Source organism: Martes martes (genome assembly GCF_963455335.1).
Source record: "Martes martes genome assembly, chromosome: 5".
NCBI classification, from domain to species: Eukaryota; Metazoa; Chordata; class Mammalia; order Carnivora; family Mustelidae; genus Martes; species Martes martes.
Window position 1 is genome coordinate 130,834,331 of NC_137892.1, and position 144,179 is coordinate 130,978,509.

Genomic DNA, 144,179 nt, shown 5'->3' on the forward strand with positions numbered 1-144,179 from the left:
AATCATATCCGGAATTAAATATTAAAATTATCATGTAAATATTGTTCTGCTTATGATGGAAAATATCCAATAAACAGTTTTTGAATTAAGCTTCTGCACTAGACTATGAATCATAGGTTTTAATTAACTGTATCACAATTGTTCATCAATAAACCTAAGACTGAAGATTGGTATAGGTGAGGGAAAACATCTTGCTAATTAGCTGGAAACAAAGAATTTTACAACTGGGTGAGAGGAGTCTGGATCACATCTTGTCCAGTACTTATTTTACATCAAATAACCTATTGGGTTATGGTGATGGTTCTCAAAAAGGCTTATTTTGTAAGTTAAATGAGATACTTAACTTCTTCAAGTCACAAAATTATAATTTAAGAACCTTGTAAAAGTAGTCCTTGTGTCTAATTTGCCTGTCTACTATTGTGCTAGCAGTCAGCAAAGCATCTACCATTGTTCAGTCAGTAGTGTGAATTTATAACAAAAGGTGATTGGAATAATAACAGAGTTACAATATTTAGTAATTAAGACTGTAGGTAAAATTTACTGAAGACTTACACAAAACAGATACTGCTGCACAAAACTAAAATCTATACAAAGTTAGGATGCCCGGATGGCTCAGTCCGTTAAGTGTCTGCCTTCAGCTCAGGTCATGATCCAGGGGTCTTGGGATCAAGTAGCACATTGGGTTCCTTGCTCAGCGGGGTCCCTGCTTTTCCCTCACCCTGCTCCCCATCTCTGCTCATTCTTTCTCCTGCTACCTCTCTCTCAAATATATAAATAAAATCTTTAAAATCTATGCAAATTTATACTCATTAAGTTTCAGTGGAGCTGCCAGTTGGCCCTCCCCCAGAGGATACCAATTACCTATTTGACATCACTAGGTTCGTGTCTCTGTCTTGACCCAGTAAGAACTGAGGCGCATAGACACTGAGGCTATGGAATCACACAGACCTAGGTTGGATTACGATGATGTCACATATCACTCGGGTGTTCTTCATCAAGTGCCAAATCTTATGACTCTCAATTACTCACTGATAATATAAACATAATAGTATCTACCCTGCCAGGAATTTTGTGAGGATAAATGACAGTAAGTGATCCCAAAAGCTCAGGAATCAGTTAGGCATCACTTCATAGCAGACTAAACAGATTCAAATAGTTCTTTTTATAATAATTACTATTAAACTTACCCCTTTACCATTTTGCAAGGAAATGTGCTCACACACACATCCACACACACACACACACACACACACACACACACAGTTAAAAACAACAAAAACAAAAACGCAAATAAAAAAAAAATGATGCCCTTAATTACAGTGTAAAAGAAAAATAAAAGAACTATATTAGAAAGTATGTATTTTAATATTTAAATGCTCACCTATGACTATGACTGCTACAGACTGAATTGTGTCCTCCAAACCCCACTTCTGCAAACACAAGCCCAAACCCCAAGTGGCTATATTTGAAGATAGGCTTTTAGGAGGTAGCTGACATTAAGTGAGGTCATAAGAGTGGGGTCTTGATCTCATAGGACTGGCGAATGCCTAAAAGAAAGGAAACATCTCTTTCCAGACCATATGAGGACACGACGGGAAGGTGGCTATCTGCGAGGCAGGAGGGGAGTTCTCACAAAAAACTGGGTGTGCTGGCACCTTCCTCTTGGACTTCCAACATCAGAACTGGGAGAGAATAACTTTCTTTGTTTAAGTCACCGAGTCTATAGTATTTTGTTAGGGGAACTTAAGCTAAGACACTACCCAGAAAACACAGTAAAATAGTCATATATTTGTTGATGGAATTACCATTAAGTGGGGGACTGTAATTACAAACCACGAGGGGTGTGGCATATTGGTGACTCCCCCCCCATCAAATTTGCAAAATACTATCTGAAGGGTGGTAGTGTCTCTATGGAGACCCACTGACAAACATAATCTAAACAACATAGGTTTTGGAATTAGGTAAAATACATATTATTTTCAAGTGCCCATGAAAAGTTTCCCAGGATAAATCATATGTTAGGTCTTATCAGAGGCTTCAAAAAAATTCAAAAGGATTGAAATAATACAAAATGTGTTATTTCAGCACAAAAAATAAAACAGGAATCAATACAAGAAGTACATTTGAGAAATTCACATATAGGTAGAAATTAAACAACAAGCTTCTAAATAACCAATAAAGAATACCTCTCAAGGGAAATTAGAAAATATTTGGGACAAATGAAAATGAAAACACATGATACCAAAATTTATGAAATGCAGTGAAATCAGTGCTTAAAAGGAAATTTATAGTAAATGTCTGTATTTAAACAGAAGAAAGATCTCAAGTCAACAAGTTAACCTATCACTTTAATAAACTAAAAAAAAAGGAGAGAGAAAATAAAGCAAGTAGAAGGCAGAAAAAATAAAGATTTACGTAATAATAAATAAAATAGAACTTTAAAAATGAAATTTGACAGAACCAAAAGTTGTTTTTATTGAAGATATACATATCTTTAAAGATTTTATTTGTTTATTTGTCAGAGAGCGAGCGAGCAAAAACATGAGGAGCAACAGACAGAGGGAGAAGCAGTTTCCCGTCTGAGCAATGAGCCTGATTTGGGGCTTCATCTCAGGACCCTGGGATCAGGGAAGGCAGATGCTTAACTGACTGAACCACCTACGCATCCCAAAGATATCTTTTTTTAAGATTTTATTTATCTGCTTGAGAGTGAGAAAATGAGCATGAATGGGGGAAGGAGCAGAGGGAGAGGTACAAGCAGAGGGGGGAGCAGAGGGAGAGGTACAAGCAGACTCCCCTCTACGGCAGGGCTTATGGTAGGGCTCATGGCAGGGCCCCACACAGAGCTCCACCTGGGCCTCAAACCCAGGACCCTCAGATCAGACCTGAGCCACAGTCAGATGTTTAACCAACTGAGCCACCCAGGTGCCCCCAGATACTTTTTTTAAAATAACACACTCTTGTCTAGACTAACCAAAGAAATAAAAAATCAAATTACTAAAATCAGGAATGAAAAAGGAGAAATCAATACCAATCTTACAGATATACAAAGGATTTTGAGTGAATTCTATGAAAAATCATTTTGTCAATAAATTAGAAAACCTACCTGAACAAATGAACAAGTTCCTAGAAAGACAAAAATTATGGAAAATGACTAGGCCCAGATAACCCCACTATTGAATTCTATTAAACATTTAAAGCAGGGAGCACGGGACGTTATATGTAAACAGTGAATCTTGGAACACTACATCAAAAACTAACAATGTATTGTATGGTGACCAACAGAACACAATAAAAAAATTGAAAGAAAAATGAACACCACACTTTTATAAATTCTAAAAAAATAGATTGAAAAGAAACACTACCCCAAAAATTCTATGATTGTTTGTATTACTGTGACACCAAAAACAGTCAATGACATCATAAGTAAAGAAAATTATAGACCAATATCCACTATGAATAATAGGTACAAAAATCCTTAACTAAATATGATGAAATCAAATCCATCTCTATGTAACAAAGAACTATACATCATGATCAAGTGGGATTTATCCTAGAAATCCAAGGTTAATGTAACATATGGAAATAAATTAATGTAATACATTCTATTAATAGAATGAAGGAAGAAAAAAAATTTCTCAATAAATTGAGAAAAATCATATGACAAAGTCTAGCATGCTTCCATGATAAAAACACTCAGTAATTCAGAAATAAAAGACAACATCTTCAACCTGGTAAGATCATCAATGACAAAGCCATAGTTAATATTATACTTAATGGTAAAAGGTTGAACGCTTTCCCTCTGGGATCAAGCACAAGATGTACCATTCAGTCTTACTACTTACATTAAACTTTGTTTTGGAGGCTATATTCAGAAAAAACAGGGGGCAAAGGAATCCTGATTGGAAAGAAAGAAATAAAAACAGCTCTCTTTGTGGAGGTCATGATTTTTTATACAGAAATCTATTTTAAAGTGTGAACCACCACCAAAAGAAATTAAAGACATAAATAAATGAAAAGACATTTCATGTTCATGGATTGGAAAACTTAATATTGTTAATATGGTAATGATCTTCAAATGGACCTACAGATTGAGCACAATCCCTGCCAAAACCTAGCTGCCTTTCTGCAGAAAATTAACAAGTTGATTCAAAATCCATACTGAAATACAAGGGACTGGGGCACCTGGGTGGCTCAGTCAGTTAAGTGTCTGCCTTTGGTTCAGGTCGTGATCCTGGGGTCCTGGAATTGAGCAGGGCATTGGGCTCCCCACTCAGTGGGGGGTCTGCTCCCTGTCCCTCCTCCCCCTCCCAACTTGTGCTTTCTGTCTCTGTCTCTCAAATAAATAAATAAAATCTTTAAAAAAGTGAAAGAGATGCAAGGAATCGAAATAGTCAAAAAAACCTTGAAAAAAAAAAAAGAATAAATTTGGAGTATTCACACTTCCCAGTTTCAAAAGTTACTACAAAGCTACAGTAATCTAGACAGAGTAGTATTGGCCTAAGGATAATCCTACAGATCAATGAGAGACTTTTAACTACAGGAAACAAACTGAGGGTTGCTGGAGGGGACGAGGTTAGACAAATGGGATAATGGGCATTAAGGAGGGCACATGATGTGATGAGCACTGGGTGTTATAGGTGACTGATAAATTATTGAACACTACATCTGAAACTAATGATGTACTGTATGTTAGCTAATTGATTTGAAATAAAAAAAATTTAATGAAAAAAATACAGATCAATATAATAGAACTGACAGCCCAGAAATAAACCCTTTTATTTATGGTAAATTGATTTTCCACAATGGTGGCAAAAAAAAATTAATGGGGAAACAAGAGTGTTTTCAACAAAAAATGCTGGAACAACTGTATACCCACTTGCAATAAAATGGAGTTAGATCCCTGTCTCACACCATATCCAAAAAGTAACTTAAAATGGATCATAGATTTACATGAAAGAGCTAAGATTGGGGTGCCTGGGTGGCTCAGAGGGCTCGAGCCTCTGCCTTCAGCTCAGGTCATGGTCTCAGGATCCTGGGATCGAGCCCCGTATCGGGCTCTCTGTTCAGCAGGGAGCCTGCTTCCCCCTCTCTCTCTGCCTGCCTCTCTGCCTACTTGTGATCTCTGTCTGTCAAATAAATAAATAAAATCTTTGTTAAAAAAAGCTAAAATTATTAAACTGTCAGAAGAAAATGGGCATAAATCTTCATGCCCTTGAGTTAGTGGTTTTTTAGATACAACCTCAAAAACACAAGTGACAAAAAAAAAAAAAAGGCAAATCAGACTTCATCAAATTAAAAATATATACAGCAAAGGATACCATCAAGGAAGTAAAAAGACAAACTAAAAAGTGGAAGGAAATAGTTGCAAATCATGTATCTGAGAAAGGTCTAGTATCCAGTATACTTGAAGGACTCTCAAAACTCAACAGCATTAGAATTTTAGCAATGGGGCCGGGGACTGTGGTCTGAGATGGCCAAAGAAAGAACCACGAAACAATGGTGCCCGGATAAGGCCCTAAAAAATGGGGAAAGGGAGAAATATAGAGGAAAGGGAGATTTCAAGAAAAGTAACTATGCATTACTCATTGTCCATTTGGTCAACATTTTATTTATATATATATGTGTGTGTGTGTGTGTGTGTGTGTGTGTATACACACACATATATATAAATCCATATATTTATTTATTTATTTATACATACACACATATATTTCTTTTTTAAAAGATTTTATTTTATTTTTTTATGACAGAGAAAGATAGCCAGAGGGGGAACACAAACAAAGGGAGCTGGAGAGGGAGAAGCAGGCTCCCCACTGAGCAGGGAGCCCAATATGGGGCTCCATCCTGGGATGCTGGGATCATGACCTGAGCTGAAAGCAGGCTCTTAACAAGTGAGACACCCAGGGGCCCCTACATGTATATTTCTAACACATTGTCTCTTAGGGACATTGGAAGTGACATTCTATGGCTTTGTATTCCTTATAGTATTTGACCTATCATAGATGCTTATCATATTCAATGACTCATCAGACAAGATATATAGAGAGATCATTTTTACCCAAAAAACATTTTTCATATACACTGGGGCCCTTTGAAGTAACAAACAATTTTGTCCAAATGATAAAATTATAAAATGTATTACCTCCACATTATAGAGTATTTTCTGGCTTCCTGGTTTCTTTTTTAAAAATGACAGCCATATTTTGCTGAAACAAAAGCAGGACATAAGGTCTAACATGTAGAGGAGAAGAGGATATTTATACTGGAGTTGACTATGGATGTCAAATGTTCAACGTACAATAAAAACAAATTTAAGGGTACTTGGGTGCCACAGACACCTGGCTTGTGGACTTGTTCTCACCCTTATTAACAATTTTATCTTTGAACAAGTCACTTCTTCTTCCAGTGTCTCATTTTCCTCATCTACAAAGAAGAGGAAATAACCAACTCAGCATCATGGGGCTGTGGTAAAAAATTAAAAGAGGAAATCCTACTAACATGTTTCCCACTGTGATGGGTACAAAGAAGCTACTAAGTCAATGTTCTCTGTCATTATTACTACGCAGTTGTAGAGTAAAATTATCTTTGTCAAGAGAAGGTTATTATAAGACATCACTTTTAGACATATGGATAGCAGGAAATGGTAATTTTAACTTGCCTGGTGGGTTACACCGGTCATGTCTGAAAGTATCTTACTTAATTAAGGGTCATGCCTTTTACTGAAAAATTAAAGGTCAGAGAAACAGGTGTCCCCATGTGTGGGAAGGCAGAAATCTTTCCTCGTAATTCATTATGTCCAGTCCTGTAAATACAAACTGGCATACTATTTCCCCACTCAATCTTTTGCCCTTTGACAAACAAAATGACTAGCGAAATATAGAGAAGGACACTATCTTCCAAAGATTAGAAATAAGAGAGTGGGAATGATAACCAGGACCCAGCTTGAAAAAGAAGGGGCAGGGTATTTACAAGAGGCTCTTAGTGCCCCCTAGTGTTAAATCTCCTCGGGTTTTTGTTTTTGGTTTCTGTTTCTAAGCGTTTTATGAAGGGATTCTAAAGTTTGAAGGCAACTACCCTTTGTTTAAATGACCCTTCACATCAGGCTGCTTCAAAATTCATATACAAACAATTCCTCTAAAACAGAGAAACCTTAAATTCTAAGGATAAACAATTTGGTTATTTCACTACAGTGAAGCTGAAGTACAAAAGAGAGGAGACATATATCTAGCAAAGGGAATTAAATTCTGTATTTAAGTATGTTTATTAATCGAAGCAGTCTGATAATCAGGGTATGTATATCTGAGCCAAGTGTTCAAGCCTAAGTAACTAACTGAAACAATGTAATGATTGAATCTAGTTAAACTTCTGACCTAGGCGATATTTAATGGAAATGCTGAACACTTCTAATAGCATACATAGCCTGCAGATGAGTCTCGCTAAAATGTGCTAAGTTCTCAGGTTTGGGACTTTCATTTCATAAGACCAGGATGTTAAATTCTTGACCTCCAAATGTTCTAAATGATTGTAGATAACCACTGAATTAAATAACTAGTTTCATTTTATTGTCATCAATACTATAGAAGTCCCGAACTTAAAGAAATTATAAGCTACTTTTGTAGTTCATCAAAAAATATTTGGTATTTTTGCTGATTAAACTTCATCTTTGAAAACCATTAGAAAAGGAGCAGATGAAATTTAATCTCAGAACATTTCTAACCAGCTTAAATAGAACTGAAGTAGGTCATCAAAAAGAAATACTTAATTGTCTTGATTTCAGCCTAATGTTTCTGTCAATATGATTATATTAGAAAAGATTTTTATTCTTTGAAAAGAAAACCATGTCTGAGGTAAGATTGGTCTTGTTTTATCTTTTTTTTTTAATGTAACCCTGTCAAAATTCTAGGAAAAATACGTCTGTAGATTTTTAGTCTGTTTTTGTAGCCTCGTGTTCCTCTGATAAGAATCATTACGTTTTCTTTATTTTAAATTTCACCTTTAGAATTGGAGGAAGAAAGTGGTAAGCTGTCATTCACAGAATTAGGCAATGAAGTGCTAGCCATTATACATTCAAGCCCTACCATATTTCTTCCCATTAATTCCCAGAACAGATATACATAGTGAACTTACTCTGCTTGCTGACTCCTCCCCAAAACTCATTCTTTTGAGGCATCTAATGATTTTTTAATCTAGTCCCTCTATATCCCTTTACTCAAATGCAGAAGAGTTTAAGGTAGTGATTATATTTGATGAGCTCCTCCTGGATGATGAGATTAGTAAAGTGACAGGTTTTCTTCAAGAAAAGCCACTGAAGTAATTGGTGTAGCTAAAAACACCTTTGATGAGAATGTTGACATATACACTACAAAGAGCTATCTAAAGCAGGTGCTTAGACACTTAAGGGTAAAAGCCCAATTAAATTTTCTCCATTGCTGGTTTATATACTTAACATTTTTGTTTAAGAAATCATACAGGTGCCATGATTATTAGCTTTGCATGTTACTGATGTGGTTTTATATGATAACTTCTAAAATAAGATATAAAATGTTTTCACAGTCAATGGATATGCTTGGACTTGTTTTTAAAGACAGTCCTAGGCAAAAATAAAATGAATGTCAATAAAATAAAATGACAAGATGAAACTTTTTAGTGGATCAAAGCCATATCGAATAGTATAGAAGGAAAGCAAATAGCAGATATAGTGCCTTTAGTCTTAATATAATACAAGAATTAGAGGTTCCTGTGGAACAGGAAGGAGTCCAAATTTTTTTTTAAGATTTTATTTATTTATTTGACAGAGATCACAAATAGTCAGAGAGGCAGGCAGAGAAAGGAGGAAGCAAGCTCCCAGCTGAGCAGAGAGCCCGATGTGGGGCTCGATCCCAGGACCCTGGGATCACGACCTGAGCCGAAGGCAGAAGCTTTAACCCACTGAGCCACCCAGGTGCCCTAGGAGTCCAAATTTTTAAATACATGTACAAAATTCTACAGTTTTTGTTTTGTTTTGCTTTGTTCCTTGATGCCCTTTCTAGAGAGGACAACCAGGCAAATAAAGAAGTAATCTTTACTCCCAAGACAGTACACAAACACTATTTCATGCATTGAAGCACAAAGTACTTAATCAGGACATTGAGCTACAATCATACTTATGAAAGTCCATAGGAGTAAGAAAATATGAAATTTTTTAAAATAATAATACCCCAAACCAAGTTACCTCTAGTTTAAGTTTGGAGACCCTCTCACCGTTATCTACTTATATTGAACAAACACATTCGAGTATCTTCGGGGTTTGCTGAAAACATAAACAACTAGTTTCTGCCCTTTATATTGTCCAAGTCAGCCGCCATCCCCATCATGAACAGGAAAAACATGAGGAATTGTCTGTGCAGAGGGGGTTAGGACAGTTCAACACCTGCCTCCAGTACTTGGTGATGACCCTGAAGGTACTAAAGTAGGACTCAGTCTTGTATTAGACAGAATCTTTAACTTGAACTTGACCTTTCATTGTTATCTCATATTTTTCCCAGTCTGGGTCCTTTGGACTCTGACCTTTCTACTGTTTTGGAACCCCGATTGCTAATTCCTAGAGCTTGCTTGCCCTACCTTGCTTGCCAACTCAGTCCAGATGAACTTTACTCTCTGACCCACCTTCCTAGGCTGTCTTACTGCTAAATAAATCCCGGCATGACTACTCCAAATTAACAGCAACAGGGCAGATCCGTGTATCTCAAAGCAAAAGATGCGTATATTATCTATTAATTACCTAGTTTTAATTTTCATGCATCACGTGGAGGTCACAACCAAAACGATAGAAAACTGCCTAGTGTTTGGTTGGAGATTCCAAGCAAGGAGTAGCCATAGGAATTTCAGGTCTATCCCTGAAACAAGTCAGGGAAGTACAACTTTCTTAACCATAATGAGCTTTGTGGCCATGCAAGGAATCCATTTGTTTTGGGCGCTGGGTGAAACATAAATCATAAAAGTTTCACTTAATGTTTTACCCAATCCCCCAGGAAGATAGGAAGACCTCCATAGATGAGTAACAGACAATAGAGGAGAAAGGGAGGAAGAGAGAGAAAGGAGTGAGGGAAGCAGGAAGGAGGGAAGGGGGTGTTTGTGAACTGACCTAGGTCAAATCAGACAAGCAGCAAGAAACAAGCTCTCTGGATGAGTGGGGCTGCTCTACGGCCAAAGGCAACACTTATCCACAAAGCACCCACTAGGGTACAAGGCAATGCAAGCACGGGTTACACCAAGACCTATCGAATCACAAATACTCATTAGTGAGTATACAAAATAAAATTAAATAAAGCACAAATGGATACAATCTGCTTAAGGAAGGTCTGGAAAACTCGGCTGTGTCCTGAGATAAGCCTCTTGCCTCAGATAGAGGCAGATGCCTGAGGCATCTGCAAAAATATTCCTAGTAGGCGTTCGTTTGTCAGAGCCAGTCCGGAGTCCTCCACCAGCCCCGAGTGCTCCACCAGCCTCGGAGTCCACCTGATTTATACATCTTATTTATGCATCCACACGATCTTGCTCACCAACCCCGTCTTTTAAACAGCACTTATTTTCATCAAAGAAAAAATTTTCTAACATACCTAACGCTAATTAACAAACTCCTTGATATAGATTCTGATATGTCTTTTCGAATGTCTCCAAAGTAGGGAATCTTGATTAGGGTACTTAATTAAGTACAAATACTTAATCACTGCCTTTAAAGAATAAGCTGGAATTCTACGCCACACTCCAAACATTCTGCCACAATGTTTATAGAGAAATATTTCAAAGTACATTATCATCTAGAAAGTAAAACAGGAAGAAGGGAAAGAAGGAAGGGAAAAAAAAAGAGAGAGAGAAGGAAACCCTCCACCTGTCCTCTGATGTATTCAGGATTCCACCTGTACTTGATTACTTGTCCCAAATAATTTTTTTGCCATGACTTTGGACGGTCTTTCTGCAAGGAATTTTCTTACCACCCACTCCCCCAAACCATATACTAATTTAGCTGCATAATTTTGTTTGTTTGTTTGTTTTGTTAATGAGAGAGAGAGAGAGAGTGGGAGCAGAAGGGAGGAGCCGAGGGAGGAGAGAATCTTAAGCAGACTCTGTGCTCAGCACAGACCGGGACACAGGCTCGATCTCAGGATGCTGAGACCGTGACCTGAGCGGAAATCAAGAGTCCCACGCTCAAGCAACTAAGCCACGCACGAGTCCCTAGCTGCATTAAATTCTTATTGCCTTTCACATAAAATGTCAGATGCTTTGAAATTTCAAGTCAAACCAATTACTTCCTTTCCTCTTTTTTCACTCCTTCCAAAATTTTATCTATTTCCCAAAAAGCATGAATCTCTGTACGTCTGCATGCGTGTGTATTTTTAATTAAGTTAATTGCCATGTCTATGTTCCCTGGAGTATTCTGAGCCCCTTAGCTCTTTGGAATCCTTGAATCCTAGTAAGAGGCCTGTTATGTAATTTTTTTTCAGTAAATGTTTGAGTAATTTAATTGAATTTTGTATTGAAAATGTCTTCTAGACGGTGTTCCCCTACAATATCAGCTTCTCATTTAATTATTTATTTTTTCAGTTTCTCATTTAAATATGAAGTAACTATTAGGTAAGAAGGAAATGCAGGTCAGTAGAAAGAGAAATGGATACAATGGGGTTTGAGAAGCATTTCCAAGTGATAAGGGAAAATAAAGTCAACAGTTTAAAATGACCATTGATAAGAACAAATTGCCTTTTGAAATCCAAGTTGAAAAACCTTCTCCAAAACATCCATTTCATTAAGTGACAAGTTCATTTCTTGGAACATTTTCCAACTTTTGAAAAGTGTATATAATAATTTAATTCATGTTTTGCAGTAAGTTATTTATTTTTTACCCCCCAAATCTTAGATATTTTAATCATTATGTTATGTTCAAGGTATCAACATAACTGGATTCTATACTTAGAGTTCCTGGTAGTGGCCAACTACACTGAAGAAACTTTTTTTAAATTTTACATGTGATAGAACGTTAGCCATGTTTTAGATGTGCTTAAGCCTTCCAGACACTGACTTACAGAATACTATTATGATCCTTTGGATTTAAGGCAAACCAAAAAATATAGATTTCCCCCAAAGCAAAACTGATGATTGTCTCTGCAGATGTGATGCCAAATTGCCATTCTACTATCCTGGATGTAATTTTGGAGAGTTTGATATCAGCATGTACTACAGACAATTTGAGAACACCCATAACACACCACTGCCTGTTACTCTTACCATAAAAATTCTCAATCCCAGCTGTGCAAATGAAGCTCCCAGGAGATTTTAAAAAACAGAGATGTCTAGCTCCCCCTCCAGAGAATTTCATTAGATTTGTCTGGGCAGGGGTGAGGCCCAGAACTTAGTCTATCATAAAGCCTTTTTTTTTTTTTATTCTAATAATACTGTCAAATTAGAGAACCACTATCCCTAAGATTTACACCAGAATTGGAATAGTCTAGGCCTATATTTGACCTCATTGGTCTTCAGATTCTGAAAATACATTTATACCTTATCTTTTCACGAAAGGAAAGCCTCCTAGATCTCTTACTTCCAAAAAAGAATACTTAGAAAATTACTACTTATAGACTATTTAGTTATTCTTTATCCATATACTAAATAAAAACCCTATTTTATTGAAAGTTATTAATATAGTGAAATAAAGAAAGGTAAAGAGGAAGGTTATTATTTATTCTGAAGCACCTGAGGTTTTGTTTCTTACAATCTGATATTAATCAATTATCAATTAGTACACACTTTCAATTAAAGAAATATCTGATCATGACCATATTTAGAGTTGAAAACATGGCAGGAAAAATTATATTTAACAAACAAGAGAATGGTGTATAAATAAGATTTTTATTAGCAAATTGAAACAGAATTATACAGCCACTAAGGATCTTTAGGAGAAAAATAATGTTGATCAAATAAATATACAGATAAGGAGAAGAGGCACAAACTTCAATTAACCAGGAATTCAATGGTCAGAATCCATAACAGAGTAGTGTTGCTGCAATACTTAGCTTTTAGAAGAAAGAAATTAATCAAAAGTAAAGTACAAATATCTAGTAGTTCTCCCTGGTCATAGTAGGCTAGATTTACCTTAAATGAAATGGAAAAAAGTGAGGTCTGTCTTTGTGCCATCTTTCCCCACTTTGAGACCTTCCTGCTAGCCTTTGACTACCATGTACGCATCATCGTAAGCCTAAAATCTTACTATTGTCCATTCTACTATAAAACTTCTAGTTTTGTATTCTGCTCCCATGTTTGCTCTTTATATTCAAAGGTGCTCAGGTTTCCATGGCTAATAAAGAACAACCTGACCTTCTACCAAGGGGATTTGCATCTTAACAGGGGACTCTGAAGACCAAGGTTCAGAATTCAGGTCACGGAGCCTTTATTCATCTGAGGGTGGGATGCGAGTGAAAAGGGAACCCTGCTACCTCCATCTTTCTACTCAGCCAAATGCCCACTTCATCAACTTTTAGCTGTGATCCTCTGGGGATTAGGTAAATGTTTAAAAATAAATAAAAGGGATCACTATAATTTTAATTAATCAATAAAAATGTCAAATATAGAAAGAGTTGAAGAAAAAACTTATACTGTAGGATGTGGAATGGATTGATAGGGACGCCCTCCAAGCACTTAAACATCTGCATTGTTTTGTAAAAGATAACATTTGCCCGAGGCCTCCACCCGTTGCTAGATTTAAACAGTGCAAGTAGAGTAAGACGTTTGATGTTGAATATGACGTATTTGTAGAAGCAGCTTCATATTTAAATATAAAATGTGAGAAAACGTCTGTGCTCAGCATCAGCCATTAAGAAATTGTATCTGAAGTGTAGTGTTTTTTTTTAACTACCAATTAACTCAACACCTGTCATCAATTAGAAAAGGTTTAGCTGCAGTTTCAAACAGATTTTTTTTTTCTCTTTTGCATTGGAATAATTTATCTCTAGTAAGGCTGGCAGACTCCATCTATATTAGATTCATTTAAGACAATTTGTGAGTGCGAGTCTTTGTTGAAAGTCAATTCTACTAAAAATTAATCAGCAAATTAGTGAAATTACTAATGCACACATGATTGCACACGATTGCATGCACACACGACTGCAAGCAAATAAAATGTACCAGTGCCATACTTGATCAATCCTCGATTTGAATAATTAATAGCTCTTCCGCAAGATATTTTGATTATATAAATGTACCACGTTGGATCACATTTACATGAGTTACTTTCTTTAAAATAATGTTCTCTATTGAGCTAATAAAATTTAGAGTTCAAATTTTTGTAAATAATATAATACCAAAGTTTTAAAAAATAATTTATTTCTATTAAATTTTTTAAAACCAAAAATGGTTGAAAAGCTACTGTAATTTGAAGATTCTTAGGACAGAACGACAATACATAAGTACCTGATGGGTTTAAAACCCATCCAATGTGGGGTGCCTGGGTGGCTCAGTGGGTTAAGTCTCTGCCTTTGGCTCAGGTCACGATCTCAGGGTCCTGGGATCAAGCCCCACATTGGGCTCTCTGCTCAGTGGGGAGCCTGTTTCCTCCTCTCTCTCTGCCTGCCTCTGCCTACTTGTGATCTCTGTCAAATAAATAAATAAAATCTTAAAAAAGAAATAAAAATAAAACCCATCCAATGAAAATGAGAAATATTTAAAAACGGAAATGCCCACCTTAAGATTGGTCCAATATTTTTAAGGTTTTGGTATTAGTACTCACCATCATATAATGCATCATTTTCCTAAACACTGAAAAGTGTTAAGAGAGTTGAAGGCAATTTAATAAGCTTAGGCACTTCATGAATAAATTATAACACTGATTTGAATATGATTTTCAAGCAGGCTGCTTTTTCACCTCAGCACCTGCCATTATTTTTCATTTCTCAATATCTCAGAAAGCGATTTCCACTTTGGAAATTGAAATAGTTTATGCTAGGAACTCATTACTCTGCTTTTTCTTTCCTGTAATAACATTTATTATAGGAACATTTTATCCAACTCAAAGGTCTCTGTAAACTGAAAACACGCTGTTCTGAAAATGTTGTTGGCAAGGGTATATTTGGCTCTCTACCCCTTCAGTTACAGTACCCCTTCCTCCTCTAGTTCCCAACTGTCCTTATTCTGCTCCTTTTCGCCTCAGGGCATCCACGGAATCACCTTTATGATCACACATTTCCTTGTGGGCACCTACGTTCTGTTGAGAATATTCCCATCCAGCCCCACCCAGAGTCCCGTGACTTCCGCTTAATTCAAAAAAATATGATGACTACTCCAAGCAGTGTGATGATGATGCTAATGGATGTGTTAAGATATGCACTTTACCTTCTACTGGCCAGAGACAGTGCTGGCAAAAAACAGTGTCTCTAATGTTGGGATTTCTCTGTAAAGTTGTGTCAACCAAACCTTTCAATAGTTATCCCATTTCCCAAAAAAATGTGTCCTTGCTTAAGCCACCTACACATGGGACTACCAGTGATACATATTTAGATCCCCACCGTTCCAAAAAGTCTATTGATGAACCAAACCTTGTTTGGTTCTCTATCTGCCATGATTCTGCTCGTCTCTTCCCCCACACTCCACCTACCTTTCAAAATTTGGCTCAAGTCTTAGTATTACAACCAATCTAGGAAACAATAGGTTTATCTTTCATGAAAAACAAACAACACCAGGCGTCTGGGTGGCTCAGTGGGTTAAAACCTCTGTCTTCAGCTCAGGTCATGATCTCAGGGTCCTGGGATGGAGGCCCGCATCGAGCTCTCTGCTCAGCAGGGAGCCTGCTTCCCACCCCCCACCTCCCCACTTCTCTCTGCCTGCCTCTCTGCCTACTTGTGATCTCTCTCTGTCAAATAAATTTTAAAAAAAAGTCTTAAAAAAATAAAAAAAAAACAATATCAACTGGACAAATACTGAATTCTTGCCATTTTGCCTCTCAATTATAATCCTAGGGCATGTTTGTTGTGTTTTTTTTTTTAAGTTTTTATTTAAATTCCAGTTAGCATACAGTCTAATATCAGTCTCAGGTGCACAAGATCATGATTCAACACTTCCATACAAGACCTGGTGTTCATCACAAGCACACTCCTTAATCCCCATCACCTGTTCAACCCGTTCCCCCACCCACTTCTCCTCTGGTAACCATCGTTCTCTGTGGTTAAGAGTCTGTTTCTTGATTTGTCCCCCCCCCCCCTTCTCTTTGCTTATTTGTTTTGTTTCTTAAATTCCACATATGAGTGAAATCATATGGTATTTGTCTTTCTCTGCCTGACTTATTTCACTTAGCATATTCTCTAGCTCTATCCATGTTGCTATAAATGACAGGATTATATTCTTTTTTATAGCTGAGTAACGTTCATATATATATTATATGTATATATATATAGAGAGAGAGAATATTGTGTGTGTATATATAGTATACATTGTGTGTATGCATATACATAATGTACATTGTGTGTGATCATATGTTTATATCATATCTTCATTCATTCATCGGTTGAATGAACACTTAGGCTGTTTCCATAATTTGGCTGTGGAGGGAATGCTGCTATAAATATAGGTGTGCATGTACCCCTTTGAGTTAGTATGTTTTTTTATTCTTTGGGTAAATACCTAGTAGTGCAGTTGCTGGATTGTAGGGTAGCTCTATTTCTAATTTTTGAGGAACCTCCATACTGTATTCCAGAGTGGCTGTACAAGTTTGCATTCCTACCAACAGTGCAAGAGGGTTCCCCTTTCTCCACATCCTTGCCAACACCTGTTGTTTCTTGTGTGTTTTTGATTTTAGCCATTCTGACAGGTGTTCAGTGATATTTTATTGTAGTTTTGATTTGCATTTCCCTGATGGTAAGTGATGTTGAGCATCTTTTCATGTGTCTGTTGGCCATCTATAGGTCTTATTTGGAAGAATATCTATTCATGTCTTCTGCACACTTTTCGTAGAGAACAAACTGATAGTTACCACAGGGGAGGTGGGGAGGAGTGGGTTAAATAGGTGATAGGGATTAATGAGTGCACTTGTTATGCTGAGCACTGGGTCTGGTACGAAGTGTTGAATCACTATTGTACACCTGAAACCGATATTACACTGTATGTTAACTAACCAGAATTTAAATAAAAATTTAAAAAAACACAAAAATACCATGTTTTCCTGATTATAAAAATAGAATGTATAGAAAAGCAAAAATATAAAAACAGAAATTGGCCATATCTGACATTCTTTAGGTGCACTGCCAATATGGTAGCCATTAGCCACATGTGGCTACTGAACGCTTGAAATGTGGCTAGTCTGAAATGTGTTGTGCTATAGCTATAAATGCAAAAGACACACAAAATTTCAAGGACTTAGTATGAAAAAATATAAAATATCTCATTAATAATTTTTATATTGATTATCTATTGAAATAGTAATATTTTAAACATATTTGGTTAAAGTATATTGCTAAAACTAATTTCACCAGCTTCTTTTTACTATTTTAATGGGGACATTACAAAGTGAAAAATCAATGTGTGGTTTGCATCATATTCCTACTGAACAGGACTGATCTATAGGATGTAAGTCTTTTTCCTATGCATTTGCATAAATTAAAAAAATTGTGATTGTATCATACTCACTATTTTATAACCTGCTTTTCATTTAATGGAACATGAACATTTTATTTATTTATTTATTTATTCACTCACTCATTCATTCATTCATTCAAGAGAACATGAGGAAGAAAGAGATTGCAGCAGGGAGGAGGGGTAGAGGAGGAACAGACCTCTGCTGAGCAGGGAGCCCAATATGGGAACCCAATCCCAGGACCTTGGGATCATGACCTGAGCTGAAGGCAGACACTTAACTGAGTGGTCCACACAGGTGCCCCTGAAGAACATTTTTTTGCTGTTAAATGTTTTTATATTACATTTTTTTAAACTACAAGTGTTCTATCATATTGGATGTAACATATTTATTTAACAAATTCCTTATTTTTGGACATCAAGGTCATTTTCAGTATTAATTCCACAACGAATACTATTTTATATAACTTTTTATCTGCACCTCAGTTTACTTATTAGGAAAAGTTCCTAGAAATAGAATTACTAAAGACTTTAAACATGTTTAAGGCTTTTGGTAATTATTGACCAATTGCCCCACAGAAAAGCTGTACTATTCTATACTCTCATTATCAATGTTTAAGAGTGCTCATTTCTGAAGATATTTGCAAATGACATATCTGATAAAGGATTAATATCTAAAATATATAAAGGACTTAACTCAACCACCAAAAAACTTTGTACATCTTTCTTTTTCATAGTTATTAGAAGTGTGGCTCATGTGTGGTTTTGTTGTAGGAGGTGGGGGAAATGTGTCGTCTGCGAACAGAAGCGGAAAGAGGATGAACACAAAGGGGGTTAATATCTATGAAAAGTCTCTATTTTTGGAAAGTTTCAGTGTTATGGAAGCATGATGAATGCTTTGGATAAATGTTTGGATACATTGCTTGCCATGCTTACTGATGGCCTTCCATCACACTTAAAGGAGGGAAGTTTATAGTGGTCATAATCTGGATTAAAATGGAAGATCTCAAGTAAAAAACTTTACACCTCGAAGAACTAGAGGAGAAAAGAATAAACTAAACTCAAAGTTAGCAAAAGGAAAGAGATCATGAATATCAGAGCAAAGATAAATCAATAAATAATAGAGAACAAATAAAAATCAACCAAATAGGTTTTTTTTAATAAGCAAGATCAACAAACTTAACTAGACCAACTATTGAGAAGGCTCAAATAAGGAAAATCAGGAATGAAGAAAGAAACTTCACAACGACTGTCTCAGAAATAAAAAGAATTATAAGAGATTATCATGACCATATGCCAATCAGCTGGATAACCCGGAATGGATAAATTGTTAGAAACACACCTACCAAGACTGAATTAAAAAGAAATAGAAAGTCTGAACAGACCAATAATAAATAGGAGACTAGAGTAGAATGAAAAAACTCCTAACCAAAAAAAGTCCAAGACCAGATGGTTTCACTACTGAATTCCAGCAAACATTTAAAAAGGAATTAATACCAATCCTTTTAAAACTCTTCCAGAAAAGTGGAGTAGAGGGAAAACTTCCAACTCATTTTATGAAGCCAGCATCACTTTGATACCAAATCCAGACAAACACACCACAAGGAAAGAAAACTACAGGCCAATATTTTTGATAAACATAGATGCAAAAATCCTCAGTAAAATACTAACAAACTGATTTAACAACACATAATAAAGACTATACAAGATGACCAAGGGAAATGCATCCCTAGGATGCAACGTTGGATTCACATAGTTAAATTAGTCAACATCATACACCACATTAACAGAATGAAAGTAAAAACACATGATCATCTCAATATGAGCAGAGAAAGCATTTGACAAACTTCAACATCTCTTCATAATAATAACTATCAACAAAATACGTATAGAAGAAACTTACCTCAACATAAAGAACTTACCCCAGTCCCTGGTTAATTCTCTCTTCTCTTATTCTGCCCTGCTTCTGTGTGTTTGTTTGTTCGTTTGTTTGTTTCTCTCTCTCTCCCTATATTTCAGCCACACTGGCCTATACTCTTTTCTATAAACACACAACAAGAGTGCTCCCATCTCAAGGTCTTCCTCTGATTGGACCATTCTTCTGCCAGCATTCTTATGGCTTCTTCCTTCTCTATATATTACTATCCAGGTGTCCAATGCTACCTCCATATGTAAAGAAGTAGTCTTTAACCCTTACTATTTAGTGTTGGTATTTATTTCCTTCCTTCATAGCACTTTTCATTACCTGATATATTTTTTTAAGATTTTATTTACTTATTTGATAAAGATCACAAGTAGGCAGAGAGGTAGGCAGAGTGGGGGGGGGGGGTGGGAAGCAGGCTCCCTGCTGAGCAGAGAGCACAATGCAGGGCTAGATCCCAGGACCCTGGGATCATGACCTGAGCTGAAGGCAGAGGCTTAATGCACTGAGCCACCCAGGCACCCCATTACCTGGTATTTTTAAGTATTGTTTTTATTGGTTGGTTTGTTTGTCTGTCTTGCCCCACAGTTACTATTGCAAATAAGTGGAATACTTGCTTATCTTCTGTATCTCCAGACCCTAAAATAATGCCTGAAAAATGGTAATCTCTTCATAAATATTATTAGTCAATATATAAATCAATATACCAATGAATCAACATTTAAGATGTTCTATACAGCCAATTAAAATAGTCTTTCTTGAAACTTGACATTCTCATTATTTACCTTTTCTCCAAATTAGACTTCACTAAGGAGAAGATTAGTTTCCACTAAGGAGAATCAGGCCTCTACCTAGAAGGAACAATAGACTCTTAGTTAAAAAAAAAACAAAACAAAACTTCAGTATTCCAGCCAAAGCTGCTAAAATTTACAAACAATAACTGCTACATTGGCTTTTGACTTTGGACAATTTACTGGTTTGTCAGGAGTCTTTTTGTTTTATATAAAATCATAAAATCTTTAGAATGAATGAAATACAAAGGACATATGTACCCTCTAACACAATTCCTGGCATGTCTCAACCATGGTAATTATGTCCTCATACCTTTTATAATATGGGAGAAATTAATGGTAAAAAAGTGAAAGTTTACAAATTAAGTTTTGATCCTTTTTACACCATTAAATTTAAAAGAGCCATTGCACCCATGCTCACTGTTCCTTTTACTGCAGTCCTGTGTTTCCAAAGAAAGATGAAAAAACATCCCACATCTTGAGACATGAGAGATGCCTCACAGATACACAAAAGCAGTGTTCTCTGAACCACTCCCTAGCACAATAAGCAGGTGGATTTTCAGATATCAGAGTGGCACTTTAATGTGCTAACAAGGAACATCTTGGAAACACCATGTACCTTACAATCTCAATCACTGATTTTTCTTTCTGCAATTTCAAAGAGCAAGCAACAGATTTTTAAATTATAATTAGATTTAAACTGTCATATGTTATATTCTCTGTTTCCCAAACAGATATCCATTAGCTGGTACAGCCTGCTTTTGCTAAAGATCACTTGTATCCAAAGTTCCTTTAGTTTAACTAATTCAAGGGCTCTGTTCCTTTTGAATAAGAATAAATGCATTCTGATGCTATAGAGAGTCATGTTAAATATTTAAGACATACAGACAAAAACTCATTCAGCCAAACATACACTCTTAGTGACGACCTCTGATTTACATTTAATTATCATTCTTCAGCAATTCCTTTTTTGGAACAAGAGTAGTTAAATAACTTACCAACCTCAAATGATTTTCTTAAACTATATAAAATCAGCCTTCCACCCAGCACAGTTTTAATTATTAATGAGTTCTTGATAATTTGTGTGCAGGTAATTCTTAGAAAAACAGAATTGCTATTTCCCAATTAAAATTTGTATGAAACAAAATATTGACTTAATGGCTTGTGTTTTCATGTGAGACATATGACAGAGGAAGACCTTAGAAGAAACTTTTTCCCTGGATCCCAGAGATATGGACCAATGATTAAAATTGAGAGAGCAAGAAAGAGAATGCCTGGGTGGCTTCTGACATGGGACAGGACATCTAATCTCTGGGCACAGTTTCAGTGATTGTTTCCACCCCAATTGGAGTTGAGGATGGAAGGTAAAGTTTATACCCAACTTCTGCTTCATGCATATAAATGAGACAAATTGGCAAGTTACTGTAGGCACATGATTCATGTTTCTGGGAACACTGAGTAACTGTCTTGAAGGTATGTCAGTAGGAGAGACTCTGGTCATCACTACTTCTCCTCCTCCTCCTCCTCCTCCTCCTCCTCCTCCTCCTCCTCCTCCTTTTCCAAAATAGCAATGACAGGGAGAAAAACAGTAGTTTTTAATACTGAGAACTACCTTATAAGGAATATAATTATTTATTTCCATAAATACAAATCTCCCTGGATTGGTCAGCTATTACTGCAATACTGCTGCATGACAAAATACCACAAAATTTCAGTGGCATGCAGAACTATTCATGATTCTCAGTAATTCATTGAGTTAAGCTATCTAAGCTAGGCTCAGCTGGGCAACTCTGGCTCAGGCTGCAATGAGTGGGGCAGCTGTGATTCTCCCTGTATATTTATGGTCCAGCAGGAGCAGCTTTGCTCCTTGTGTCTCTCATCCTCCTTGGATCAGCAGGCTGACCATGGCATGTGTTCTCTGCAATCTCAGAAGCTCAAGAGAACAAGCAAAAGCATGGAAGGTCATTGGAAACTTAAGCCTAAACCTGGCATGCTGTTAATCCTGTCCATGTTCCATCAGCTAATGCCAGTCATATACCTAAATTCAAAGTCAAGGGAAATGCCTACATAAATAGGAATAACAATGGGGTGCAGGAAAGGCTGAAGAAATAGGGTCAATTATTGAATCTACTACATTTCCTATTTTTCAAATTTGAAAGCTCTTACTATAGGAATACATGTGCATCAAGAGATGCCTTCTTAATTAAAAAAAAGACGTTAATGAAACCTAAGGGTTTTATATGAAGATTTTAATAGCAAACTTTTACTAATGTGCCTATTTTCAACAAAATATATATGCATATATGTACAAACATATATACACATACACATGGTGCTTTTCAATTGGAATTTCCTTAGACATTACCTTACTAAAATTCTTGGTATTATATTTGTTTTAGATGAACCACAGAATGCTGAGATAAATTATTTTTAGTCGTGGTAACATTTTACGTACAATAGTAGCTTGCACTAAATGATGTGTCAGCCTCTGTCTTACTTATTAAGAAGTGATAGAACTCAAAAAGACTTATTTAGCATTATCTTTTTAATCAGTCAGAAAAATTTCAATCACTGAGATGACTCAGCTTATGCTTGTAACAGGATGGGAAAACTTTGGAGAATTTCTTCCTTAGCATCAGTGAAAATGACGCATTGTTACTTAAGTTATCTCATACACTCTGCCTTCTTCAAAGCACACTAAAAATGTAGTTGGCATAGATCAATGGAATAGAACAGAGAGCTCAGAAATAAACCCACATTTATATGACCAGTTAATCTATGAAAACGGATGCAAGAATATAAAATGGGAAAAAGTCTTTTCAAGAAATGATGTTGGGAAAACTGGAGAGCTACATACAAAAGGGTGAAACTGGACACTTTGTTACACCATACACAAAAATAAATTCAAAATGGATTAACGACCTAAATGTGAAACCTAAAACCATAAAGCCCCTAGAAGAAATAGGCAGTAATTTCTCTGGTATCAGGCTTAGAAACACTTCTCTAAATATGCGTCCCCAGGCAAGGAAAACAAAAGCCAACTAAATTATTGGGATCATACCAAAATAAAATGTTTTTGCATAATGAAAGAACCCATCAACAAAACAAAAAGGCAACCAATGGGAGAAGATATTTACAAAAGATATATCTGATATGGGTTAATATCCAAAACATATAAAGAATTTATACAACTCAACATCAAAAAAATAAACATTATCATTAAAAAATGAACAGGGGTGATCACTTTGGCAGCACATATATGAAAAAAAGTGCAGAGGATCTGAATAGACATTTTGCCAAAGAAGACATACAGATAACCAACAGACACATGAAAAGATGCTCAACATCACTCATCATCAGGAAAATGGAAATTAAAACAACAATGAGATATCAACTTATACCTGTCTAAATGGCTAGAATAAAAAAGACAAGAAATAAAATTCTTGGCAAGGATGCAGAGAAAAAGGAACACTCGTGCACTGTTGGTGGGAATGTAAACTGATACAGCCACTGGGGAAAACAGTATGGAGGTTCCTCAGAAAATTAAAAGTAGAAATACCATGTAGTCCAGTAATTTGATTACTGGATATTCACCCAAATAAAATGAAAACACTAATTCAAAAAGATATGCGCACCCCTATGTGTATTGTAACATGGTTTACAACAGCCAAGACATGGAAGCAGCCCAAGTGTCCATCAATAGATGAATGGATAAAGAAGGAGTGGTATGGATAAGTGTATGGAATGTTACTCTGCCATAAAAACAAAGAGATCTTGGATGCCCGGGTGGCTCAGTCAGTTAAGCACCTACCTTTGGCTCAGGTCATGATCCCAGGGTCCTGAGATGGCCCCACATTGGGCCCTCTGCTCAGCAAGGAGCCTGCTTCTCCCTCTCCCTCTGCCCTTCCCCACTGCCCCTGCTTGTGTTCTCTCTCTCACTCTCTCTCTCTCAAATGAATAAATAAAAAATCTTAAAAAAAAAAATGAGATCTTGCCATTTGCAACAATATGGATGGACCTAGAGGGTATAATGCTAGGTGAAGTAAGTCAGTCAGAGAAAGATAAATCACACATGATTTCACTTACATGTGGAATTTAAGAAATCAAACAAATGAACAAATGAAGAAACAAGACAAACAAACAACAAAACCTTTTAAATACAGAGAACAGACTGGTGGTTGCCAGAGGTGGGTGGGAGGATGGGTGAAATAGGTGATGGGGATGAAGAGTACACTTATCTTGATGAGCACTGAGTAATGTATAGAATTGTTGAACCATTATATTGTACATCTGAAATTAATATAATACTATGTAATTATAATTAAATTTTTAAAAATAAAAATAAATAAATTTTTAAAATGTGTATTGGATGATTTAAGAAGAAATTGAAATTCTTCTTATTTTCCCCCTCAGACTGCCCTCTTTTGTTGTCTCTGACTGATTTGATGCCAGATTTCCAGGATAAACAAAATTAGTCGATATATCTAGCAGATGCTCAAATTCAAAGATCTCCCTAGACACAAAGAACCTAATAAGTGTCTCATGGGAGTGTTTTATGTATGGCTTGAGAAGAAATTATTGATTTTATAAAAGTGAAAGTGAAGAATTAGTTCAGATATTGAGGTCAAGAACAAGTCCAGGCCTGACCCAGACCAATTACATCTTATATTGAATCACCAGAGAGAATTGTGAAAGTATCATCATAAACCCACAAATAAATACTACTGAGCCCTGACTTAGGACACATGATCACCTGCACATGGAACAACAGACACATAAAAATAACAACTTCTTTAAGTCTCAAAATTTATTTCTTTTTTAAAAAAAGTAAAATAATTTCTACAACTATTTGTGAAGCTGAAAAAATAAGAGTAATTTAATGAGAACCCACAATTTTTCCCTCTTTGTTAGAGTGAATGGAGAGTTAATGCCCAACATCATCTGGTACTTCTAGAAGAGAAATTTCTCCCTGTCTCTTTTTCATGCTGAAAATGGGTATTTACCATGTATGTTCTTTGGACTGTATGGCTTGAGAAATGCCGCCAATAAAATTAATGAAGTTTGTGGCTACAGATAACTAGCAAGTGTTTTGTTAATTGGTCTATACCCACCAGATGTTGTTAAATCACACAGGAGATTATAAATACTCACTCCATTTTCTCCTTCTTTTTATATCACGTAAGTAATACCTTTACCTATCCAGTAAAAATTTTAAAAAGGACATGAGGCAAGAAAGAAGAAAGACATTGTATTGATAAGGAAAAAAAATTAAGTACTCATTCATAACTTTAAAAGAAGAAGCTCTTCAAATAAGAATTGGGGAAAAGTCATGAACCTAATGGAGGTTATCTATCAAAAATCCATATAACAAACATCCCTCATAGTGTGAAAAGTTAGAAACATTCCCTTTCATGCTCACTCACTGATTTTTTTCAACATTACACTGGAAGCTCTAAATCTTTCAGTAAGAAAAAGAAATGAAAATATAATAACAGCACTATAATAATAAAGTATAATTGCTCACAGATTGTATGATTGTGTAAAGACTACCACAGACAAAGAGCTTCTGAGTTGACCAAATTTAAGAAGCACAATTCAATTTGAACTCTGTAGTATTTTGACAGGGCTGTCATATAAAGTATTATACTCTGGATGGCTCAAACAATAGAAATTTATTTTCTCACATTCTAAAGGTTAGAAGTCCAAGATCAAGGTATCAGCAGTTGGTTTCCTTTGAGACCTCTTTCCTTGGCTTGTCCATGGCTGTTTTCTCCTCCCTGTGTCCTCACATTGTCTTCCCTCTGTGCGTGTGTCTGTCCTAATCTCCTGTTACGAGGATACCAGTCATCTTAGCTTAGGACTCACCCGAATGATCTCATTTTAACCTTTCTCTTTAAATACCTTATGTCCAGGGGCACCTTGGAGGCTTAATCAGTTAAGCATCTGCCTTCAGCTCAGGTCATGGTCCCCAAGTCCTGGGATTAAGTTCCACATCTGACAGGCTCCCCTGCTCAGCAGGGAGTCTGCTTCTCCCCTTACCTCTGCCCCTCCTCCTGGTCATGCTCTATTTCTCTCTCTCAAATAAATAAATAAAATATTTTAAATACATACATACATACATACATACATACATACCTTATGTGCAAATGCAGCCATACTTGAGGTAGTGAGGTTAGGATTTCAACATATGAATTTTGGGGCAACACAATTCAGCTTATAACAAAACTCCCAAAACCATATAAACAAATATTAGTATTAATGAAAGGTTAGCAAAGCTGTTAGATATTTTTTTTTATTTTTTTTTAAAAGATTTTATTTATTTATTGGACAGACAGTACAAGTAGGCAGAGAGGCAGGCAGAGAGAGAGGAAGGGAAGCAGGCTCCCTGCTGAGCAGAGCGCCCGATGTGGGGCTCGATCCCAGGACCCTGGGATCATGACCTGAGCCGAAGGCAGAGGCTTTAACCCACTGAGCCACCCAGGCGCCCCGAAAGCTGTTAGATATTTTTAAGACTGTCAATAATGACAAAAATATAAAGTCCCTCGGAGCCAATCTAACAAAAGATTTACATTATGTAGAAAACTGGGAAGAAGAGATTAATTTGAGACTATGCAATTTCTCTTATAAAACTGTATGGAAGGGGCACCTGGGTGGCTCAGTGGGTTGGGCCTCTGCCTTCAGCTCAGGTTATGATCTCAGGGTCCTGGGATCAAGCCCTGCATTGGGCTTTCTGCTCAGTGTGGAGCCTGCTTCCCCCTCTCTCTCTGCCTGCCTCTCTGCCTACTTGCGATCTCTCTCTCTATCAAATAAATAACTAAAAAATCTTAAAACAAGCAAACAAACAAACAACTGTATGGAAAACCAGCTACGCCAAGCTCCTCAAGCAATCACTTTGGTAGAGCGCAAAGTGCTCAGGTGACTGGTTCCCACACCATACAGGGGAAATTTACAAACATGGACCCCAGCTCCCTGGTCTCATTAGGGGAGAGACTTGTGCTCCACCCCCATGAATGCTGATATGGCAGGACAGGGTGGATGTCATGTTTTAAGCATGCCATATTCTTGTTGGAGACCAATCCATGCAACTTAAATTTGAGAACTCACTCAAAGTCCATAGACCCACCTTTAGAATCTGAGATCTGACACACTTAGATGTTGTGTTCTGCTGCAGAGCAGAGAGCAATAGAAGATCCGAAGTCCTGGTAATTCTCTAATCTTGAGTTTGTCCCAGTAAAAGTGACAATGAAAACCTAGTATATATTTAAAGGTCACTCATTTTTGTTCATGAAATTTTGTACATGAAAAATGAAGGAAAAAACTATTAAAGAAGTCATAAATACTTAGGAATATAGGTCTCTATTCATTAATAGACTTAATATTGTAGGAATATGCATTAAAATCTACACATTCAATGATTTAGTAAAGATCTTAGCTCAAATTTTCAGAGTACTTGATAAGTTGATTCGCACGGAAGGACAAAGGGTTAAAAATGGTCAATACAATTTGAAGAATAAGGTAGGGCAAATGCAATATATTTTACAAGACATTAAAGCAATCTATTACAAAATATATATTTGTACAAGTGGGTAGGGATGCAAAGTGATTAAAATTAAAAACATGTTTTTATCAAACACATCACGGTGAAAATAAAAATCAAGTCACTGAATGGGAACCTCCTTCTGTCTTTGCCACCTACAGTTTGCGTTCAACACAGCCAGAATGATTCTGTAAAAATAAATAAGGCCAGATCTCTGCTCAAACCCTCTAGTGACTTCCTACTGTACTCCAAGTGAGGTTTACTCGAGGGAGGCTTACCCAAGTGAGACATATCATAGTTTTTTCATCCATTCATCTATTGAAGGGCTTCTTGGTTGCTTCCAGTTTGGGCAATTATGAGTAAAATTTCTATAAACATTCCTGTGCAGGTTTTATGTGGACATACGTTTGCAACTCATTTTGGTAAATACCAAGGAACGTAATTGGCAGAGCATGTAGTAAAAGTATATTTAGTTCTGTAAGAAGCTGCCAAACTGTCTCCCAAAGTGGCTTTGTCATTGGACATTCCCATCAACAATGAATGAGAGTCCCTGCGGCTCCACATTCTTATGACTACTTGGTGTTCTCAGTGTTTGGGGTTTTATTCATCTTAACAGGTGTGTAGTAGCATCACATTGTTTCAATTGATATTTCCTCAAAGGCATATGAAGTTAGGCGTCTTTAAAAGTGCTTATTTGTTGTCTATAGATGTCCTTTGGTGAAGTGTCTGTCCAGATTTTTCACCCATTTGGAAATTGGGTTGCTTGGGTTTGTTGTTGTTGTTTCTGTTGTTGTTAACTTTTAAGAGTTCTTTGTATATTTTAGATACCAATCCTTTATCAGATAAGTATTTTGAAAATGTTTTATCCCAGTCTGTGTCTTTTCATTCTCTTAAACATTAATGTGTTTTTTAACCTTCTTTTCTCCTAAAACAAAATACGTCACATGAAGCTCGAAATATGTCTGCTTTGTTTATGCCTGTATCCCAAGTACCTAGAAACTTGCATTTTCCTGGGGCATAATTGGAAATTCATATGTAGTGGTTGAATAACTGAAATAAAGAGAGAAGAAATGTGTATGCTATAGAAAAACAAAGAATTAATAGTCAAAATATATTTTAAAATATACAAATCAGAAAGAAAAATATAATTAGTTCAATAGAAAAATGGGAAAAACATAGTAACAGGTAATTTACAGAAGTCTCAAATTGCCAATACATTTAAAATGTGGCTGACATTATTGGAAAATGAAGAAAATCCTGATTTGAATCACAATGTGACACAATTTCATGTCACATAGCTCCATCTACAAATTTAACTTTGTCTTTTTCTATTAGGTTTGGTCATTGTGTTCACATTGTTGGATTAATTGAACTCTACAACCCATGACATACTGACACTACTAACACGATTAGTACATTGATACATATGTAACTTGTCTCTTTGCTCATGCAGGTAACAACAATAAGTCCAAATCCATATTTAAGCTGTAGATCATTATTAAAATGTTCTGCTACCTATTTTTTCTTTCCCCTCCCATTCACCCATCTATATCTGGTCTCTCACGGAGAGAATTGCTTTTCGGGTCTTTGGATTAATTATTCCTCTGCTTTCAAAAAAGGATGCTTGTATGATACTATATGCATCTAAAGATCACTTTTACCATTCAACTATTACTAAGATTTATTCATATAGTATCCATTGCTCTAATCTGACAAAATTTTTAAAATCTGACCATACTAAGTGTGGATCAGGATGTGAAGCAAGAATAAACCTACTAAATGACTTAAGGGAATGTAAATTGGCGCAAGTACTTTGAAGACCAATTTGATATAACCAGTACAGCCCTGTGTTTAATATAATTTGTGACCCAACCATTCAACAACTACGTACAGGGTCTAGAGAAACTCTACATAAAAACAAATTCATGGGGCACCTGGGTGTCTCAGTGGGTTAAAGCCTCTGCCTTTGGCTCAGGTCATGATCCCAGGGTCCTAGGCTCGAGCCCCGCATCGGGAGCCTGCTTCCCTTCCTCTCTCTCTGCCTGCCTCTCTGCCTCCTTGTGATCTCTGCCAAATAAATAAATAAAATCTTTAAAAAAAGAAAAACAAATTCACAAGAGCATTTAAAGAAACCATTTCATTAAATACTAAAAACTGAAAACAGCCTAAATTTCTCTCTACAGCAGAGAGAAAAATTAATTAACTAAAGCTGTAAAAAAATATCAATGAACCTAAAATTATGATGTAGAGTGAAAAAAATCATGGTGCTGGAAAATGTGTATGAAATATAAATAATCTATAAATATATGAACCTTAAAAAGATATAAATCCATACCATATGTTTATGATATATACATAGAATTTGCATAGAAAAAAATATATACATATATGCATAGATATATACATAGAAAGATACATAGAATGATAACTAATTTAGTGTATTTACCACTTGGGACTTATTGGGAAAGGTGATCTTGGGATGTTCCCAGAGTGTGTCAGCTGTCAGCAAAGTTGTGTTTTTTATTATTTAAGCTGAGCGTTAGGTTTCTAAGTTAACTACTTAATAATGCTTCATAATTAAGCAATATTAGGAAACATTCTAATTGATTTTTTATTCATTCAATAAATCTGACAAGGTTTTTGAATCCACATCTTTAACCTTTGTCCCTTCCCTAAAATAATCAACCACAACAAAATTAGATCCTTAATTTTAATCAAAAATGTTTTATAATCAAATTGGTGCTAGAAGTATGGGTCCAGTGGCAAGACTGCTGTTGGCTGTGACAAAACAACAAATTACCAACTGGAGAGAAATACTAGGGGCTATATGAGGAGATAAAGAGCTACTACCATCTTATATCAGGTTTTCACCATGCCTTTCAATGGATGCTGGGAGAACATTGGCTAGCCAGAGACATCAGCACTGCTCTCAAATTGGGATGTGTTTAGTAGAGAAAAGAGAGACAAATTAAATAATCACACAGTCAAAAAGAAAATTAAACTCTTGATAAATGCTTCTAAGGAGAGGCCTATAGACCTATAAAAGATAAATCCAAGAGAATTGATCAGAGATGTTGGGAATGGTCTCTTGGAGGGGAAAGCAGAGGAAAAACAAGGTTAAAGACCTTGTATCCACGGGTGCCTGGATGGCTCATTGGGTTAAAGCCTCTGCCTTCAGCTCATGTCATGATCCCAGGGTCCTGGGATGGAGCCCTGCATTGGGTTCTCTGCTCAGCAGGGAGCCTGCTTGCCGCCTTCTCTCTCTCTGCCTACTTGTAATCTCTGTCTGTCAAATGAATAAATAAAATATTTAAAAAAAAAGACCTCGTGTCCAAAGTACAGAGAGCAAGTTCTGTAATAAAGTTGGACACTATGAGAAAAATGGAAGAAGAAAAGAGAAATTTAGGTTGCTGCTTATTTAAATCTTGACCTTACCTCCCACTGTCAACTCTCAGTCATTTTCTTTAAAGACCAATCTTTACTAATTTATTCATCTTTAGCCTTAGGGTAACTATTCAACAAAAAGAAGTTGAAGAAAGGTTGGTTGTGTAAGACTACAGCATGCACATACCAATAATGCTCAGTTACTGTGAGCCATCATTAATGTGGGAAAATATTTTCCAAATATAAAATCTGTCTCTGTAATGGTGTCCTCTGTAACTCAATTGTAGCTGAATGAATGTTGATTTTTAGATCTCATTTAAAAAATTTTTTTTGGTGGGTGGAGACCAAAAGGAGCTAGAAAATTGTTCCTCGCTAACATGAAAAGATACAAAAGATAGTACAGTACTTTGTGTCTTTTCTTTATTAAAAGCATGTTATTAACTATCATTTAACTTTGAATTGTCAGACCATAGAACAATTGATATTTTCAATACTCCAGGAAAGAATGTCACTTTAAATTTTTTTTACTCTAAGGGTCTTGATAGCTTTCTACATGAACTAAATTATACTAATTTTCACTGTTCAGTATGTGATGGCATAACAATGTAACATTAAATATCTTCCGGGGACAAGGAAATGGCTATATGAGAACCTAAGAGTAAGTAATTTATCATGTGTTTTTTAAAGGAAAGAAATGATCAGCTTGGTTCTACTCTTTAAAATCTTTGCCAGTCTCATTTTTTCCACATCACTGTTCAAACACAAGATTTCTCTAATTTTATGAAAACCATCTGAGACATTACATTTGCTACATAATAGGAAGAATTAAGATAAATATCATAAATAATGTTCATTGAAATTGAGTACATTCTGTTTTTGTCTCTGCCCTGTCCCTCTATACTTGCCAGATGTAGTGGGAAGTGTTCCAGACCTCAGTTAAAATATGGGGCTTGTACTCCCAATTTTAACACGTAAGAGCTGTGTTACACTGGGTCTGAGATTCACGGTCACATTGGAATAATAACAATAACAATAATAACATACTTTACAAAGTTTTATCCAAGAAATAAATGAAATGGCATGCATATACACACAATTTACATCTTCTGGGAAGTAAGGGTCATGTCTTAAGGCTCATTGAATACTTAACAATACGTGTGGTACTCTCTTGCATCTAGAACATCTCAATTTACAGATAAAAACTTAGATCCAATAAATTATTGGAATTAGCATTCCCAAAGAAGTCTTCACTTTTTAAGTAATTTGAAGTTACCTCTTCCATTTTCTCTCAAAATTATCAAGAAATTTCACAGAAAAGTCTCAAGTGATAGAGATTAACTTAACAGTATATATTTCCCAACTTCTTTTCTGATAAAGCTAAAAACATTCCATACCTCACTTAAAAGTACATGTTTTTGGAAAGAAAATAGCTGGGAGAAATATGTTGGACCATGATTAATCATGGAGAAGATTGAATTGAATTCACGCCAACAGATGAAGCAGCCTTGGAGAAAAGTGTATTTTCTCTGTTCTTTAGATCCTTAAAAAAAAAAAAAAAAGATATAAACTCTAAGATGTCCTTGGCTGCCTTGATTTTAGGGGAGAATGATTCACAGATATGAGTGAATGGAATCAATCCTTTTAAATTGGAGAATAAAGAAAAACCGTCATTTATTTCTAAAGCAGAAGCTGCTAACGTACATGTAAGATTTTAAGAGACTTGGTGTTTTATACTGCTTTAGAAGTTTTTCACATATATCCAAATCATTTGCATTTACAGAGATGTTGAACTTTTAAATAGCAGTCATTTGTATTTCAGACAGGTACGGTATCAGACAGAATGAGACATCTGGTAGAGCATATAGGAAAGCATATTAGCTTGAGGATCTGAGGGAAATTCAAAAAAGAGAAGGATAATAAAACAGTAAAAATAAACCATATGTTGCTAATGATTTAGAATGTGAGAAACACTTTTTTAAAGCTGAGATCTACTACATATGGATTTAATTTGTTTTCTGAAATCCAAAGTTCACCGTGATTATCAAAATGGATAAGTTACTTTATATCTGGCAATAAGGTGTATTTTTCTCAGTGATACCTTTAGGTGCCTTCCATCCATCTGTCCCTTTATTCAGTGGAGAAAGAATAAGACCTGGGACAGAGATGGCCCCAGTCAACTCTAATGTGCCCTGTGGCTTTGTTAAAAATCTCTGAAGACTGGGGCACCTGGGTGGCTCTGTGGGTTAAAGCCTCTTTCTTCAGCTCAGGTCATGATCTCAGGGTCCTGGGATAAAGCCCTGCATTGTGCTCTCTGCTCAGCAGGGAGCCTGCTTCCCCCTCTCTCTGTCTCTGCCTGCCTCTCTGCCTACTTGTGATCTCTGTCTGTCAAGTAAATTTTAAAAATTAAAAAAAAAATAAAGTAAAATAGAAGAAACATTTTTTAAAAAGTCTCTGAAGACTGGAAATTCAATATGCTTTTTTAAACAAATTTTCCATAAAATGATAGGCTATCACAAACATTGCAAGCTGAAATCAACCGACTGTAGCCTCTGAAACTTTAGAAGTTTCTCATGGAAGTGACCTTAGAGATTTCTAAACAGCTTTTCTTTAGTTGTAGACCCCTGGTCTCCCACATGAAAATCGCGGAGATATCTGTTAAAATGCAGATTCTTGGGCAACATCCCAATCTACTGAATCACACACTTTAAGTGAGAAAGTGAAATCCGTACTTTTAACAAATTCCCCGGGTAATTGTCAGACTCCCTAAAGTCTGAGAGTCAGTAATGTAGGAAAATACTGTCCAACATGGTAGCCATAGTCACATGTGGATATTAGGTCCTTGAAATATGTCTACTGAAATGTGTGAGACATCAAATATATTCAAGATTTTGAAGACTCATAAAAAATAATATCTTAAAAATTTTACATAATGATTATACACTGTAAACTATAATGTTATGGATTCATTGAATTAAATCAAATATTATTAAAATGAAAGTCACAAATTTCTATATTTTAACATGGCCACTAGAAGACTGTCAACAACACATATAGCTTGCATCATATTTCTTTTACATGACACTGCTCTCTAGACTGAAGACATTGATAATAACTTCACATATTTATTCAATTTTACACTGAGACATTCACATTTTCTTGATAATTTATTAGAAAATTTAAATGATATTCACTTTTAATTTTTATTTGTGACACCCAAGTACTAATTTTTATCTTTATTGCATAAATATAAGCTATTTGTCATAAATGCATACTTTAAAATTAAGAGAAATTTATTTACAGAAGTGAATCTTCTGTAATAAATTAGTAATTTATTACTAAATAATAAATTTAGTAATAAATTAATTAAATTTATTACTTCTGTAAATAAATTAGTAATTTGAATGCATGAACTTGAAAAATTGCCACAGACTCTTAAATTAGGTCACTTTAGGGGCACCTGGGTGGCTTAGTCAGTTGAGTGTCTGCCTTCGGTTCAGGTATTGATCCCAGGGTCCTGGGATCAAGCTCTCCATCAGGCTCCCTGCTAAGCAGGGAGACTGCTTCTCCCTTTCCCTCTGCCTGCTGCTCTGCCTGCTTGTGATCTCTTTCTCTCTGTCAAATAAATAAATAAAATATTTTTTAAAAAGTTAAGTCACTTTACTAGCTATAACAGTTGACTGCTATTTATAGATAAGGTTACAACTGCTTCTTCCATATTAAAATGTGTGTGTGTGTGTGTGTGTGTGTGTGTGTGCACACCCATGTAGGCACATGCACTTAATACACAAAACTGGCTAGTTTATCAAACTAATTACCTATTCTAGTCAAGCACACAACAAGACGACATACCCCAGCCACCCTTGCAATTACATGAAAGCCATTTTAACTAAGTTCTGAACAACGGAATCTGGATGGAAATGACAGACCTCACTTTCCTTTTTTTATCATTTTTTTTTTAGAGAGGGGATGGGAGGGAGGAGGAGTGGGGCAGAGAGAATCTTAAGCAGGTTCTGTGCCCAGCATGAGGCTGGACATGGGGCTCAAGGCAGGGCTCGATCTCACAACGCTGAAATCATGACCTGGCCCAAATCAAGAGCCAGATGCTTACTGACTGGGCCACCCAGGCACCCTGGACTGGACTTTGAACTATGGTCCATAATACCCTCCCATTCACATTCCTCCCTTCTTTTTCTCCATCAGAAAGTGAACTGAAGAAAACTCCAAGGACCCAGAAGAAAATGCTACCACAGAAATATAAGGAGCCCAACAGTCTTAAGCAGAGGACAACACCCCAGAAAAGCCTTCCAAAGGGTAACACTCCTTAGATTGTTTTCTGAGTGATTAATTAGTAATACTAATAGTGTGGTATGTCACTTAAATTTTAGAATTGTTTGATGTAACAGTTAGTCTATCCTAACAAGTAGATATATTTTTAGAATGTTTTTCTTTCCTTTCTAGATCCAAACAGGTAATGTTTCTTATGTGTTGTATTCTTGAAATAAAACTGCTTTTTCTAAGAAACATACAATTTTAGAAATATAAACATTGTAATACACCTTTACTTATCTTAGACTTCTATAACTCATCTTCACTTTTTATTAGAAAAATTCTCTCAATTATTTCATGTTAAAATAGTTTACATGCTCTTATTTTCATTTGTATATACCAGTATTTGGAAAACTCTTTTTTGTATAGAGTCATACAGTATAGATTCATACTTTGTGAGTCTCTATCACAACTAATCAACTCTGCTTTTGCAGTACAAAAGTAGCCTAAATGATATGTAAACACACGGGTATTGCTGTGTTCCAATAAAACTTTATTACAAAAACAGGCATCCAACCCACAAATTATAGCTTGAAAACCCCTATTGTCGACTTTTCATTGCTAAAAAGAAATTTGGAGATACTAAATAATGTTAGGGTAATATAATACCTTCATTCAGCATGTTAAAAAATATCATTTTTTATGTTACTGTACACATAATTAGATATACTTTAATCTTTCTTGTTTAATGTACAGATTTTGGATAGATTTTTCAGGTCTTCATCGAAAAAATTTTTTTTCTGTTTATGTACATTGTTTGGCCACTATGAATATCAGTTTGGGCTTGTCTTATTCTCTTGCTTGTATTCATGCCCTCTATTTCTTTACATACATTAAAAAAAATTATTTGAGTAGAACTCACAAGGCGCTATATCAAAGAGATGGAAAGGAGAAAATGAAATTCAGAAAATAATTAATAACCTAAGACACAAAACAGTCACACATTTAAACTGTCTTGAGCAAAGAAATCTCTTTGCAGCCTCTGATAACACTGACGTTCTTTTCATTGTATTATTGTTTGTTAAATTTTTGGAACATCTTTCTAAATTATTATTCTATAAGCTCTGTTTTTATGAAAGCTGGATGTAGGCCCCACATCAGTGATTTTACATAATTTCTCTCCATTGGCAATGCAATTGAAATAAACTTTCCAAGGAAATAAGTAAACTCTAGGAGAAACAAACATGTGGTAATGCATTTCCACCCCTTGGCTTTGACTATAAATTAATCAGACAACACACAGAAGAGACGAGGGATAAGAAAATTAGTTTCAATTGAATGACTTCCTTTAAAGCACTGAAATCTAATTTGGATGAACTTTCGCTTGATTGTGTCAGTTTGATCAAGGCAGAAATATAACAAGTATTCACATTAGTTCTATCATTTACGTAACCTCTACCGTTCACATCTTATGAAATGTTTAATTTTTAATCACTTTATGTCATGTATCATAAACAAATTTAGTAAGAATAAAGCATCTCATACATATTTTAAGTTAAACTCAATTTCAAGACCAAGAAGCTTGTGATGCAACGTCAGGTGTTCTCTCTTCTTATGTAATAATAGTTGATCATGAGTTTTCTTTCAGTAAAGAAAATGTAAAATGAAGAAATAAGAGAGCTCGTGCTGTAGGCTATTGATTGCAATCAACATGGCAATTGCCTCAACCACAGTGGCAGGTTTGACTTTTTATAGCTTCATATGCAGGATGTTCTGGGTTTACTATCAGTCGTTTCCACTTCTGTTTATATACACCTAAGAGGAGAAAATAAGGAAGACTTGGAAAAATGTTCCACAAGCAAAAGTGATGAGAGGGGCCCTCCATTTCCTGATTCTTGGGGAGAAACAGCTCTTGTTTTGTAAAGTCAGAAAGAGTTTTCTTAAGAAGTCAAGAAGATTTTTCATGAAACCTTATAACTATATATAATCCATAAGAAAGTCAGCAATTTCGAGATAGAAATCCATCAGCCATTTGAATATACTTATATCAGTCCTGACAATCCCAATTTCCTCTGACCTTCATACTCTTTAGCAAGTTGATGAGAACCTTTAAAAGTGCTGCCCTCAGTTAAATTTGACTCTATTTTTACATTACAAAGTTGAATAGCCAACAATTCTGAACTTACTGAAGAACAGGAACAAGTTCAGCATTTGGTGAATGCTGAGAGAGAATATTGATTATTGAGAAAGCTTCTCATATTTATTCTTCCTTGGAAATAATTCTGGCTCTATGCAATCAGTTGTCCTAAGCTAAATAGTCAAGATATTTTAATATTCACTGGAAATTATTTTGGCACCAATGGCCAACTGATTTAAAGGCGTATTTATGACCTTGGAAGGGGATGGTGGGTGTAGTTGAAGTAATGTTTTCCTTATAACAAATGCTGTTTGCTTTATTCCTTTCACCATGTCACAGTGATTTTTGATAATATACTATATCCACATTATCTGTTGAGCACCTACCATGTTATCTCTAAGGACAACAACATTGGGAAAAAGACTGATCCTTTGTCATCTATAAGAGAACACAACGAGACACCTCCTCTACATAGTTATACAGACCACAAAAAGTACAAGAACCAGAATTTAATTCTGCGGACTGTAACAAAGTTTCAGAACACCACGGTACAAGGATTTTATCATTCTTTATCTAGAAAGACTCATGGATTTTTCTTGCGGCAGGAAGATTCCAAAAAGATCAATTCATACATCATGGCCCTTCAAGGCTGCTGTGTTTCAGAAGCGCCAGTCTCAAGAGATTGATAGGGCTGTTCTGTTCTTGATTTCCTATTGCTTGGTTTTTCTGCCATCAATCTCACACAACCAGGATGGCTAGAGGCAAGGTTAGTGACAGTGTGACAGAACTCAGACTCCTTCTAAGACCAAACAGATGGAGTACGTCCCTTCTTTGGAAGAATTCCCTCCCCTCTTCAGAATCTTTAAATAAAATAGCACATAAATCCTTCTGCGTGTCGTTCTTGCTCCCTCTCCCTCCCTTCCTCTCTCTCTCTTTCTTTCTCTCTCATTTCCAACCTCAAGACCTTATATTCTGATTGTCTATTTCTGTGCTCTACTGAAGAGTACTCTTTTTCTATTAGTTTGCTCTATTATGTTTTAACTTCTTAATTTTTCCTAATTTTAATTTTTCTGGATTTGAAACAGAACTCTATAGGAGAGCAGTGGGGTCTCCCACTTACAAAACACACACACACAGCGCAGGGGTAGATTGAGGCCAACTAAGGAGGCTTTTAAGTGTTAAAATATTCATGTCGGAGTGTTAGTGTCTGCTTCTTACAGTTGTTGTGTGTGTGTGTGTGTTTTAATACAGTACTAAGAAATTCAAAACACTTCCTTGCCTAAGAGATAGCGTGTTTAAATTCTTAATGTCTAGGCAGTTTCTGCATACGCCAACTTTTAAAATTTGATTAATCATCCGCTTGATTTTTCTATGCTCTATTTCCATCCCTGTGCTGTGTTGTATTATTTCACTATCAGGAAAACTACCCTTCTTCTCAATTCATTTATTCCACATAAAAGTTGTATGGATCCAAATATGAGTCAGGCACTGTATAGCTTGAAGACTATAAAAGTAGATTTTATAGTCTAGTCAGTAAGTCATACGTGATCAAAGAATCTCAGCAGTACTGGTGCTCGCTCACTCTGAAATTGCTAACGGTCCTCCGAAGAGGTAAACCAAGAATGTGATCTAGTTCAGGAAGTCAAGGAAATGCTTGCTGGGGGGAGAAGCAAAGGGTGAGCTAAGATCTGAAGGACTAGAAACATTTATCTTTATTTTTTCTAGCAACATATTTTTTGTCATTATGGAACACAGTTTCCATTTGATTCGGGTTTCTGGAAGTCTCTGACTGTTGCCAACACAGTGTCCGTCTTTTCACCCATGTTCCTTCTTGCGCAGAGACTTCGATTCGTTCGCGTTTACCCTCCCTCTGTTTGCAGGGAGTATGAGGATGACTGTCAATTGTCTAACCCAATTATGGTAATTCTGTTCTTGCAAGTAATTTTTTCAGGCATACCATGAATTTTAACCCAGCCAATGAGACGTCAGGGGAAGTTTCCTGGGACTCCTGGGAAAAATGTGTTATAAGGAGATGTGTTAGGAAAACTGCAGTTTGTGCCTTTGGACATTGTTGAAGACCTGATATTTAAAAGAGCTGTAGCCCCTTTGTCACCATGAACAAGGTGCGGGTGTCCTGTTAAGTGGAAGGTGGGGACATGGAAGCAGGGGGGGGGGGAACACATGTCCTTGCTGATCTCATTTAGCTCTTGGGTTTACTTGGGAGTTCTTGCCTCGTCTCTGGACTTGACCTGCGAGATGATAAACAGCTATCGTTAAGCTTCCATTTGTCACTGTAAATTATCCCAACTGGGGAATAAAAAGATCTGACTTTTAGATTTGGTAGACTAATTATAAAATCATAATGAGAATAAAAAAAAGATCCTGGGAATATCCACATAATGATTAACTGTAGAGACAAAAGAGCTGGAGGATGGGAGATGAGTGGCTTTGGCAAGTTCACAAAGGGCATATATTCATCTATGGCTTTGACAATTAAAGATGTCTTTTTTAAAGCAACAAAATATAACTATTCTAACTTGTTACAGAAATTAAAGGTTTCCAGGCTTGAAATCTTTTCTATGCCTTTAACACCTGTCTTGGAGAGACTATCTAATTAATTTTCCAGCGCATGTTTACTGAATGAATAAAATGAATAAATGAATCAAACCTTTTCAAAGTGTCTGCAGAAGGATAAAACCATTGCATACACTTTACTTGATTCCCACTTGACATCAACTTTATTTCATTATTTCCATTTTGCATATGCAAAAATTTAGCTTCAGAGGTATTTAGTAAGGACGTAGCTGCTGAGGGATAGGACTAAAATTTCAACCCAGGTTTTCTGACTTAAAAGCCCAGAAATTTCTCCAGTCAGGCTCTTTTCATAATATATGAACAGTAATTAACAGGATGGATGTAATTCTACCACTCTTCTCACTAATTACTTGAATTTCTTTGATTCTGACTTTCTCTTCTAAAGCAAAAAACAAGTTCCTTCTCTCTTTTCACTGTTTTCCTGTATATTATCAGGAAATATTCTAGTTTTTGTCTCTCCCAAATAGGGTCCTTAAATTGGTAGTATCAGAATCACTTGTTAGACTTATAAGAAAAGTATATCTAGGATCCATATAGTGGTTAGACCCAAGAATATATATTAAATACATTATATAAAACCCTAGAAAGACCCCAGCATGTACACCAAAGTCAAAGAACCACTATATTCCACTCAGAGAATATGCTATTCTTGTTAAATAAAACTCACCACACAGGGGCACCTGGGTGGCTCAGTTGGTTAAGTCTCTGCGTTCAACTCAGGTCATGATCCTAGGGTCCTGGGATAGAGCCACAAACTGGGGTCATTGTCAGCGAGAAGTCCGCTTTTCCCTCTGTCCCCTCTTTTCCCTTGCCCCTTTCCCTGCTCCCACTTTCTCTTTCTCTCCATCTCAAATAAATAAATAAAATCTTTTTTAAAAATCCACATGTACAAAGAGGGAAATGCTCATTAAGAATACAAAGAATATTCATGGCTATCTAACTAGCATGAAAATTAATCTATTTATTATTTGTTTTTTAATTTAAAAAAATAATTTTTTTCTTAAATTTTTATTTTAATTCCAGTTAGTTAACATGCAGTGTTATATTATTTTCAGGTGTACAATATGGTGATTGAACACTTCCATGCAACACCCCATGTTCATCACAACAGGTGCACGCCTTAATCCCCATCACCTGTTTCACCGATCCCTCCACCCACCTTCCCCTCTGTTAATCATCAGCTTGTTCTCTGTAATTAAAAGTCTGTTTCTTGCTTTGACTCTCTCTCTCTCATTTCTTTCCTTTGCTTGTTTGTTTTGTTTCTTAAATTCCACATACAAGTGAAATCATATGGTATTTGTCGTTCTGACAGACTTACTTTACTTAGCGTAATACTCTGTAGCTCCATCCATGTCATTGCAAATGGCAAGATTTCATTCTTTTTGAAAATTCATTATGGCTGAATAATATTCTATATATATATATGGAACATTACATGTATTATAATATAAATATATAAAAATATAGATATATCAGATATAGATATATAGATATAAAGAAGATATATATCTTCTTTATCACCATTCATCCAATGATGGAAAATTAGGTTACTTCTTTATTTTGGCTTGCCTATATCCCTTTGAATTTGTGTTTTTTTATTTGGGTAAATATCCAGTAGTGTAATTGCTGTATTGTAAGGTAATTCTATTTTTAGCTTTTTGAGGAACTTCCATAATGTTTTCCAGAGTGGCTGCACCAGTTTGCATTCCCACCAACAGTGCACAAGTGTTCCTTTTCCTCCACATCCTCGCCAACACCTGTTGTTTCTTGTATTTTTGATTTTAGCCATTCTGACAGGTGTGATGTGATAACTCATTGTAGTTTTGATTTGCATTTCCCTGGTGATAAGTGATGATGAGCATCTTTTCATGTGTTTATTGGTCATCTGAATGTCTTTTTTGGAGAAATGTCTGTTCATGCCCTCTGCCCATTTTTTAATCAGGTTATTTGTTTCTTGTGTGTTGAGTTTTATACATTTTTGTGTATTTTGGATATTAGCCCTTTATTGGATATGTCATTTGCAAATATCTTCTCCCATTCTATAGGCTGCTTTTAGTTCTGTTGATTATTTCCTTTGCTGTGCAGGAGCTTTTTATTTTGATGTAGTACCAATAGTTCATGTTTTCTTTTGTTTCCCTTGCCTCAGGAGGCATATCTAAAATGAAGTTGCTACAGCCAATGTCAAAGAAGTCACTGCCTGTGTTCTCTTCCAGGATTTCATGACTTCAGGTCTCACATTTAGGTCTTTAATCCATTTACAATTTATTTTTGTGTATGGTGTAATTGATCCAGTTTCATTCTTTTGCATATTGATATTCAGTTTTCCCAATACCATTAATTGAAGAGACTGTCTTTTTCCCATTGGTTATTCTTACCTGCTTTGTTGAAAATTAATACACCATATAATTGTGGGTTTATTTCTGGATTTTCTATTCTGTTCCATCGATCTATGTGTCTGTTTTTGTGCCAGTACCATACTGTTTGGATGACTACAGCTTTGTAATATAATTTGAAGTCCAGAATTATGATGCCTCCAGCTTTGTTTTCTTTCTCAAGAGTTGTTTGGCTATATGGGGCCTTCTGGGGCTCCATACAAATTTTAAGATTGTTTGTTCTAGTTCTGTGAAAAAGGCTGTTGGCATTTTGATAGGGATTGCATTAAAGCTGTAGATTGCTTTGGGTAGTACAGACATTTTAGCAATATTTGTTCTTCCAATCCATGAGCATGGAATGTCTTTCCATTTTTTTGTATTGTCTTAAATTTCTTTCATCGTTTTTTATAATTTTCAGAGTATAGGTCTTTTACTTCTTTGGTTAGGTTTATTCCTATATGTCTTATTATTTTGGGTGCAGTTGTAAGTGGGATTGTTTTCTTAATTTCTCTTTCTGCTGCTTCTTTATTGGTGTACAGAAATACAACAGATTTCTATGCATTGATTTTGTATCCTGCAACTTTGCTGAATTCCTTCACCAGTTCTAACTGGTTTTGGGTGGTATCTTTGAGATTTTCTATATATAGTACCATGTTGTCATCAAATAGTGAATGTTTTACTTCTTCCTTACTGATTTGGATTCCTGTTATTTCTTTTTCTTGTCTGATTGCTGTGGCAAGGACTTCCAGTACTGTGTTGAATAAAAGTGGTGAGAGTAGACATCCTTGCCCTGTTCCTGACCTCAGGGGTATAGTTCTCAGTTTTTCCCCTTTAAGAATGATGCCAGCTGTGGGTTTTTCATAGATGGCCTTTATTATGTTGAGGTATGTTCCCTCTAAACCTGTTTTGTTGAAGGTTTTTATTATTATTTTCTTATTTCTTTCTTTTTTTTTTTAAAGATTTTATTTATTTATTTGACACAGAGAGAGAAAGATCACAAGTAGGCAGAGAGAGAGAGGGAAGCAGGCTCCCTGCCAAGGAGAGAGCCCGATGTGGGACTCGATCCCAGGACCCTGAGATCATGACCTGAGCCGAAGGCAGAGGCTTAACCCATTGAGCCACCCACATGCCCTATTTTCTTATTTCTTGATATTTAAAATAAATATTTGACTCTCGAGAAAACACATGGCCTTTCTGTAACATATTTGTTTCATCAAAAGTTGATTTTAAAATGATCAATTTTTATTTAATTAAATTATACTGCCAAAGTAAACTTATTTAAACTAAAAAAGCAATCTATATCAGTCTGAACTTTCTTTAATAATAAGTACATGTAAACAAAAGTAAATTGTAAGTTGGCAGTTTGGTCTAATATCATATTTTTAACAGAATCACACAGCACATTATTTGGATGATGGTAAAAAAAAAAAGAATGAAAAGTGAACTTTCTTCTTTTATTATAGATACAATAATTATGTCTTTGGGCTATTCAGGAATCCTGTGGTTGAAAAACCAAAGAATATATTTAAGTGCAATTAGATGCTAGTCCATAAGCCCCAGTGTTTTCATCTTTATCCAATCTAAAAATTACACAACTCCCTTTAAATATTTCTTCTTGGGGTGCCTGGGTGGCTCAGTGGGTTAAAACTTCTGCCTTTGGCTCAGGTCATGATCCCAGGGTCCTGGGATCGAGCCCCGCATCGGGCTCTCTGCTCAGCAGGGAGCCTGATTCCCCCTCTCTCTCTGCCTACTTGTGATCTCTGTCTGTCAAATAAATAAATAAATATTTCTTCTTATAAATGAGCAATAATTGATATTTTTAATAAGTTGATTCTTAATATACTTTCTGATGTCTCTGATTCTCTGGATAATAAATGCCTGCAGAAGGCAAGAAATTCAGTCACTCATTTATGCAGACATCTATTGAATACATACCACACCCCAGGCACTCTTAGATGCACAGAATGTGCTAAGTCCAGTAGAACGTTGTGGTCAGAGCTAAATGGAACCCAGATAATTATATTTTTAGGCCTGTGGTGGAATTAGTTTGTAGGAGGGAGAGAGTTAGATTATCAAGAGGCTTATATACTAGGTAAAGAGTTTGAGTGCTTTTTTGAAAAATGTAAGGGATTCTAAGAAGTATAGTGACTTTAAGAAGTCCAGTGATATAAAATTACTTTGAATTAAAGGCTATACACATAGATTAGAGCTCATTACCATTATCCATTTCTTTCTCATGACCAGTGAGTTAATCAATTAATTATATGCCTGGGGAAAGATATTTAACTTCTCTACTTTGATATTTACAATTTATGGATTCTCAAACCATGCCCCAAAGAGGTTTGCATTTCCACAGAGCCCTTTCAAAGCTCTCCATGTGGAGGAATCTGGGAGCACCCACACAAAACATATCTCCATTTTTATTTGCTTTATATGCAAAGTTCTAGATAAAATTAGATTTCCATAGAGCATTATCTGCCCTGGACAGATAAGCTTACCTCCTATCATAAGATAACATGTTTATGATTCTAATGCAATATTATTTAATAATCAGGACAATTTTTGGGACATTTAATCAAAAACATTATTCTTCTCTAAATGAATTACTCAGGACTCTGTTGCAAGTGACAGAAAATCAACTCAAATTAGTTTTAAAAAATAAAGAAAATTAATTGGCTTACTGACTGAGGAAGGACAGAGGCGGAGCTGGCCTCAGGCAGATCTAGATACCAGAACTCAGATGATAGCATCTGTTTCACCTCTCCTTCCCCATCTCCAACTTGTCCCATCTCTACTTCCTTGTAAATTGGCTTCCATTTCTCCTGATACAAGTACGTTTTCTCCAAGTGAGGAGAATTTGGCTAAAGACAGCTTAAGGTTTCCATCACCCAAGTTGGGAAGAATGCAAGAGGAAGGTGAGAACTTCAATTTCTTTGCACTCACATATAGTAATTCCAGAAGAGAAAAGTCTGAATGGCTAATCCTGGATCATGTGTTTAGGTCACATTTCCACACCTGCAGGTGAGCATTTCTGACCAAATTAAGCACAAACACACACAGAGTTTCCATTATATGGAAACATACATTTTAAGCAAAAATCTTGTGAGATTTAAAAAAAAAAAAAAAAAAAAAGGAGTGATCAAAACTGCTCTTATTTCCTGTCAGTAGAATTTCTCATGGGCTGGTAGCATAATTTAGATGATTTCTACCTCTTATTTTTTATTTCAATCTTGTACTCTATTCTCTAAACCAATGATCCTTTCCTTTCTCCTAGATTTTCCATAGAAATGTATTCAGTCTTCATTCATTTATTCAATAGACATTGCCAAGTACTGTAGAGCTGGGATACAGCAATGAACAACCAAAAAAACCTAACACTTTACGGGGAGCTTACTGTCCACTGGTAGAAACACACATGGTGACAAGTGTTATAAGAGAAAAGACATGGAGGAAAGGGTAGAATGGGAGAGAATGAGGACATGGACAGTGGGCCTGAAGAAGAAATCTTGACAATCCAGAGAGAGAGCATCTGGGCAGAGGGAAGAGGAAGAGTGTCAAAGTGCAAAAGTCAAAAAGGGTAATTTGGGCTTCTTCTTCTTCTTCTTTTTTTTTAATAAACATATAATGTATTATTAGCCCCAGGGGTACAGGTCTGTGAATCGCCAGGTTTACACACTTCACAGCACTCACCATAGCACATACCCTCCCCAACGTCCATAACCCCACCACCCTCTCACGACCCCCCTTCCCCCAGCAACCCTCAATTTGTTTTATGAGATTAAGAGTCTTTTATGGTTTGTCTCCCTCCTGATCTCATCTTGTTCCATTTATTCTTTTCCTAGCCCCCAAATCCGCCACATTGCATCTCCACTTTCTCATATCAGGGAGATCATATGATAGTTGTCTTTCTCCAATTGACTTATTTCACTAAGCATAATACCCTCTAGTTCCATCCACGCCATCGTAAATGGCAAGATTTCATTTCTTTTGATGGCTGCATAGTATTCCATTGTATATATATACCACCTCTTCTTTATCCATTCATCAGTTGATGGACATCTAGGTTCTTTCCATAGTTTGGCTATTGTGGACATTGCTGCTATAAACATTCGGATGTACGTGCCCCTTCAGATCACTACGTTTGTATCTTTAGGGTAAATACCCAGTAGTGCAATTGCTGGGTCATAGGGTAGCTCTATTTTCAACTTTTTGAGGAACCTCCATGCTGTTTTCCAGAGCGGTTGCATCAGCTTGCATTCCCACCAACAATGTAGGAGGGTTCCCCTCTCTCCGCATCCTCGCCAGCATCTGTCATTTCTTGACTTGTTAATTTTAGCCATTCTGACTGGTGTGAGGTGGTATCTCATTGTGGTTTTGATTTGTATTTCCTAGATGCCGAGTGATGTGGAGCAATTTTTCATGTGTCTGTTGGCCATCTGGATGTCTTTGCAGAAATGTCTGTTCATGTCCTCTGCCCATTTCTTGATTGGATTATTTGTTCTTTGGGGATTGAGTTTGATAAGGTCTTTATAGATTTTGGATACTAGTCGTTTGCAAATATCTTCTCCCATTCTGTCAGTTGTCTTTTGGTTTTGTTAACTGTTGCCTTTGCTGTGCAAAAGCTTTTGATCTTGATGAAGTCCCAATAGTTCATTTTTGCCCTTGCTTCCCTTGCCTTTCACGATGTTCCTAGGAAGAAGTTGCTGCAGCTGAGGTCGAAGAGGTTGCTCTCTGTGTTCTCCTCAAGGATTTTGATGGATTCCTTTCTCACATTGAGGTCCTTCATCCATTTTGAGTCTATTTTCATGTGTGGTGTAAGGAAATGGTCCAATTTCATTTTTCTGCATGTGGCTGTCCAATTTTCCCAACACCATTTGTTGAAGAGGCTGTCTTTTTTCCATTGGAGATTCTTTCCTGCTTTGTCAAAGATTAGTTGACCATAGAGTTGAGGGTCTATTTCTGGGCTCTCTACTCTGTTCCATTGATCTATGTGTCTGTTTTTGTGCCAGTACCATACTGTCTTGATGATGACAGCTTTGTAATAGAGCTTAAAGTCCAGAATTGTGATGCCACCAACTTTGGCTTTCTTTTTCAATATTCCTTTGGCTATTCAAGGTCTTTTCTGGTTCCATATAAATTTTAGGATTATTTGTTCCATTTCTTTGAAAAAAATGGATGGGGTTTTGATAGGGATTGCATTAAGTGTGTAGATTGCTTTAGGTAGCATAGACATTTTCACAATATTTGTTCTTCCAATCCATGAGCATGGAACATTTTTCCATTTCTTTGTGTCTTCCTCAATTTCTTTCATGAGTACTTTATAGTTTTCTGAGTATAGATTCTTTGCTTCTTTGGTTAGGTTTATCCCTAGGTATCTTATGGTTTGGGGGGCAATTGTAAATGGGATTGACTCCTTAATTTCTCTTTCTTCTGTTTTGTTGTTGTTGTAAAGAAATGCAACTGATTTCTGTGCATTGATTTTACATCCTGACACTTTACTGAATTCCTGTACAAGTTCTAGCAGTTTTGGAGTGAAGTCTTTTTGGTTTTCCACATATAGTATCATATCACCTACAAAGAGTGATAGTTTGACTTGTTCTTTACCGATTTGGATGCCTTTAATTTCTTTTTGTTGTCTGATTGCTGAGGCTAGGACTTCTAGTACTATTTTGAACAGCAGTGGTGATAACGGACATCCCTGCTGTGTTGCTGACCTTAGCGGAAAAGATTTCAGTTTTTCTCCATTGAGAATGATATTTGCGGTGGGTTTTTCATAGATGACTTTGAGAATATTGAGGTGTGTGCCCTCTATCCCTACACTTTGAAGAGTTTTGATCAGGAAGGGATGCTATACTTTGTCAAATGTTTTTTCAGCATCTATTGAGAGTATCATATGGTTCTTGTTCTTTCTTTTATTAATGTGTTGTATCACATTGATGGATTTGCGGATGTTGAACCAACCTTGCAGCCCTGGAATAAATCCCACTTGGTCGTGGTGAATAATCCTTTTAATGTACTGTTGGATTCTATTAGCTAGTATTTTGGTGAGAATTTTCGCATCTGTGTTCATCAAGGATATTGGTCTTTAATTCTCTTTTTTGATGGGATCCTTGTCTGGTTTTGGGATCAAGGTGATGCTGGCCTCATAAAATGAGTTTGGAAGTTTTCCTTCCATTTCTATTTTTTGGAACAGTTTCAGGAGAATAGAAATTAATTCTTCTTTAAATTTTTGGTAGAATTCCCCTGGAATTTGGGCTTCTTTAAGAGATGGCACAAATGCCTAAGTGTCCGAAGCAGAATGAACTGGAGTGGGAGAGCATGACATGAGCAAGAAAAGGGGCCAAATCAAGCAGACCTTTCTAAGCCACAGTAGCAATGCCACATTTTATTACGCATGTACTAAGACACCATGGAGGGATTTTGTGCCAGAGAGAAACCTGATTTGATTTGCAAAGGATCACTCGTTGCTGTCTGGAAAATAGACTATGAGAGGTAAAGAATAGAATCTGAGAGACTAAGAGACCAGGTGAAGAGCGATCGCTATAAACCACGTGACAGACGCTAGTGGCCTGGTTGTTCAGAACAGAGTGACAGAGTAGAAAGGGAGAGAGGGAATTTAATTCAAGATAGATTTGGAAAGCAAGAGTGACAGGGTTCATGGGTGGGTTGAACTCAGGGTATGAGGAAAGGGAAAGAGAGGAATGAAGATGACCCCTAGGCTTCGGGCCTCAGAAACAGAGTGCAAGAAGCAGCAGAAACAATAACCCAGATTGTGAACAGCTAAGCTTAGCCTGTAGCTCTCAGTGCATTTCCTCGGCAAAATTTTCAACTGGCGTCAATATGATCCTCCAGAAAACAGTTTCTGAAATGATCATGGCAAGGGTACTATTTGGGAATTTCAGATAAATTCCAAAGATTGTTGAGAAGGCCATTTCTGGGAGGAAGGCCTTGGAAGTACTGTTTTCAGAAACTCTGGTTCTGCTCTTTTCCTATTGTTTATATTTGTTTAGCATTGTTGGTTTCATTGATAGTGATTATTTTTGAATTTTTGTTGTGTGATGACTATTTTTCACTCATGTATTTGGCGGCATGTCAACACTTTGATTAAATTCCCACTAGTTTTTCTACAAATATGTTCTTTTAATTTAAAAGCTCTCAATGGGCTGGTTATTTACAAGCATTCCACTTTGTAGTAGCCTCTGGGCATTTTAACTAGAATCTCCATCTGCAAAGAAATTTAAGTGTTAAGATAGAAACAATATTATATATGAGAGAGGTCAATTATATAATGTCCTCCGTAGAACCCAATGGTAAGAAAAGGCCAAGATTTCTGACATATACCAAGCTCTGAGTATAACATTTGTCATTATTTTAAGATTTTATTTATAATATTCTACTTCTAGAAACTTCATTTCAGATGTTCCCTGATGAACAATCATTCTGAGCTACACCACCATCATCTTCCCATATGTGAAGCCAGTGATTTGTCCACTCAATTACTAAAAAGCAGATCATCAAAGTTACCTAACATTAGGGGCACCTGGGTGGTTCAGTGGGTTAAGCCTCTGCCTTCGGCTCGGGTCATGATCCCAGGATCCTGGAATCAAGCCCCGCATCAGGTTCTCTGCTCAGCAGGGAGCCTGCCCCTGCCCCCCGTCTGCCTCTCTGCCTTCTTGTGATGTCTCTCTCTCTGTCAAATAAATAAATAAAATCTTTTTAAAAAATTACCTAACGTTAATCTCTACTACACATTTTACACCAAGATAAAAATAATGCAACTCTCCAGGGTTATTTGACTGCTTTATCTATCAATTCTTAACTCTACTCTTTCAATGGTTAATTTTCACTAACAAAAAACATTCAGAAGGTGAGTTAAAAAAAAAAAAAAAACCCAGGAGTCTTCCTTCTAGTTTTCCTTTACACAACTACCACACTTATAACACTTCTGACACTAGATAGATGTGTCAAGCTTTTCCCCACCAAACAATTCTATGACACCAGCTGGCTATCTTATAATTTAACTCAATTCAGACACTATCTACCAGGATATAGCAGCAGATTCTATAGGTTAAGGCCTCAGTCCCATGAGACTCCTCCTCCCTTCAGATGCCAACTAAGTAGTAGGTTCCCAGGTTACCCACAACTTCTGCCTGACTTGGCTACAAATTGGAGGTTCCTATGACCTTCTCCTCAGGTTTGATTAATTTGCTATAGCAGCTCACAGAACTCAGGGAAACATGCTATTGAAACTGTGCCATCTGGGGCACCAGGGTGGCTCAGTCAGTTAAGTTTCTGCCTTTGGCTCAGGTCATGATTCCAAGGTCATGGGATCGAGCCCCGCACTGGGATCACTGTTCAGCAGGGAGTCTGCTTCTCCCTCTTCCTCTGACTGCCTGCCCCCCTCCATTGTACTTTCTTGTGCTCTCTTGAGCTCTCTCATGCTCTTTCTCTCAAATAAATAAGTAAAATCTGAAAAAAAGAAAAAAAGAAACCACGCCCCACAGGGGTAATGAGGTTGAAAATAACAGAATTTAAAGATTGTTTTTCAGAGAATGGGTTCCCCCTAATCAGTTATTGTGTCTTTTCAGACCCCACTAACAAACTCACTAGCTGTCTCTGCAGAAGCCTGGACTCAAGGTCAACCGATAAGGTTTTGACCTATGAATAAGCAAGGCCCTGCATTTCTCACCCAAAATAATGAACCCAAGACCCCATCTAGTTTACACTGGCCCTTGGAACCTGCTCGCAGCCCCTTCCCATCCTAAGATAACTTCTGGCTGTCAGTGCTGAATTTGCCTCCTTCTGATGTCTCTACCCCAAAGTGAACAAGGGATGTATGTTACATGCGTGCTTGCTCCATCATTCCTCATGAATAGTCATAGACTTCCCCACCCTTTTTATCAGTATGTATGTAATCTCAACCCCTATCATTATAAAAAACTTGTTCTCTCTCCCTTCAGGAAGGCAAATTTGAGGCTTGTCCTCCTGTCTCCTCCTTTGGCTGCCTCTTGAATAAACTCGCCTTGCAGCAAGCCTGGTGTCTCAGTTAGGCTTTGCTGCGCGTTGGGCAGATGGACTCGGCTTAGTTACATTTCCAGTTTATTAAGGAATATGATAAGGGATACAGATGAACATCCAGATAACAAAACATGGAGGGAAAAGTCTGAGAGGGTCCCAAGCACAGGAGGTTTTGTCCCCATGGAGCTGAGGTATGTCACCATTCCAGTGTGTGGCTGTGTTCACCAACCAGAAGCTCTCTGAACCTCCATACTATTGGGATTTTTATTGAGGTTCCTTTAGGTAGGCATGATCAATGATTAACTCAATTTTCAGCTACCTTTCCTTCTCTAAAGTATGGGGACAACAGGGTGGCTCAGTCAGTTAAGCATCAGACTCTCGATTTCAGCTCAGGTCATGATCTCAGCATCATGAGATCGAGCCCTGCATCAGGCTGCATGCTGGGCATGGAGCCTGCTTAAGACTCTCTCTCTCCCTCTCCCTCTGCCCCTCACTGCCTCATGCAGACATGCATGCATGCATGCTCCCTCTCTCTCACACTCTCTCTCTCTCAAAAAGGAAAAAAAAATAATTTTTTTCTTTTCTTTTCTTTTTTTTTTTTTTTTTAAAGAATGGAGAGTGGGGCTGAAAATTTCAAGCTTCTAATTGTGGCTTGGTCTTTCTGGTGACCAGCCCCCGTCCAGAAGCCCACCAAGAGTCACCTCATTAGACCAAAAGACACTAATATCCAGAAAATTCCAAGGGATTTAGGAGCCCTGTGTCAGAAACCAAGGTTAAAGACCAATAGTAGAACAAACAATGCTTCTAGTGCTCTTTTCTCTTAGAAAATTACAAAGGTGTTAGGAACTCTATGCCAGGATCTACAAATGAGGAATATATATGGTCTCTATTATTTCACAACAAGAACATATACAGAATGTATAGGCAGACTTGAATTCTACTAAATATTTAATTACTGATCTATAGTTTCTTGCTAAAACTTTAGGGCAGATACTGTAGAACTATCTTGTTACAATTAATAGTATGAGAAATAGTAAGTACCATTACTTCATTTCATTTTCAAAGTCTGAAAGGAAAAAGGAAGAGAATCAACATTATTTGAATCTCCTATGTGCCCTATATTTTATACACAGCACCCACATTCACCCTCACAACAGCCCTATAACAGATAAGCTAATATTCACCTTTTCCTAACTTAAAAACATGAACTTGGAGATTGAGTAATTTTTCTGAAGTCACACAACTTCCAAAAGGTAGAATTGCAATCAGAGCACAGGTTTGTGTGAGTGTCAGCCGAAGTTATTTCTACTGTTACGCTCTAAACTATTCAACTAAAGAAGAAACAAGATTTCATCTATCTGTGAGTAATTTAGATGTGGCTGTTCCCCACGAGAAATCTCTGTCCTCAGCCCACAACTCATTTTATAGCCGGATTTGGTCTTTGCCTGTTACAAAGTCAGTTCCAACTCCATGCTATTATGTGGTTAATAGTTTGCCTCAACTTTGCTAGACCATGAAGCACAGTTGTTTAGTCAAACACCAGTCTTGATGTTGCCATCGTGATATTTTAGATGTGGTTAAAATGTTAAATCTTACAGTAGACTTTAAGTAAAGCAGACTACTCTTTTAATTTAAGTGGGCCTTAGCCAGTCAGCTAAAGGCCTGAAGAATAAAGACTGAGGTTTCTCAAAGAAGGAATTTAGCCTTAAGGCTTCAACATAGAAACCCTGCCCCAGTCTCCAGTTGGCCTGGACTGCAAACTTTGGTCAAAAACTACATCAGCATCAACATCAGCATTACCTGAACTTTCTTCCTCTCAGCTTACCACATGGATTTTGGACTTGCCAGCCCCATTACCATTTTTAAACTAAACTAAAAAAAAAAAAAAAAAAAAAATCAGTATCTCAATCTCTGTCTCTCTCTTTCTTTCCCATGTGAGTGTGTGTCTCATTGGTTCACTTTCTATGGAGAACCTTGCCTAACAGAGATTTCGGCACCAGGGAAGGTCTACATTGTCTTGAAAACACTGCTGTTAGGGATATGAATGCGAATGATCCTTTGATGAGATCTCAAATGGAAATAGACAATGTCATGAGAAATTGGAAGAAAGACGATTCTTGTAATAAGGTGACAGAGACCTTGACTGAATCACGCTCTACTGTTCTGTGGAAAGTAAACTTGTAAGTGATGTACTTTGATATTTAGAGATTTATAAGCCAAGTGTTGAAGGTGTGGCCTGGTTTCTTCTTGCTGTTTACAGTAAAATGGGAGAGAAGGTAGATAATTGAAGAAGGAGTTATTAAGCAAAAGGAAGACCGAACTTGAAGATTTGAAAAGTTCTCAGCCTATCTGTATTCCAAAAAAAGAGAAAACATGCTCTGGAGAGAAAAACCGAACATACGAATAGACAACCCTTTGCTAAAGAGCTTGAGTGTGTGATTTGTGGATCCAGTCAGCAATCTTAACAGAAATGCTGGCAATATGGACCGAAGAGGGCAGAAACCAGATGAAGTGAAGGAAGCTTATTACACTCCTGGGATGTTCCAGACAGGAAGCAGGCTAGCATAGTGACCTGACTAAGAACACGTGTTATCCTTCAAGAAAAGGGAAAATGACCCCCAAGGGCAGGGCCACATCATCAGTTCCACCAGGTAGGGCCATGACCCCAGTGGGCCCTTAGGACACAATGTCAAGCCAACAAGGAACATTCCCAAGCCTTAAAATCTAAAAACCTACTAGGTTTCAGATTTACTTGGGAAACATGACCTTTTTTCCTCTTAATTTATTCCTTTGGAATGGGAATGTATATACTATGCCTGTTTCACCATTGCATTTTGGAAGGAGAAAACTTGTCTGGGATCACAAGTTCACAGATAGAGATGCATTTTGCCCCAAGATGAATCTTACCCGAATCTATTTCAGTTATGAGATTTGGGAACTTGAGTTGCCAAGGTTTAGATGAAATTTTGGACAGAGAGTTAATTCTGGAATGATTAAGGCTTTTGAAGATGTTGGGATACAGTGAATGTATTTTGCACACAGGATGAACATGATTTTTGAGGGGGTGAGGGGACAGACTATTATGAGTTGAATTGTGTCCCCACAAAAAGTTATATTGGATATACTAAACTTTAGTACTTTGGCCTGTGACCTTGTTTGGAGACAGGGTCTTTACAGACGTAATCAAGTTAAAATGAGATCAATAGCGTGAATCCTGATTCAATATAACTAGTGTCTTTATAAAAAGGGGGAACTTATTTATTTTTAGATCTCAAGCACTTTAACATAATTCCCTAAGAAAGCTCTGGTCGATCAGAATTATCTGGTTGTTAGCCATATTTAAGTCAAGAGGCTAAAGGAATAGAAGAACAGTAGTCATACTTCTTCCTCTGTGGAGTGCTTCTAACCCACTTTAGAGCCATCTATGACATAATCCTGACAGCGTATACTATACACTTGAAGTTACCTTCACTGAAGTTCAAATTAAATGGAACAAATATTTGTAAAGCTCATACTATGAAAGAAGTGCTCTTAATATTATAAAATAACTAGACATGACCTCAGAGAGCTCAAATGGAGGAGGTAGATACATGATTAGCTGATTATAATTAAAAAGTAGTGGGTTCTTTCAAACTTCCACACCAATCCCAAGACAGCTCTTATTTCAAAAACCAGTCTCAATGCAATTGTATCCCGGAAAGTCTCTCAAGTACCTATTCTAGGTTAAGTTGAGGGTTACACAGAGGGAACTAAACAAAAGTATCACACTGGCAAAAAAAAAAAAAAAAAAAAAAAAAAGTCTCAGATGATAAGAAATTGAAGAGGTTAATAAATATAGATGCTATCATGTGTATATTACTAAGCAATGATTTGTTGTGTTAATAAGAAAACCAGAGTCCCAACACAGAGTCACTTGGGCCAGGTGAAGACACCAAACTGGGGCTTAATACTTAGCCAAATTGCAATTTCAACCTACCCCAGAACCCGTCAATCGGGAATTCTGTGATAAGCATCAATGAGGCAATCTGTCACAGGGCCTCACTCATCTCCCAAAGGAAAATGAGGTAACCTTACTCTTCCATCCAAAGGAGGATGACCTTGTCTGGAACAATCCTTTTTTCCTTCTTTTGTTAATAATTTCTTGCCCCACCTCCTTCCTATACAAACTTTCTATTTTGCCCATCTCCTTCGAGTTCCCCTCTACTTGCTAGATGGGATGCTACGGATTCACAAATAGATTAATAAAGCCAATGAGATCTTCAAATTTACTCAGTTGAATTTTTGTTCTTTAACAGGTGGCTACTACTAGATTCACTAAGTAATGGAAATAAGAAGTATTAGCAATATTATAAAAAAAAAATAAACCTGTGAAGTTCTGCACAGCTCCTTCGGTTATCCCCTCAAGGATCAACACTCTCAGTTAAATGCTGCAGATTACTTCTAAAAATCAACGGAAAAGTGACAAATGTATTTCATGTTTTCAATTTTACTTTTTTTAAAGATTGTATTTATTCACTAAGAGAGAACGTGCACAAGCTGGGGGAGGGGCAAAAGGAGAGGAAGAGAGACAAACAGACTCCCTGCTGAGTGTGGAGCCCAACACAGGGCTCTAACCCAGGATTTGAGCCGAAGTTAGACACTCAGCCAACTGAGCCACCCAGGTGCCTTGACAAATATGTTTAAATCAACAACTGGAATGTCAGATCTAGCATGCAGACTTTTTTTTTCCATTAAAAATCCTAGAATAGTTGATGACTCTGACCCGGATAGGCTAGACATATAAAACTTGGTTCCCAGGACAGCCCAAATATACGCACTCTGGTACGCATTTTTCACAGTTCTAAAGATACATGAATCTGATTTCCATGTAAGAAAATTGCATGGCTTTTTGGTTGGCATGAGTTGTAAGATACAACACCAAGAGTATGCTTCAGAAGAAAAAAACCTGATAAATTAGACCTCTTCAGAATGAAAAAGTTTTGCTCTGTGAAAGAGGCTGTGAAAAGATTGAAAAGATAAGCCACAAGGCTGGGGAGAGATACTTGAAAAACACATACCCGCCATGAGACTTATACCCAGAGTTTCTGAAGACTTCTTAAAATTCACAATAATAATGAGACAAATGATTCCATAGAAAATGGGCAAGAGATCTGAACAGACACTTCACCAAAGAAAATATTTGAACGGCAAGTAAGGATGTGAACAAAATACTCCACATCCTTTGCCAGTAGAGAAATGCAAACGAAAACCACGCTGAGATACTACCGTACATCTATTAGAATTGCAAAAATCAAACTGACAATATCAAACGCTGGAAAGGGAATGGAAAAAAAGGAACTCTTATTCATTGCTAGTGTGAATGCAAAATGGTAAGCTACTTGGGGAGTGTTCGGCAGTTCCTTATAAAGCAAAAACGTGGTAATCCTACTTCTAGGTGTTTACCTGAGTGAACTTTTCACATAAAAACTCATAAACAGAAGTACATAGAAGCTTCATTTGTAATCTCCCAGACTGGACAACAGTGTCTTCATTTGTTGGTCACGGACCTTTCCACCATACACGTATATGATTTTACTGTTCCCGGAGAAGTAAATGACTCAAATACCCATAGTAGTACAGATTAAATACTTATGCACGGAAATATGTTTCATTCAAGTTTATACCAACACTTAAAATTAAAATAACTGAAATCATTAGATATTCCTATTGGCTTTTTAGGCATTTTGACGACTTCTATAAAGCTCGATCTGATCATCCATTAATATTCTAATGCTTTCTTGGTTTTATAGTTGTTTAGAGGCAGTTCCTCTGCTTGGGAAAGATATTCCCTGATGTGCTCCAAGATGACTGGCAGGGAAAATGATGTGAAAGCCTTGTATATAACAGAGCCTTGGTAAATAGCAGCTTTTCTCTAATCCTACTTAGGTTCAAAAGCAACACACTTTCCTTTCATCCTCATTGTTTCTGGGCTTTGCTTCCTGCAGTCGGGCCAGCTTTCTGCCCTGAATATTGTGGGGGGCGAAGGGAAATGTGGTTGGACGGACAAGAATATGAATTAGGCAGATGCCTCCTCACACTTAACTACATAGTCATTAAAAAGGTTTCTTACATTATTTTTTCTTGCCCATTTTAATGACAAAAATAGGGAAAAAAGCATTCTCTAAGAACATCTGAACATGAATGAATGTACTGTTGAAAGAAACACACTCACCTTATTTCTAGCAACTTCAAGCATGCCTCTGTTACGATGGGTTGACAACACAGAAGTAGCCTTCTCTTCGTTATTTTTGAATAACGGCACTACTAAGAGATCTCACAACAGTAGGTGAAGCTTCTGGGTGTTTCTTACAGTGTCATTGATCACACTCAGTTCATCTGTTGCCTTTTTCATGTACCCTTTGTCCGGTTGGCTTGTTTGTACATTTTTACGTGATTTCAACTTCATCATCTACTTTGATTTGAGTGAACAAGACATAGCTAAAAAAAATTAGTATATTTTTGTAAACTATAAAATTGTAAATTTTCTTAAACTATCCATATGAAAATTGCACAGAAAACTGAAAGGAATTACTTCAAAATGTCCTAATAGTTATGTCTGAGTATTAGAAATATTGATTTCATAGTTAATTTTGCTCCCTTTTCTCTCTCAATTATATGTATGAAACATACTGCTATCATTTGGAAAATAGTTTAAAATATCCTAAATATTCAATAGATTCTTCTGTAAAGTATCCCCTCCCAAAAGTCCAATCCAAATTCTATCTTGGCCCAGAAAAAAGAGCTTTTTCTTCTACTCCCAACTTCTTAACCATCATTTTCTCCTTTAGCCATGGAAGCTTAATTCCTCAATCTTTGAAGCTTTTATCTTTGTTACTTTCTTTGTTATTCTTCTCTCCTTCATTGATAGAGTCACAAAATCCCAATGCTTTACAATGTAATCATGTTTTTCTACCTCCGCCGTCCAGCCTCTCAATTATACATTAAGTATCTAAGGTACTTATCTTAATAATGCCCAGCGAAAATTGAGAGTACATTAGTTAGTCCTATAAATTTAAGATACACATCTCATCTCTAACTGTCTTCGAATATAAAGACAAATTTCTCAACTAAGAGTGTTTCTTTTTCCAGTCAATTGTATTATTCTGTAGGAAGTTACTGCTCTGAGTAACTGTATTTAGACACTGTTCATTTAAATAAGGGATGCAAATTTTCTAAATTTTCTTTTCTTGTTGAGTCTGATTATGTCACTTCCTCTGCTACGTCCTTGAATTGCTCGATTTTTGCTCCATGAAAATAACCTGAAGTAACCTACCAATCTGTATTAATCTGTTGCTGATTTTTTTTTTAAAGCATGAATCAAGTTTGTTGCCTTTCTCTTAGATAATTTTTTGACGCCTGTGAGTTCTTTCATTATGTTCCTTAGCCTTGTCAACTTCTACACTTTCATAAAAGTGTTTTATGTTTTATTTAAAAATAACTTTCCAAAGCTTTCTCATATAACAACAACAAACCCGTGCGGGGGAAATGGTCGTAGGTCAAACAATTATGTCAAAGTCATCTATCGATGCTTCACGATATTTTGTGGTTTCACAGTCTTGAGTCAAACAGAATCTGAGAGGAAATTTTGTCAGTAATCTTAATTATTTTCATGCTGTTTCTTTCATTCTTTCCCAAGTCCCTCACGTTTATTTTGTTTTTATTTTATTTTATTTTATTTTATTTTATTTTATTTATCTTTCAGCTTCAAACAAAATTCTGCATTGAGGTATGGAGCACTTAGGCTTCTCCCCTGACATTATCTGGCAATCCCTAACATGGAATCCCGGAATCAGCAAAAATGTTTGCCACCCACCTTTTTGGTGTTCTGAGACTCCTGTGCTCATAATCAAGCCCAGAACCTATCGACCCAGAGGGTACATCTCTTGCCTTCACCGTACCTATGCAGATCATGTCCATAAGATTAAGCATCACTTTGGTCCTCCCCTCAGGTGCTAACTAATAATTTTATGCAAAACAGCAGTTTTTTTAAGGGTATAAAGTTTGTCCTTGAGACCTAGTACAGGGACCAAAGACCTCCAAACCAAGGAAAAATATCCAGGACAATGACCACCTGCTTGACAGAAAATTCCAATAACAAAAACTCAGCCCTCTAGACCTCCCCACCAAACTCATGCATCCCTGCCTTCTTCCTGTAGGGTAGTCTATAAAATGCTGAGGGCCATACAGAGATCCTTATGCCCCAATACTGAGAAGGAACCCATAGAGATGTAAGGCACTGGTACCATACTCATGTGAAGTAAAATTGGATAGTTCAGTGTGAGTTTTTGTGTTGCCTCTCTCAATAATAAGTTGTAGAGCTATGAGGTGGCGTTTTATCACTCTGAGCCTATTTCCTTTTAGCAAAATGAAAAGTTTGACTACATGATATTAATGGTTTCTATTAGTTCTAATATTCCTCAATCATTTTATATAACTTGAAAATTTACAAAACAGAAATCGGGTGAAGATTGTTCCCATTACTTAACAACTGCTTAGCAAGGAATCAAGACTGGTATGTTTTAAAAAAAAAAATAAAAGGTAAAAAAGGGGATGCCTGAGTGGCTTAGTTGCTTAAGCGTCTGCGTTTGGCTCAGGTCATGATCCCAGGGTTCTGGGATCAAATCCTGCATCGGGCTCCTCACTCAGCAGGGAGCCTGCTTCTCCCTCTGCCTGCTGATCCCCCTGCTTGTGCACACACACTCTCTCTCCCTGGCAAATAAATAAAATCTTTAAAAAAAAATTTTTTTAGGGGTGCCTGGGTGGCTCAGTGGGTTAAAGCCTCTGCCTTTGGCCCAGGTCATGATCCCAGGGTCCTGGGATCGAGCCCCACGTCGGGCTCTCTGCTCTGGGGAGCCTGCTTCCTCCTCTCTCTCTGCCTGCCTCTCTGCCTACTTGCGATCTCTATCAAATAAATAAATAAAATCTTTAAAAAAAAAAAAATTTTTTTTAAATAAAGTTAAAAGTTTAAAAACTAAAAAAAGTTTTAGAATCACATAAAGCTGGGCTAAACACCTGCACTATTACTCATTAATTATATGCTTTTTGGTAAGCTAATAATTATCCTGAGCCTAAATAGTTAGCTAATTTGTAAATACAGATAATAAAGGACTCCAGAGTTATGAAGATTAAATGGAATCATCTTTTTCAGTTCATCTTTCACAATTCCTGCTGTCAAGAAGGCACTAATATATTTTAGACCCATTGCTTGTCTCTTTTCTCCTCACCATTTATGAAAAGAACCACAACATTTTTAAAAAAATTTTTTAAAGCCACCCAATCTGTGAAATTTTTTATGGTAGCCTGAGCTGATTAATACAAAATTCCATTCTTTAAAAACCATTTTTAAAACCAATTTTAGAAGACTAACGTCATAAAAACCCTATCTTTTAGATAGTACACATTTGACTCCTTTAAACATGTGCATTTAAATGGAAAAATTTTTATGTAAATAAATGGTTGAGGAAAATCTGTCATCATCATAGGAACTTCCAATTGGAAAATTTCATCAAATATAAAAATTTCATCAAAATCTTGTCAAAATTCATCAAATACAAAATTTTCTCCAGTGTATTTATTTCCCCCTTGCAATTAAAAACATTTAAATTCTCCTTTTGATTTCCTTTCTCTCTAACAGATACGACAAAGTAAGATATAAATCAAGGCATGAGATTACAACACATACATATCATAAGCAAGAGTACAGTTATCAGTCCCTTTTAATTATTTTTCCAAATTTATTCACACATCTCTCTCCGTATTATTGCATGTATGTATCACGGCTGAACAATAAGTGTTGACTAATTTGTCTCAGCAGGGAAGATCTCTTATCTAATCATAATTCATAGTTTTGTTTACCTTTCTGTTGTGAAAGCTAATTATTTGTCTGAATAAGAATTTCTACCCTATTAAGCCACTGGTGAGTGAAAATACAATTTAAATTTTACAATTGCTTTCAGTTCACAAGGTTTATACCTCTCCTTAGGGAACCATATCCCTTCAGGACTTTCAGGAATGTATACCCATAAAAGAACCAACAAGTCCTTCTTGTATTTTAAATCATGGTCAGTAGAAGCTGCAATAAGCACCAAAGTCCAAAACCTAAGACACTTGACATATGACAACTACACCTTTATGCGACCAGGACAGCAAAATATTAGCCCGCTCATCTAAATCGCTCTCTTTGAAATGAATTAGGAAAATATTTCCTTCCTATTCCGTTACCAAATGGCTTGTGGACAACCTATAGTAGTTAAAAACAGCCCCTGTTTTATTATTCCTAGACAATTCCATGTGTCAAACGAACTCAACATTCAAGACCAGGAACCACAAATAAAGGTCTAAAGAAATATGAGAAAAAGGAAACAACTATCAGCAAACACCTCAAGTTCTTACTTCCTGATCTCCCTCTCCCCTACTTAGCCTTATTTGTGTATTTAAAATAAATGTAATATAGCAGATTCAGAACTAACAGTTCCTGTTAAACAAGGACTCAGCTCTGTGATTCTCCAACTTTCCTACTTGGAGATGAGTCATTAGTAAAGGATTATCTCCTAAAGAGAATGGATCTCTGTCGATACACATAGAAACATGGTTTCTTACACATTCTATAAGGTGTGCTGTTGACAATATCTATTTCACAGAACTCTGGTGAGGATCAAACTAGACAACACTATGTAACTTAAACTCCTTGCAAACTATAACAGTACTAGCCATTGGTACATGTTATAAATATCTTGAGGTTTTTCAGAGAAGGAAATGAACACGATGTAGTATTATACAAGCACCTTAAAATTCTGAGTTTGGTAGTGAAATGAACTGGAGCGTTGGTTTTAATTTGTATATAATAACAATCAAATGAAACAAGCAATATTTATAAATACAGATGATATTGCCAACAATGACAATGTAGTATAAAAAGGCACATTGGTGCTTCAGGTTTATTTTATATATATGTATATATATAAAATATTATATATTAAGATGTATTAAGATACATCTTAAATACACACACACTCATTCAAAAAAAAACAGGCTTTCATTAAAGAATCAATTCTCAGCCAAGAGTCATTTACTAAAACCTGATTTTTAAGAACATCTACTCATTTTATCATTTTCCTTCTTCTCATTTGTGTAACATTAAAAGAATAAAATGATGTCAAAATTAGTATTTCCAAACATTTAGTACAAATATTCCTCAACTGATGATGGGATTACATCCCCATAAACCCACTGTGAATTGAAAATAACCTAAATCACAAATGCATTTATTATACCGAACCTACCAAACATCAGAGCTTAGCCTAGGCTACCTTAAATATGCTCAGAACACATCGTTAACCTAAACTTGGGCATAATCATCTGACACAAAGCCTTTTTTTTAAAAAGGTTTTATTTATTTACTTGACAGAGATCACAAGTAGGCAGAGAGGCAGGCAGAGAGAGAGAGAGGAAGGGAAGCAGGCTCCCTGCCAAGCAGAGAGCCCCATGCGGGGCTCGATCCCAGGACCCCGGGACCATGACCTAAGCTGAAGGCAGAGGCTTTGACCCACTGAGCCACCCAGGTGCCCCCAAAGCCTATTTTATAATAAAGAGTTGATGATCTCATTTAATGTACTGAATAGTGTACTGAAAATGAAAAACAGAATGTTTGTATCAGTACAGAATGGTTGCGAGCATGTTGGTTGTGTACCCGCGCTATCACGTGGCTGGCCGGGAGCTGTGGCTCACTTCTACTGCCCAGCATCATGAGAGAGTACTGTGCGCCATATTGCTGCTCAGGGAAAAGATCCAAATTCAAAAATCAAAGTACGGTTTTTATTAAACGTGTATCACTTTCCCACCATCATAAACTCAAAAAATCTTCAGTTGAACCATCATAAATCGGGGACCATCTATAATCAGCAGTAGATACAAGGTTTGTAAGAAGATAACAATTCACACTGTTTTAATGTCCCCTGTAGTTGCTTGTTCACTTCCATTGCCTACAAATCAAAGAGAATTGTTCATTAATAAAAATGAACACTCCAGTAACAGTGAGATTGTGTCAGTTGAATGTGCCATTGTGAATTGATTATGCATTGCTTTTTATTTTGCTTTTGTTTTAGAAAGTGACAATTCTGGTACATTTAATAATCCCCTCAACTTGCTTTTTCAGACTTCTTTGGAAGGAAGGTATCCGTTTCAACCTGAGAATACAAGCTATTTTCAGTTTGGGACTAAAGCATATTTGGATGGATGATGCGTGAACCAGGAGTGATTTATACTAAGAATTGAGTAAATATCTGGGAAAAAACTCAGCTTAAGTAAAGAGAAGCAAAATGAATCAGCCATCTCCTTTGGCTAGAGTATCATGTCTATTTCTTTACAGGGCAACTGGGCTCCCCCTGTCTGAGCCCAGCTCACTTTTCCTCCTGCCCTCCCTCACATTCTAAGATGTTTCAGTCAGCTCAGGCTGCCATAATAAAATGTGGCCTTTGACTGAGTGGCTTAAACAACTGATAGTTGTTTCTCACAGTCTGGAGGCTGGAAACTCCAAAGTCAAGGTCCAGTAGGGTTCCATTGCTGCTGAGAGCTCTCCTCTTGGCTTATAGAAGGCCACCTTCTTGCTGTGTCCTCACTTGGCAAAAGATCAAGCAAGCTCTTTGCATATATTGCATTAATCCTGTCATGAAGGCCCCACCCTTATGACCTCATCTAAACCTAATTACCGTATAAAGGCCCAGTACCACCACTCATCACATGCAGGTTCAGGGCTTCAACATATCCATAGGAACTGGGGAAGTGAGCACAATTCAACCCATAGCACCGGGTTCTTCCTTCTCTGCTCTCACACATTGCCTGAGATTTCATCTCACTTCTGTGATGTTCATGGACTCAATTTCTTTGTCCATGCTGCACAAGGACTCATTTCCTTCTCCACCAAATTCCTAATCACACTTGAAAGCTCTTTGTTAGAATTAGCTGTTCCTGGAAGATTTTCCTCACCATTCCAAGAAGTGACTTTTCTTTATAATTTCATAATGTACCTCATATAAACATGTCACTGCATTCACTGTCTGAGTTACAAGTAGTTATACATTTTTGCCACTAGATTTTTACTTCTTTGAGGACTAGGACTGTGTTTTATCCACCTTTTCTATACAGCACCTGGAATGTGATGGGCCTAGTAAGATGTGTTGAATGAATTGAGAAATGAATGAATAAATGAAAAAAAAAGTGGCCCAGAGTCTAAACCAACCTCACTGTGAAGAGAAAACATTTAGTGTAGCATATTTCTCAAACTGAGACTTGCGCAAAACCAGGGGAATATAGCAATGCAGCAAGGAATATACAAAACCACCTGAGAATTTGGGAGACATTTCTTGTCCTTGTTGCTTTTGTATTTGTGTTTTAATTTCTGTGTTCTTGAAATTTTTTTTTCATACACATGAATAGCAAAATCCAGTTTTGTTTTGTTTTGTTTTGTTTAAAGATTTTATTTATTTATTTGACAGACAGAAATCACAAGTAGGCAGAGAGGCGGGCAGAAAGAGGGAGAGGCAGGCTCCCTGCCAAGCAGAGAGCCCGATGCACGGCTCAATCCCAGGACCTGGGATCATGACCTGAGCTGAAGGCAGAGGCTTTAACCAACCCACTGAGCCACCCAGGCGCCCCAAAATCCAGTTTTAATATTGGCTAATTTGGTGTCTTTTCTTTCTTTCCTTCTTTCTTCTCCTCTTTCCTTCTTTTCTTTTTCCTTCCTTCCTTCTCTCTTTCTTTCTTCCCTCTCTCCCTTTTTCCTCCCTCTCTGAAAGTAAAAATGTAGACGCATAGATGATTTATAATGTGGGGTGTGCGTGCATGTGCTCATATGTGTGCGTGCGCATGTGTGTTTGTCAGAGAACCCGAGAGTGTTGGTGATTGGTGCTATTGTCATGTCACAGTGAAGAGGATGATATGTTCCATTAGACCTTGTTATGCTGAACACATTAGCACGGCCCCTGCAGCTTGCCCCAACCTTATTTAGCACAGGAGATAGTGCATGTGATACCTCAGCTCCTCTTTGCAGTTTTCAAGTTAACTATTTGAAAGTAATTTTGTCTTTTTTTTCCCTCTGCTTTACACACACATACATACACACACACACATAAATCATTTCAATCTTCTGCAGTTATACTCTCACAAGTTCATCTAGAAACACTAAAGTTTTAATTCCTTCTTGTATACTTTGCCTCCCAAACAACTTTGTTTTTTGTAAGTAAACTCTACCCCCAATGTGGGGCTCGAACTCATGACCCCAAGAGCAAGAGTCCGTGCTCTAAGAACTGAGCCAGCCAGGCACCCCTTGGAAACTTCCTCTGCATCACAAAAGTAACAAATGCTTTAGTTGTGTGTTTTCATAGAATTAATATTTTTATTTAATTTCTAACATATTATAATGTTTAGTTCCTTAAACTAATGATCAAGATTGGAAGTCAAAAAGAAACTGAGGCAAAAACAAGCCAGAGCCAATATGCCAGAGGATGGAAATTTGGAAACCTGAAATCAGAAAGGATTATGATAGATACGATGATGATCACCACTGGCCATGACATAGCGACCAACAGAGTTTGATTAATCAGGAGATATTTCTTTCAAGGTAGACTGCATATATAGGAGAATTTATGTTGAAAATAAAATTAGAGATTAAACCTGAGGGCAATGACCTCCTCTGTAATCCTTCCAATGTTAAAAGTACTTTAACAAAACATTTCAACCAACACTGGATTATAGCATAATTTTTCCTGGTCATAGATCCCCAAACTCATGTGTAATTCTGTACAGGGGCCTGAGGTTGAATCAGTAAAATTTTAAGTTTTATTCAGCAAAATCTCTGTTTTGTAGTCTGTGTCTCAGGTGACACAATTTGGAAGGAAGTTCATTGTCCTTACTTATGGGAATGTGTTAGAGGAGAGACCTGATGTGGCTGCCTGGGGTCCCAGGTCATCCCAGCCCAGATCTGGAGCAGAGAGGGAGTGGAAAAGGTCCTGGCTAGCTGGTGGCTTTGGTGGGAATGTGTGGCCCCGCCATCAAATAGGAGGCATCACTGGATTGATTTGGAACCTAAGTAGACAAAATGGTAATGACTCCTTAAGAAGATTGGGAAGAGATTTCCCAAATTCACAACAAATGTCCCTAGATATTTAGGATCTCAATGTCCTCAGAAGTAGCCTTCAGTGATCATGCCTCAACCCCATTCCACTGGTGGTAGTAACCCTTGTTCCTCCCAAGGTCTCCGGGGATTCAGGGATAGAGCTGAAGAGGGTTCTTCAAAGGGGCAGCTTTTGGGTCAACTCTGGCTCTGAACTCATGCTTCTACTGAACTAGTGAACATCTTATGTTCTCTCTTCATCCTCTATGTGTATCTCACTTTTCAAATGATAGGACTCTACCGATTTCTGTGTTACCAAGAAACATTCATTCCAGAAATGTGTGTTTATGGCAGACTGTACTAGAACACAAAAGGCTTATGCTTGCAGGAATGCACAAAACTTAAATATGGATGTTAGCTCTATGGATACGTGAACATCTAAACTATTGTCTTGTACAGAGGCATCTAGTCTGTCGGCCATGCTGCCCTCTCCCCTCAGACCCTCCTCTAGGGCCTGGCTCTTCACACACAATGGTCATTCAAGGTGTGTTCCCCAGCAAAGCCAATTCTCTCCATAGGAGAAAAACAGGATAAGTCATTTTAAAGTTGCACAAAATTTGGGGTTTGTAGAAGTACTTTATTTTATTCGTTGTTTTTGAGAGAGAGAGAGCAAGTGAGGGTGAGGGGCAGAGGGAAAGGAGGAGAATTTCAAACAGACTCCTTGCTGAGGGCTAAACCAGACATGGGGCTCGATCCTACAACCCTAAGATCATGACCTGACAGGAAATTAAGAGTCAGAGGCTTGACCGACAGCACCACCCAGGTGCCCCTTGCGGAAATATTTTTAAGGTATTTTTTAAAATTACATCTGCGAAGTTTTAGACTGTGCAAATATCTTTTGTAATTTGATAAATGCTGAAAATCTGTTTAAACAGAGGCTTAAAGAGAATTCATTCAATCTCTACAAACCTTTATAATTGCCATTGGGACACAGAGAACAGGATGACAACTTCCTTACATCAATTTCTGTGAAGGCAATCATCAAGGGGTGTTAAAAACCAAAGCGTAGGAAGAAAACATCATTTTTAACAAGAAACATTCCAGTGCAAATAAACCACTCAGACATAACAAATAAGTGATAATTTATCATCAACCTCATTATCAACAGATACTCGCTAAGTCTGTCTGTGGTGTGCAAATGCTTTGTACAAGATTCTTTGTTTTTTTTGGCAGTCTAAAATCCCTGAAGACCCTAAAAAGGAGGAAAGATTTATAAATATCTGTGAAACAGAAAGAGGTTATTATTGATTCAGAAATTTAACATTTAGCACTCTAAGTAGGCCACAACTATTTCTGGCATAGACATAGTGTGATATGTATTTTTTCAAACGAATAAAAATTTAAAAGGCAGTAAGTTTCCTAAAGTTATTTACATAACAAGCATTAGACAATGCCTATATGTTATCTTTCAACTGTTCACAAAAATTTATTTTGGTTTTTTGGTTTTAGTTGATTTTATATCGTATTATTATTCTACCATGGAAAAATACCGTTTAGATGGATTAGATCAGCCAAGTTTACATGTACTTTTGTCTATTTTAATAATAAAATCAGAGCAATCATTTTTAGGGTGGCAGTCATTGTTAGAAATATATTAATTAATCCCTCTTATACAAATACAAGTATTTGTATATTTTTCAGTATTTGTACAGTATTTTACTCACTGTAAAGTAAGCAAATCCTAAGCCTAATACCATGCTTGGTTAATGATTGAAAACAGTTAAGCATTTAGGTCTCAAAATGGAATAATATTTTTTGAAGTTGTAGTTACAGAGCAAAGCTGGGAAGTGGTGAAAAAGACTGAATTGCAGAGTTTGTTAAACCTAAATTAATCATGTTTTTATCAAATATTCCCTCTGTGTTGTATTGTGAAAAACCATACTCTACTTGCTATTGACTCAAAAACATAGTTGAAATAATATTGAAAAAGAAAGATCACTAAATAAAATCTTAATTAAAAAAAAAAAATAAGGGATGCCTGGGTGGCTCAGTTGGTTGAGCGTCTGCCTTCGGCTCAGGTCATGATCTCAGGATCGAGTCCCACATCAGGCTCTCTGCTCAGCAGGGAGCCTGCTTCTCCCTCTCCCTCCCCTTCTGCCTGCTGCTCCCCTTGCTTGTGCTCTCTCTCAGACAAACAAAAATAAATAAATAAATAAAATCTTAACAAAAAAATTTTAAAAAAGAAAGAAAAGAAAGATCCCTGCATTCGGAGTTAGCTCTCGGTTCTAGTTCTTGTGTCTATCCATGACGCCAGTATCACTTTAATTGGATAAAGCCCTTAATTTCTTTGATCCACAGTTTCTCATCCAGAAAATGAGGGGATGAACTGCATGATTGTTGTGTGGTTATGCTTAGGGAAAGTCCTCTTCAAAGAGACAAAAATTGATGTGTGATCAGGATCTTTAACTTGCAAATGTTGTAAGTAATCTAGACTTGCTGCAGCCTACATCTGGTTACTTCCTTTGCTTCTTTTGTTCGGTTTTGTCCTTGTGATGATCCTACTCAGATGTGGATTTTTATCTTAGCCCAGAAAGGCAATGACAGCTTCTCTGCCAAACTTGATGTTGGCAACAAGCTAAGCCCTGTTATTCAATCATCAGAGCTCCCACGTCTCGTCTATCCTCCAGTTTCCATACAGGTTTGCAACTTCCTGCTTCTCTCTCTCCGAGCTATTGTCCGCTCACATGGCCCAGAAAGAGTATAATCTGTAAGCCTCCTCTAGTTCTATTTTTTTTCTTTTCTTCACTTTTTTTTTTTTTTTTTCAGATGGGAAGGGATGTTTCACAGCCCTAGAGTATCTAATACAGAGTAAAAATGGAGAGGACAAAAGAAACATTCACTGTTCTTGTTGACATTATACCTATAAATCAGCCCAACCTCCAAAGCTCTAAGACTGTAATTAATGGTTAATGGGGGGGTGGATATTTCAGCTCTATTCACAGAGAGCATCCCTTTTGCTCCACTTTGGATTTTTATCATGTTCTCTCTGACTTTGGATTCTTGCTTTCCTGAATTTAACCCCCAGTTTTGTCTATGATTTTGAATTGGCCTCTTTCCTTTTGTTGTCCCTGACTTCTTTTGAACCTCTTTCTTTCTAAAATGCAAAGCCCTACACCGATAGAGATAATCTCACACAGATTAGGACGGTACACCATCACACAACACAAACACACACCCATGTGACATGCAATATGTATTCGCCACCCCGAGTCTCTACTCCCCAAAGAGGTAGCTGTTTCTGAATGGGAGCACATGGTCAAAGTGTAAAGACAAGCACATGAAAAGTTTCTCAACATCCCCAGCCATCAGGGATATGAAAATCAAAACCACAGTGACATACTACATCACACTCACTAGGATGTCTATAACTAAAAGGCAGAGAGTAACAAGAGTTGGTAAGATTACGGAGACATTGGAACCTTCACACAGTGTAGTTGGGAAAGTAAAATGGTGCAGCAACTTTAGAAAACACCCTGGCAGCTCCTCAAAAGATTAAACGCAGAGTTGCCATATCACCCATTGATTCTACTCCTAGAGAAATGAAAAGTTATGCCTACACAAAAATGTGTACACCTAGGTCGATAACAGCATTTTTCATAGCAGCACCAAATGGAAACACCCAATGTCCATCGGTTGGTGAATGGACAAATGAAATGTGATGCACACTGTGAGATATTAATTGGCAATAAAGGAAGTATTGATACATGCTATGACATGGATGAACTTTGAAAACATCTGCTACGTGAAAGAAGTCAGTCCCCACAGACCACATACTGAGTGATTCCACTTACATGATGTGTCCAGAACAGAGAGATCAAGAGGGAAGATAGATTAATGGTTGCCTAGGGTTGGAAGGGAGTGGTTTGGAGGGAAATGAAGAGTGACCCCTAGCAAGTACGGGGGTATTTTTTGGAGTGATAACAAATGTCCTAAAATTGATGGCAGTGACGGTTGCCAAACTCTGGGAAGACACTAATATCCATTGAGTTGTATACCGTAAACGGCTGCATGGTATGGGACGTGAATTACAGCGCAACAAAGCTGTTATACATAAGAATAAAAGCAAAGACAAGTGCAAACCTGAAAAACAAGCTCTTAGTCATTCCTTCTTGGTCCTACTTGGATTTGGAGATATCAATAAAATTGAAGCTGGCACTCTTAATTCGTAATGCTTATGTGAAATGAACTTCAGATTCTTGGCAAATTCCACAAAGATGAAAGGGAATGAAATGATCCCTTACCTAATTATTGCATTTCAGAAAGGGTAGCAGTCACTGAAACCTGACAGTGAAAAGTGAAGTGATCCAACTTGCTGTTTATTCACAATTGCACAGAACGAAAACAAACAACCGCTTATTTCCTCCAGACACAGGGTCGTCAATTGAAGCACAACAAAGAACTACAATGCTGTGGCAGCTATATCAAAAATGCAAGGAGGAAATTTGAAATTTGTGCTTTAGAAAATACTCACAGAGATGCGTAAAGTGAAATTATGCCTCCCAAGATTGGCTAATGAGCAATCAGTGAGCAAGATCCTCTAAAGGGGGAGAAATTATTCACACCCTAATGTTCGTGGAGTGTTCCAAAATACCTCAGCATATCCGACAACCTCAACCAAAGCTTTTGAGGCTTAGAAAATTTTATGGCAAAATTTAGGCCAAAATGCAAGCTAAGAGTGACTGATATTTTTAGCACTGAAATACAACTACAACTTCCCATCCCTATATAAATTTTTTTGTTTCATATTCTTATAGTAAACAATCACATAGATACTTTGTGATGGCTGAAATTTTTCTTTCATATATTTTTCATGAGTTTAACCTTGATATTTATGCTATATGAATCAATTTTCCTATGGGCAAAATAAATAATAATACATCCCAAGTTCATCATCAGGAAAGTAACGGAGATCGATCAAGAATGTTTGCAAATCCTGGGGGCCCCTGGGTGGCTGAGTCAGTTAAGTGTCCAACTCCTGATTTCAGTTCAGGTCCTGATCTCAGGATTGTGAGATCATGCCTCACACTGGGCTCTGAGCTCAGCACAGTATGCCTGTCCCTCTCCCCCAGCTCATTCTCTCTCTCTCTCTCTCAAATAAATAAATAAATAAAATCTTAACACAAATAGAAGGCTTGCAAATCTTTTAAAAATATTCAAGTATTTGGTAACACAGCCTAGGTTATAATAGTCAAGTAAGTACTATCTAGGCCAGGGATCTATATATAGGGGTATCTATTACCATGTTTTAACTTGAGATATTAGTAAAGTGATAAACTATTAATTAAAATGATAAAATTATTTGTTAAGAACAGCTAAAGCCACACAAATAAAAAAAACTATTGGTTATTTAGGGACTGTTAACTTATACATAATTATAATCAATAAACATCAATATTACACAAATACTTTTTTATATTAATTGGTGGCTTTTCCTTGATAAGGAACTGATAAGAGTGCCTGGAACCTGGAACCAGTCTGTTTTCTAATTTGATGTATGTGCTTCTTTTCCCATATTCTGCCAATCTTTTTATCCCATGCCCACTGGTGCCTCACCCTTGCTGTTTTTGATGATTCCTCTCAAGTTGAAACTCCTTATCATTTGTAGAAAATCATCAGTTTTCATAAATTGATTCCTGTGGTTTATTTCTTCCAATAAGCTCTACAAATGTTGGCTGTCGCTTACATGTGTTGTCCCCAAGAAAACAGTAGTATAGATTGTAGCAATTTCCTTTCTGTCAAAGATTCCCATTCTATACTGAAGGCAAATGTTCCCATTGCCCAGTACCATGACACTATCCATGCTAAGTTCTAAATATTCCCTTAATAGCAACAGCTGACTATTTCAAGATACTTCGATTTCACTTGCAGAAGCTAAATTAGTAAACGCAACCCATGGTAATTTCCTGGGTTTAGTGACTCAACCTTTGCACTCAATTTCAAATCTGCCACACTATTATGAAAGTCATAAATATACTAAACTTTCTGGGATCTAACGTCATTTCTGTTGAGAGCCTCAAACTGAGATGGAGGTTGAACGGAAGTTCTTCTTACCATATACAGTTCTGATGAGATGCAACAAATTTATTTAGGATCCACCAGGCTGCCTGGGCAAGACATAGAGAAGCTGTCTCGGGTGTAAAGTTTTAAGCTGTAGAGGGTTATGTATTTTCTGTTGCTTGATATCCACATTTCTATAATTCCCAGGGCACACTGCCTTCCCAACATAGATGGTGATATTCAGGTACTTTTCATAGTATGGTTCTTCCCTGTCTCTGGGATTTTGTCAGTTGTATTGCAGTCAATGATCATAACTTATGGTTGCTAAAAAAATAACTGCTAATGACATTAATAAATGTGAAAATGGCAAAATAAACATCACACCTACTGTGTGCGCACTTGTGCCAAAATTAAGCACTTATATACATTATCTCATTTGTCTTCAGAAGAATTATTTTAAGAAGTTATTATTATCAGTCTTATTTTATAGTTCAGAAAAATTAAATTTAGCAAGGGAAAGTAATGGGCCCTGGATGACATGGTTAAAAAGTAACATTAGCAGGCTTCGAATCCATATCTATCTGAGTCCAAAATCTACCTCATACTTAAACACTTTCTCCTTTGAGTCGCTTTAGAGGTATATGTATGTAGTACATATATATCTGTGTGTGTGATAAGTGCTTGTGACTGGCAATTTAACAGACAACGCTAAGAATAATTAGTTATAAGAAAATGTCTTTACTTTTAAGCAGTATTGCTTAATAAGTTATTCAAGATGAAAGACTTTCTGATGATTGAAATGTATCTCTTTGAGCAACAAATGTTTCTAAGTTCCCTGTAGCCTCAATAAATGTAAAATAATTTTAATAGTGTGTAACAGATAGAACAATGGTTTTAGACCTTGTGGGGAAAGGAATGGGTAGATTCAAGCTGTGCAGAACAACTTCATGCAGGATTACACAAGGCCATGCCAGTTCCTTTCACTTTTCCATCATTTCCCCCTTTTCCATAAACTAAAATACTGGAAACACAGCTGTGTCCTCTCTAGAGGTTTACAACTTGGCTCTCTGCAAGTATATTTTTTGCTTTCCTGGTTGAAGTTTTTATCTCCTTTGTTATTTCTTTAAACTACAATATATTCATCATCAGAAGAAAAAGATGATACTGAGCAGGCAGAAATCAAGTAGTGGTTGACCTCAAGTTCTTCTTCCGTATTTGACATTGAATAGAACTCAAAGTTTAAACATTCTAAGACGCGTCTTGGTTGAAAAGAGTGAAATCTTGTATGTCTTAGGTTGATTGGAACAACTTCTTTTTGACATTTTTTTTTGTGGCAGAGCACTCTGTCTTAAAGGTTTAAAACAATACGGAGTCATTGGAGGATAAAATGATCATCATCACACACACACACACACACACACACACAGTGTCTATTGATATGTATTTACTGACACTTATTGAAACTGAGTTTAGAGCCATATGCACAGTTTTGTTATAGTCAATTAAGTTTTTGTATAAAAACAAATAACTTCAACAAAAACATCAATAGACCGAAACCAGTAAGAAGTTTTCTTGGTGCAGTTCTACTTAGTCTCTACTCTATAAATACATGTTCTGGATCAATATTATTTTAACAGATCAGTCTATTGTCAGAGACCCTAAACCATCAGTGTGTATAAAAACTGATTTCTTAAACTGAGGATATTTTGATTTTTTGAGAAACTTCAAGTTTTGTCAAAGTATTTACCAGCATCTAAAAACCACGAGTTATAGTCACAAATTATTCTAAAATCATTCATTCTTTAAAACAGCAAATTGTAGCAATAATATTACTATAGTGAGCAATCTAAAACCAGGTATAACTGGGATATTTCAAAAATGAATCAATTACTTGTGTGTATAAAGACTCTACTTTTCAAATTTTTGCATGATCCAAAGAGGTGCTTGAACGCTGAGCCTAGAATCTGGCAAAAAGCATGTGCTCAATAACTACTTGCTGAATAAGTCATTAAGTTTATTTTATCAGAAAGAGGGACTGTGTCCAGCTCCTGACCAAAAACCTTTGTGTGATTTTCTTTCAGGCTTAATCATAAGCAGTTACAAAGATTCCACCTGGCAGGCTTCATGGGGTGGGTGGCAGGAAACCACCCTCTCCAGATGTGGTGCACAGCTGTGCAGGGCAGTGTCTGGACAGAGCAGCAGTCAGGCATTCGGTCCCCTATAGCCAAACATGCTCTCATGCAGAGCTGCATTCCTAGCCCAGGTGCCTCTATTTGGGAATCTCCTCTTTGGGAAACTTGAAGACATTTTTCCCCACTCTGACTCACTACCTAGTACTTTTCCCATCCTTACCCTCTTCTCTCCCTCCCCATCTTGCCAGGTCCATGAACTAAAGGAGACTTTTGTTTGGGAACCCCTTAGCAATGAGATGACTCCCCTCTCTGTACTGATCCACCCGACCCTCAACCTGTACACCATTCCAGGGGGGAAGTCTGTGTTTTCTCCAATTTTAGCCTCTAGCTTACACTATCTCAGCAAGTGATTAAACCTTCACTGTTACCTCCATTTGGCTTCTTGCTTTACTTGGATACCTGAAGTTGGCTATTTTGACAGTTTGACAGCTCAGTTCTTTCCCCAGTTGAGTTCCTTACAGTGGTTGTATGGAAGAGTTAATGTGTGCATATAGTACTTAATGTATCTAGTTGTCTTGGCCATGAAAATGCCTCACCCCATCACACCACATCTACTCCATATCCCCCAATTGCTTGACTCATAGACCCACGTTGATTGTCAGAAGAAGCCACTTGGGATTCAGTGATGAACTAGAAGATAGAAATGTGCAGGACTTGATTCGGCATTCCACTGTCTCCCCTCCAGATAAGCCACAGCTGGACGTACTAGAAAAGAGGTCTGCAAACCAAGACCTGAGGGCCAAGTTTGGCCCAAGACGTGCTTTTGTATGGCCTACAAGTGAGGAAGAATGTTTACATTTTTAAAAGTTTTGAAAAAATAGACAAAAAAGAATATGAGACAAAGATCATATACAGCCCACAAAGCCTAAAGTACTCACTATCTGGCTTCTTATGGAAAACGTTTATGGACCTCTGAACTAGAAAATGAGCCCTATGAAGTTTACTATCTGTTTTGTTTACTAGGCATTTCTCAATGCCTAGAAAAGTGCTATGGTTAAAACTAATTTTACTATTTTAAGCTCATATATCATCTCATCACATCTTTTGAACCGAGTTTGACATCAAGTCACAAAAATATTATATAACAGATTTTATCTTCCTACCTTAATGAATATGACTATAAAACAACAAAATTGTCAAATATGGCGAAAGATATTCTGTTGCTAGACTAAGAATATCTGGATGAAAAATAAAACAAAGAAATATATAATCTATCCATTATTACCTATTTATTTTATAAAATTCGTTTTCTTGGTTTCAGTTCAGCAAAATCTTTGTTATGTTGTAATAATCATTTTTTCCATAATTTGTGCTCTACAAATTCTAATAATTCAAAGAACTAAAAAATAGAAAGTATAATTACTTTGTACAAAATGTGAATATATATGGATCAGAACATATGCATTAAAGTAACAATTGAGAATCAAAAAAGAAAATAATTTTGTTTTGAACTTATTTTTCTAAAATATTCAGTCATCTAATTAGAATAAAAGACACAGTGCAAAATAAAATTATTAAATATCAAAATTTTAAGTTAAAATTATTTAAATGAAACTGAAATTATAACTATGTTATTGAAGTAGTTACTACCATTTCTTGTGTCCATCCAGTTTCCAGGATAGAGGAAAGGTTTACATCCTGCTCATTCAAAAATAACATGAATTATTTAATATTAGATAGTTTTCCTCAGCCACCAAATCCAACTATCGCAAGTACTTGCTAATTCACAGGTTTGAGAATACCTCTGGAAATAGGAATTGATACAGGAAAAGAAACAAGATGGAAGTTCAGCATTAAGGGAAAGTGATCCTTGTTGTGTGAGAAAATTTGCTCTGCTGTTGACAGGAAGGGTTTTTCAAGAGCTTCCAACACAATCTTCCCAACACTTTGAAGCTATGTTGCACTCAGGAATGAGCAACAGAACAATCCTCAAATCCTGGAGTTGAACATGGCTGTCCTTTCTTTGTAGGACACAGAGCAAGAGATTTTGAACAGGATTTCCTTGTGTCTAAAAGCCGTCATGGAAGCACCAGGGAGCCCCAGGCTAGTCCCCATGCACATGTGTGCGTGCTCTTAAGTCCACTTTGTTTTCTTTGTCATACGCAGTACACTCTATCATGCCAGGCACAGAGTAGTGGCACCTTTGCCACTACTGGGTCAAAGGGTAGTATTTCTCCCAATAATCTAATGAAGTCAGTGCTATCCCTCTCCTCCGCTGAAGATAGGAAGAAAGGGACACATAGTGGTTTAATTTACCAAAAGATGGTCAGTTAGTATGTGGTAGGGTCAGATCCAACCCAATCAAGTTGAATGCAGAATCCAAGACCTAAAAACTGCACAGAATAACACTATGACCCTTTTAGGATTACTAATGCCTAAGTTATTTGTGGATTCATTAGAGACCTCAGAGCTCTTCAGTCTTCAACTCTGTCTTCGGCTGTTAGAGAGCTGGGTGAAGTCCTGTTCCTTTTCTAACCTCCTGCAAGACCTTTGCTCTGATTTGCTTCTATATTTATTATTTTATTCATTGCTTTCTTTTCTCCCTCCCTTCTCTTCTCTTCCTGTTTCTTCTGTGTGATTATATTCCTCTGTCTTCAGTCAGTCCCACCAATTATCCTGTTTCAGATTATGCAATAGTAAATAAAAAACATTTTGACCTATTTGTCATTGTTCTTCAGGAAGACATAGATTTGACATCCACGAATTGAACCATATAACTGCTAAATTATGGAAATCATAATATTACTTTGACAAGTTATTTTTTAGTCGTATTTTCCTGTCTTGCCACATTTAATTATTCATGGAAAACAGGAAGACTTGAATGTGTAGCTTGTGATTACACTTTGTAGTCACTTTGGACTCCGATGGAATTTTCCATATTAACAAAGATATTCTTCCAGCTATTCAGGATTTCATTTTTACTTACACTAAAGAAAGTACATATTGATCCTCATTGTCTTTGAAAACTGAGTCATGAATAGAAGTGTTGATTTTTTTCTGCAAATATGAGTATTTCTCTTAATTTTACTTTTATAAGACAACTTTTCCCTATTTTAATTGCCAAGTACGATTGTTATATTTCCTATGAAAGAGGGCAGTACTGTGAGGGATACTCATAAAATAATAAAACAAGTTCGACAACCCAGTGCAGATCATTTAATTATCTGATAGTTTTAACGGAAATTTCTTAAGTTTCTGTTTGCAATTATTTCAGAATGAGAGATAAATAAAATAAACCAATGTCAGCCTATGTAGGGAAAACTTTTTAAATGGTATTGTTATGCTGATGTTACCATGATGAGAAAAAAAGCAAGTCACACTACGTGGACCTTGACTTAAAACATACACAGATAAGAAATAAATTTGCGTTAGATCTAGCCACAAAATAATTTTAGTTCTTGAGTATTAAACTTTTTCCCTTGTAAAATAAAACAACTGAGCTAATATTGATTACTTCCATTGATCTCCATGTCTTGGGAGAAAAGGGACTTATAAGAAATATGTGCATACCTTCCTTGTAACAATCCAGGAGGGGAGAGGTCAACAGGGTGCTTATTATAGTCTTATGTATTGAAACAAGATGGAAGAAACACTAAAAGAGAACTGATACCCTAGTTTGGTTTAGAACAGATACTATGTACAACTTCCTTATTTACTTAGTGCTTTGAGATGGGAGTTCAATCTTACTGACTTTACCTGTGGGAAAAGCACCAAATGGGGGCCAGTGAAAGCCAAACATGGCCCCAGAGTGGGCTATTAAGTTCACCTCCTTCTGGGCACCTGGGTGGCTCAGTGGGTTAAGCCTGTGCCTTCCGCTCAGGTCATGATCTCTGTGTCTTCGGATGGAGCCCGCATCGGGCTCTCTGCTCAGCGGGGAGCCTGCTTCCCCCCCTCTCTCTGCCTGCCTCTCTGCCTACTTCTGATCTCTCTCTGTCAAATAAATAAGAGCTTTAAAAAGAAAAATAAAAAAGAGAGATCACCTCCTTCATCAGCTACATGCATCCCAAGGGAGTTTCTTAGACTACCTGGGGACCATGGATGGGAGAATGATAGGGTGAGGAAAATGGACAGGCATTTCTCATTACTTCTCTTTATTTAAAAAAAAAAAATCTGTTTTACCCATAAAATATAAAATGGGTGTGCATAGGCATAAACGCAGATTCTCGAGGCAATTAATTCTAAAAACCATGCAGACAAGCAAGAAGTAATTTTGATGAGATGGTCCCCCCTTCAAATTTCTTTAGCTAATATTATTATTGAACAACTATCTTATCATTAGTTCAGAAAAATACATAAAATAACTCTTCAGTTTTCAGAAATTCAGAATTCTGTCCACATCTTGTATCTGAATAATACCTCAAATCTCAAATAGTTCCATGACTTTTTTTTGAGTCTTTAGCATCAAAGATTTATTTCCTCTTCAGTAAGTGGTAATAAAGTGATGACAAGGATGCCAAAGCCAAGTGTTGAATTCTATTTCTCTTGATTAGACAGTATAAGAGCAGAGATAATTGTGCTTTCATTGGCTGATGATAAATATAAAAGATAGTAAAGGTAGCTATTACATATGCAGTTTTTACCATGCTGAATGCTTTCCACAGCCTCTCTTTTAAATTCCCACCACACATGGTGGTTAAAGCAGAGACTCTGGAGCTAAACTAACCAGGTATTAATTCTGCTTTCACCCTATCCATGAAGTGTGTGGCACTGAACAGGTTGTTTAACTTTCTGTGACTCAGTTTTCCCAAATGCTGATGTACTACTAGTATCTACCAATAGTACAGGGTTATTATGAGGACCCTGAATTGGGATTTGCAAAATCAATGCCTGTCCTATAGTAACACTCAGAGCATAAAACCCTACAAGGCTGGAAATGCTTTCCCTATTCCAGATGGAGAAACTGAGCCTCAGAGAGGCTTACCAATTTTCTTAGATTACATGGTTTTTAAGGGCTTGAATTTGGTAGCATCACTGGAGAGGAAGAGATTTCTGTGACAGATGCTGCCAAGTCAGGCTTATTAGTTACACTAGATATTATTAGACTTTACAGGACTTAGCAACTATTTAAACTCGGGGAGTAAAACACTTATGAATGTGTCTGCACTCAACGAGAAGCTAAAAACAAAATCTCCATCTGTTATTTTTCTTTGAACTAAAATGACAAGTTGTCGGCCACTTTCATGACAGCTTTTAGAACCAAACACCTGAAGAGCTTGGGTTTATTTAGGTCACTGTACCCCCAGCTTGAACAGTAATCTGTTTTTCATTCAGTTCTTTTTACAGAATGCAACATAATTAAGGACCATAACCATAAACATGAAGTTGTTCGTAAAGATCAATGTGTCCTGTTCATGTCATTTTCAGGGAAAATTTTGTGTGAATTCCCCCTCCACCCCTGAAATCACAATTGAAGCAAACATTCTTAAAAGTGAATGCTTCTATGAAAGTAAAAAAACAATTCAGAAAGGGCTTCCCAGCTGCGTGTTCTGTAATTTGGGGAGGAATGAATATCTTTTTCCAAAATCACTTAGTGAGTCCTTTTGTAAACCTCCACATTTTCTTCTGTCGAGGCTTGGTGTATAAAAAAAGAAAAAAAAAAAAAAGGTGGTGTGTTGAAGAGTTTGCCTGCTTTTGTTTACTCCTTCTCATTTACATGGTGTAGTAACAGAACCAGCCAAAGGAATTTCAATTAGTTCAAAGGCGGCTAATAATAAAGCTGTTGTTATGTAGAAGAAACTAGGCATTATGGCAGCACCTAAATGCCTTGAACATCAAGAATATTTGAGGGTTCTGGAGAAAGCCAAAGCATCACAAGGGCTTCATTCTGCCCTTTGCCTTCAACCCACAGCCCCCACTGATCTTACTGGCTCCCAGATGCAGGCATCCGATATTTGGTCCCTTGTGGGGGAGGAGCAGCTGACTAGCTTGTTGATGGGTCTCTGTGTGGGATCCATGAGAAGGAGAGGAGAGGGGATGAAGACTCAGAACATGGCCAACTGAAACCCCAATTTTATACAAGCTCTGTATTTTTTATAAAGCATTTCTTCAGCATATGCAGGTGGCCTAATCTATCAAACAGCTTTGCCTTCTATTGCCAAGTCATCCTACAAACGGGGTTGGCACCCAGTAGGCTACGGAGTGACTTAATGAAGTTCAACCTCCATATTTTCCTGGAGTTGCAATAGACTAAACCACCAGAAGCCTTTTTGCCTCAAATGCTCAGTTACTTTGTTCAATGGGTCTAAACAAGCCTGAGGTGGAAAACTGAAGGCTGACATACTAATACTGAGGGCACAGCATCAATATTAGAGGGGACATGGAGACATCGCAAATTGAACCCTTGAGTCAAAGAGCAAAAGTTCCTAAGTTTCAACCCATGATAACCATTTCCATGGGGGAGTTCCAATACATAGCAGTTGAGCATAAAAATGATGAAACAGTAAAACCCTAGAAACGGTAGCAATGGTAAATCGGTATGCCATTTTCATTACTTTTTTTGGATTATAAAGAAATATATATTGATTATAAAATAAATCTGGAAATTAGAGAAACCCATTAAGAGAAAAATAAAAATCCAATTCCTTAGAGATTATTTATTGTCTTATTATAAATACAATATATGCCTCAATATAAAAATAACTTTGAAGCTAAAGAAAATAATGAAGAAACTTATTCATGATCCTTCTATCAAGGAGTAACAAGTCAGTCTTGACTGTTCAATCAGATGATGTGATTAGTTTTGTAACATTAAGGACTTTGAAAACTTAATAGTTAATTTTCATAAAATCAGATCGAAATATTGGATTTAATTAAGCCCAGCCTAATGCATACCAAGATCAGAGGATCATGCAATCATTTCACATTTTAAATACATGCCTGTAATGCTAACTTGCGACAGTGTCATGTGGATCATTCTCTTCATAGAGTCAAATTTAAGAAGCACAGTTCAGCATCATAAATAAGTAAAAAAATTTTTTTAAAGATTTTATTTATTTATTTATTTATTCATGAGAGACAGAAAGAGAGAGAGAGAGAGAGAGAAGCAGAGGGAGAAGAGACTCCCTGCTGAGCAGGGAGCCCAATGTAGGACTCTATCCCAGGCCCCTGGGATCATGACCTGAGCCGAAGACAGGTACAACCATCTGAGACACCCAGGAACCCTAAGTAAAAAAAAAAAAAAAAAAAAAAAGTTATGCTCTACAGCCCTCAACACCCAATATTCAATCCCACACTGAAAACTTTCCAAAGACCCAGTTGAAAACTTCTTGCACCTGAAACAGCAAAATTCTCTTCATTCTTTAAACTCTTAATATGCAAGAAACTCTGGCCCGTTGTACTCCCAACCTCAATCCAATGCCATCTGCCTTTTTAGCCCATCTGTCTTCCTAAACACTGAGAAATCACAAAGATTAACCTTCCTTTCCTCAGAACGGAAAAAAATTCAATTTCAAATATCTGTGTGTGTGTGTGTGCATGTGAGTGTGTGAGAGATGTGGAAAAGAAAAGCTATGAACACTTTCCTGGTAGTCTATTTTTTACCTGTCATATGACCAAAATTTGGAGTTTTATAGGATTCTATTTGCACTGTCCCATTTGAACTATACAGTTGAGGCATATCTTTTTTATTATGACCTACGTATCATGAAATATCCATTGAGCCACATTAAAGCATTGCAAAAGAGTTGCATATAGGGGGGTGGGGGTGTGTGTGTGCGCGTACGTGTTTTGAGTAGATGTGTCACCACACATGTGAGTAAATAGCTATTAGTCCAAGGTTTAAGAAAGGAGCTTTGGAACTTAAATTGACCAATGTCCATCAAGAGCAGAGATATCCAGGATATTTCTCTGTATTTATTGGAAACCTGTCTGTAAGTAGAAGATCTTTTTATAAGAAAACACTAGATTGAGTTACAAACACTTCTGCAAACAAGAAGAACTATTAAAACCCTAAAGAATAAAAATGAAATCAAAATGAAATAATAGGATGAAAAAAGGACAAAAAGAACTTTTAAAAATAAAAAACCCGCATATGCAAAGAAAAGAACAATAAACCTACTGGCATTTTATGTCTTCCTGCTATTACCTTATATGGAATGCAGACCGTAAATGCTAAGAACTGGATTAAATGTCAAGGAGCTGGATTAAATATTATAGCTTAAATATAATTTATGTCAACACTCCTTGTGGTTATTAGAGCGATTGCCTTCTAAATAAAAATATTTTGGACAAAAAAATAGACAAAATTCCAGATACATGAGAAGAAAAACATTTTGTACATATGCCACAGGACTACCAAAATTGCAAAGTTAACGGAGTTATTTTAGACCAAAATGGACCCTGTTCTGAAACATACTAAGTTATCTTATGTGATCACATGATTATATGGCTGAGTAACCTGTTGGTCTTACCAACATGTAGCTTCTTCCCCAGTAGGTACAGGGTGGGCTGCCGTTCTGCCTTTTTAAGGTGCTCGTACCTGTTGCGGTCACCATCTGTTAATGCTGCTGGTCAAGTGTTGGACCATACCTTGCTTAGCAAATGTACATCCCAGCCTTATCCTTTAGTACTCTTTGTAATGATGGGAGTATCTATATCTGTGAATAGCTATTGAGCCCCTAAAATGTGGCCACTGTGATTAGGGAACTGAATTTTTATTTTATAAAATATACTTAAATTTATATAACCACACAGGACTGGTAGCGACCTATTCAACAGACTTATTAAAGGACTCTACACAATATAATTCATCAGGAAACTGTCACTTATTCATGGTTTGTGTACATGCACCCCATCTGCGTTATACTTCCTAAGTCTTTGTGAGAACACAGGGGTACTGGCTGTGGGATAATGCACTTCATTGAATTCTTTGGGTGAAATTTACTATCCTGATAGCTACTCACTGGGAAAGTTTATTCTAGAGTGTTCAGAATTTCACCTGCTGAAGACTAGGAAATAGAAAATGAGTCATCAAGAAATGTTGCAGATTACCAAGGATCTTTTAAGGCAAAATAAATTGTTCCTGTTTTTTCTTTCCCTTTCAGCTGAGTGAAAAAACTGCATAAGGCATATACACAAAAGAAACAGGCGTCGTATGCAATCAGAATCCTCCTTTGCCAAAATGATTCCAGTTTCAGATAGGCTTTTACGCTATGATTGTTTCCAACAGGATAATGGTGACATCAAAGTCATTTCTGAGCCATGTGACAAGGGAGATACAGGTCGTGAACCTGAAGCCCAGACATTTGTCATCGACTAAATTCTGGCTTTATCCTAATATCATTCACTCTCATCTTGGCCTTGGACAAGGTGCTTCTTATCATAATATTCAGTTCACACACATAAACATGGAAACATAATGGCAAATGGTGATATGAATATTCATTTTCGAATAAGTACAATTATAATGATACCAGTAACAGGGATGAAAATAAGAGTATGCCACCCTTGCAAATTATATTACAGTTTACAAAGTATTTACACATGCTATTCTTACTGATTTTGAGTTAAGATAGTAAATAAAATGCCGAAGAAAAGTAGCTGTTTCTGGTTTTGTGGGATTTTTGTTGTTGTTTTTATTGTCAAGATGCTACCAAAGAATATACCATTGTAATCTCAGTCTCGTTTGGAGACGTGTTTTGAGGCTTCACAGCAGCCATCCTCCCCCTCCACCCCATCCCAATCCTACTCCTCTCCCCACTCTGGCTCCTCATCATTATCATCACCTTCATTTACACGACAATATCCCTAAAGACTAGAGTAGAATTATCAGTAGTTCTCATGTCTTTCTGAAAGCCAGCCATGTTTTATGCAAGATTAAAGATAACTTTTAATTTATAGGAATTGTTTTTCTGGGGTGCCTGGGTAGCTCAGTCAGTTAAACATCTGCCTTTGGCTTAGGTCATGACGGGCTCAGGTCATGATTCCAGGATCTAGGGATCAAGCCCTCCCTCCTGCAAATCTGGCTCTCTGCTCAGCAGGGAGCTTGCTTCTCCCTCTCCCTCTGCCTACCACTCTATCTACTTGTTCTCTCTCACATTCTCTCTTTCTCTGTCAAATTAATAAAATCTTTTTTTTTTTAAATTAAGAAAAAAGAGTTGTTTTTCCTCTCCTAAAAAATACCACTCACAAAAGCCTTTTATTGATCAGGTTAAAAAATTAACTTCTAAAATCCATAAAATTGCAAGAAAAATCAATGGCTACTTTGGGTTGCTAAAAAGCATCCCAAAACTGAAGCATAATATTTAAATCAAACAAAACAACTAAAACATATTGCATAAAACAATGTCCATGTCCCCAGATAACTTCTATCTTAAAAGTTCTGCCTCTGAAAATCATAACGAGAATTTTGACCTCTGAAAATATACTCAGCAAATGTGTATGATCTTGCTACAGTTTTCAAATTAGAAACTGTGTTTAGCACAATCAGTTTGATTTGGTGTTCAAGTATATGAACAAAAAGGGGGTCTTAATGTTTTATACTTATAATGAACAAAGCAAAGTCAAATATGTGTACATTATTTGTGTTCAAAATATTCTAAAAGGGAGTCAAGATCATTTCAAGTTGATCTTTTGTGAATTTTTATTAACATTTTTTAAACTTTTTTTAAAAAAGTCGAATCGCCTCAACGTAAAGAAGGAAAGGCTATAAATTCAATTATAAACCCAGAAAGATGCATTTGATTCTGAAAGTGGAACCATGAAAGTATCCAATATTAGTACTTTCTTACTGGCTTCTAAGAATTTCTTCCCTTAAAACATGTTATTGTTGCACATGATCTCTTCTGATTTGGACCCAGAATTTTTATGAATGTTTTAAATGAGCAGATAATCTGTTCCGATTCCATTCCAGAATGTCAATAAGTGACCTTAGTCAAGTTGTTTTGTACTGAGCACACACTGTTCTGCATACTGATGAAATCTTACAGGACAGAGTGGAGATAGCGATGTTTTTGTTTATTTGGTGGGCTCAAATATGTATAAAAATTATAAATGGATACATTTGTTCTGGTTCTTTGCTTCCAAGACTTCAAATGCATACTCCACTTAGTATTAAAGATGCATTCTTTTTTCAATTTATTAATATGAGCTAAATGTTTACTTTGCACAGCATTCAATTCTTGAAATTTTTAGATGAGTTAAAATATCTTCAGTTTCAAGGCTGTTATACAATTATAATGCCATTAGATTACTGTGTACCCAGTAAAGCTATACTATGGACATATATTTATGAATATAGAAAAACCTTAATGAAATATTTAAAGGTCCAAATTCTTCCAAATATACACTTATTGAATGTTAATTAAGTTTATATTTTTACAAAGACAAACATAGAAATATACACTCAAACATGAAATTAAATGTCTGTAAAGAAATACATCAAAACTGTAACAGTAGTAATTAGATTGTATAATTATAATTTGCTTTATTTCTCCAAATATTTTTTGAAGTTTGGTGTATTAAGCATAAACTACTTTCTGGCTGGAAAATATATTATTTTATATGCACAAGAATATATATGCAAGTTCTCTTTCTTCAAAGAAATTTTTCTCTGAAATCTACCGCCTTATACAGATTTTGCAGTGAGCAAATATTTAGCCATAAATGCCATTAATGACCTCATTTTTATTATATTACAAGCTTTCCTACTGAAGGATAAACTCCATTCCTTAATTCTTGCTAACACAAAAAACGGACTTCAAGGTTACTACGGACATCAAAGTTGAGAGAGCAAGGACATTATTCTGCAATTAAGGTTTCCTAGCACAATAAAAGTGCCATGGACAAAGCTATTGCCTTTTAAATGCTTAAAGATGATTTAATGTCAGCCATAACCCATGCAAAAGCACTGCTCAGAGAGGAGCTTTATCCCATGATGGCTGAGATTAAAGAGTTTTATTGTCTGTTTACTTCTTCAAAGAAAACAAAATACCATTGAGAGAATGTATTAGGCAATTTAACAATTGACAGTTGGAAAATTAGGCAATTTAACAGTATGAATCACCACTCCTTCTGGAGAACAATTTATCCTGCTGTATTTCGTGAAGAACTAAGAGCTAATCTAGGTAGCAAAGCAAAGTTGGTGATAATCGTGATTATCTGTAGCACTCAATTCAATTCAATTCAGTTCAATTCAGCAAATACTCATGAATAACTACTTTGTTCTGTGAAGCTTTGAGCTTCATCATGTCCAGGGCCAGCTCTGGAGACAGAATTCCCATGTACAATCTGGAACCAGTGCTTCCTAACCCTGAAACACTGGGATAAGTTATGCAACCTCTCTCTGTTCAGTTTCCTCAAGGGATTATAACCCTACTTCATAGGGTTAAATAAGCTGGAAGCATGAGAGCCCAACTGTATTTCACCGAGCAAAATCAGAAAATGTCACCTTCTTAAATGCAAACAGTATGTGTCCAGTATAACCCATCTGGAAAGGTAATTAATAGATGAGCTTATGAAGTATCTCAAATTAGTCTCAAAAAAAATTTTTTTAAAGTTCCATATTTAATCAAGGAAGCCAGGATATTTAATACCCTCTACTGTAATATACCTAAGATAATATTTGTACATATCTTTGATAAAGGGAATTTTAGAACAAAATTTTGTCACTGTGATTTGTAATGAACACATGGATCAGCACGGAGTTGAAAGTGTTAAATCTTTCTTCATTGGCCTTTAAAAACTTTTTGAGTAAATTCTATAATTCTCTGCCAGTTTTAGATTTTCCATTCCAATCTACTCTAATTCAATTTAAAATGCCAAGCTCATATCCAATTGATTGCTCAGATCCTCTCCTCCCCTCAGTACTTGTGACGTGGGTCAGAAGGGGGAAGAGGGAATGGTCAGCCCTTACATAACCTCCTTCCTTCCCTCTTCTGGGTCCATGTGCTCCACAATTATGAAGACCAGGATCCATGTTCAGAGCAAAGGAAGCAAAGGCTTTACTTAGCCAGGCTGTTGTAGGTCTCTTTTGCTTTCTGTGTCTTCTCGGACTAACCTCAACTGACTGCGTCTTTGAGAGGAACAGTGCCAGAGCCCCCCTCACAAGGCACACACCTGGGGGGTGGGGATAGTCAGGTGGTACAACTTCCAAATTTCTGCAGCACCACTTTGACCTCCATCTTCACTTAATACATTGTGGATGTTCCAGTGTTGGACAAAAACTGCTTATGTCTCTACCTCATTATCTCCCTCTAATTCTACTCTAAACCTAGCAGGTCTACCCAGAGTGCAAAACATTGAGCTTCCCACATTAAAGAAAGTCTATCCTGGAAATGAGTTGCCAGCCCTACCTTCTTTCACGTACCTCCAATCTCTTCTATTGAATCTTTTGGAGCTATTCCCCCATTTTGGCTTGATGAGAGGAAAGAAAGTCGAAACATCCATCCTTAGGTGAAAAACTCTGAATTCCTCAAATGCGTTCAATTTTTTAAGGATTGGAAAGAGAGATAAGGATTCAGGAAGTGGTTGAGAGTAGCCAGGCTGATGTGGATATTTTTTAATAAGCCCTGGGCAAAGCTCTGAACACCCCTGCTTTCAGTTTCATCTTGAATAGGCCTATGGTGGATAGAATAATGACCTCCCAAAGATGTTCATGTCCTTATCTTTGGGACCTATGAATGTATTGTATTGCCTGATGAAAGGGAATTAAGGCAGCAGCTAAATTAAGGTCACTAATCAGCTAGACTTAAGACAGGAATATTATCCTGATGAAGCAGCTTGGTGGGCCCAGTGTAATCACAAGGGTCATTAACTATGGACAAGGGAGGCAGAAAGGTCACTGTCAGAATGATGTGATGTGATAGATTTGTTCAGTCATTGCTGGCTTTGAAGGTAGAAGGGAACCACAAGTCAAGGAACACAGGCAGCCTTCAGAAGTTGGAAGAGGAGAAGTGAGTTGGGGGAAATCAGAGGGGGAGACAAACCATGATAGACTGTGGACTCTGAGATACAAACTGAGGGTTTTGGAGGGGAGGTGGGTGAGGGGGTTGGTGAGCCTGGTGGTGGGTATTATGAAGGTCACGTATTGCATGGAACACTGGGTGTGGTGCTTAAAGAATGAATTTTGGAACATTGAAAAGAAACTATAAAATAAAATAAAATAATAAAAAATTTTAAAAAATAAAATAATAAAATAAGAAGTTAAAAGAGGCAAGGAAACAGATCCACACTTAGAGCCTCCAGAAGGAATGCAGCCCTACAGACACCTTGATTTTAGCCCAAAGAGATACATTTTAAACCTCTGACCTTTAGAACTGTAAAATAATAAACTCACATTGTTTTAAGATACTAAGCTTATAGTAATTTGTTTCATCAGCAATAGGACGCTAGCACAGAGTTTTAGTAATCAATTTTATTACCCTCCTCCCCCCCAAAAAAACTCCTTTCTCCTGTTTCATGACTAGGAAAGACCCACATCGTGATTTGCTAATGCAAATGTTTTGTTTTATTTAGAAAACACAACCTGGTTGTATAACAAGATAATCTGGGCTGTCCATTCAGATTCAGCATACTTTACTCTAAGACCATGTTTGTAAAGCATTTTTTCCATTTAACTTTTTTTCCATAAGAGACATTAATACCTCTGAAAGAACTTATGAAGTCATGCTCAGAGAACTGTTCATTTCTTTTGCACTGAAATTTGCACAAACAGCTTGACACTAAGGAAGATTTTGCAGGCCAGGCCAAGGAGTTTGAAATGAATTCAGTAGCCAACCAGCAGCCATTGAATATTTTTGAGCAGAAATCCTGAGATTAGAATTATGAAAAATTGCTCTGGCAATAACGAGTAGAATGGATGGAAGGAGGACAGACAAAAGAGAAACATCTGGATTATATATTGTCATCGTGTATAGGCAGGTGACGATAACTCTCTGAAACAAGAACATGGTACAGCAACAAAAACAGAGAGACTAATTAAAAGTAAATTGTGTCAAAAAATTTTAGCGATTAACTCTATGGAAGGACAGACATGAATGAGTCAAAAAGATAAACCCTAATTTTTGTACGTGACTGAGAGACTATAGCTATCAAACTGCTGTGGAAAAACCATTTGTAGAACGAAAGAAGGTTATGATGATGTTGAAATAAAATCTGTGGGCTCAAAATGGAGTCACTCTCTGCCTGGGGTATACACGCATCAACAATCCAAAACTTAGATAACTTTCACGTCCCTACAAATACTCTGCTTGGCCAGAAATGCAAATATGTAGCCAGCCAATTCCCAAAACCAAGCCAACTCTTCGCCCCTTGTTTCTTTTTCATTTTCTGTATTTTTTTTCTTTCCTGTCCCTTATTCCTTATTCAATAAATACTTTCCTCCTTCTGCCCTATTTTATAGTTCTCCGGACCCTTGGGAACTCAGACTGCCATTTCATGAAGTGTTAAATAAAGTTGGTATCACCTAAATTGTCTTCTTTAATCATTTTTAACAATAATAAAACTACAAATACTTTGCTAAACATTTCACAGCTTAAAAAACACTAGAAATTTATACTGGGGAAAATAACCTTTAGACATTGTAATGTGCTCCCAGGATAAAAAGTCATTCTACTCAGCATTAATTCATTCCACTGAAACTTCTGCCTGATTCATTTGAAAGATAATTCTAAGAGAAATACAACTTTAACTACTTTAAAAAAAAAAAAAAAAAAAACTACTTGTCTAAATCCTTTCAGGCCACTGTAACAAAAACAGCCTGGGCAGCTCAGAAAACATTTCCTTTTCACAATTCTGGAGTCTGGAAGTCTGGGATTGAGCTTCTCGCAGATTTGCTGTCTGATGAAGGCCCACTTCCCGATCCACAAGATGGCCATATTCTCACTATGTCTTCATATACTGGAAAGGGTAAGGGAGCTCTCTGGGGTCTCTTGTAAGGGCACTAATCTTCAATTTTCTCCATGTTAATTGGTACTTACTTTTATAATATTTCTGCAGAGTATGTATCAGTTTAGTTTCTATTCTGTAAACAGAAACCCTCCAAGTCCTTAAAATGGAAAGAGCTTTAATACAGAAAATTGATACCTGGAGAGTTGTTTGAAGGGCTGGAGCAACAGGGGGAGGTCTAATGAAGGGTTCTACCACAGAAGGCCACAGAAGAGATCACCAGAGTACCTACTACCTCTGCCACATTCCAAAAGGTTTAGGAACCTGAAGCATGCCAAAGGAAGTTTTAGGTTCGAGAACATACGTCCTTATAACATGTGGAGGATCGAGATTGAGAAGCTTCTGCACCATTACTGTAACTCCTTCTCGACACCAAAACTGGTATTAGGCACAGAATTCTGCCACAGAACACAAAAACAAAGCAATTATTTCTTTCCCCACTGGTGACAGCAGGATTCAGCCAGCAGTAGAAGGAAGATGTTGTTTGTCTCATTTCTGTCTTCTAAATCTCACACAGGGCATTTAATAGGCAGAAAATTATATCTAGAACACTAATGACAAGGAAATGGAGTAGTTAGCTTTCTGGGTCATATAATACAAGAAGATCCCCAAGAAAGGGGTAAACAATAAATACTGGGTGCCAATTAATCATATCCAACACAAGGTTTCATTTTAAATACTTCATCTTGGGGCATCTGGGTGGCCGGGTGGGTTAAAGCCTCTCCCTTCAGCTCAGGTCATGATCCCAGGGTCCTGGGATCAAGCCCAGCATCAGTCTCTCTGCTCAGCAGGGAGACTGCTTCCCCCTCTCTCTCTGCCTACTTGGGATCTCTGTCTGTCAAATAAATAAATAAAATCTTTAAAAAAAATAAAAATAACTGACCCTCATTTTGATGACCCTAAAGCACAGTACTTCTTCTAAACTACAGAACTGTCTGTACACCAAAGTGAAAAGTGTACTTTCCTATGTTCCCTAAGGTTTTTCATTTTAGAGAAAGGGCTTTGCTTCAAATGGATTGTTTTATAATACAAAAAGAGAAATGATGACATTTTCTAGATATATAAAGCCATAACTATTCATGTTCCTAATTAGTGCAAGAAGTCTTTTTTCACCTGATTAAACTTCTTTTAAATCTTACACTTTTACTTCCAGGTTATTTAAAGTTAATATGGTAAAGGGGAGTCTTAGGTCCATGAAAACAAAGATGACTTCCCAGACTGACAAGGCTTCTTAGACATCAACAAGCTGATTCTAAAATTTCTATGAGCTAATATAATCTTGATATAGAAGAATGATGGTGCAAGTGGGAATAATCACTTAATTGATATTAAGGGTTACTATTAATTATAGTAATCAAGACAGTATGGTATTGGTTAAGCGATGGACATATAGATCAATGGAACAGAACAGAGGAGTCAGAGAGACCCACACAAATATGCTCAACTGATTGTTGACAAAGGCATAAAATCAATCAAATGGAGGAAGAGAAAGATCTTCAGCAATTGGTGCTGGAGTAATTGACCATACATCACCAAAATTATGAAGCTCAACCTAAATTTCATGCCTTATAGAAAATGGATCATAGGCTCAAATGTAAAATATAAAACTATAAAACTTTTAGGAAACAAAATTTGGAGGAAACCTTAAGGATATAGAATAGGGCAAAGAGGTTTTTTAGACTTGACACCAAAAGCATGATCTATAAAAGAAAAATTTGATCTCATCAAAATTAAAAACTTTTAACTGCAAAAGACCCTATTAAATGAATAAAAAGACAGTATAGAATGGAAGAAAATATGCATACCCAGATGCCCCTAAATAAACAATTTAAAATAAATAAATAAATATCAATAGTTTAAAACTCAACAGTAAGAAAGGGGCAAAAGATATCACCACACATTTCACCAGAGGACATATACCTGGCAAATTAGCATGTGAAAAAATGATTCACATTATTATTCATCAGGATAATGTAAATCAAAACTACAATGAGTTATCAGCAGACACTTATCTGGAGGGTAAAAAAGAACAGAAAGAACACCAAATGCCAGCAGGATACAGAAAGATTAGATAATTTATACCATGCTAGTGGGTATGTAAAGTGATACATTTACTTTGAGAAAAAAAAAACTTGCATTTTCTTAAAAATCTAAATATGGGGGCCACCTGGGTGGCTCGGTCCTTAAGCGTCTGCCTTCAGCATGATCCCAGGGGTCCTGGGATTGAGTCCCGCATCGGGCTCCCTGCTCCATGGGAAGCCTGCTTCTCCCTCTCCCACTCCCCCTGCTTGTGTTCCCTCTCTCACTGTGTCTCTCTCTGTTAAATAAATAAATAAAATCTTTTTTAAAAAATCTAAATATGCAGCTACCAAACCTCCCAGCAATTGCACTCCTAAGCATTTATCCCAGAGAAATGAAAACTCATGTTCACGTGGAAATCTATACATGGTTGTTTATAGTAGCTTTACTGTAATAACCAAAACGAGAATTAACTCAGACGTCATTCAGTGGATGAATGACTAAACAAACTAAAGTACATCCATACCGTGAATCCTACTCACCAGTAGGAAGGAACAAACCGATGTACACAAACTGATGTACACAAAGACATGTGCAGAGCCAGAGAATTACACTGAATGAAAAAAAGCCAATCCCAAAGAGTCACATACTATATGGTTCCATTTATATAAATGAAAAGGAAATTAGTGGTTTCTAGGTTTAGGCATGGGAGAGAAGAGAAAGGTAGTGAGTACGGCTCTAAGGATGAGGGGTCCTTTTTATGACACCTGTTCTGTATCTTGACTGATTGTGGATGTCCAAACCCACGTGTGATAAAAATGCATAGGACCCAACACTCACACACAAATAAAGACAAGGAAAACTGAGAAAATCAAAACAAAATCTGTGGATTGCATCAACATCAGTAGTAGGTTGTGATATTTTATTACAGTCTTGCAAAATTTTACCATTGGGGGAAACTGAGGAAAGCAGATAGGAAGACATCTCTCTGTATTATTTCTTAAAATTTCAATTACAAAACAAAAAAAGTTAATGTGAAGAAACTGCTTTAAATTATAATAGAACTGGGGCACCTGGCTGGCTCAGTGGGTTAAAACCTCTGCCTTCGGCTCAGGTCATGATCCCAGGGTCCTGGGATCGAGCCCCGCATCAGGCTCTCTCCTCCACCAGGAGCCTGCTTCCCTTCCTCTCTCTTTGCATGCCTCTCTGCCTACTTGTGATCTCTATCAAATGAATAAATAAAATCTTTAAAAAAATTTTTAAAAAATTATAATAGAATTATATCACTCATGTATATTACTCAAAATCTATATTTTCAAATCTCTTTATTAAAATACTTCATCAACATAAAGCAACAGTGTTTATATATTCTTTCTTAAAATAATTCAAAGTTGATAGTGTGGGCACTTGAGAAATTTAGTGACAACCCACTAAATTCTCTTGCTTGAAATAATTTTAGTTTTTAAGGGGCACCTGGGTGGCTCAGTGGGTTAAAGCCTCTGCCTTCGGCTCAGGTCATGATCCCAGGGTCCTGGGATCGAGCCCCGCATCGGGCTCTCTGCTCAGCAGGGAGCCTGCTTCCCTTCCTCTCTCTCTCTCTGCCCACCTCTCTGCCTACTTGTGATCTCTGCCTGTCAAATAAATAAATAAAATCTTAAAAAAAAAAAAAAAGAAAGAAATAATTTTAGTTTTTAAGATACAGATTGTCTCGTGTTGAACCAAGTTAAATGATAAAATAACCCCCAATCTAAAATGTCCGAACAAGTGGAAAGAAAGTCAAGAGAAATTCCATGAGGAAAAAGTAGAAAACTGTAAATATGAAATGTAGACTTGATTCTTGTGAAAACTAGAACTTCCTTTATAAAAATGCACCTTAGGGGGTGCCTCGGTGGCTCAGCGGGTTGAGCCTCTGCCTTCCAATCAGGTCACGGTCTCAGGGTCCTGGGATTGAGCCCCACATCAGGCTTTCTGCTCAGCAGGGAGCCTGCTTCCTCCTCTCTCTCTGCCTGCCTCTCTGCCTACTTGTGATCTCTCTCTGTCAAATAAATAAATAAAATCTTTAAAAAAAAATGCACCTTAGAAGAATACAGAGACCAATGTCCCCTCATCTCACTCCTTCTGCAGGTAATCTGCTCAAACCACACTGGGCCAGGTGGTGAGCTGAGGTACAAACCTGAATTCAACCCTTTTATTTTTCCACGTTCTTGGAAAATAAGGTCCATTCAGAAATGCACAAAGCTATCTATTTTCAGTTATCTTTACTATAGTTTAAAAGGTTTCATTTACCAATTCCTTCAACACTTCAAGATCTATAGAGTGAAATTATATTTCCTTGATTCCTTTATTATAGATCCTCAGATGAACTATATATTTTTTAAAAGCCCCAAAGTATGGCCATTAAAGTAAAAACAAAGAAGAAGTATATCATAATTTAAGGGACAATCTGTCCAAGCAAACAGACTATACATTGTTGCAATTAAGCACAAAATTTGATCTTGAACTTCATTGCTATTAAAACTGAAAATTAAGTGTGGTAGATCACTTAAATATCTTATTTTTTTAAAAAAGCATAAAAATAGGTGAGATTTTTTTCCTATTAATAAATTATAAAGGACAGTGTTATATATGACATATGAAAGATAAATAATCCAATGATTATATCTTGAGTGTAGGTAAGATAAAAGAGCAAAACATTTATTTCTAAGAGATTGATATTGATATATTATTCCATAATTGTATAAAGAAAATTCTATGGATATAACATAGATAAAGTTTCATAAAAAAGAGATTATAGACAACCTTAAAAATAGGTGGGGGTTAATCTTATCCTCATTCTCATCTCCAACATTCAGTTAATCATCAACTCTCCCTGATTTCAGCTTATAAATTTCCCTTGACTCCATATAATCTAATCAGGAATGTGCCACCACCCTCCAAAACAGGCTGTTGTTTCAGCCACTCACGTGAGTCCAATGAATATCTAGTACCCAGCCAGTTTTCTCAGGTGGCTCACTTATCAAAGTTGTACATTTGATTGGCTGAGCATATATGACTTGCCTGCACCTTACCTAGAAATTGTAGCTTTTGAATTATTTCTTGAAGAAAGAAAACTCCAATGCAGGGTACGAAAATGCTCAAAAGTGAGCAAGTGTCCACTTCCAAGGCTTTGCATGACACGGAACCTCTCCTTCTCTCCAATTTCATTGCAGGCCCTCCTTTCACACATTTATATGATGCAGCCATGAGGGATTCCTTTCATCTCCTCAAATGTACCCATCTATCCTGATTCATGCCTTCATGCACTCACTATGACAGTGGATAACGAAGACAATGAGGATGGTGTAACTTGTCTTGAATGCTACACACAGGGACTCCTTTAAGAGCAAAATGGTTATGAATTCACTAGTGCAGACTCTACAAATTTCTTGTTCCTGAACAGCATATTTTACTCTCACTTAAAAAGAAATAACAACCCTTTTTAAACTATTTTTTTTAGTTATTTCTGAAGAAGAGGACCATGACTCTGTTCAAATATTCGAAACGTCTGCCAAACATTCCTCTTCCAGTGACACAGTGCTTTCTTTAGCCCTGTATATCCGTGCGCTGTAAGGAACTTGTCTCCACTGAACTGAGTACAATTTGTAGCTTTAGTTCATGTCTAGGATCTAAAGTACTCATTATCCAGCTTGCCCAACTGGAATATTACTCAAATGTTAAATATTAACATCATAAGAAGTTCTGTGGCCTTTTAACTTCTTCTGATGTACTTTGGAAATGCTTATTTCCGGTTTCTTACACTTGGCTGTGCATGGACTCATTCTTTATTAAAAAATAAACTATTGTGCATGCCTGGAAAATTTTGAAATCTGGTATTACCCAACAACTTAGAAACTTATAAAATTGTAATCCTGTTAAAGGATTTTAAAGGCTTGAAATCCATGAAGCTTGCAAAAATAGTTCTAAGAAAATATGGAGTCACCAAATAACACCATTGTGAAGTAACAGCACAAACAGAAGGCGGCCAGTTAAGAACACCACTCCAAAGTGGCCTGGGGTGCGGGAAGAGGGATGGTACTAGCAAAAATTCCATGCAATTTGGAAATAGTTTGCCTGAAGGAAGCCTATTAACACTAATTGGTTTGAAATACCAAATATTCCCTAGATGTAATATTTTGTGTTGGTTTCTTTAATTTCCTACCTGCCTTCTCAATTTTCCAGGTAAACACAGGTTTAAGTACAAGCATTATTTCTTGGCAAGAAACAAATACTTTTTCCCTGGTGTTAACACAGACCTCAAAAGTAGTAAAGCTGAGGCTCTTATCTTTTGTCAGATTTCTGCACAGTAAATCTTCACCCAGAGGTCTCTGGGGTTTGCAAGTAAAAATGTAAATTAAATATTGAAAATAAAAATGAATCGGGATGCTATTAAATGATGACTAAATATCAATTTTTATTGTACATAGAAATATCTAATCATTTATGTTCCTATATTCCTAGCTGCTAAGGCTTTACACCCTACAATTTTCTCAGTAGGTCATAGAGATATTTGTTGCTAAAATGCATGCCATTGGCTTGAACTTGACCTCAGTGAGATATAAAATCTTGAGTCTGAGATGTCATAAAAAATTGTATTAAACTAGGATCTACTAGCAATATGTCTTTATCCGCTATTTTTCAATTCTCTAAGTTGTGGTTATATTTCAAATCAAAGTAGTCATAAGTCAATGAGGCATAGAGAAATCTCCAACCTTGTAAATTAGAATACATTTTAAATATCCAGCTACTACTGCCATACACATGGTTTTATTTACAACCTAGGTTGGATAGTTCTGGTACTGGAATTAAGGCTTTACCCATTTCCATGCCACATGGAGAAGCCTGGCTTTAATTCCATAAACAATCAGTGAGATTCTTAGTTCTGAATTTTTTAAATGTGAATGAAAGGAGAAAATACTTTTCAAAACACAGCAATGTTCTCTACACCATTGTTTGTTAGATTGAAAATAACCCAGTAATTTGATGTAACCTAAACTTTTTGACTGCTTAACGTTTCTTAAAATTAAAGGACAAGCTAATCTCAAGGATCCTAACATTGTCCCAGAAATTGTCTCGGCCTGTGAAAATCTAAACTTAAATCACTTAAAATCACGATTTAAGAGTCATGGAAAGAAGCTCAATGACAAGGTATGGGGTTAAAGCCGGCATGCTGTACGTATGGTCTCCCCTTCCTTCCACTTTATGTTATGGCTCTGGAGATTAGCTGGGTGGCTGCCAATAGTCAAGGCTAAACGCATTTTTCAGCCAGCCATTTAGGGTAAAAGACTGGAAATGGAGTAAGTATAAAGAATGCAAGGGCAGTGAGCTTAGCAAGAGAATTGCTGAGATCATTCTCTCTGAAACCTGAATGGTTGAATGTGTGATACAGGCAGTTTCCAAGCACGATAATTTCACTTCATTTTAATTTGTTTGGACAGGATATTCAATATATAAGCAATTAGTTTTCCAATGCATACCATAATCTAACAATGACAGATAATTTTATCTTCCTTTTACTTTTTTTTCCCATTTAGACAGATTTATTTTTAACTGATCTGGACATTTGTGACATTTCCTGTTATTAACAATTCTGATTTCTTTGAAGAAGGAAGCTTTTCAAAAATGAATAGCTTATACTTGTTGAGTTTCATTTATTATTCTTTGGAAGAAATACTAATTGTAAATCATTTGAAAACTAATTATGATGTTGTTCAACAGTATTTTACATCAAGAAGATATTCTAAGTTTTTTTAAGTTGAAATGTGGCAATCTTCTGATTAAAAAATTATATATTTATAGTTTATATATTGTACCACAGATTACACAAGAATACCATATTTAAACTACAGTGTGGAGGCCCACAGAGCTTTGGTATACTAGATGCAAAGCTAATGTCCATTAGAGGCTTAAAATATAATGGTCATTTGCCTGTCTCAGGAACTAGCTAGAATTGAACCAAAAGAAAAACAGCAATTCTGTTTCTCTCTCTCTCACACACACACACATACACACACACACAAATGGCAAATAAGATGTTTAGAGGGACAGAAGGAGTTCTAAATCTGTATTTAAAAAGAAATTATAACTAAGATTAAAACGGACATCTAATCAATAAAGATACACTCAACCAAACAGCTTTGGTGGCATTTTTAAATTCACCTCTAGGGGCGCCTGAGTGGCCCATTCAGTTGAGCGACTGACTCTTGATTTCAGCTCAGATCATGATCTCAAGGTGTTGAGATTGAGCCCCTCATCAGGCTCCGTGCTCAGCACAGAGTCTACTTGTCCCTCTCACTCTGCTCTTCCCCCTGTGCTCTCTCTCTCTAAAATAAATAAATAAAATCCTTATTAATTAATAAATTAATCCACATACAGTAAGATCTTAAATCAGTCATTAGCTTTTTCCCTAGGTGTGGCCTTTGTTCTATGTTGAAATGTTCTATGTTCTATGTTCTATGTTCACTGGCCAGTGAAGGCACTGGTAGTAAAGATACGCTTTGATTACATCACCAATGACTGCCTGTCAGGATAGAAAGTAATGATCCTCTCTTGGAACACAGCTTGGAAACCTTTCATTGCTTGCTTTGCCCATGTATGCATGGGAGGGTTACTTTCTGCCTAACGAGCAGTAGACCAGTACTGTTTATGTAGTCCTTCCTTTCTTGCTCTCACCATCCACACCTATTTCAAGTGATTTGTTCAGTGACCTGTATCTTGCATACATGTATATAAGAAGTAGAAGTGAATGAACAAGCCAAATGTTATACAAGAGGCATGATGAAGATTACAGGCGACTCAAGAGCATGTATCCCTATAAAGGAATGAGTCACTCCTTAGCTGCATTAATTGTTGGCAAGAGCCCAGTATAGGAAGAAGATCCTTCCTCCGCTCTTCCTTTCTCTTCTTTCTTCTTATTTTTCAGAAGTTCAATTTTTATGTCTCATCTCTTCATTTTGAAAATAACCTACATAAAATGCATAATATACAAAATACGTATAAAAATGGATATTGCCAATGGGCCACAGGTCCAATTGACCCTCATTTTACAAAGGAGAGAAATGAGTCCTCATAACATTAAGCACAGACACTGAAGTGGTGAAACCAAGAGTAGAATCCTGAATTCCCCATTTTCAAGCTGTTCGGTTCTCTAAATCTCTGTCTCTCCACTCCATTGTTTTAGTTGCCAGAGGAGTGAGTCTAACACATCTCTCATTAATCAAAACTTAAAACTATTTTAGTACATTGTTTTCTCTTCATAATTAATCTGCGTTTTTCATGAACTATATCTTGTTAGGGAAATGTAATTAAGCCAAAATCTTCTCCCAACCCAGGATAGTTATCCACAAAGGTAGAAGAAAAAGAAAACAGAGATTTATTATTGAATAAACATTAAACTAGAAAGCAAATACATATCACAAGCATCTGCTCAGAGATTGCAATGCCAAAAAGAAATCTTATCCTTTTATGTAACCAAGCAGATACAAGCCATGTAGGTGTTCTCAAGTTAACCAACAACTAGTCCTCAAGTAAGAGAACTTGGTATCACCATTTGTCACATATTCATCCTAAATCCCTCTGGTAATTGGGGTGACCATCTGTGTTCACTCATTGGCTTTACCCAAAGGAAAAATAAAGTTGTCCTATGTTTATAACAAGAGATAGTTTTGCTTCTCAAGAGCGAGGCTCCCACTGAAGTTAGGCTCCCACCCTCCCACAGAAACTTCAAAATGATTGCATTTCAAGAATCTGGTTCCCGAGTCCTTGAGGAAGACATTCCTGGGTCAAAAACCTGGTAAGAGGCTTATTTAGTCTAACAAAAAAAAAAAAAAAAAAAAAAAAACCATACTTTTCAGAAGCACTTACAAGTTATCTGAAGTAAGTGCTCTAAGAAAAGGGAGGGGTATCTCCCTATTTTCAACAGGGAAAATTATTTTTAATTTGTATCTGCCTTTACCAACTGTAAAGAATGGTGTTGCAATTCCAGGTTGAGCTGAATTACTGTGATATTTGTAGTTATTTAGCCCTTTTAAAATATGTATTTTTGCAGATAACTTACATTTTTATGATTTTTTTTTATTTTTGTAACTGGAAAAAAATTGTCTAAAAAGTGGATATATATTTCTATTTCTGCATCAAAGCTAGAAAAACAAGTACTGAAGAATCTAATTTTTATGTAAATTAAATATGGGACAGCCAATGTGCTTTTGAAATCATATTCCTATTTCCAAGAAGGAGTTATTTTCCTTAGTCTAAACACTCAGATTCATTTTACAAAGTATTATCAAATTGCTCTCAATCACCAGTTTTAGTTCTTATTTAATTTGCTTGTCTCCACAGCACAATTTAGCATTTTGCAATGGCTGTGTTTCTTTTAGATTTTTGCTTGATTGAGCGGTCTAGGCTCACCTAATTTTCCTTCAATCTATTAGGTCAAATTCTCAATACTTCTTGTTAGTGTTCGTGTGTGTGTGTGTGTGTGTGTGTGTATTTAAGTTTGTTGATCTCTTTTCCATTTTAGGTTTGGTATCAGGATATGGTTTAGAAAATGTAATTTTCACTATTTTATCCACATCCTAATCTCTGTTATGAGCTTTTTTAAAATAAACATTTTCTTAGTGTTTTTTGTTAAACTGAGTGCCCAACGACTGCCAGTAATTCCTTCTGTCTCTGTACACTCCTGCTACTTGTTCCATTAAGAGTGTGGGTCTAGGAGTGCCTGGGTGGTTCAGTCATTAAGTTTCTGCCTTCAGCTCAGGTCATGATGCCACGATCCTGGGATCAAATCCCGCATTGGGCTCCCTGCTCCGCAGGAAGCCTGCTTCTCCTTCTCCCACTCCGCCTCCTTGTGTTCCCTCTCTCAGTGTATCTTTCTCTGTCAAATAAATAAATACAATCTTAAAAGAAAAAAAAAAAAAAGAGCAGGGTTCTATTTTCTTCCTTTTGAATCTGGCCTGGCGTTGTAACTTGCTCTGACCAACAGAATACAGCAGAAGTGAATCTGGGCTAGTTCTCACCTTAAGTATCAAGAGAACTGTCAACATCTCCTTTCTACTCCCTGGGAAGTCAGCTGCTCTGTAGAGTTCGATAGCTTGACTAAAGAGAGAAGACCTTGTGGATGAGAGATCATGTAGAAAGAGAGGTCACACAAGGAAACCAACACCCCATAGAACGGAACCTAAGAAATGCCATGGAAGAGAGAGGTCCAGTCACCTTAGGTAACACACACGCATTTGAGATTCCCAAGATGAGGTTCTAGGTATGCATTGAAGGCCACTTTTCAATCTCTTAACTCCAGTGGAGTTGCCATAGCAAATACCATGAGAAACTATCCCCACTGACGCCTGCCTGAATTCCTGGCCCACAGACTCACATTAGCAGTTATTTATCTGAATAAGCTACTACCAGCAATTACATGTGTTGGTATTACAGAGAATTTCCTGTTTATAAGATACCTTTTTCTTAAAGATTTTATTTATTTGAGAGAAAGAGCGTGTTTGTGTACGTGAACAGGGGTAGGGGCAGAAGGCAAGGGAGAAAGAGTCTTAAGCAGACTCCGTGCTGATACGAAGCCCCATGTGGAGCTCAATCTCATGACCCTGAGATCATAACTGAGCGAAACAAAGAGTCGGCTACTCAACTGACTGAGCCACCCAGGTGCCTCCTGATTATAAGATACTTTAATAAATATTGTCCATGTGTTATTTCAGAATTCCTAACCAACCTGAAGAAAAGACACTATTATCTTAGTCATTATACAGCTAAGAAAAACAAGGTATAAAGAGGTGAGATTATTTGTACAGACACATTAAGTAGAGAACAGAGATTCAATCACAAGCACTATAACCCAAGCTGGTAAGCTTAACCACTATGTTCTTTCAAATAAAATTATTTAGTTTCATATTCGCCAGATACAGTATTCATTCATTCAACAAATATTTTTGGACCAGCTTTGCACAAGGCACCAAATACCAGAGATAGGAAGAAAAAAAGAGAACAAATCCCTGCTTCATGAAATTTTTATTTTAGTGAAGACAAGCAGACAGTATGTACCTAGTATGTCAGGTAGGGTTAAGTGGGATGGAACTAGATAAAGCAAGATAATGAAGACAGGATTATAGAAGATAAACGCAAAAATGCAATTTTAAATAGGAAGGTCAGGAAGGAGGACCTCTTTACTACAGTTATTTTTGAAAAGTAACAAAAAGAAATAGAGTTTTGTAAATATAAGGGGGAATAATATCCCAATGAGAGGAAGCGATAGGTATAGAGATGCTAGGATGGAATCATACTTGGGAGAAAAGAGAGAAGTTCCGAGTGACTGGAACAGGGTAATGGGGACATTAGGAGATGTGGTGCGCAGAATTCTAACATGGCCCAGAATTCCAGCCCCACAGGTGTCAAACCTAGTATGGTCCTTTCCCCTTAGCATGGGCAGGACATGTGATTTGCTTCTAGCAAAAGAATATAGCAAAAGCAACAATAGGCTACTTTCTTGACTTAGTTACATGATACAGCAAAGGCAATGGGATGTCTTTCCCATGAGTAGGTGGTATTATATGTGAATCCATCATAGCAGACCTGAGTGAGAGACCCCTTTCTCTGGCTTTGAATAAATAAGCTCTCTGATTGTGAGAGGACCACATGAAGGGACATACGGACAGCCTCTGGGAGGTGAGAAGGGCTCCCGGCCAACAGCCAGTAAGAAGACAGGGGACTCAATCCTAGAACCACAAGGAGGTGAATTCCACCACTAATGCAGGGGAACATGGAAACTGATTTTTTTTTTTTTTTTTCCCCAGAGAAGGCTCCAGAAGAGAATGTAGCCTGGCTGTCACCCCAACTGCAGTTTTGTAGGAGCCTGAACAAAGGACCCAGTTAAGCTGTGCTCAGACTTCTGACCCACAAAAATTGAGACATTACATGTATAGTTTTCAGCTATTAAGTTTTTAGTAATTTGTTATGCAAAAATGGAAAACTAATACAGGAGAAAAGGAGATTCTAGGAAAGGATATGGTAGGTGGGAGCAGCAGCCGGCTCACTCTAGACTTGTAAGTCAGAGTAAGACCTTTGTGATCAAACTGTTCTGTACCTCGACTGTGGATATCTTAGAAAAAGGTCTATGAGAATATGAATGGCAAGTGCCAGGTTATGATATTGTACTAGGTTTACGTGGTATGTTGCCACTGGGGGAACTGTGTGATGTGTATATGAAACGCCTCGTATTACTTCTTACATCTGCCCGTGAATCTACAGTTAAAAGTTTTCAAAATGATAAACGTTTTCAGTGCAAAAGGGGGAAAATAAATGAGAACTTGATGAAGAAGTTTGTCAGAGGGAATATTATCCTATGTGCAATAAGAAACCATAAAGGTTTTTTTAGCAGGAGAATGACCTATTCTGATACTTGTTTGTTGAAAGATCTTAGGTTTAATCTCCTCTCCACTATTATTTTCTCCAGTAATAATCCTAAAGATTATTTTCCTTGACAAAAATCTAATAGCTATCTAACAATCAACAATTTTAACTTTCGGGGCACCTGGGTGGCTCAGTGGGTTAAGCCACTGCCTTCGGCTCAGGTCATGATCCCGGGGTCCTGGGATCGAGCCCCACATTGGGCTCTCTGCTCAGTGGGGAGCCTGCTTCCTCCCTTCTCTCTCTGCCTGCCTTTCTGCCTGCTTGGGATCTCTCTCTCTCTTTGTCAAATGAATAAATAAAATCTTTTTTAAAAAATTTTAACTTTTCCTAAATCATTCCCTATTTTCTTTACTCTCTCAACTGAAATATAAATTTCAAATTCCCATTTTTTTTTCTGACACCATACTATCTTCCATTAATCTTTGGTGTTGGTGGAATCCCTTGGGAACCAAGTCAAGACTAGCTCTGACTTCCGGCGTGTCAAGAGAGGTAAGTTTGAGATTTTCAGAACATTGTTAAAAGGTCAAGCTGAACAAAGCTCATCTCCCATTTCTATCCCATTTTTACTATCATTGAATATCTCAGTAATAATCCTATAGCAGCTCATAAGAGAAGAATTTTGAAAAGGCAGAAAAATTCTTGGGAGTACAACCTTTGCCCTTCATTTAAAGATGTGTGTCTGAAGGCCCCCTTCTATCTTTTCCCTCTGACCTTGTTTGTGCCCTCTTTAAAAACTCAGTTTGACATCTTTGATTTGGGCCCTTCCATTTCTAGCATCGGGAGATTGAAAATTACTTTTTTAATCTATGAGTTCTACCTATGGACTAAAAAAAAAAAAAAGGCTTAGAGAAAATACTGGAAGCTAAAGAAATTTTAGTTTAACATTAGGTAATGCCTCTATTTAATAGAGAAAGAGCAGAGTACAAGCAAGCAATGGAGGACATATATCAACCAGAGCAGTTTTGACTTACACTCAAAATAGCCCTACTCGTTTCCAATTGAAGCCAAACTCAACAGTCAGTAGGAAATCTTGTAAACCTCAGCTCATTATGGATGTTGACCTTCCTGCACTATTCTTACCAATCTATACTACATTTCTATATTTAGAGTGATTTGTCTTCCTTTTGGTTATCTGTCTTCCTTTTTATCTTCTTCGCATGTATTTTTTACAATCTGAACACATAATAAAGTTCTCTGTAGAGTTATGACATTTTCTTCCATTATGAGCCTTTTCTTTTTCATTAAAATACTTTGAGATCTGCATTGTCAGAGTTCTATTGTCAGCATTTTTTGCTATCTCTCTGAGCTTTCTTCTGAGATCTTCATGTCTGAAATTCTTGAAGTCTTCGTTCTGAAAGTCTAGAGTACCTGTCTAATGAGTAGCTCTCCCAGGGTATTCCAAATTCTAAAATGTCATGGTCAGTTTTTCCAAAATCACCTGCCATTTGGCACTTTATGAATTTGGTGCAAAATTAGGGCAAAAATATTAGTTCTTGTAATCACTTTCTTGACCCTCCAGGCCATGAAAATGTCATTAAGACCAGGCAAGAATTTGTCAATGTTTTGCTTATGTAGAATAGACTTTCAGAAGACGAACAGATTGTGGAAGTTTCTGGGTCACTTCTATAGCTTCCATCACAACAGTTTTGTGATTGTGAACATCACCAGCTGGTTTTCTCTAACTGGACAGATAGCCATAAGTTTTTGCCACATCTGAATTATCTTCTGCATTCTTTCTCTTTATCTCAAATACACCGTCCAACTTCCATTCATATTAAGATTTATAGATTTCTCTGCACTGTGTACAAGTTCATAGTATAAAATGATGTGTACTGTCACTTCTGATTCCATAATTTTTAAGTTTGGGGCATTTAGTTAAATGCATAAAACCTAGAATAGTACTTAGTACATGGCAGGTGCTCGTTAAATATCTGTTAAAGGAATATCACATTATGAGAATGAATGTTTTCATCATTAGGAATTCTCTTATATCTCTCCTTTTGCAGTTTACTGCTGTGTTTTATGTTATCAATCAGCACTGATGTGCTTCTGTAACTAATTCTGAAGACTGCATTAATGTAAGAGATGGAATGACTGACCATTGAAAGTCCTGGTAAAAGATGTTGCTAATATCTAGGCTCAAACTCACTATTTGCACAAAGCTTTTCAAGTAGTTAGAGCAGAAAGAACACACGCAATAGATGACATAGAGAAAGCAGTAATAGCATGTGGCAATGGCTTGAATAAAGGGTTATAAGAATGACGGTCCTTCACCTTTCTGTGTGTTGCACTATAAGACAGATGGGATGATAGTCCTGCCAGATGTATAAGGTTGATGAAGTGGACTGACACAGAATGAAAAGACTAGGAATTAATTTTTTTAACCATATTGCATTTCAGGTATCAGAAGAACATCTGACCAAAATACTAAAATCTGTAGATTAAGAATGATATTAATGCCTCTGTTAAGTAAAGCGTTCTCAAATGTTCCAACAATGGATAGTTTCTTTCATTTTAGAGACAGAATTCAGACTCCATTTGGTGAATTTATCACCATGAATGGCAATAACAAAGGGTATCTGTGGGTTAATAATGAAGAAATCTTCTGTAACAACTTTTAGCACTTCTAAAACATTTGAAAATTTTTAAGATTCTTTTAAAGCTTTCATTTATTTATTGGAGAGAGAGCAAGCAAGAGAGCACATAAGTGGGAGGAAGGGCAGAAGGAAAGGGAGAAGCAGACTCCCTGTTCCATCCCAGGACCCCAAGATCATGACCTAAGCTGAAGTCAGATGCTTAACCGATTGAGCCAGCGAGGCGCCCCAGACATTTGACAATTTTAGACTTTGGTTTTGCAGAAATGAAGGTAAATGGTTCAAAGTGGCTCTCAAGATAATTTTTTCCGGCCTTGGTAATAAAAACTTTAGGTGATATTTTCCTTGCTACAGAAAATGAAATTGTACAAAGATCAAAAGACGTTGTGATTAAAACTTCCTGGGGCTAACTCCTATGTATTTAGACTAAGAAATCTGAAGATGCATCTGGACAAAAACTTACTTCTCTAAAAAAAAAAAAAAAAAAAAAAAATCACTCATCATAAGTACTTTTTCTGAAATTAATTATGAGATCTAATAAAATCTGCCATGGTGTTTGCTCCTTTACTAACTACAATATCATTCGATAGCTTGATGAAAAATAAATGCCTGGAAAAAATGACTTTTCTTGAGAATATGGTATGTTTTCTTAAGAATGATCATATTGGGGATGCCTGGGTGGCTCGGTGGGTTAAAGCCTCTGCCTTCGGCTCAGGTCGTGATCCCAGGGTCCTGGGATCGAGCCCCGCATCGGGCTCTCTGCTCTGCTGGGAGCCTGCTTCCTCCTCTCTCTCTGCCTACTTCTGATCTCTGTCTGCCAAATAAATAAATAAAATCTTAAAAAAAAAAAAGAATGATCATATTGTCTTTTTAACCTTAACCACTACAGATTCCAGAGTTAAATGTATTACTCAAGTTGAGTAAATTTCCAGTATTCTATGGTCTATCTGCATTCCTGATTTTCCACTTTGTTTTCTATTTTCACAGAAATTTGAATGCATTTATTCTTCATACATTTGATTTTTGTGGAATATTCTATGCTATTTCGAATTATTCTGAAACAAGATAGGGTATATTGAAAGAAAGAAAAAAGAGGGAAGAAAAAGTGAAAGTGATAAGCATGATACAAGCAAGCTGTGGATAATGTAAGACAATGGATCAAAGAGGTGGCCTTAATGGCTATGAGAGAAAGTTCAATATTACTATCATTAAACTACTACAAAAAAGTTCAAATTTCCAACTGCTTCTATCACTTGGTTCAAGATTCCCAGGAACTAAAACTACACATACAAAATGTAATAAAAAAGAAACCACCAGCATGCCAAGTATTTGCACTGGTAATGATACATTTTTACAAGTCGATCAGAAAAAAAAGTATGAATGCAATCATATAAAAATAATATTCTAGAACTAGTAACTACATTTTTAACATCAAGAATAAAACATCTTGAAAGTCTTTCCAGGTTTCTTTGGAATTCTCTTTTGCAGTTTAGTGGTCATTGCATGGGAAGTTCAAAAATTCTACATTTTCAAGTAAGAAAATTTACTTTGGAAATTAACCCCAGGTTAAGTTTATTCCAAGTCAACTCCAAATTAAAGACAGGTCTGTGGAAAGAGAATAAATATAAATCCAAACAGGTCTCCTCAAATCAATCAATTACTGTAAAGGTAGAAGAAAAGACGTGGCCTACACAACAATAGACGTAAAATGATTAATACAGAAATGCCCATGAAGAGCTACTGCTAGAAAGATGTTTAACGGGGTTACCTGAGACATATAATGGTAATATATCAGGCAGGAATGGTTTTCAACATAACATTTCCAGAAGAAAAAGACTCTTTTTCCCCAAGAGGTAAGTATAACTATTCCTAGTAATTAGTACAACTTAGCAATAAAACAAAACTTCTGTCTTCTATATATACTAGACCAGGTTTTATGTGGTATATACTACTGAGAGTATATCTGAAGTTCCTTTAGGAAAGCCATTTATTCATTGACTCATTATCCATCTATCCGTCTAGCAGTAAGTGTATACCTAATACACAGCAGGCATTGTACTAGACTTTGAGGTTAGGGCAATGACCAGGACAGATAGAATATTTTGTAATTGTTTTCAGAATCCACTACATAGTCTACATAGTTAGCATACATAAATATGTGCAGTAAATGTATAAATTTATCACTTTTACACACTTTTTGATAAAAACGGTATCATATTTAAGTTCGATCATTTAACAGATTTTTTCAACATCCTTGCAAAACCCATGTAAAAAATTGCCTCCAACATTACTACGTATAGATACCTAAAATAAGTATATCTTACATGACTGTTACAGTAAAGAATGGTAGGCAGAGTTGGAAAAATCAGTAAATAAGTTTTCAGTACACAGTAACTTACATTACAACTAACCATTCTTGATCTTAACTTCATAAAACATAAAATCAAACTATGACCATCACCATTCTAATTTCACTATAACTTAACATTAACCATATTCGAATGCTTGCCCTCAGGCACATAAGGAAAAATACCAGCAGACTCTCTCTATTTATTGGACAAAATTAATTTTAAGTAAATGACTTATCACCATTAGTTTCATGATTAGTTCTAGTGATAGAGTTATCCAAATCCAAGTCATTGGTTACCTCCCATCCAGCAGGTCATTTTCCTAAAAAAGCAGAGAACAAAGATGAGAACAGGACCAACATTTATTCCCACTATCCTACCCAGGCACTTTGTTAGATGCTTCAAATGTATTATCTCAGTTTTATGGAATGCCCTCGTGGCAGCAAGTATGATCATGGAGCAGAAGGAGCATGATTAACCATTTCAAAGTGGAAAAAAAAAAAAAAAAAGACTAATAAATGGCGCAATTTAATAAGCAGACAGGAAGGAGCCTGACCCTTCACTTTTCAGCTCAACTTGCTTTTTCTCTCTTCTTAAAAGAAACCTCCTTCATCCCATAGTAGAAGTCTACCTATTGCTACCAAACCATGCTAGCTCGGAGAACACTACATCGTATAGAGATGGAAAAGGGTAGAAAGTAACATGAAGCATGAAAATAAAATATCAAAAATTCATAAAGAACTGTTTTAATAGATATTAACCTAGTATATGTGTTTGCTAGGACTACCATAGCAAAGTACCACACACTGGGTAGCTTAAACAGAAATCTATTTTCTTATAGTTCCAGAGATTAGAAGTCCAAGGTCAGCTATTGGCATAGTTGGTTTCTTCTGAGGCCTCTCTCCCTGAATGGTAGATGGCCATCTTCTCTCTGTATCTCCATATCATTTTCCCTCTGTATGTGTCTGTGTCCAAATTCCCTCTTTTAATAAGGACACTCAGTCATATTGGATTAGAGACAATCCTAAGGACCTCCCTTTACTTAATCACCACTCTGAAGAGCCTGTCTCCAAAAGCAGTCACATTCTAAAGTGCTGGGGGTTAGGATTTCAACAGGTGGCTTGGGTTGAGGGGAGGGACACAGTTCAGCCCATAATACCCAGCAAAACACAGTAAGCCTGAGAAATTTGAAGCAGGAATTACTACAATTTTAAGTTACCTCTAGCTTTCCAACTAAAAAACAATGGGGCAAATATATTTAACCATCTTGTCAAAAGCCAATCTACCAAGGTTAATAAGATTTTGTTTCATGGGGCGCCTGGGTGGCTCAGTGGGTTAAAGCCGCTGCCTTCGGCTCAGGTCATGATCCCAGCGTCCTGGGATCGAGCCCCGCATCGGGCTCTCTGCTCGGCGGGGAGCCTGCTTCCTCCCTTCTCCTCTGCCTGCCTCTCTGCCTACTTGTGATCTGTCAAATAAATAAATAAAATCTTTAAAAAAAAAAAAAAAAAAGATTTTGTTTCATATGCTTAGGGGCAAGTCCTCTTGTCTGTAACAAAATTAAACAACTCTTTGACAAAGTAGACCCACACTTTGATCAGCTATTGATAATAACATGCACAAGGGGTTGGTTTCATTTTTTGGTTTTGTTATTATTTTTGCTTTGTTGGGTTTTGCTGGTTTTGCTTTTGCTTTCTTTTTTTCTTGTTTTCCAAAGTTATTGTTTGATAGAGCCGTTTCCTGCATCATATTAAAAAAGAGAAGAGCACTGCCTGGATGGCTCAGTCGGTCGAGCGTCTGGCTTCGGCTCAGGTCATGATCTCAGGGTCCTGGGATAGAGTTCCATGTCAGGATCCCCTCTCAACGAGGAGCCTGCTTCTTCCTCTGCCCCTCCCTGTGCTTGTGTTTTCTCTCTCACTCTCAAATAAATAAAATACCTTAAAAGTTAAAAAAAAAAAAAATGGGGGCGCCTAGGTGGCTCCGTGGGTTAAGCTTCTGCCTTCAGCTCAGGATGACCCTAGGATCCTGGGATCAAACCCTACGTCAGGCTCTCTGCTCAGCAGGGAGCCTTCTTCCCCCTCTCTCTGCCTGTCTCTCTGCCTACTTGTGATCTCTCTCTGTCAAACAAATATATAAAATCTTTTAAAATAATTTTAAAAAGAAGAAAGCTGATACACCTATTGACATATATTTATTTTCTTAATGACATCTAAAATTCACTTTTTAAATGCCAAGGTAAGTCATTGTGCTCTCTTAGGCATTTGATTTTACCTCTTAGTAGATAGTGAAACTCATCCTAATTGTATTGAAGGGAAAGGTGAAAACAAAACACCCAAGGAAATATGCCACTGAGTAGTAAACGACACACTCATTTTACCTAGAAAAGAACCAATCCACCAAGAATGGTCTGTAGGAACAGAGCAATTAATTCATTTTTTCTATAAGATAATTTACTGATTATTTTAAAAATGAGTTCCAAAATTGCAACTTTGAATGAGTCTTCATGTAAACTTTGAAAGCATAAATTTACTCAAAATTATGCTAAATGATGATATTTATTTCAAAGTATAATCATTTCTTCCCAAACCATATCATTGTTAAGTACAAAACTAAAGATTACATAAAACTTGTAAGTTTCCAAGACCTATCATTAAAGAAATTAGAAGCAATTTTATCTATAGCAAGTCAGACCATTAAAGTATGTAAATTTATTTTCAGATTTTTTTTAAATACATGAAAAACACTAATAAAATTGAGCTTTGAAGAGCAAATGACCTTCATCGCTCATATTTTTGGAGCCAGTATGTAATAGTAAAATATTTTATTGCTTACTTTGGGAAGTATCCATAGTTATGCCTTCCAGAATTAAGTATTCTTACCACCACAATTTTGGCTCAGTTAATAACATACATTCAGAGATGCTTAAAAAGAGATGCTTCATGGAACTGGGATGAGTTACACATATACTTCACTTAAAAAGCTTAAAGTCAAACCTTTCTTGCCCAGAATTTCTTCCTCTGCTCTTTCCATTTCCAGTGGGATTCCATCATCCCTCAAGGGGATATTTTAGACCTTTTTTTTTCTTTTCCAAATTGCTTCTTCCCCATAACATTTTAATACCACAGGTGTATTACAGTAATGGACTATATGGATATCTGTGTATTATACATAAAAAATAGTAAGTTTTTTTCACCTCCCAAGAACAAATGTTTACCCCTTTGGAGGTGGTCTTTCACCCACTGGGAATGCATGCTGCAGAGTGACAGCACATTAGCTGGCACAGAGTCTCATGAGAAATGTTTAATGTCAAACAGGTTTGGAAATAGTTTCTTAACATGGTGTCCACAGAAACCTCATAGAATTCTAGGTGGGCTCACCAAAATCGTATAGAAAAATTTGGTTCCTCAGGAATCATTCTGAGAAGGTTTCACTATATTCTCAAATTGTTCCTAGAGAAAGAAACTAAGTTTCAGACCAACTGGCCAAGGGACATTTGTATGCTGGAAATGTTTATTGTCTACAGGACTGAAGATGTTTTAAGTCTTTAATTAATTTAGGGGTGCCTGGGTGGCTCAGTTGTTAAGTATCTGCCTTTGGCTCAAGTCCTGATCCCAGGGTCCTGGGCTTGAGCCCCGCGCTGGGTTCCCTGCTCACTGGAAAGTCTGCTTCTCCCTCTGCCACCGCCCCTCTCCTGCTGGTGCTCTTTCTCTCTCTCAAATAAATGAAATATTTTTAAAATAAACAAAAATAAAAAAGCAAAGCCATTAACTGAATTAATGCATTTGATATAATCGTTTCCATTTTCTTTTGTTAAAATACCCAAATTCAAGTTAAATCACCCAACTTCTACAAAACACTGACTTTGTGAAAATGGCTACATGCGTAAACAAAGTGGAACTCTGTCCTGAGCTTTTTTAGAACAAGAGCTTTTGTTAGATGGTTTGCACTGGTAACCCAAGTTTTAGCCTCAAAGTTGCTGGTAGGATTACTAGAAACCCATATAGTCATTTAGTTCTGTGTGGGAAACACTGGATCCCGGATGTGAATTTACAAAGGCCGTTGAGGTCTGAGTGGAATAGATAGCAAAGAAGTCTTACAACTCCAAAGTGCTTCAGGAATGTTTAAAATTTTAGGAATGGAGTAAATAAGACAACTTACATAAAGCTAAAGTTGAACAAAGACAGAGATTAACTCATATTAGTGTGTTTGCTGGCAAATTCTTTTAAGCAATCCTCCCAATTCCCAAGACCTTTGCCTGAGCTGAAAAGGCTTAACATAAGCTGGAAATACAAAGGCAGGAAATGTGCTTTAATACTGTTTCTCAATTCAAATTTCCATTAGTAGTCAAATAAATAAGCGAATGATCTTGCAACAATGAAAATGATCTACAACCACACACAATAACATGAGTGGACCTCACAAATAAAATGGTCAACCAGCAAAAAGGCAAATACAGTTTTCATGCTTTATAATTCCATTTCCATAATTTCAAAAATAGGCACAACCAACCCCCTGTGATAGAAGTCGGGATAATAGTCGTATTTTGTGTGGGTCTGGGTGGCAGGCAATGACCAAAGGGGACATGAAAGGGGCTCCTAGGTTATTGGACGTGGTCTCTTCATCTAGGCAGATTGTACACTAGATGTGTGCCATGTGAAAACTCACTGAGTCTTCATTTATAACATATGCCCATTCCATGCATATTGCACTTTAAAAAATTTACTTTAGGGGCGCTTGGGTGGCTCAGTGGGTTAAAGCCTCTGCCTTCGGCTCAGGTCATTATCCCAGAGTCCTGGGATTGAGCCCCGCATCTCAGCAGGGAGCCTGCTTCCTCCTCTCTCTCTGCCTGCCTCTCTGCCTACTTGTGACCTCTGACTGTCAAATAAATAAATAAAATCTTAAAAAAAAAAAAATTTACTTTAAAGGGGAGCCTGCGTGGCTCAGTCAGTTAAGCAGCTCTCTTGGGTTCAGGTCATGATCTCAGGGTCCTGGGATGGAGCCACACATAGGACTTCCTGCTCAACAGGGAGCCTGCTTCTCCTTCTCCCCCCTGCTTGTGCTCCTTCTCGCTCTTTCTCTCTCAAATAAATAAAATCTTAAACAAAATTTTACTAAAAAAAAAAAAAATTTTTTTTTTAGCTTGTTGAAGTTTCCAGATATAAGTACTATATAGTTAATTGGGTCTTTTCATGTTTTTATATCAATAAAATAATAATTTGTATATAACACATCTATAAGAAGTATATGTTCTATGTAAAGGATACTGTAAAAGAGATACCAATAAAAACCACAATTATAAAAACAAAAATATCAAGTACACTGGATCCCCTTCTTTTACTTGAAAATTACTCCTCGGTTACTAAATTTAATCCAGAATTTTGCATTTCTTTTTTTTTTTAAATTTTTTTTTTAAGATTTTATTTATTTATTTGTCAGAGAGAGAGAGGGAGAGAGAGTGAGCGAGCATAGTCAGAGGCAGAGGGAGAAGCAGGCTCCCTGCCAAGCAAGGAGCCCGATGTGGGACTTGATACCAGGACGCTGGGATCATGACCTGAGCCGAAGGCAGCTGCTTAACCAACTGAGCCACCCAGGCGTCCCCAGAATTTTGCATTTCAAAAAGATTTAGCAACTCTTAGAATGGCACAACAAACCACACTAAAGGAGATAAGAAGTCTGGACCAGGACCTAAGCAAGTGATTTCACACCTCTAAATTTTATTTAGTTTATTTGTCAAATGAGAATAGCAATAATATTTACTTAATGTGATTGCCATGAATATCAGATCAGATAATATAATAAAGTAATTAAGCCAGTATCTGGCATGTTCTAGGAACCTCAGAAAGATCGCTATTCTGGGCAACCTTGCTAATAGATTTTAATCAAGTTATTTAAAAAGCTCATGATCTTCCTCAACTCTTCATAAAAAGTGCTGTATCTATCTCATTTTGCTCCCAGTGTACATCACATTTTAATTAGGTTTTCCCTCCAAATCATATTCAACACACTAAAAATGGACGGCTCCTGTTAATCCAGGAAACCCCAGGGAAATCTACCTCCTCTCTTTCTGGCATCTGCCTGGGTCATACATTAGCAATGTTACACCAGAGAAAACGACCAGTGCTCTTCCCAATCATCTAAGTAACTGGGCTTAACTCAGTGGTGTGTTTTTCCAGTAGGCATGATTACCCAGGTGACTAAATTATTACCTCGATCATCCAGAGTCGCATTCTTTCCTTCCCCCTTGATGCCTTCATCCTGGCTCAGGAGTTGTTTCTATTTGGTTACATTGTTTTTCTTTTACCACACTGGACATTGAGAGTTTCCACGTCAACTGGAGTGAGCCAGTAAATGTTTAACAACTAGATCTCCAGAGGAGAAGATACCCTGATTCATAACATTTGCTTATTTTTGCATGTAAATACTTCCACTATGGTCTGTTGAAGCTACCCATAAGAAATCACTGGACAGGGTTGGGAAGAGAGCCACCCAATCTGCTCTGATATCAGCCAGCTCTAGTATACAACGATGTTAATTCAAATCTGAGCTCAGATATTAAATGCAAAAATTCACTCTGATCTGTCTTCCTCCCCCTCATCCTTTCCTGCCTTTCCCTTTGCTATACTCTTACCCTCTCACTCTTTCTCGTCCTTCTCACTCAAGTAGTTGGATCTTCACCTCCTTTGGAAGTCACCTTGAACTTGCTCAAGCTATAGAAATGTGCTTTCTCGTCACACTATACGGAGGCTGTGTCAGGCAACTGTCTTCTCATGATAGAGGGGTCAATTCAACAACTTGAGAAATTTTGGTATGGAACTAGCCCGCATTAGAGATAAATGAAATAAACAGAAGCGTATAACCTTTGGGAAAAAAATGTTACATTCTGAAAACATATGGTTGGCAAAACTGCCCTCTACACTTTCCTCAGACACAAATGCAAGACTCTTGTTGGGAAAACTCTAGAGAACAAAGTATTTGTTTTGTTTTGCTTTGCTCTTTGCGTCTTTCTCTCCTAGAACAGCTTTTTGTCAGAAAAATCTCAAATATTTTCCTAGTGTAAAAAACATTTATTCTCTTGTTTGATACTTGAAGGGTTATTTTTGAAGCGAGGCAAATTCCCTTTGTGAATTATATATCAAAAAAAGTTAAAATCTAAGTGAAATTTCTCTGCAGTACTAACCGAATGAAGGATTTAACTACTATGGTGAAGGCAAATCTGTCTTTGCTTGTCTTCATTTTCTTAAATCTTCATAAGTATTTGCCCATAGTCCTTAGATCTGTTGCCAACATAACAGATTATTCAGGACACTTCTATTTTTAAAATTAGGTCCCACACCAGCCTACATTCACCAAAATTGGTCCTACCTCTCCAAGCACACAAGTTTGCCTGTCAGTGTGGTACACATCACTATATAATTTTCATGGGGCTTTAAAAAAATTTTTTTAAATGTCCAGCTTAGCCACCAAATGAAGGAGAAGAATGCGGACTAGTCATTTTACATTTATTATCATTGCTAAGAGGGGAAATGCTACTAAAATAAATAAATGTTAAGCTCCCAAGGGCAATGATTATATTCTAATCTTCTATCTATCTAGTTACTCCCAGGAGGGACCTCAACCAATGTATGAAGAAGTTGGGTGGAAATTGTAATATCTAATATGTGTCTGACAATGTGGACTTTATATGTATTAAGTCATTTTCCACCAAAAGCAATTACCTAGGGTCAAGATCGTTAGCTTTGCCTTTTTGCATATTTGCTTGTTAAGAGACTTCATCAGTGGATAGGGAAGACAGTGATTTTTTTTTTTAAACCTAGCATTCTCTAGTTATAATGTACTAATGGGTATTAATTAAATAAAACCAGGATAGGGTAGAGCAAGAAAGATACCTCGGGTATAGAAGTCAAAGAAGCACTTACTTTTAGGGCAGGGCCTGGTCCTGGCTCCATAATTAAGTCACATTCACAGAACCCAAATGCTATTGGCTGTCACCTCCAACACCTGTCAATGGTGGCCGAGGCCACATGTCAAATGTCCCTCAGTAACAGCTGTGACTCCCAGAAGATGCATTACAACTGGTCACGAATAAACTCACTGCTGCAGGAACAGTCTCTCAAAATGTCACCGTGCTTTGTTGCAATGTTTGATTGCAACAAGGGTTTGATTCATAGCATTTCCAGCACTGCTACTTGTATTTCAAGTCTTACTGAAGTTTAATGAAACCTCTCCACAGCCATCATTCACAGCTCCCTGATATCTTCTGGACTTGGACATGAATTCAGTGCAGCCAACTGGGAGAGGAAACAAATATTAGGACAGATCTTCTGCTCACTACAGTGTTCTACCTTCTGGTATTCCAGAAACAGATCCCATAGTCATCTCTACTCCGCTTTATCATTCACAAGAAGGGCTCCCTCTCTCTTTTATCTGTCCACTCATCCATCCTTCCATTAACCTATTGGTTCAACAAATATCTAGGAAGAAAATTCTGGAAGCCAGGAACAATGAAATGGGGTCTCAGTGTTAGACAAGGATTTACAGCCTTCTTGGGTTGCTATTAAGTCTAAACTTTCCCGGCAACCATCCAGACATGCCTGAATCTTTAAACTCAATTTGGGATCTCAATCTAGTTGAGAATGGCTATGTGTTATATCATTTTTTTATTTCAAAAATTTCCATTAAGCTCAAAACTGGGGGATAGATTGAGGAAAATTTTTCCTATAAGTAAATATACTATACAGGAAAAAAAAATTACTTAGCAAACACTGTATTTAGTTGATTAATTCTACTTTTTTTTATAAGATTTTATTTATTTATTTGTCAGAGAGACAAGAGTACAGGCAGGCAGAGTGGCAGGGAGAGGCAGAGGAAGAAGCAAGGAAAACGATGTGGGACTCGATGTGGGATTCGATCCCAGGATGCTGGGATCATGACCTTAGCAGAAGGCAGCCGCTTAACCAACTAAGCCACCCAGGTGTCCCGATTAATTCTTTTTTTTTTTTTTAAGATTTTATTTATTTACTTGACAGAGAGAGATCCCAAGTAGGCAGAGCAGCAGGCAGAGACAGAGGGGAAGCAGGCTCCCCGCTGAGCAGAGATCCCCATGTGGGGCTCGATCCCAGGACCCTGAGATCATGACCTGAGCCAAAAGCAGAGGCTTAACCCACTGAGCTACCCAGATGCCCCCATCCCAATTAATTCTATTCTTGATAAAAAGATCATGCCACAGTTTCTTTTTCTTAGACGAAATCTGAACAAACGTCTCGAGACAGACAAAAGGAAGCAACTAACCTCTGAGCAATGGAAAAGAAAAAGAATTTGTATTTGGGATATCCTGAGGAAAAGTAAAACAATTGGATTACACGGACTCCTAGAAACAGACAAAAAACAGCAAATTCAAGTTATTGAAATTTAAGCAGGAAGTGAAATGACCACTGTTTGTTCTCGGGTGTACTGTATGCTTATTAAATATTATTATACTTGAAATGAAATATAGTTTTGCAAGACTTAATTTTCACTCCTCTTCACATGGTCCTAAATACCACCTACCTGGTGTGTCACTTGCAAGGATATTGGGAAACTCAAAAGAAAAAAAAAAAAAATTAACCTCCCCAAACTAGCCACTTCTCTAACTACACGCAGAGTTTTTCTTCTTTATTGTAATGGTAAAGTTTATAGGATCTAGAATCTCAATCTCACCCTGGCCTGAACCAAAATCAAGAGTCCGAGGCTTAACCGACTGAGCCACCCAGGAGTCCTCCTGAAACTTATTTCATTAATACATCTTCACAACTACCTCAATGTTTTTTCATAGCCTCCACTTATTAGCTGTAAACTTATTATTCCTCATTGCTAAACCTCTCAAGTTGGGATGATTAAATAAGAAAAAAGATCAAATGAGAGGATTCGTTTCAGCTGCTATGAACAGAAAGCCCCAAGGAACAGTTGTTTAAATAAGGTAGCATATTTCTTTCTCACGTAATGGAATTCAGTCGGAGGCTGCTTGGGACAGGAATGGTGGCTCCATAATTATCAGTCTCCTTTTAGCTTCTTCAGTGCCAAGGTCATCTCAAGCTCAAAGATAAGTGCTCCGATGCCAACTGGCAGCACGAAAGAGGAAGGGGAAAGAACAACCAGACACCAGCGTTCACTGTAGCTTATCTGAAGAAACGCAATTACCCAGTCACACGAAACTGCCAGCCAGCCGCAATTTTTGGTCTCAAGTTCCACCAGCATGAATCAGAAACCAATCCAATATGCCTCATTACATTTGAGGAAGAGGGCCTGTTATCCCCTCCCTTCCCTCGGATGGAAGATAGGACTGCAACACAGAATGTTCCATACTAGTTCTCACCAAATCCTGCTGCATCTCCAGCGAACTTACCATTTTAGATCCTGTGTATGACTCATTCGGCAGTTTCACAGACACGTTCTTTGAAATTTCGGTTTATAATCTGACTCACAGCACATTGTAACTTGGAGTTCAGACAAAGTTTCCAACGTAATATCCTGTGACACTAGTAGAAAAGGAAAACCTGATATGTTGTAGCCAGCCATCTTAATACATTTTCTTTTTAGTTAGAATACATTTTTAGGTCGGTTTCTTGGTTTTCTTCAGTATTCAGTGATATCATCTGCAAAACTTCTTTATTGCATTTATTCCACATTGTGCCTTGTTCCATTACAATATTGAATGATCACAGTGCCCCTTACAATTCTTGCCTTGTCCTTAATTTTAATGGGACTGTCTTTAACATTTCACTATACGTATTTACCTTTGGTTTCTGAAATGTACTCTTAAGGGTCTTTAAGACTTGTACAGGCACTAATCATGTTTTATCTCCTTTTATTTCCATGAAATAAATTAAGTTTTCTAATGTTGATCTTTATAAAACTGGAATGTGGAAACTTCCGTTAATAATAGTCTACAACCAGGGTGCCTGGGTGGTTCAGTGGGTTAAAGCCTCTGCCTTCTGCTCAGGTCGTGATCCCAGGGTACTGGGATCGAGCCCCGCATCGGGCTCTCTGCTCGGCAGGGAGCCTGCTCCCTCCTCTCTCTCTGCCTGCCTCTCTGCCTACTTGTGATTTGTCAAATAAATAAATAAAATCTTTTTAAAAAAAAATAGTCTACAACCACTTGCCTCCTTGCTCAAAACTATTACACTAATCATCCCTCTTCCAACATATCTCATTTGCTCCTTACAAAGATCTCTGAAATTCTACTTTCAAGTTCCTTTCGTAGTCCTCTTTCTCTTTCAGCCTATAGGTATTTTGTTTGTTGCTTTGGTTTGGTTTAGGCGGCTTTGTTTTTGTTTTTGTTTTTTGCGTTTTCTTGCTTGTTTGGGTTTTTGTTGTTCTTGTTGTTTAATTATGTGTCTGTGTCACTGGGTAGATTGAGTTCTTTGAAATAAAAACCGCTACATTTTTGGCTATCTTCAGAAATTATCAGGTGGCTCATAGCACTTCAGACGTTGGACGACACAGCAGGGGCCAGGCACCCCAGCTCTTCGAAGGCTCTGGGTGCTCTGGGCCCCACCACTGCCATGCCCTAGAGGAAGGTCGGCTCTGTTAAGAGGGCGGCAAAAGGGCCCAAGAGGAGACCGTCGGCCAAACCTGCTCCTGCAAAAGTGGAAAGGAGGGGGTGCCTGGGTGGCTCAGTGGGTTAAGCGACTGCCTTTGGCTCAGGTCATGATCCTGGAGTCCAGGGATCGAGTCCCGCATCGGGCTCCCTGCTTGGCGGGGGGTCTGCTTCTCCCTCTGACCTCTTCCCTCTCATGTTCTCTTTGTCTCTCATTCTCTCTCTCTCTCTCTCAAATAAATAAATAAAATCTTAAAAATAAAAAAAAAATGGAAAGGAAGGCAGAAAGCGGACAGGACAGGATAAGTCTTCAGACACAGAAGCACAAAGGGGAAGAGGGGAGCGAGGGCAAAGCAGGCTCAAGTGACTACAAGTGACTAACAAAGACCCAAAGGCAGATGTCCCAGCAGAAAACAGAGAAACTAAAAATGAGGGGAGTCCAGCTTCTGATGAAGCAGGAGAGAAAGACGCCAAGTCTGATTAAAATCATTACCGTGTCTTAGCAGTTGTTCCTGTCTCCCTTCTTGTACCGTCCTGAGGAATATTTTTATCCACTGCTGTGTAAATGCAAGTTTTTTAGTAATTCTAAAAACATTCTTAAGAAGGAGGGAATCCCACCTCAACCCAATTTTTAAGTGTAAATGCTTTTTGTTTTTAAGAGGCAAAATCCTGTGCTGGTGGTGTATTTTCTGGTATGATCAGAAAAGAGTGGGATGTTGAGTGTGGGAGGCTTTGATTTCCTAGGGTGTCAGCTTAACATCCCATAGATGGGATAGTTTTTCTGTTCTATAATATGAAGCATACCATACTAAATGGCAATTTGGAGTCAATCGTGCATTTAATACGTCTTGAACATTTTCAATTACTTCTATTGCCGTGTTGTTTTTGGTAGAATTGTTTCCTAAAGAAACCCAATCCTTGATCTTGGCTCTGCCCGTCAGAATTTTGTGCACTCTGTCACATCTTCGTTATGGTGGTCCAGTTTTCTAGAAACTCTGTTAACATGCTGTGTAAGATTGAAAATTTGAGTATGTAGTGTATATGATATTAAACTGTGAATTAATGGGGCGTAACAATGTAACAGTGTATCAACATTTGGAGACATTGGTACTTGATATACTGTTAAGGAAAATTTGCCTCCAGATTTTAAGCTGGGAGGTCACTGGAATAACTTTTAGAAAATAATCACAACTACATGATTTTTTTTTTTAAGATTTTCTGTACATATGTTAAGATTTGGGTATAAGTTGAGATGTCTGTACTGATCTTCAGAATAACCAATAAAAACTCGACTATGAAAGAAAAGAAAGAAATTATCATAATGCCTGGCATGTAATCAATGTTCAATAAATACCAAAATGACTTATAGGACACTGCCTTCTGAACTTGATGATGTTAAATAAACAAATAAACATCGCTTCTCGACCTTTTGTCTAAGATCAAGTGTAGTAAACAAATAAATGAAAAAATACAGGCCAGTATCCGGGATGAACATAAATGCAAAAAATCCCAACAAAATACTAGAAACTCAATTCAACTACACATTAAAAGGATCATCTACAATGATCAAGTGGGGCTCATCCATGAAATGGATGGGTGACTCAACATTTATAAGTCAATAAATATAAAACACCACATTAACAGAATAAAGGGTAAAAGTCATGATCACCTCAGGAGATGAGGAAAAGCATTTTACAAAATTCAATATCCTTTCATAATAAAAGCTCTCTGCAAGTATAGAAGGAATGTAACTCAACCTAGTAAAGTCCATATATGACAAGCCCTCGGTTACTATTATATTCAGTTGTAAAAAGTTGAAAGCATTTCCTTTAAGATAAGGAACAAGACAAGGATACATATTTTTACCACTTCCATCAACATAATACTGGAAGTCCTAACCAGAGTAATTAGGCAAAAAAAGAAATAAAAGTTATCCATACTGGGAAGGAAGAAGTAGAACTAATTCTATTTCTCATAAAACTATTCTTTGTCTCTTTGGTTAGTGTTTATATAGAATAATTTTTGTCATTTCTTGGTTTCCAACCTTTCTTTTATAAGGCACTATTGTTTGCCAACAACACATAACTATTTATTTTTAAATCAAATCTGATAGTCTTAGTCTTCTAATAGGATGATTAATTTATTACATTTCTTCTAATTACTAATATATTTATATTTGTTACATTTTAAACTAAGGTTTTTAGTTTACTATTCTTTTCTTGTATCTTGTGTATTTCATTTTGTTTTGTTTTCTTTTCTTTCCTGCCTTCTGTTAACTCGATAGAAATTTTTTCCTGGTTAGAAATTAAACATCCTAGGGGTACCTGGGTGGCTTGGGTGGTTAAGCATCTGCCTTTCATTCAGGTCATGATTCTAGGGTCCTGGAATCAAGGCCCACATTGAGCTCCCAGCTCTATCTCTGCCTGTTCAGGAGCCTGCTTCTCCCTCTGCCTCTGCCTCTCTCTCAATGTCTCTCATGAATAAATTTTTTAAAATCTTAAAAAAAAAAAGAAATTAAATATTCTATTTCTATTACTCCAATGGTTTTGTTTCCTTTGAAATTTTAACATACACACTTAATTTTATTTCTTCCTACTAAAGTCTAAAGTTAATCAATAATTATTATCATTTTTCAAAAGATTCAAAGTTATGTAACAAATTGTATTTTCTTCAGGTATTTGACCTTGTTTTTAAGCCCTCTTCAAACAGTTATTATTAGTGATGGTCATAATTTTAGTATTTTTAAGTGTGTTAGGTCAGTTACTTTTTTCTCCTATTTTTTTCCTCACTTTCCAAACTCTTTTTAAGGATTTTATTTATTTATTTGAGAGAGAGAGAGAAGGAGCAGGGGGAGGGGCAGACAGAAAGGGAGAAACAGACTCCCTGCCTAGATATTCATAAACACAAAAGCACAAATAAAATGTTGTCTGTAGGTCCTCACTGAAAGTCTTGCTGAAGGATATAGTTTAGCAAGAAGAAAATTGAATTATTAAAACTTTGGAGGGACGCCTGCTACATGACTCCTAATCTGAGGATAAAGGTAGAACATGTGACCTAGGAACCATTTTTCTCTAGCACAACATAAAGAAAATGAAGTTTTCTATCCTGAGCTTAAAGAAAAAATTAAGCTAACCAAGTTAGTACAAAATTCTATGAGGGCAATATCCACTGATAATCAAAACTTTACAGTGAGTATGGTTCTTTTGTAATTTCTCTTTATCCAATGTCCGATGTGCGGGGCTCTCCTACTATACCAAATTGATATTCACTCTATAGAAGTCTTCTTTTTGCTATTGTCATCATTTACGATAGACCAAGATCAGATAGATCGTTTTATTAAACAAACCATGAGGATGAGTTAATTATACAGTTGAACCTTTACTGGCATTTTGAATTAATGAATATGTTCATTTGTTTAGTTCTGTTTATATAAAGAATTTATTACAATCACATCTGATAAACTTTGAAGTTTAAGAAACAATTCTAAACATTTTTATTCAAATAATTGCTCAGCACCCTGAGTACATCTGTCAATTACTTGTTAATTGACTGAACTAGGACTACATAACTATGCCATCTGTCACGAACACTCCTTGCAAATACCAGTTGATCCCTCAGTGGTAAATGCAAATTGACCTGTTCATTCAACTAGTAATTTTTATGTGTTTGATTCAATTATGCCACTTTGACACTTTTATGCTCACCATATATCTGGATTTATTTTTGCCATGGCAGTAATTGTGTCAATAAGCATCAAAGTGTGTATTATTCAACTACTAGAGTCCTCTTCAATTTAAACATAGCTTTAAAATAGATTCATTTGACCCTTAGACTTTAGCTCTATTATTTCATTTAGTAGTCCATGTAATTATTTATAACTTTTAAACCCAGATTGATAGAAATATTTTTTAAATTCTAATACCTGGCCCTAACATTTTTGAAAATCTATAAGGAGTAAGATAAAAATATGAGAAATCTTCAATGTCATTTTGATAAAATCTCTGTAAACAAAACATCTTAGGATTCATTTAAAGGATGAAATAAATAGACGTTCAAAGCTTCATATGTGGAGATGTTTCTTTCTTGGTCTAACTCACGGGATTCTTTACAAATTATTCTCATTAAAGCTAATGATAATCTTGATTGTAACTTCCCTAGGGTCTCAGTGGGAAATCAGAGGCTGACATTTCTAAAGTTATCTAAAGATAAAGATAACATCCCAATTATTCTATATCATGATTATCCACTACCTACAGGCCATAGTTTACTTAAATGGTTGTAATGGTCTTGTGTGTATAACACACAAGTAAATCATCATTCACAACTGGTATTGCAAATGTTGTACCAAAAGTTCAGCAACTCGCTAGAGTGGGTACTGTGTTGTGCTGCTCTGAAATCCTCCTCAGGACTGAAACACTTACTTCTTCCATTGCTGGGAATGTTGGTCTACAGCTCTCTGATTCTCTCTCTCCAGGAACAGCCTCAGCCAAGGTCACCCCCACCCCAAGGGTGGCCTGCATTCAATGACTGATAGATACAGGAGATAAAATCCTGACTTCTTGCCTCTAAACATAAAAATTGTGAAGGGCCACCCCAGATGGAAGGCTTCCTGCAGGGTTGTCTGAGGCCACAGTTGCAACTGCTTCATGGCTCACCTTCTTGGTCTGCTCAGTGGCTCCAATCACGTTTCCTAGCTGTTCACAAGAGCAATCCCCAATGAACCTCCTACATGTAAGTCTCAGACTCTCAGAGTCTGTTCCTTGGAGAACCTGTCCTACAGCACTTTGTTTCCTTGATGTATGTGATGTTTCAGTGAAAGCAATGAAACATCTCGTGTTCTAGATGAAAAAAAAAAAAAAAAAAACTTCATAGTCAATAGATGAAGCTAGAAGCTAGAAAGAAAAAACTGAAAGACCTGAGTAAGCTGGGGACATTGTGAAACACACTTTGAGTTATCAGCTGGAATTCGTTTTAGAACCATTCACAAAACCGGTTTTCTCAAAACAGCAGAAGGAATTTCTACTAAAGAAATTTAGCAACACACCAGGTGAACTGGAAATGAAGATGGTGCATTTTGTAGTAGCATTTAATTAGTTATAGTGTTTGCATTTCCCCTGAACACAAGTAATAATTTGTCAGTGAAATACTTCATCATTTATAAAAAGAAGAAGAAAGAAATATCACATGTAGTATATTAATCAAAACATTTAGGGTAGGAGAACTTTAACTTAGTTATAGGAAAATGCACAAATACATAACAATTTGGTCTCTGGCCAGTGAGGTAGGATGAAGATAAAGAAAGTTAAATTAAATCTAAATTTACTCCATGACAATCTGATCTCCACTAGGGCTGTTGAAATGGTAGATCATTTTTGTACTTGCTGATATGGCAAAGAAAAATAGCAGATCTATTAGAAATTCCATTTAAAGACTCCTAGATTCGGGGTCACTTCAACACCTGCCTCTTGCACAACTTGGGAATCTCTAAGGAAGTAGCTCATTTATACCTCCTAAGCATGGTTTCAGTCACAAATTATACAACTATAATTTGTTATATAAACAAAGTTTATATAAACAAGCCCAATGTAAACATACTTCCAGATGTTTCACTGATTATAGTCATTGGGAAAGCAAAAGCTCCCCATTAATGAATTGGAAACTGATAAATCAGCCTTACACATGTTCAAAATTTGTTTACTCAGATTACACACACACACACAACATTATACTTTTGCTCTTCTAAGGAGTAGAGAATAAACTCATGAGCCAGTACCTGTGATTAATCACCAACAGCTGTGCATTATATAACTCTACATATGGACCAGAAGTCACCAGCTCTAGGAGCCCAGTGTCCTATTAATCATGCTTAAAATTTAGGAGTATATTGAGGAACACCTTTGTGTTGATGAACAAATATAATCTATTGAATTTATATTCTGCAACTGAAGTTTATCTTTCTTTCATCCTTAGCAGTAGTGAAGACAAAAACATCGCTTTATAAACAGCATTTTTCTATGAATTCATTCTATAAAGATAAGCGGTCATATTTTTGAATAGATCTATTTTGTATATGTGTGTAGTGCTATATTAAACTCTAGATCTACCAAAACTGAAATGATATAACAGCCTATAACTTATACTTGACATTGACTTAATTCCCAAGTCAAATTAGAAGGAGCAATCAGAGGCTTATTCTTGAGTCAACACATAGTTAAATTAATGTCACTAACTACAATGATAATCAGGCAAGAAATTATGATAGAGATTTATAGGTTCTCAATTACTAAAAAAGGACCACAAAACCCAGACCACTAAAAATAAACTATTAACTTTAAACTGTGGGACCAGACAAAATGTAACTGGTAAGAATAACAGCAAATTTTGTAATAACTATCAAATCCTATGATCTCATTTATAGCTCTAATTTTTAGACTTTTTTTCTTTTCAACATTGGCTTTGTTTTGGGAAGGAGGGGGTTCTTTCTTTCTTCTTTTTTTTTTAATTTTTATATAAATTCAATTAGCCAACATATAGTACCTCATTAGTTTCAGATTGTAGAATTCAATAATTCATCAGTTGCATATAACACTCAGTACTCATCACATCACATGCCCTCCTTAATGCCCATCACCCAATTACTCCATCCCCATACCACCGTCCTCTCCAGAAACTCTCAGTTTATTTCCTATAAACTGAATGGGAAGTAATCAGAGAGGGAGATAAACCATGGGCATGGCCTTTGAAAGATCATGATTTGCAAATAACTCATTCAAGAGGAATGTGTTTGCAGCCCTCCCCACCCCTCGTGTGCCAAGCATTACATTGTCATGTGGGACACTAAAGTGATTAAGACAAAATCTTGCGTTCTAGGGGCTTCCAGTCCAAAAGAAGAAAGACAAGAAATAATGGCAACAAAATGATGAGTACTAATAAAGGTACAGATTACTACAATAGTACAGAAAGTGGGGAATTAATTCTGCCAAAGTCAAGGGAAAGTGTGAATATGGTTAGGACATTTGAAAGGGAAAATAAACAGAATTTTTCCAGTCAAGACATAAAAGAGAATTCCAGATAAGGAAGCACAAGGGGCTAAATCACAGAGACCTGAAATACATGGCAAATTCTAGAATGAACCAGAGAAAAGTGAGGAAAGGGGGAGACTGTAAAAACCTGTGTGAAAGTATAGTAATATCTACTCTCATACATTCCATGCCATATTTTACTTTTTCGTGACTTTATATTAAAAATACCATTTCAAACAATTAATTAATAATGACAGATCAAAATCAACATGGTCACTAAATCCTTTCCTCCAAAAAATTGTCAGTCAGCTTCATAATTGCTTGATCTCTGAGTATCTCATTAAGATGCATTGTATCATGAATTCCACTGAATTGAGACTTAAGAATTATCCCTCTCATAGTCGAGATAAATCATGTCACTTCATTGAATGCCAATTTTTTTACTCATCAGTAAAACGCTGGTTTGAGGTACAATCTTGCCTAAAGGTCTCTTGCAGCTCCAAGAGACTGATTACTATTGAACTGAGTATCAACCCTAAAAGAAAATCCATTAAAGGAAAATTGTTTTTCAAAAAAACAACAAAAAAAGGCAAGTTAAGTGAAAATACAGCAGGCAAGGATGCAGAGGTCAAATAGAGAACACACTGACTAGGAGCTGGAAATGCCACACATCTTAAAAAGTGACGATTTCTGTTAAATGGCAAATCCTGCTTTTTTCCAAAGGCTGCATGGAGAAAGTCCTTTGAAGGTAATTTGAAGTGTATTCTTACATTTCCCTTTCATATATATAAAATAGAGAAAGAAGGGCTAGGGATCGTCCAAATTCTCGGGGGGATTTTGATAAACAAGATTGCTAGAAGTTGGTAGCACATTCTTATAAAAAGCAACATGGGATGGGAAAGCAGATACACTGCTTTCTCTCCTGACTTCATGACTTCTTGGTTGTATGATCTTGGACAAACGCTACGCCTGCTTTCGAGGCCTCAGTCCCTTGATATGCAACAATGGGAGACAAATGCTGAACCCATCGAGTTGTAGTGAGGAATACAAGGAACTGTCTGTGTAACCCATTAACACCTCCGACAACGGGGTAGGTACTAGGTAAATACTAATTCATAATGATTCCTAGTGATGAATAAATTCTAATTCATAATGATTCATACATTTCATATGAGAAAGCATGAAGAATAACGTGCTTTCTATCATGCTGTATTAAGCTTCATCTTAAATCAGTGTTTACTATCTTCTTTAGATGAGGCCTAATTTAGGTTCCTCAAAAATAATTTTAAAATTTGAAATTTCAGAATTCTCTTGAGTTTGGAGACAGACTAAAAATATTTTTCCACTGCCCTCTCATTTTTTTACTGAAAACAATATATAACTTCCAGATATTGATTAATACATGGATTTTAAATTTCTGCCTGTGGGATGCTTGGGTGGCTCAGTCAGTTAAGCATCTGACTTTGGCTCAGGTCATGATCTCGGAGTCTTGGAATCACGTCCCACATCGAGCTCCACACTCAGTGGGGAGCCTGCTTTTCCCTCTCCCTCCACCCTTCTCTCTCTCTCTCTCTCTCAAGTAAATAAAACCTTAAAAAAAATAAACTTCTGCTTGTGCAAGATCAATATATATTGATCCGAATACTCCCCTATCTTTTCTAGATGCAAACAGGATTTTTCTCAGAATTGGGAGTTTATTTCAAAGGAGAAATATATTCCAACATATCTCTTTAAAAAAAAAAATTTCAGAGCTTTAGACTAATAAGGCCCCAGCACAACACCATAAAATGATAGACAAAGACAGAATTACTCATGGGTTTGACTGTACAAAACTGTCTTCTGTAGAGCACTTAATTCATGAGCAATCAATCATGATTTGGAAGAGATTTCTTTTCTAGTTCCATAAGTGGTAACAATTTAAGTCAACTCTTAATTACCTGAACTATCATTAAAGGGAAACATATATGTGTAATCTTAATCTTAAAAAAGTAACTATCCAAAAATATCATATCTTAGATGTATGAAAATGTCTTTTCAGTCATTTTTTAGCAACCAAGATATTCAAGGTACTCTAAGAGGAGCACAATAGCGTAAGAGCTGTCACTTGGCCTAAGAGCTTATCATGCAATAGGACACAGAAGACATTTACTAAAGGAAAGGGCAGTACAAGACAGTAGGATAAAGCCTAGGAGTGGAATTGGTAATAAATGCTAGAAGGGAGCAGAGGAAGAAGATATCCGGTCAGGCTGCGTGATCAAAACAGTCTTTCTGAACGTGACAGGGCTTGGACTTGGTCTGAAATGATGGGTAGGATATCGACTGATGGCGAGGAGGACAAGTGGCAAGCAATACAGCTAAGTAGGACATTAGAAGAGGTTTCATGACTAGGAGGAGATTCGTAAATTACAAAAGAAATTTACATCTGAAACCAAAGCAGCCAATTAATTAAATCCTCTGGAATTCTCAACATAAGGCCCTTCTTTTTTTTTTTTTTTTAAAGATTTTATTTATTTGACAGAGATCACAAGCAGGCAGAGAGGCAGGCAGAGAGAGAGGAAGGGAAGCAGGCTCCCTGCTGAGCAGAGAGCCCGACGCGGGGCTCGATCCCAGGACCCCGGGACCACGACCCGAGCCGAAGGCAGAGGCCCAAACCACTGAGCCACCCAGGTGCCCCTCAACATAGGGCCCTTCTAAAGGAAGGTGGAACAGTGCGAGGCACGTAAGAGAACTCAAACATGCTGATGTACTGTTTATACTACACATTTGAAACATAAGAATCATAAGACTTAATAATATTCCATCACACACTGAAACATCTTAACAGAGCATTCACTTGGGGGGAAAATGGTTTTCTGATTATGAACTGGAGCAGATATATTGGATAATCTAAGGGATACAGGCAATACACACATTCTACAAATTCTGCACAGCTCTAAGTAAGTGGATAAACAGTCATTTGGTACTCTGCCAAAAACATGCCCTTCCATTCCAAAAACAAATGAGCATATCATTTTGAAACTTTCTCATCTTTTCTCTTTCCTCTGGATGTTTCCTAACTGCCACATTTTAGGCAGGTCTTGCTATGGAGTACATTAACTAGAGAATTTTTAGGAGAATGTGAGTTCTTACAGTCAGTCTAAAAATAAATAAATAAAAGTTTACAAGTAAATATGCACTTCAAAGAAACTCTTTTAAAACCTTCTCTTAAATAACAGAATCTCTTTCTTTTTTAACTTTATGTCAGGTTGACATCAAAAGCATAAGATTACTGAATTGTTTTTCCTGTTTGGAGCAACTCAGCTGGCATTCACTAATATAGTTCTTTTCAAAGACTTGTGAGACAAATACAAGAGATTTATTTAGGCTAATTTCCTCCTCCAAGGACAGTCTAGGAGAGTCTTGCCTGGGGACAATGGGCAGTGTCTACATAAGACAGTGTCCATCTAACTGGAGGGCAAGACGATGAGTGTGCCCATGCCGAAATAATCCATCTGTAACCTGCTGTTTTAATTACTGGGAACTGCAGTACAAATGACACAAATAACAATGTTATAACTTAAGAAGAGGAGACATTATCTTAATTGACCTTGGTAGAATTTCTCTGTCTTAAAATAGATGAAGTACATGAATTTTTGGAGGTAGTATTACTGCTCTCCTTAGAATGTTTTTCCTGAGAAATAGATAGTAAACAGTGGCATAATAAGAAAATTTAAAAAACAAGTTATTCAACAGATTGATATTTATAACAATATTGATATTTATAACAATATTTTTATTCGTTCTGCTCATTATTTTATTTCACCTATCTTCTGTCAATTTTCCTTTAATCCTAAAAGAGATTCCTCTGTATTTTACCTTTTTTTATTCAATGCACAATTAAAATTTGTTTCATTTTTAAATGTATGTTGTAAATGTTGAATATGTAACATATAACCAGTTACAGCATTATCCAAGAACAAATGATAAATAATAACATTATATAAGCCAATAAAATTGTACTAAGTAGCATCACTTATAATTAGGGATTGGTGAAATTTTTCTGGACCCAGCAAGATAATAAATATATTAGATTTTGTGATTACACAGTCTCTGCTGCTACTCTTCAATTCTGTTGCAGTGCAAAAGCCACACAGATAAATGGGAGCAGCTCTATTCTAATAAAATATATTGACAAAATCACATGACAGGTTTGAGCTGGTGGTGCCAGTAGTAGTTTGCTGATCCCAGAACAGATAATGAAAAACCATCTTGTAGATGTAAAGATCCCTTAGAAATTAACTTATGCTATAAGCAGTAAGAAAGAAATTCAAATGTAAAGGTTTTCTTCCCTAACAATGAAACTCAATGCAATACTGATTCATTTTTTCTTACTGTGCTCTTTATATAATTTTTTCCTGTGCACAGAAAAACCTAACCAAACGTAAATACGTCAACATTTTAAAATGTATTCTCAAGGGTGCCCGGGTAGTTCAGTGGGTTAAGCCTTTGCCTTTGGCTCAGGTCACGGTCTCAGGGTCCTAGGATAGGGTCCCAGGATAGAGTCCCGAGTAGGGCTCCCTGCTCAGCAGGGAGCCTGCTTCCTCTCTCCCCCGCCCCTCTACCTACTTGTGATTTCTGTCAGGTAAATAAATAAAATCTTCTTAAAAAATTAAAAAATAAAAAATAAAACGTATTTTCAAATGTCAGGTTAGGTGTGAAAGAAGAACTAGAGGAGGCTGATACTACACCAACTTCCTGTTCAGCCTAGAGAAAAGTTGCAACATCAACATTCAACACCAATGTCCCAAATGTAGAGTCAACAAATGAGATTCTTCAAAAGACGCCAGTTATACGTACAGTAATACTCAAAAGAATGCAAGTCTATTTCAAGATCTTAGACGTGAAAGCAATCATCACAGAGCTATGCTTTAACCCCTTTGTTGCATGTTTAGTCCACCTAATCACTCACTGCTGTACCCCAAGGAACAAAGTGGACAGAATTGGCTTCCTTGAAAGAGGCGCCGAGAGAGATCTAACATGTTCAATGGGAATCTGTTTTCATGGTTTGAAGCAAATCGGAAAAAACAGATACGTTCTTCAGCTTCTCATCTCAAGCATTAAAACTCAAGACACTGCTGGAGATACCCATTACTCTCCTTTCAACAGGTGCTCAATTTAGTAATACGTAAGGAAAAGTATTTCCCTTTGAAGAAAAGAGCTCTAAGTGAGAATACAAAGTTAACAGCAATTGTCTTAATTAAATCCTAATCAGGATTTGTTCCAAATACCGCTTCACTGACAACCTCAAAGAAAAGAGAAATCTATTTTTTTGGTGTCCTAAAATATAAAACATTCAGGATAACAGTAAATTAATGTTGCACACATTATTTATATATTAAAACATGTTAATCTGAAGCTAACCTGTCCTTCTTAATCCAAAAAAAAAAAAAAAATGAGCTAAATGGTCCTATCACTTATATGATTATTTCAACTCATATTTATCTCCCTACAGCTCTTCCTCCATCCATTGACCAATACAAATCTACTCAATACCTACAATGCATGGGCACTGCCCCAGATCCCGCGTGAAAACAGAAGGGTCTTGCATTCACAGTTTAGTCTAGAATCAGAGGTCCAAAGAGATAATGGCTGTCAAAGAAAGGAACATTTTTGTGACACTGTAATTTCAAGTGTGCTAATTGTCTTATAGGATAGACAAGGTAAGAGCTGGGAGAGAGGGGGAGAGGACCTCAGATGGAGGGAAAAATGTGTGCAAATGTTTAGGTTCCCCTAAAATGTCAAGTCTTGGAAAATGGGAGAAGTTTGCTGTGACTGAGCCAGGAAAGAAAAGGGCTGGGGAGGCAGGCAGATGGAGCATTGCCATGAGTGGTGTCACAGACCCTGCACAAGAGGGAGACAATGGAATCCAAGAGTGGTCCAATTAGGAGAAAGAAAATTCGATGAGAAGGAAGGAGACTGATGAGAAGTTTCCAGTCTGTTTTATTCCCTGTACAAATTTAAATAGACTCAAACTCAATCCTGCAGAGCTCAGGAAACTAAAGCTCAAACTCTAGAATCTTACTTTTTTTTTTCTTTAACACATGTACGCTCTCAAGACCGAAGACAAGAGCCACTGTGTTACTGGAAGACTAGCAAATGTCTATGAGCATAATGGTTGAATTGTGTTACGTCCCTTTGGGCAGTACTGTTAGGACCATAAAATACAATTAAGATGTATTATTATATTTTTTTTATTTTTAATGGTTTTGTAATACATCCTTGTTTCCTGTCTTACGAAAGCAGTAAACACACAAACATTTCATTGAACATGCCCATATTATTTGGAGTTCCTCCCCCTCCAACTAAAACATGCCTCATTCACCATTGTCTCTTCTCACTAGGTTAAAAAAAAAATGCAATGTGCCAACCTACAGCAAGAGTAAAGGGAAAACAAGCAAGCACACAAACAAAAAACAGAGGAAAGGGGAAACAAAAAGTTTGTGAGAAAATTTAAAAAATGGGAGTAGATTATAAACATATAAATTTTAAATTGTTTTTCAGATCATTGTGGGAGATTCTTTTTTAATTTGGTTTGGATTCTGGTTAGGGAAACTATTTTCATATGGGTAAGTATTAAAATAACAAGAATATTTCAACCTTAGCTCTGTCCTCGCCCTCGATATAAAATAATCAAGGCTACATTTACTGATTGCGTTTCACGTATAGCAAGCAAAACTCTCAGCTTGGTTTACCAGTCCAGGCAAACTTCTCCATCCGCTTGCCATCAATCCTGATAGGTTGTAACCTCTTCTGGCTCAGGGCTTTGCTTTCCTCTATTCACATTCCTTCTCCTCCATTAAACATTGCCCTTGTTCCCGATACCTTTCACGACATGACTGCCTTTTTGTCTTCCAATACCTAGTTCGTGTGTCTGTTGGTTGGTGCATCTTCTGATTCTCCTCGAGTTCGCACTTCTGGGGACTCCCTAATCCTTACTATTCTCATCTTCTAATGCAGCATTTACAAGGTCGAATTATAATTCCTTGCTTCTTTTTTTTGCAGTAAATCGTGAATTTCTGGGGAATGGCGATCATATGTGATTGCAATTTTTATGCACGCCATCTTTTGGTAAAACAGTAGGTATATAATGGGCTTTCAATAAATAGTGAATTAAATAAGTCACATAAAAAATACAAAGGACAGGGGCGCCTGGGTGGCTCAGTGGGTTAAAGCCCCTGCCTTTGGCTCAGGTCATGATCCCAGGGTCCTGCTGAGCCCCACATTGGGCTCTCTGCTCAGCAGGGAGCCTGCTTCCTCCTCTCTCTCTGCCTGCCTCTCTGCCTACTTGTAATCTCTGTCTGTCAAATAAATAAATAAATAAATAATCTTTAAAAAAAAATACAAAGGACCTATGAAAGGAGACAATTGGAACTCAAATTATATAGAGAGCTGTTTTTCTAAATGGATGCAAAATCTTTGCCTGGTTTTGCTTTCCAGTGATTTGGGATAAGTCAAGGGAATTAGCCCACATTCTCTCTTAACCTTTAAATTTAGAGGCAAAAATAAATAAATTAAATTAAATCAGAATTTTTACATATTTTTAATATACACATAACACATTCATAAATATATGTCAATAATGTAAATGATAATGGATTTCCTCTTTTATGTAATATTGATAAGAAGTTTCTAATCCTTGCAGTGAGCATCAGAAGCTCCCTAACATAAACTAAAATGATTATCAATGAATCAAAATTAAATACAAAATGATCTATTCTTACTATTCTGCATTTGAGGGTTTGGTTATTCCTTTTTTCATTAGTTTTTTCTTGGCCTGAATTCTATCTAGCAGAAATGGTTAGCCTTGAGGCTACAGAATACTAATAATTCCTTAAGTTCTTGAATAAATTACTTGCTGAGAGTTTCCGTCAGCTTTGTCCTCAGAGGTTTTTCCTGCTCAGCTAGAGGAGATGCAGCTATTATAGGTCCTTTGAAGACCTCTGGTGGTAAAAAGGAAGCACTGTTCGCCACCCACATCACAATTCATGAAGCTAAATTTCTCTGGGAGCACTTTCTTTCTAATCTTTGGTTTCCATTTTGCATAGAAATAGTTCACAAACTGAGAAAGCTTCCCAAAATATGTACTCCTGTCCTGAAAATTATTTGAATCTTAAGCTTTCCAACTATAAACTAAACAAATGACAAAACAACATCAGCAAGACCAACAAAAACCCAAACAATTGAAGCATGCGGAGGTCACTCTCCCGACTGAAACATCTTCAAAGTTTGGAGATTAACATTTTCAAAAAGGCTAATTTATTCAATATTTCTCCCAAATTGGAGTTGGATTAGAAAAAGAGAGAGTTTTCTGGTTCAATATAAAAGCACTCGCCACCAAACACAGAAAGGAATATTCCCTAGGTTGAATTTTTAAGCCTTAGCTGAATAACCATTTGTGAAGCAAGCTATAGAAGGGAGTTTACATGTGATAAAGTGACCTCTGAATTTTCTGCCTATGATTCAGCCTGCCTTGGCAAGCAAAGTCATATTAATAACTTTCCATTTACAGGAACCATGTACTATTAGAAACTGTTCTACATGTTAATTTAGGCAAGTTCCCTTCTCAAATCTGAGATTCCGTTGCCTCCTATGCAAAGACATAAGGGTAATGGTTGATTAAAATTCTGAGCATCAGGGGTGCCTGGGTGGCTCAGTGGGTTAAGCCTCTGCCTTTGGCTCAGGTCATGATTTCAGGGTCCTGGGATCGAGTCCCACATTGGGCTCTCTGTTCAGCAGGGAGCCTGCTTCCTCCTCCTCTCTCTCTCCGCCTGCCTCTCTGCCTACCTGTGATCTCCCTCTGTCAAATAAATAAATAAAATCTTTAACAAAAAAATAAAATAAAATAAAATTCTGAGCATCAGAAGTTAGGTACAATGCCAGACTCATTGGTTCTGAGTACTGGCTCTGATTCAATTTGTATGGCCTACAGAAAGTTATATGAATTCCCTGAGGTTCAAATACATGGTCTACGGTGTGGGAGACAAAACCTATCCAAATACTTATTCATGCTTCAGTTCCTTCTACATTAACACCTAGGTAAACACTCTAAATCATTGCTATAAAATTATTCTTAATATATCCCTGAAATTCATCTTCTTGCCATTTTTATCCATCAGTGTAGGTAAATCAAAAATGACAGGTGTCTACTCTTGTGTTTCACATCTTCAAATCCTTAGGATATCACTTATGCTTCTCCCAGTTAGCTAAAATTCCTTCCGCTCTCCTCATAGGATATTTTTTCCAGTTTTCTTGCCGCTCTCACTCACCTATGAGCTGCCCCCAGTTGGGCTGATATAAATTCAAAATAGAGCAAACAGTAAAGTGAAAGGTTGATAGAACTAGTAAAAGGCTGTGAACTTTCTTCTCTAATAGCCTTAAAACTTCAACCACCTTGAATGCCCCAGCCAAAATGAGAAGAAAAGGAATAGGAATAGATAACCTTTTTAAAATTTATTTTTGCCTCACATTACAATGGCATGAATCTTCCACAGAGGCCCCACAACTACAATCTGAGTTAGAAGAAGCAATATGCTTCATAAATGCAAAATAAATGTGCAGATTCACCTCACACATGGTCAGAGGCCTGGGAAACTTCTTGTGAAATCATTTTTAGAGAAAACTCAATTTCCCAAGGTTTTTCTGATTTGGGAGCTTCCAGTAAACGAAATAAAAGCAACCACATTTCTTATCCCTCTGCATACCAAGTGTCTCTCTTGTATTACAATATTTTACTAGAGATAATGTATATTTAGTTCGGAATTTTTTATTCCACTATGATTTCCCCCATTAAAATCTCTATCAGGCTAAAAATTAGATGTTAATTTCATATTTCTAAGCTTATTACACAGTAACATTATTAGTGAATGGACAATTACAGAACACAAGCTGACACTGGATTATAAAATGAGATTCTAGAGAAAATGTGACATAGTCAAGAAAAGGCCATTTGGTTACTTTAACAAGGAATATTTAGGCCCTCTGGGCAAGATTCACTCTCCTTCTAGTGTTTCCCAGAAGTAGTCATTTGGTACCACATTCACAAACCATATAAATAGGTTTCTAAAAGGGCTAATTTAAAAACTCAATCAATGGAAACCTGAAAAACCTTTATCCTGGTGTAAGACCCCGCTGCCCAACATTATGGTTAGGACTGTCTTGAGCACTATAAGAAAGACAACAGATAGAGAGTATAACTTGACATGAAGACTCAGATTGGGAACGGTAACCTTTCTGCAATTTAGCTGCCACATTTACAAAAAAAAAAAAACTTACCTTGAAGATGTTCTGTGAGGGTTAAAAGAGACAACATAAGATTCCTATAAGATAGTGTAGTCATCATCCTCCGTGCCTTCCACCACCTCCCCCAGATAGAAACATCCCATGGACTTCTTTACCTTTTTCCTTTGGGTTTTTTCAAAATCTGGACCAGTAACCACCAGATAAGTTGGGCTTTCCCCATCCTGAGAGAGAATAGCTGTGCTCCTTCTGGCTTCTCTGGTGAAGCTGGGTGAGGTGTGCTGCCTCCCAGGGCCTTCCGTTCCTTCTTTGACAGATGGCTCTGGCACTGCCCATCCTGTGGTTATTCTTCTGGAGGGCTGGGCATCCAGGAGGGACTTTGATGTATTTGCAGGGGCTCCACCATCTGGCTTGTCAGCTGTTCCTACTTTGAGGCAGCTGGGCTAGTCTTGACTCTGGAGCTTCCAGGTGCAACTCCTCTGAGAGTTGTAAGTGAGCCTCTTGGTCCTGGAGAGGTTTCAGTTGAGCTTCTCGGCCCTAGTCTATGTGATCTACAGTTTGCACAAAGCCTCCTGGGCAATGTTTCCCAAACATCATTCATGGATTGTTAGGATGTCTGGGGATCCAACTAAAAGTGAAGATGATTCCCAGCTTCGACTCCTAGATACTTGTCTGCACTAGGTCAAGGGTAACCTCAGAGATCTGATTTGGCCATCACCAGTGAGACTCATGGCTAGCAAGTTTAAGAATAATAGTTCTAGAAAAATATCTGTCAGAGTAGGGTCTGTGGAACAAATACAGAAAAATCAGCCAGAGAGCATGTTAAAAATCTAAGTGTCTGGAATCGATCCCATGCTTATAATTGTAGAAATCACGCTAGTCTTGCCAAAATGATATTCTCAATTCCTGGAAGAGCCCCCTTCACAATAGTAGAAGGAAGGAGAACATCTAGGTAAAAGTCCAGAGATAATGGTGACCAGCAGAGCAATGGTAAGATAGCAGTAGAAATGGTAAAAAGGAAACAGATTTTGCTATCCTTCTTAAAAATATACACAAAACATTTGACTTGGGTTTAAACTTGTAAAATATGGTTTTTTTCTTCCTCTATACTGACATCATTGTTAGATGTCATCTATCTTTTTTTTTTTTTGCAATTGTAGGATATATTTTATAAGTAAAATTTCATTTTACTCTTCATTTTTCAAAATAAAGTTACACTCAGAATCATAAATAACAAAAATGCTGACAACAAAAAGAAACTGTTGTCACTACAATGCGTAACATTTACAAGAACCAGTTGCTATAAACAAACATCATAAGTATTAGGATTTGGGTAAGTGTCATAATAAATTAGACTACAAATGATAAATCTTAGAATAATGCACATCTCAATTTAATCTATGAGAAATAAACATTGCTTAATGATCATAAAATAGATAAACTTAAGTGGAATACATAGCAGTATTCAAAAATTGCCATCATCTAATTACTTATACCCCCTCAAAATTGGCATTTGTTATACAATTAGAGATTGTCTTTCCTGTAAGCAAACGTAACGATTTGGGAATGAATATAGAAATTTTGCTATTATTATACAAATCACAATATTCAAAACTCTATTATTTTAAAACTCCAAACTTCTTGATAAAAATGTTTGTATTAAAGGGACCTCTGGGTGGTTCAGTTGGTTACGCTGCTGACTTTGGCTCAGGTGATGATATCAGAGTCCTGGGATTGAGCCCCACATTGGGCTCCCCACTCAACGGGGAGTTTGCCCAACCCTCTGTCCTTCCCTCTCCCCCTCCTTCTGCTTGTTTTCTCTCTCTCTCTCTCTTTCAAAATAAAGAAAATCTTTAAAAAAAAATGTTTAGGTTAAAATGTTCTACCAAAACAACAAAGCAAAACAAAAAAACCTAACCAAACTGCACACATATAAAGACTACTCTGAGTTATGGAGATGGATGCACGCATTAGATTTAAATCTTATTTATGGCTTTGGCTCTTGGCTTCATGGTTTTTCTGATTATGCCTACTAAAAATGAGTCATGTTGTATAATGGGTGCTAACACTGCTAAAACTCTATAGATTCAAATATATTAGACTAAGGTTTAGAAATATGTGTGCTTCCATCACTACGCCTACAATTGTGAGATGGTGCAGTAGAATGCCACTATGATTACCTTCGTTAGCTCCCTTTAATCCAAATGACCTGCTTATCCAAGAGTATACCTGCTTGGGAAGCATACTTTTCCCACTTACTCAAACTTGAGTCTCTCTTGAGATAATTAGACATGGGGTAGACATGGGGGCGCCTGGCTGACTCAAACAGTAGAGCATCTGACATGGATATTTCTGACATCCAAATGGAATTAGAATGAACATTATGTTACTTGAGAAAACACAAAGAAAAGCGTAATTTAGAGAAATGTAAAAATTTAAGTATGAAAGGGTCACCTTTATGCTGAGTGATGCGTAAGGGAAATTAATTAATCCTGAGATACACCTTAATAAAACATACTACATTTTCAAAGATCACACAAAATTGGTGAGATAACTACCATCCCAATTTTCAAATGAGACAATGACAGTTCAGAGAAGTCAGGTATCTAGTTATAAATCACATTCTTAGTAAGGGGCAGGGCTGGAATTGGTACCCTGGTCTCCTGGCTCCAAAATCATAAAATTATACTTCAGGGAAAAATTCATAGTAGGGAACCATAGACATGTTGTTGAAAAGAAAGCACATAGAATTCCATTATTGCATATTCTACATGTGTCTTTTAATAATTTAGTGAACTTCAGGGTTTCTGACAACCTCACAATAGATTTAAACATCTGCAGGCTTTTTTTCTCTCTCTCTTTTCAATATTTAGCTTTATAGTATAGACCAGAGCTACCCAAGAGAACTGTCTGAAGTGATAGAAATATTCTATATCTGCACTATCCATAAGGTAGCTAAAGCCTCATGGAACTATTGAGAACTTGAAATGTCGCTAACATGACCGAGGAGCTGAATTTTCAATTTTACTTTATTTTATTGTCAAATGCAGTTAATGGCCACCATTTTGGACAAAGCAGTTACAGACAACATAGTATTATAGCTCTGTTGTGAGACTCATTTCTTCTAAGGTAAAACAATGAGAAATACAAATATAAAAAACAGTTTTTAATTACAAGATAGAGTTGAAATCTAAAATAAGACAACCATCTCCGTAACGCAAGAATAGAGTCAAAACACAACACTGTAGCAGAACGACAACCATGGGCCAGCCAAACTTGGCGTCTGTAAGAAGGCAGGTCAGCTGGAAATTCCCAACTCAGGAAGTATGAGAAAGTAAAGTGATCTAGATCCATGCCCACTTGGGTGATAAAATAATTTTTTTAAAATATATATATATTTTTTTAAGATTTTATTTATTTGACAGAGATCACAAGTAGGCAGAGAGGCAGACAGAGAGAGAGAGAGAGGGAAGCAGGCTCCCCGCCCAGCAGAGAACCCGATGTGGGGCTCGATCCCAGGACCCTGAGATCATGACCCGAGCCGAAGGCAGCGGCTTAACCCACTGAGCCACCCAGGCGCCCCGGTAAAATAATTTTTATCATACTCAGGCTTTAGGCAGTTGTCCCAATCTATGGCCAAATGCTGCTTGAGCTAAAGTTTAGATTAAGTAGGAAAAACAGAAGCAAGTAAACATAACCTAGAGGTCGAGACATGAACCATATTATCAATGGGCTTAGTAACTGGACTTTCTCTGTCGCCAATACCTCTGAGGAGCAGGAGCCTTGGGTTACAAATACAAGACCTCATTCTGGTCTGGAAATTCTGGAGAGTTTGTAAAACTGCCAAATAAGAAGGGATAAAAGCCGATGAGATAGAAAAACAAAAAATTCACTTAATATAAGCCAATAAATAATGAATAGGCAGATAGCTTGCAATATTAAAAGAAAACAACTGATTAATTCACCACTGATAAAATGAAAACAAATATGTTTAACATTCCTTAAAGAGCACAAGGAAGAGATAGCATTCATCAAAGCAGAACAATTTATGGAAAAAGTAAAAAACTTGAAGAAATGGTGCAAAAATGGGAGAATTTAGATGACAAATCAGAGACCCTAAGAAATTACCAAATTATTTCACTGAACTTCAAAACTTAGAAATGAGGCCAACTCCAATCCAAAGTATCATGAAGAGAAAATTAGTAAATTCAAAGATGATACAGAAAAATGCATCCAAATGTAGGCTGAAGAGATAACAAAATAGAAACTTTAAAAATCAGGTCAAGAGCTTGGGAGCCTCCGGCATACACATAATAATTATTCTAAGAAAGGAGGAATTAAGTAAAACAAAAAATGACATATATAAGTCTGGCTTTTTTAATTGGTAAATAACAACAAATAATGGTGTTTGCTCCAGTATATACAGCTTAGAAATCATGCACACAGTTTGACAGGGAAGATTGAAAAGTATTCTTCAAGATTATAATAATCAACAACAACTTAATAAAAATGGAATTACAGGCAAACATTATTAACAATGAAAGAATTCATATAATGAAATAATAAAAGAACACTAGGAAAAAATAATTTACATAGAAGTTCATAAATTATAAGAATAAATTACAAGAAATTGATAAAATTCACAAATCTAATTAAAGATTTAAATGCATTTCTTTAATCAGTGGATAAATTTGGAGTCAATTACTAACAAATAGAATTTAAACAACACAGTTAATAAACTCAATTACATGGACATACAACAGAGAATCTTACACCCCAAAAATAATCTTTTCAAGCTTGCATGAAGTATTTTCAACATTCAGTTGAACTATCAAAAGACAATTTATATTCACTTATAAATTATCAAAAGAAAGACCTAGTCTTTTCTCTGCTCAGCTGGTAATAAAACAAGACCCATCCTGTCAAAAAGGCTGCTCTCTTCTGTGGATACTGACAATTTTAGTTTTCCTCTACTAGAAAATACTTTTGAATATTAACAGAAATCTGCTTCTATTTGGAAGATATGGAGTGGAAAAAATATCTTGCAGGGAGAAAATTCTCAATACAAACTAGGAGCTATTCTGACAAAAATCCCTAGCCTGAAATATCAGTAACATTTCATTTCTATTCTCATTTCTATTCTGAAAAATAAAAGACATAGTTAAATTCTGATGGTAAGGAATATCCAGCCCCTTCTGGCGCACACTTACCCTAGTTTCCCTAAGGATAGTTAGATTCTTCCCTATCGTCAGCATATTATTGACTAAGAGAAAGTAGGTAGCCAAAGTAACCAAGAGCTTTCAGTGCTACCTAAAGCTGTATTAACAATTACCAATATCCACCTTCTTTACGAAATAACTCATTGGGATGAGAGGTGCAAAGCCTTGACTATGATGAGTTGGTACTTTGCTAGTGGGTTAGTTAGTTGGTTGGTTGGTTATTTTTATCTTTTTATAAAGATGTCTTTTTATAAAGGCAACAACTTACATTGAGGACATAATTTGTTTATAATTATACATTAGACTGTGTACATTTTCAGTACACCGTTCCAGTATTGAACCTTTCACAATTCATTCCTGTATAACCAAAAGATGTGTAACTACACTTAGTCTAGTTGCTGTCGGATGTTTTTTTTTCCCCAGTAGCAGATGTCATCACATTCTGAAATTAATTGATGATGTAGTGATATAAAAAAAATCTATCCGAAGCTTGCTACCTTCTTCACTTGCTTTTTTCTTATTACTTTGGTACAGAGGGACCCATATTTGTTGTAAACTAATTATGCCCTGCTCATTACATTCATACTAAAATATTTGCAAAGTCAGTATGTACATATTTTTTTCTAATTATATTTTCATTTTAATCATATTGAGGTCCCAATCAATTCAAAATCTGCTGAAAAAGCTAAATAGGCACAAGAACATTATGCAATTATGCCACAATTAGCATAACAACATTGGGCAATAAATATATCCATAAATATATTTTTAACTGAAGGATTTTCCT